This window comes from Corvus kubaryi, unplaced genomic scaffold, assembly GCF_017639235.1.
Source record: "Corvus kubaryi isolate FWS band 111438036 unplaced genomic scaffold, C.kubaryi_AGA036_p1.0 37383, whole genome shotgun sequence".
Classification (NCBI taxonomy): domain Eukaryota; kingdom Metazoa; phylum Chordata; class Aves; order Passeriformes; family Corvidae; genus Corvus; species Corvus kubaryi.
The window spans coordinates 2,213,976-2,353,762 of record NW_024581125.1 but is presented as its reverse complement, the minus strand read 5'-3'; the positions used below and the strand labels follow the sequence as shown (position 1 = coordinate 2,353,762).

The 139,787-nt window shown below is 45.8% G+C and overlaps 3 protein-coding genes across 9 annotated transcripts in view; 1 reads left to right on the top strand and 2 right to left on the bottom strand.

The window, feature by feature from the left end:
- The window catches only part of ABCA12 (ATP binding cassette subfamily A member 12), a 79,413-nt gene extending 51,959 nt beyond the window's left edge, over positions 1–27,454 (bottom strand). The window contains 10 exon segments of the mRNA XM_042035231.1: positions 1–1,392; positions 1,521–1,617; positions 2,705–2,817; positions 5,770–5,948; positions 6,794–6,979; positions 7,712–7,821; positions 8,850–8,938; positions 11,178–11,325; positions 23,151–23,244; positions 27,050–27,454. The exon segment at positions 1–1,392 is cut by the window's left edge and continues 12 nt beyond it. Coding sequence (XP_041891165.1) covers positions 1–1,392; positions 1,521–1,617; positions 2,705–2,817; positions 5,770–5,948; positions 6,794–6,979; positions 7,712–7,821; positions 8,850–8,938; positions 11,178–11,325; positions 23,151–23,244; positions 27,050–27,118 — 2,477 coding nt within the window. The 5' untranslated portion in view covers positions 27,119–27,454.
- Positions 27,455–52,025: 24,571 nt separating this feature from the next.
- ATIC (5-aminoimidazole-4-carboxamide ribonucleotide formyltransferase/IMP cyclohydrolase) lies at positions 52,026–72,065 on the top strand. The gene is made up of 16 exons (XM_042035440.1): positions 52,026–52,139; positions 52,604–52,730; positions 53,911–53,987; positions 55,008–55,074; positions 57,343–57,431; positions 58,745–58,896; positions 59,028–59,184; positions 60,443–60,568; positions 60,661–60,768; positions 62,020–62,105; positions 63,216–63,305; positions 64,253–64,381; positions 65,304–65,396; positions 70,109–70,291; positions 71,145–71,300; positions 71,744–72,065. Exons 1-16 carry the CDS (start codon positions 52,118–52,120, stop codon positions 71,861–71,863), a joined length of 1,782 nt encoding a protein of 593 aa, XP_041891374.1. The 5' UTR covers positions 52,026–52,117; the 3' UTR covers positions 71,864–72,065.
- Positions 72,066–74,824: 2,759 nt separating this feature from the next.
- FN1 (fibronectin 1) lies at positions 74,825–126,820 on the bottom strand. Of its 7 annotated transcripts, XM_042035435.1 has the most exons (47): positions 126,612–126,820; positions 126,247–126,375; positions 124,631–124,768; positions 122,713–122,844; positions 122,448–122,585; positions 119,914–120,072; positions 118,301–118,501; positions 117,659–117,838; positions 115,961–116,137; positions 115,369–115,521; positions 113,427–113,555; positions 111,790–111,933; positions 109,879–110,000; positions 108,483–108,660; positions 108,192–108,368; positions 106,494–106,622; positions 106,287–106,376; positions 105,552–105,746; positions 103,951–104,223; positions 100,711–100,977; positions 99,070–99,164; positions 98,580–98,748; positions 98,215–98,301; positions 97,254–97,445; positions 94,661–94,933; positions 93,437–93,619; positions 92,063–92,152; positions 91,666–91,935; positions 91,200–91,316; positions 90,682–90,846; positions 89,860–90,015; positions 88,999–89,112; positions 87,079–87,348; positions 85,093–85,280; positions 83,972–84,059; positions 83,618–83,794; positions 83,302–83,391; positions 82,918–83,097; positions 82,283–82,372; positions 81,367–81,466; positions 81,000–81,231; positions 80,319–80,457; positions 79,252–79,416; positions 78,070–78,195; positions 77,394–77,500; positions 76,762–76,872; positions 75,567–76,424 (listed from the first exon to the last, which is right to left on the bottom strand). In XM_042035435.1, exons 1-47 carry the CDS (start codon positions 126,766–126,768, stop codon positions 76,350–76,352), a joined length of 7,317 nt encoding a protein of 2,438 aa, XP_041891369.1. In that variant the 5' UTR covers positions 126,769–126,820; the 3' UTR covers positions 75,567–76,349. The 7 variants fall into 7 exon arrangements, with proteins under 7 accessions (XP_041891367.1, XP_041891369.1, XP_041891366.1 ...); XM_042035433.1 differs by lacking the exon at positions 75,567–76,424 and adding an exon at positions 74,825–75,525 and having other exon boundaries at positions 81,000–81,466; XM_042035432.1 differs by having other exon boundaries at positions 81,000–81,466.
- Positions 126,821–139,787: the final 12,967 nt, after the last annotated feature.

Below are 139,787 nucleotides of genomic sequence, written 5' to 3'. Positions count from 1 at the left end.
CCCAAGGAATCCAAGAGGGGCTTGCAGGGGCTCCTGGCTGAGGACTCTCTCAGAGTGGCATTTTCAAACAGCACCTCAAGGGCTACGTGGAGCACACCCTCAAAGGAGCAATTCTGGAGTGTCCTATAGCCATTGCTGCTGTTCTCAAGGAAAGGACCCAAGGCTAAATGCAGGAACTCCCAAATTTTTGCCTGTAGTGAGGTATTGTGCTGTGAGGGAGACTGGCTGAACTCCTGCAGCAGAAGATTAGTTAAATTATAGATAGGGTTAATTATGTCTTCACTGGTACCTTCACTGGCACTTGTAGAATGAAGGATTTTCATTCCTGTTCTCAGAAGTTCAGACAAGCTCTCGAAGGTTTTGTTGTCAAAATTAAAGAAAAGTTCTATAGATTTTAATTTGCTGACATTATAACGCAGCTGTAGGTCTTTTAACACGTCCAACGTCTTTTGGACAGCTTGAGTGACTTGTGAGATATTGGCTACTCCAGAGCTTTCCCCAAACTCTTTAAACACGGCTGTTATAAATTCTGACAGCTGATCCAATTCTTCACTGAGGACAGCACTTGAATTGTTGCTCAGCTTTTGCAAATGGCTGTTTAACACCTCCAAAAACTGCCCATAGGCAATGATGGCTGTGTTATTCCACTTCATGGATCTCAGTTTCTCCCCAATGCGCCAGTAGACGTTCAACTCATCCCACCAGGCCTCACCCATGGACTTCTCTACAGCCCTCATCAGCTCAAACACAGGCAGCAGGAGGTACTGATAACCTACATTTGTGCCTGTCATTCTAAAAAACATCTTCTGGAGAGCTAGGAGCTGCTCTGGGAAGTTTCTGTAGGACTCAGGCTCAAGCAGATCATCAGAAAACACAGATGGGATTTCTCGCATTCCACCCAAACGGTCTCTGAGACCTTCCAGAAGTGATGGCATGCTTGTGGAGAGCAACATTTTGAGAGCATCCTTAGTTTGCAGTGTACTAAAATTAGAATTATTTAGCAGAGCTGGATTCCAAAGCATTGTAGCTAATTTTAAAGCCCTCTGAATTTCTTTCCACTGGGTCATTGTATTGAAAATGGAAGTCCCATTAAAGTCACTCTGTAATTGCAGTGATGTGAAGTTATAGATTTCATCAATTATTTCCTTATTATATGGTTCCTTTAATTTATAATAATGATGTGGATTCATTCCCAGTTCAAGAAATGCATACAATTTCTGTAATGTTTCATTCTTCAAATTTCTGAATAGATTTAAGCTTTTTAATTCACTTCTATTCATTTTTTCCTCAAAGCCTTTTAAACGATGTAGATGCTTTTGTATGGCTTCTAAATCATCTGAATTAATGGACCTCTTGGAGTGCTTTCCACCAATCTCTGGTGACCTTATTTTTCTGGAGGGGAACAAAAAAGTGTTTTAGTGAATATGAAATCAATGTAAGTGGAAATGTAAGGTGATTTAGAGCAAAGATCGTAGATTTGAATTACACTGTTAGTAATATCCCTTTAGCTAATGTCTCACCTTAGAACTTCCTCCAATTCAGATACTAAAGTGTGATTGTCTTTCCAGTGAACAAAGGAATTACAAATAGATCTGGTCAGCCAACTGCTTTCTTTATCTACAACAAAAATGTGAAAAGTGTATTAGTAAAGATCATGTAATTTTGGAACCTGAGGAGTGCTACAATGGCAAATCTATCTGGGATAATGTGCACATACAAAGTTAGGCTCCTACCACAAGCCACAATATGCTGGTTACAAATCTGAGTGTTCTTTTGGGGTGTAACTCTTCCTGGCCTTTCGAGGGAAGTGAGGATGCTGCCTGGCATCCTAGAAATTACTCTGCATGCTGAAATCACTCAGGAACAATTCACTGCTCCTGTGATCTGGACGCTAACAGAGGTCTCCTCCTGCTTTAGGAGCACTTTGCTATCAGTAATGCAGGGTAAGGTGGCCAGATATTTATTATGGTTTCCTTCCCTTCATTTAGGGTTGCTTTTTACTGCTCACACATAAGCTCTGTCTGCAGCATCATTTATGTCTCCCACAGCCATTTACACTCATCTTGAGGTCCCCATGTGTCCAGTCCTCTCACCAGCCACTTCTCCATGTTTTCCCTACTTGCACATCTCATCTTTCTTCTTATCCACCTCAACTTCCACAATCTCCATGAAACAAGTAGAGGACAGACAGCATTACCCATCTGTCCCTTGTAGCATTTAGCTGCTGTTCCTTTCCCCTGCCTGCTCACAGATCCCCAGCTAGAGGGGGATATCCAGCACTGTCTCTGCTGGAAGGGACAGGGATTTAAAGGAAGAGCTAATTTAAGCTTGTTTTGCAGCCCAGCCCCAGCCCCTGCCTTGACACACCAAGCTGAGTTTGACAGAGCCCACAACCAGAGGCAGATTTTGACATCACCCCCCAAAAAAGCGAATCAAGGTAAAACATTACTGCTCCCCATTTCCACTGAGGCTGCAAACTCATGTTAATTCATTGTCTACTGACAAAACCAAGCTTTTTTACTTTTCCGTTTGAAATGAGGCATTTTACTCGCATTTGTAAAAAGCTGAAAGAAGAATCCATTACGCTGAGCCCTGAACTCAGCATAATGTGTGCAATCTGTATGGTTACTTACTAGCCTGCAGTTTGCCTCTCCTCAGCACCACAGGTTTTCAGCAGAGATATGACTCAATGGAGGAGTCTTACCTTGCTCCAAGCAGTTCAGGGTATGTGGAGAATCTGTAGCCCCATTCTGAACAGTTTTGAATCCATCATCACCCACAAGAGATGCAGAGACATTCTGAGCTGCCAGCACAACACTAAAGGCGGGGGGGGGGGGAAAGAAAAATGAATTGTGGTTACAGGTTTATGAGAAGAAATAGAACAAATATTCTAATAGGAAACAGCTGGAGTACAGCCTATCATTCTTAAAATGTCTGACAGACAAGACATAGCCCCTATTTTTAATTATTTGTTTGATCATGCACAGGATACAAACACCAGGGGCTTTGATGGGAAGGCCATGGCATCATATTAGCACAAACACGTGTGGCACTCACTAGGTGCACTTGTTCAGAGAGTTATGTACAATCTGCAGGCCATTTAAATTCTGCCAGCAGGTCTCAGAAAACACCCAGGTGACACACCAGCCATGTCATTCACTGCTGCGGGGGAATTTCCTCCTAAAAAAGCCAAGAACCAAGGAGACAAGGCTCCACAGAGAGCAGGGATCCCGAGGGGAAACACATCTGTGGAAGGAAGAAGCAATTACAAAAAACTGTTGCCGTTTCCAATTCTCCTTCTTTCCTCTTTTATGCTGTAATAGCTGGGCTGACAGGGAAGCAAGGAATGTTTTTCAGTCTTAGGAAGGAATAAGCTGATAATCAGGCATATTGTAGCACAGAGGAACTCATTTACAGGACTGCCTGCTCAGGTGTGCAGGTTACTGAAAACTTCACTGTGATTATTAGTCCCTTTTGCTTCTCCTGTATAAAGAGTAGCTCTTCACTGTAGGCATGGGGTCACTGAAATGCACCATCTCTCTCTCACCTGCCTGAAGTTCTGTACATAATACATAAAGAACCTGGCTGGGCTGATGTCAGTGACATGAATAAATACATACTGATCTGTGGGAACAGGCTGCTACTGAGGACAGAGCACTGGGGATCTCTTCTCTCCTAATTTAACATAACGTCTCCATGCAGGTTTCGTAGGCTTGGTGCTTGGCATTTTCATTCTGCAGATGTGCTTGTAAGAGTCTTAGAGGGGAAGAAACTCAGTTATAAGTGACATATTTAGCTGAGCAATGGCAGAGCCAAGGAGGAGGCAGGCACAGGCTGCCAAAAGAGGATGCATGTCACGCAGATCAGAAGGCAGCAAACATGGAAACAAGTGCTGTTGCTGCCCTTTTATTTCAGTCTTGCAGGACTTCTGCAGACTTTGGCTGTGGAGAAAAAGCTCAGCTATGTGCTGTCTTACAGCAACAAACAGGAACATTCGTGAAATAAGTCTGCAAAACAGGTTTTTGTGAGTAATAAAATCGGCTGCTAAGCTTTCTATAGGATTCACGACTTGGAAGTTACTGTTTCACAGTGGTGGTGTTTATCACTTGGTTAATACAGATGCCACAACGAGCAAAAGTTCTTTCTTCTATACCTTCATATTTCTACCACAAAAAAAAATTTCCATGTGCAGCACTTCTTTAGGAGTTCGGTCCTGCCTGAGTAAGAGACGTGGCCAGGCTCGCTAAGATGTGCTTTTGTAAGCATCATTAAAAGTACTATTTCTGCAATCTCTTTGCAATAACTCTTTACTCATGCATTTACAGTGCCAGATGCCAGGCATAAAAGCACTGCACAGTTCTGGTGATGAAATTCTATGTGCCTCTTTGTCGTGCCTATGACAACTTCGCCCAGTTCTGCAGCTGTAGAGCAAAGCAGAGCAGCACAGTAAATATTAATTCTCCCTGGGCACTCAAACAGGGCTGGTTCTCAGGCTGGGTTCTGGGAGCCAGTAAATGCAAACAAATGCAATAATCCTGTGACTGAAACAGCAGCATGAACAAAACGTTTCTGAATGAAATTACAATTCTTGCCACACTGCTACTGACTCCTTTAAGGATAAGGACATTACAACTTACACATGGGTCTCACAATGCAGCATGGAAAATTACCTTGATATTAAATGTATAGGTTTTTAAGTGCCTTGGCAACACACCAGCGATCAAAAGTGAGTCCCTCTAAGCCTGGGTGCAATCAAAGTGGCAAAGTTTCTACAACTTCTTTTGACATCTTTACCCAACTGCTCATGTATGCAAGATAAAAACAAAAAGCAGTCTGAAAATGCCGTTTCTTGGTGTCCTCCATGTGCTGTAACAACTGGACTATCCAGAATATTTTACAGCAGGGTCAGTCACACATCCAGAAGATGACTTGGAACAGAGTCCCTTAATCTTGAGTAATTCAAGTCTTCTGGAGATCAGGGAGAGTTTAGCCCAAGTACAGACCAGGAAAAGGATTTCAAGCCTAAGCCTGTTTTAGAAATTTCTATTGTCCTAGGTGCAAACTGCATCAAATATTTCAGCACAGTTAAATAATGCAGTTAAGCCAGCTGTGCCTTAAATATAATATATATAATAAATATCATATCATATCATATCATATATAATGGTTAACTATAACCATTGAGCAAGTGCATAACTGGCACTTTATTCTCCAAGTCAGACATGTTAAAGCCCATATGTTAGAAAACTAGGCTCCCTCTCCTTTCTGCCCTCTTGGGACCAGTCCTGAAAGATTAAACCAGCAGCAGATTAGGTAGTCAGTTTTAAAAAACAACATTATGGCTCCTCTACAAGTGCCTGAGGTGTTCCAAAGCAACTTGACCTTGGCTCTGAGCTTTTCTGGAAAGAAGCAGCCGGCTGCTTTCTTCACGAAGCCAGGAGGGCTTTTCTTCCACCAAAGGCAGTGGCTGTGACTCACCAGCTTTTTATCTGCACAAGGGCATGACAGTGCCTCTAAGCAGGCTGGGAGAAAACTCAAGAGTTTATATCAAGTTCCCATTAAAAGAATGACACAAGAGTCACTGAAAAACAACACACTGCTCACAGTCCATGGACACCTTTAGAGATGCATTAGTGTGGAGCTGCATCATTCCCCAAACAAATCACACTTTTAAGGTAACACCTTTCCCTCAAGAGGAGAGGTGATGTCCTTAGAGGCCAATACACAAACCAACTTTCGGTGCTTCTCCTGCCATTTTCTCTATTTTACCTGCTTGGATTCTGAAGGAAATCAATTATGTCTCGCAGTTGCATGTTGTCCTGGAACACATCTGGGGCCAGCAAAAGCAGGTGCCACAGGGAGGTGTCATTCTGCACTTGGGAGACGAGCCTCAGAAATGAGACCATTTCGTTGACAAAGGTCTCCTGGTACTGTGGGTTGTGCTGCACCTTAACAAATAAAAACGTATGAAATTACTTAAGAACCAGAAGAAATTGTTTAATAACCACAAGCCTTGCTGCTGGGGGGTCCTTTTTATGTTTTTCAGCTGGCACTGTACTTGCATGCAAATCTGCAAACAATACATTCAAAGGACAGGCAATAACTGAGAGTGTGACTGTGCTTTACCTTCACACCCCAGGTTGTACAATAAATTCTCTGTTCAGACAAGCCCTACGATTCACAATGTCCTGAAGAATCCAAAGACTAGGAATACAAGAAAATTAATATCAATCCTAACCCTGGCAAAGAAGAAAAAAAAAAAAAGAAGGCTTCACCTTTAAAGGATTAATTTGCTTTAATTATATTGCTTTCCAAAGACAACTACTGCTTCAATCATGAATTGTTGGATCAGATGCAGGAGTCACTGGATGAAGTTATACAGCTGAGGTAATACACAATTAAATTTATTGCCTTCCCAAGGTTTAAACATTCTTATTTACACCACATCCTCACGCTGTTCTATTGACCTGTCACTGCAGCAGGGCAAACAAAGAGGAGAAGCAAGGCCCAGGTGTGTGAGAACCCTCAGTGGCCACGAGCTGACGGCTGGATGATCCTTGGCTTTCAAGCCACGTACTCAGCTTGGAGGTCTTTGGGCTAACTGCATGCACAAGAATTAACTCAGCCTCACTGTGCCCTACTTGCACTTGGGAACAGAGATGAGCAACTCCTGCCCACGAGGGGCCATGTGGTAGCTCCCAAACACTGCCTGATGTGTGTGAACTGCTGCAGCAGTTCCCAGGGAAGGAACAACTCCCAGCTGCAGTCCCCAGGGAAGGTCCCAGGCACCCACCTGGGAGAGCTGGCTCCTGAACTCCTGGGCAAACGACTCCAGAAGTGACGAGTGGGTGAAGCAGAAGGTGTGGTGGATATTGGCTGCCATGCTCCCTCCGGTGGCACCGGGATGTGCCAGGTACCGCGACAAGACCTCACACAGCAGGGCCCTGAGATTCCCTGCAGTGGAGTGTTGGGGCTGGTTCTGAAAGAACAACAAAACATTCAGGGCAGCTGTAAAGCAACAGTGTGCTTGGGATGGTTTTAAAGGCAGTGATGAGGCTTTTTTTAAGGGATAGCAGTGACATGTGAAAAGCATTGTGGTTACAAGCACTTACACATAGGCAGAATTCTAACAGCTGAACAGTGTCACTAAATCCTCTCAAACTCCTCATATATTATACAGAGAAATGTGTGTATAAGTGTTCATAGGCCTTGACACCAAAACACAGAAAGTGTCCATTACATTGTACCAAATTTCTGTCACAAAGGAATTGATCCTGTAAATATTCGATACCTACATAATAAACACAGTGCCTCTGATGCCACTGCATGACTGTCATGGGCAAATAAATACCTGAATGTCAAAGCCTGTGACACCGTATCTTTAATTTCATAAGAAAGAAAATATACTGCAAGCACCTTAACTCACACAAGTTCTGAACAAAGTATCTTAGGGTATTGTGTGTGACTATATTTTATATTTCATAGTATTATGTCCCAAGGTTTGCCTGGTTTCTGCCTAGAGGATAAAAAACTTTCCACAAAGCTTAAAAATCCACCCACAATCACTATGTTTCCAAAATAAAGCTCATTCACATAATAGGAGAGATCCTAAAGCAATAAAAGCTGTGTGTTGGTACTTGGAGCTTCTAATTCTTTAAGTATGAGGATACATAAATGTTCACACTCAGCTACTATGCAAATACAGACTTACCTTCCCAAAACTGAGGATCCTGTTGAACGTGTTGGTGCTGGAAGTCAAGCTGGATGGTGATGAAATGTTCTGAAGGTCTTTCTCTCCATGTGATACCAAATCCCCAAATGCTGCAATAACAGTTTGAAACACTGTATTTTACTTATGTCTTTTAAAACCTCTTTGCTACATAAAACTCTTGCAGAGGACAGCTACACATGGCTTTGGGTGCACCATTGTTATTAATCTGTTTCCAAAGGTACAGCCAGTGGCATCCTGTAAGTACTTCAGGTTTTTTTCTGATACAATTACATTCTGGATGACACTGTAACTTGTTACATGGGGCCACGACCTATCATTTTTAATTTTTTTTTTTTAATAAAACGTAGAACTGAGATCCTTGCTGAGCATCAACATGAGTCAGTAGCTCCCATAACTGTTCATTGATTTACTTTCCCCCCCCCACGCCTCTGCACTTGGTCCCTTTTGCATTCAGCCTTTTTCTGTCTGTGCACCACAGAGGGTGCTGGCAGGAATGCTAATTGGAACAGTGAATGGCTGGAGCAGAACAGGCAAATGCAAATCTGTAATCATTCACTTCATCGTGAGCTCCCTGCAGAAAGGACTATCCATCATGATGGCTTGCAGATTGTATCAGCCATTACCATCAATAAATAATAATTGTAATGATTTCATGGTAACTTTCAGTCTGAAAGTTCCTTCAGGAAAGAGAATCACATCAGAGGAGAACATCACCAACAATAAATATCCACTCTGGCACAGAAGACAACTTATTTGCTGGATAACCGTGGATAAAAACACACTTGAAAAGAAATCATAAGCTGTTTATGGAGAATTTGTGGGCAGTAAAAGGGCAATATTCCACAAATAGCCAGGTCTCTAATTAATGTCCAATCAATCTGTGATCTTGCATTGCTCCTGTGAAGCACAACCTTTTAATCCTGGTTCCTTGGCCAAATTCCAAAGTCTTTTCTACAGACAGTTACTTGTACTTGTTCCCAAGAATTTACACTAATGTCGTGGCCATGGCCACGTGCCTCTATGAAACACATGAATCATTTCAGCAGTGCTCTAAGAATTGCAGCTCTGTCCAGAGAGTTTCAAAAGGTCAGCGTTCCCAGAGCAGCGAGTAACCTACCCAGTGAAGCATTCCTGCTTTCCGGACCCTCCACACTCCATGATGATGGCTGCCTGTCCTTGGCTACACTGGATGAGCTCCTGTGCTTGCTGGGGGAAAGAAGAATGAAAGAGACACCTGTAACAACTCCCAGAATTTCTTATAATTAACTTATGCTTTACTGCCTTAACTCAGAATGTGTCTATGGCCGGATTTCATGGCAGGTGTGTTGAAATCTGGGTTATGCAAAAGCCTGGTTCCTTCTGGAGGCCTGGCACGTATCTTGGGGAAGCAAAAGTACAGAACCATGGCTACAAAGTACATGGCCTTACCAAGAAATCCTTCCAGGCAACAGGACCTGTTCATCCTTCCCAAACATTTCACTACAGGAGAAAAGGGTGGAAGAAGTCGTTGCTGAGCTTGGCTTTTGGACTTCCCTTTTATTAAGGGAAATTTCAAGTAACACCTTGCACACTTTGGTAAATGCCTCTAAGGAAAAGAATCAAAGGTGAGAACCTCACCCATTTTCTCTGCTGACCACTGGTTATACACAGTTTTAGGGAAAGTTATAAAACAGCTTAACAAGAGCTTCAGTAAGTCGCACAATGGGAGAGGAGAAAAACAGCCTCGACTAGCTGAGTATTACAAAATAATCTATCCAGGTAGTGAAGGGCCACAGCTCAAACACTTTGTGACAAACTCACCCATGGGGATCCTGCTCCTATTCATCTGGAGCCTTCCCCTTCCCAAGGAATCTTTTCCTGAGGTTTTAGACTCTGCTCTCTCCTGCTAGTTTTGCTGTGGCTACTTAACAGTAGGTGTTTTCCCTTGTAAGGCTGACACTGACCATACAAGGGTAGGTATGGCCACATATCTATAATGATACTTCACACAGACAACTTTGAGCATCAAGAGTGGTCAAGATGCCTGTTAATGACTCACACTCTTGATCTAAAATTTGGCCAAATTCTTTGATTTTCATTTGGCAGGAAAAACCACTTATTTCCTAAACAGCTTTTCAGAAACAAAAAACAGAAAGCAAGAAGGATGTGTAGCTACTGAAACCCATGGAAGACCTCCAGCTTTGGCACTAGAAGCTCCCATTTCTTCATTTCAATACCCCAAATGAACCATTGTTTAACATGCCCAGGGAAAATCAATGACACTGAGGAAAGGAGCTGTGAATCCAGGCATCCAGTCTCCATGTGGCTTTGCCTTCCCTCCTCTCTTCTGCTGCATGACCTTGAATTTGATTAGGATTCACCTTGTGCAACTTCAGTTGCCCACATCCTCAGTCATCCTTCCCACCCATGGAGAGATTCTGACTTGGCCTAGGAAATTACACTCTCTCTGCACTAAGGAGGATCCTTAAGGAGCCACCAACCCCAGGATGCCCCATCCTGCCTGATGTGCTCTCTGGTGAGGCCCATTTTAGCTCTTCAGACGCTCAAGCTCTGGCCAAGAGGGATTTTCAGGCTCTGACACAACCACTATGGAGCAGCCTCTCACCTGAGAGCAAAGACAAGCAACAAGGGCCATTGTGAGATGCCCAGATTTTCAGCTCTCCATGAACCAGCCAGGCCTCAGCATGGCATGTTCCCTGGGGGTGTGTCAGAACTGGGCAGCTGAGACACAGAAACCACCCTGGCTGGCATGCCTCAAAGCAAATGCTACTTGGCTTCAATTGGAACATCAAGAAATTGAAATGCTCCTGCTGAACATTTCCATTTCAGCAAACTGACATTCCAACAAAACGTGCCCAGCCAGCTCCACACTGCAAATCTCTGTGCTTTTGTGGGAAAAAAATTGTTTCTCCCTTTTCATGTGTTTCCCAACACATCTGACGGCCTCCAGAGAGGACACCTGTTCTGGCTGGCACCTGGAGGGCCTGCTCAAAGAGCAGTTGCTCCAGAACTAACATCCAGACTTCCAGCCAAAGCATCCTGAACTGATCCCTCCCAGTGGCAGATCAGCATTCTGGGCTGCTCTGGGGGCAAGCCTTATCACTGACCTGACCCACAGTCATGCAAAAAAAAAGTTCCTTTGCTTTGATCTGGGTGAGCTGAAGAGCTTTCTCAGGGAGCAAAATTCTCTTCAGCAGAAGATTCAAGCCTGAATCAGTGGACACTTTCCTGAGAGCTTTCCCTAAGGTGATTATTTCTGAAGTGTCCATGTTGCAGCTGATATTCTCTTTTCTAAGTGTCAGATATCTGTTAGAACAGGTAGTTGAGGTGTATCTGTCATGGACAAACTTGTACGTACATGCAGACATGCATGGATGCTCCCTCCCCCTCAAAACAGGCTTTGTTTTACAGTTCCTAACACCTGGAAATATTCAGATTCCCTTACAGTCTGAGGGATGAGATGTCATTGAGTCTTGGCAGCAGATCTTCTGGTGTGTATGGTGTGCCCTTACACCTGGCATCGGAATCACACAGCACTGTTTGCAGGAATGGGAAGAAGCCTGCGCTGGGAAGGTTTCGGGGTGCAAGATAACCTGGAGGAAGAAAGAGAGAGAAAATGCCATTATGATGATGAGGACACGCACTTTTTGGCCATATGTTTCTGTCAGGATGTGCTATTTTCCCTTCCTAAACGACAGGACAGATTCTCAGTTTCACTGAGGCTCCTTTCACTGACTCTACCCAGGCAGTGTCATCTGCCAAATCCCACTATAAGCACCTCCACAACACTGACAAAGCAATCACAGGCTATTTAATCATAGAATGATAGAATGGTTTGGCTTGGAAGAAACCTTGAAGGTTGTCCAGTTCCAACGTGCCTGCCATGGGCAGGGACACCTTCCACTAGACCCAGTTGTTCAGGGTCCCAGTTAATAGGAAGAAGAGCCAAGCTATTTGTTCATAGGATACCTGTCAGTCCTGAAGCAACTGCAGATTTCCCCCCTCCACTCCACGATCCAAGAACAGGCAAGAAATGACAAAAAAAAAAAAACCCTTAGATTAAGATATCCTAATTCTGTCTTTAAAAAGTGAAGTAAAATAAAAGCAGGCACATGGCCAGAGTAACTTGAAGCACCCATGAGAATGTGTTCTCGAACACTTGGACTGGCTTCTATGCAACACCACAATCTCTATTTCCAAGCCAGGCTGTTAAAACAGGGCTTTGTCTCAGCTTTTACCACAGGAAGGGGCAGAGGATCCAGGACCAACAAACATCCTTTGCCTTTTGTGCAGAGCTGCCCTGGGAAGGCAGAGGAGGAATCCATCACCACCGCCCAGCTCAGAGCAGCCCCAGCACCATCTGCCTGGTGACCTGGGATACTGGCAGCCAGTGCTGAGGGATGAGCTCTGTGTCCCTGTCTCCCGTTTCTCCAGACACAGAGTGGACCTGAGCAATGAGACACTCGAGTGTTTTATGTGCCACTTGCCCCGTGCTGCTCGCTGCCAGCCCGCAGAGTTCACGGCTGCTCTTCCTCTTGGAGACAAACGCTCCCATAAATCTTCAAACTCTTTTGCTGGATCACAGCAACATATTATTTAAAATAATCATTTGGAAAATTACCTGGCAAAGGACATTGCTATTATTTCTGCTATGGAAAGGAGCCAGATTTGCTAAAGGCCTGCAGGCAGGCTTGTGGTAATTGATCACCTTGCTCTTTTAGTCTTCAAAGATGCCCTGTGACTCTCACCCAGGCACAGCTTTATCTCTTACCCCTTCACCAAGGACACGGTGCTACATTTGTACAACATTTATTCATTAGAGCAGTGCTCAAACCCCAGATGCTCCCAGAGGCCTTGGCAGGAGTAGATGGAGTCCATGGCTGTTGGTCTCCTGGATGGAGACTGGATTTTCCTGAGCTTTCCTCAGCACATGAACACAAGAGCTCATGGTTTAGCACAGGAGCTCCCACTGAGCAAGACAGCAAGTGGCACAGAGGCCTCTGAGACCTGCAGAGGTACAGGTACCCACTTTGATGGTGGTGTGATTCTCTTCTACACCTCAGTGGAGAGTTAGGTGTACAAGAGAAAATTAGAGGACACGGATGCTGCCAGAGGAGAAGGCTACCTGCCATGGGAAGCTCCCCCAACACTCCCCGCATCCCTCAAGTCACCTCAGGAGTTACACCCTTCCCTCCCTCATTCCCTCAGGAGTTACACAGCTGGCTGAACCAGCTCCTGGTAACCACAGAGCACCAAGGGCAGTAAAAGAGCTCTCTTATCCCTACAGGCAGAACTTCTGGTGTTGGGGCCACAGGACCAAGCATCCACCACTCTAAACGTGTTGCAGGGTAATTTACCTGGTAGCCATGAGGGAAGCTTTAGAGCAGGACACTTTAATCTGGAAGCACCCTTGTGTGAATATCCCTGCCATGTCTGCGGTGTTTGCCCTATGGGATCACCAATTACAACCCTGCACACACGGACATTTTCCTCGCATCTTCCTTCTGATCTCCCACATCCTCATTCCCATGCAGGGCATTGACCTGCACACCAATTCAAAAATGCACACTACAGACCTCACTGGATTGGTGTCCCTACCAGAATGAAGCGTCAAAGACGTGGGAAGCCATGAGACCTGGGAGGGAGGGCATAGCCACAATGATCTGTAGGAGCTGGGAGGGAAACAGCTCCACCCTTCACTGCCCTCCACATCTACCAACGACCACCAGGGCCAGGAGATAAGCTCATGTCTCTTAGTAGACCAGGAGCAGCTAAAGCTGTGTAACTCCTCAGGGAAAGGCTGAACAGGGAACACAAAGATGGGTCTGGGGAGCACTGGTCTTCTCCAGAGACAGTTTACAGAGGTGATTAACCAAAGAGATCCTGATGAATCCAGAGCAGAGGAAGACTCTTCCTTGAGGTACAAACAGCAATAACAAATGTTAGAATTGGACTCAAAGGTGGCACACTTTGAACTAAGTGGGCAATTAAACAATCAGCTGCTCTTCACAAGCAAGGTGTTCAGCGTAAGAGCACAGTGATGGTATCGGCTCTTTCTTTTCTTTTGAAACAGCAGCCTCAAATATAAAGAGCCAGGAACTTGTGACCTGAAGTTTGGAAGTGCTGCCACTTGTGGTGGTGGCACAATGCCTGTGAAGAGCTCGTTGGCCCATGAGGTTGAGGCACTCAGGGAGGCTCTGCCAGCTCGCAGCAGATGCTGAGCAGTTTGCTGGTGGCTGGATGCAGCCATGGGGCCTGATCCATCCCTGAGTTACTGCAGGCATGAGCCAGTGTTACCCCACGATGCTCCTGGCACAGGGGCAGTGGCAGTGCCAGGGAGGACTCTTCTGGAAGAGGCCTGGGCTCAGACAGCAGTTAGAGAATTAAGGAAGCTTTTTGAGAAAGACCATGACACAGAAAATTCCAAAATGTCTGGGCCAGATTTCCACGTGGTGTGAGTTAGACCCATGCTGGTTCTCAGCCCTACATCCTGCAAAGGAAGGAATTTACTGATGCCAAGGCGAGTCGTGAGATCAATGCCCTCCCTGCTCCATCCTCCCTCCCTCCATCCCCTTGCTCGTGGTGAGGAGACGTGACCCCACAGAGCCACACGGGCGGTCCTGCCCACACCAACAAATTCCCTGCTGGCCCTGGAACCACTGCCTGGATGGCCAGGGAGGAAGCAGCTTCAGGAGACCTCCGTAACTACCTGTCCCTGCCCTGGCTGAGGTTTATCCAGCACGCCAGTGACATCAGTACACAGTGTAAGCACCAGCTAGGAAATGTGACAGAAGGAGAGTTGTACCTGCTCTGCAAATTTTAAAGGACAGCCCTCCCATGGCAATAGTTTCCCAATCTGAAGTGTAACACCCCCACTGGAGACTTTTGCAGTATTTCTACTGTTGGGAATCCCTTAGTCTTCCACAGGCAGCTCCTTCTCCCACTCAAATCTATGGCAATGCCATATCCCAGCCCCAAATTTATGATTCCACATCCCACAACAGAACAGATCCACAACACATGACAACTTTTTTTCAATCTCCCCACTGCCTTTAGCTTTAAACCTCTTAACTTGCTAAAACTACAGTTTCCCTTGGGGGATTTTACTGCGGAGCCTGTGAGTCAAGGGGGAGAGATCACTGCACCCACTGCTGCCACATGTCTGAGCTGAGAGGTCACCCTCTCACACTTCTGGTCAAATTGACACCTCTGCAATCAAAATCCAAGCCCAGATCTGTATCCTGTTAGTAAAGACTGACTTTGGGTCTGCCAGCAGCAGAATCTCAAGCCCAGAGGCTTTTACTGTGCCTTCTCACAGAGAGCTTTGATTTCCTATCCCTACTAAAAGCTGGGCTCCAAAACTGAAGGAAAGACAGGCATCCCAAAGGGCAGAGGAGGCCAAAGGCTTGGTGCTGCATGGGCTGGTTCTCCCTGTTCAGTAGCATCTAACCAGGCCAGCCACATCTCCAAGAGCTGGAAAGAAACAAGGCATGCAGAGCAGTAATAATAAACATAAGATACCAATTAATGCTCGCATGCCACTGGAAATTCTGGCATTTCCCCATCTGCTCTCATCCAGAATAAAAACAAAGAAAATTAATTTATCCTATTTTTCTGAATGTTGTAAATTCCAGCACACTTCCCTTCAACATGAGCAAAACCATTTTGTTTTCTTCAGGTAAAGGTGCTTGGTATAATAACAATGAGAAATGTCAGGGTGGTTCTAAATGTCATACAAGAGGGATGAAAATTACTATTTCACTATGGTCTGTAAGATTAATTGAAATTGACCCAAATGTTTAAACCTAAATAGACCATGTTTCATGTTGCCACATTGATTTTGGTGCTTCCATTGCACTGAGGTTTCTGGCATTTGCATTATAGCTGAGCCCAGCCATTTATCTGATCCAGCCAGGAATCCAGCAGATCAGAGGCACAGCACCATGAACACAGCAGCCCCCAGCCGAGTTTTTCTGGTTTCTATCCACCCCTAGCTTAGGGTCATATCACCACCACTCTCCTTGGGCATGAAAAAATTCTCTTGCCTTCAGAATTCACACACTCTGGCATTTCATATGCTCTAAGTCCTTCCAAATTCCTCCCACAGTTCATAAAAAATCCATACAAACCTCAGCTCTCCTACTGGAGAATTAGAGGCATTAATGAGCAAATGGCTTCATCAGGAAGTATTGTGTTTAATTGAAAATGCATTCAATCTTTGCCAAATCATATGAGGGGACATCATAGCTGGGACTTTTCAGCTAGGGAAAAGATGGGTAAAATGTGGTTTGATAAAGAAATAAATAAAGTCAGGAATCAGTGATTAAAAGGGTGAGAAAATGATCCCCCCTCACAACACGGGCACAGCAGAACACAGCGAGATCAGGAGGTAAATGGCAAACAGGACCGAAAATACCTTTTTGCAACAAATATCAAAATGTTGTGAAACTTACTGCCATGGGATAGAGACACTGATTTCAAAAGAATTAGACAAATTCACAAAAACGGATTTGTCAGTGGCTACTAAATATGATTACTTGGATTAAACCCCTTCAGCTTCTGGCTGAAGAAACCTTAAACCTTCCAGGACTTTCGTAGCGGAGGGAACACTCTGTGCTCTGTGTTCCTACACACTCTCTTCAAATCATCCTTGAGCAGTGGGGGTCTAACCCACAGCAGCAAAAGACCCCAAACTGTTTATCAGCTGTGATCCATATTTATCTCAAGAGTCACCAAAACTTCTGGTGAGAATATTTCCTGCTCTGGTGACCTCCTCCCAACTTTCCATGGCAAATGTCTGGCTGTGTTTGTGTACACACAACCTTCTCGCCTCCCTTCTAGTCTTCCTCATTGTCACACAGCACCACTTTAAACTTTATTCCTCTGCTTTTTCAACAGTCAAAAAGACAAAAGTGCCTGTTTCATGACATGACAAAGATCCTGTTTCCCTCCAACCACATGCAACTGCTCGTTTCCAGCTTTGTTCACACCTATTTATCAGCAACAACTTCAGCTGCCTGGGTTTTTTTGTGGAAAGCTTTATGCTAACGCTGGGACTTTGAACCTCTCTCCAAAAATTAAACCAAATCATCAAATCTATGGGATGAGATTCATTTTTAAGCAGGGTACTTTTTACACGTGAATACCCAGCTGGCTTATGCCTTACCTATTAAAAGAGAATATTTAATTGCCATGGCACTTCTATTGCTGTGACATTTCAGTGCAATTTTCTTTTTCTAATATCTAATCTGGCCCCTCCCCTGGCGCAATCTAAGGATGTTTCATCTTTTCACTTGAGACATTGCAGAACAGACTGATCCCCACCTCACTACAGCCTCCTTTTCCATCTCCTGTTTTTTGAAATGAAAGCTCAGCAGGACCCCAGATAACTCCACTCAACCCTCCCCCAGGACACACATGGTGCCTGGGTAAGATTCAAAACCCCGCATTTTTTTATCTTTACAGCAACAGGATCCTTTTTTTCTCATGATGTCCTCAGCTGCCTGCCTACGACAGTGCAATCAAAGCAGCAGACAACTTACAGCCAGGCTCCTCCCTCCCTCGGTGGCCTCCACGGAGGAAATATTTCATTTCATTGCCTAATTCTTCCCCCAAGCACTTCAGGCTCTGCAATAAGACCAGCCCAGAGCAGACAGCATCTACTTCCACGCTTATTAAGACTGGGCAAGCTGGTTTTGCTCGCCCACAGACCTTCCACTTCCACCTCCTTATTTAATAAATTAAAAATCAGCACTTGGATCTGATTGCAACAGGTTCATGGACTGATCAGGGAGAACATAAAGAGCAGAGAGCATAAAAATCACAAAGGAGCCAAAGAGCAGCAGGTGTAAAGGGAGGAGAAAGAATCCCCAAACCAAAGACAAGAACAAAGGAGGGGAGGTGGAACCTGGAACCCTTCAAAGAGGTATTGCAAACTCAGTCAAGGTGGGGAAATGACAGCTGCTGTCTGCACCACGGGGCAGAGCTGAGGAGGTTGGCAGTGCTAGGAAGGGATGCTCCACTGCCTGAAGCACAAACACACCAGGAGAAAGCAGGAACTGCAAACAAGCCCTTTTCCTACAGGGCTTTTTAAAAGCAGTATTTAATGCAGACAAGGCTAACCTGGTCTTGTAACGCAGCCAGCTTGCTCTTGTCTGTATGAGCAGCAGGGGACTACACAAACAGGACCTAAGAAGAGAGTCAGGACACTGCCCAGCAAGAAGCTGGAACCTAAAAGCTTAAATCCATATCTAGACTCTTGAAAAAATACCTGCACAGAAACTGTGTTTACCCAACCACCATCTTTCAATGCTGAGTGCCTCCAGAGCCCAGGTTTAGATTCTTTAAACAAAAGTGACCTCTTTTCCAGAAACACAGGCACCAACAACTAATAATTTCAGTCTAAGCCAAACTGCTCAGCACCTTTGGAAAAATACTTCTGCCCTTTTAGATCCCAGCACCTGGATTGAGATGTTTCAGGAAGTCAATTAGAATTAAGTGACCGCCCCAAGGCCCTGCTTGAATGGGGAAGGAAAAAACACAGCGGTAAGTCAGGAGTTCCCATCTCCAACTCTGAACATCCTTCAGTCACACCCCAGAAGGTGGAAGAGTCTGTGGAAAGAAAAGGAAGTGTGGAGATTTATGACAAGGGAGGCGTTACAAACATCACAGTTCTCTCTTTAGGCAACTGGTCTCCAAGCTAAGGGGAAGACAAGAAACTGTATGGCTGGGCACTGCTTCTACATGCAAGGAGATCAATGCGTATGACTGTTCCAGCAAATGTGGGGTTAATTAATACAATCCATACCCCCTTCAGCTTTATTTTAATGGAACAGAGGGTTATATGGCAGTCTGCTCCCTGGCACAACAGCATGAAACAAAACAAAGGTCATGCCAAAGCCAGAGACCTGATGAGGCATTTTGCTAATCACTGCAGATGAGCACAGACAAAAATCTGATGTGTAGAGAAAGGAGGACAATGAAGCAATGTAAAGGAACACAAGCAGTGGGGCTGCTCCACCACAGGCAAGTGGTGAAGGAGAGCCTGAAGTCTGATGTGTGCTTGTCTGTGTGCAGAATAGGCTGAACCCTGGGGGTGGATTATGACTTGCATAAATACCCATGACATCCAAATGAATGGAGTGGCCTGTGCAGCTGAGCCATCATCCCAACTCCCTGTAATTAGCATGGGAACCTATTAATTTTTCCACATTACTGGGAAAAGAGATGAGTATAGGTCCCTCCAACTATGAGGCAAATTCCTATAAAGTACAGCATATTTTCAGGGTTTTCTCACCTCCAGGTGAGATACCTTCTAAGGCATCAGAGATCTCTGTTCAGGGGCTCATACGGATTTTTCCGGCCAATTGTGGAGCTGTTCAAATCCTAGCTACCCATCACAGTAAGACTGAATGAGATGTAGCTCAGATAGAGCTCCTATCCTGGGCCTTCCTTCTCCCAGGAGCACTGGAGCCAAGAATGAGAGCAGGGTATCTGTTCCTACGTAGTGTTGTGCCACACAGCTCTGGCTCTAAGCTAGACCCAAACAGCTGTGCTGCTACTGGCCAGCAGCCTACTGCCCAATTCTGATGATATTCCCCCAGAATATCGGCTGCAAAGAGCAGCCTCGTGGAGGACTCTGCTGCTGAGTCTCTGACAGACATCTCTGAGTGGATGCAATGCCCCCTTGCAGGCATCTCCACAACGCTGGGGAAATCTGGGTGGAAATTCTGGGCAGAGCTGAAGGGTAGAAAGTGCTCCACTGCGAATCCACCAGATTCCCTGGCAGAATGTGGTGGATTTAAGACCAGACCCGAGAGCACAGCTTCTGTCCATGAAGAAGAACTGTCTGTGAATGAGGCGTGGGTTGCACAGCCCAGCTGTCCCTGGGAGTGCCGCAGGAGTACACCCGGGGTCTAACAGAGTGAGGTTTGTCCCACACCTTCCCCACAGCCCAGCTGAGCAGGGCTTCTGAGCGAGTGGAGGACTGACCACACCCAGCAGAGCTCCGACCGGGAATACTGATGAGGTCGGACTGACAGCAGGGGAGAGGAGGCCAGCAGGAGAGGAAGAAAGCGGGCGGGGAGGGTGTGACAGGGTGTGACAGGGCTCGTTAAAGCAAGGAGCGTAATTGGGCTCCTCTGCAGACTGAGTGGGCTGAGCCCTGAGGGACAGATTGTATCTCGTACACAATTCCCATACCTTGCTAAAACCTGTAGGATAGAAAGGGACTTCTGTCCCTACTGTAGAAAAAGGTGATATAGGCACAAAAGTCTGGATGATACCATCAAACCCAGGGGCTTTCACCTGCAGGCTTCTAGTCCAGAGCTTCCTGTTCCACACATACACATCCCAATGCCTCCTAGTAAAGACCAAGGCTGAAATAAAAAGGTCAGAAGTCACAACTGCAATGTGAATGGTAAATTGTGCGGGGATTTTGTTTGTAAGACTCTGGGATCATCACAGAAACTGGATATGCAGTGAAATCTCTTTTTCATTTCTCCTGACAACAATCTCTGCTGACCTGGAAACGCATCATCAAACAGAATCCCTGAATAAAGAAGAGATACGGGGTTTTTTTACCTCTTAGATACAAGATGCTTTAGTTGTGAAGAAAATTATTTATCAGATTTCAGCTCCCTGTTTTCCTCAGTTCTTGGTTCTCCTGTGAGCATCTCTTGAGTGGTGACATTTATTTGGCATGTCATTTCCCTCTGAAGCTCAGCCTGGCACAAGCTCCCTTTGCATTAAGTGCTACACAATGTAATTCAGCACAAGCAACTTGCTCCTGCAGGAAACCCTTGCCATTTGTTCACTCTTGACTGATATTTGCCAGGTAATTTCTCCACATAATCCTCCATCTACTGAATGTGTATTAGCTGCCCTTCAGAAGAAATTACTGTCTCGAATTGGAGCTGTTTTAATTGGAAAAAAAAAAAAAAGGATTTCATGATATTTCTGTGGCCCTGAATACAAGAGATAAGCTTACGGAGTGGGATTTTCTGTGGGGTTATCTCTAAGGCTCCAAACCTCAGCATCTGCGTAGCTTGTTCCATCTCTGTGCCATTGATTCTGTGCTTCCTGACTTTTGTCTACCTGCAATAATCTCTTGACAGCAGAACTGGAAACAGCTTCTTGTCACTACTTAACGATTCTGTCTTAAGGCAGGCACTGGAACTCAGCATAAGGTGAATTTTATGAATAAAATGAATAAAATTCCCTCCTGTAACAGTCTTCCTAGATGTGTCCACCCCTGCTTGCTTTTCTGTCAAAAAGGAAAGTTCCCAAGTGATTTATCTTTTGCTTGTCAAGCAAAAAGTTTGATACATTTTTTCCAGTTGTCACCAAAAAAAAAAAAAAAGGAAAAAAGTAATTGTCAAGCAACTGTTCTTATTTAACTAGAACAGCAGCAGAGACTGGGTGTAAGATGCTCTGGTTAACAGCCTTCTCTATCCCCTCGGGATTCTTAGATGGTCTCTGAACATCTGTATCACAAGAATACACCAAACCCATTATTTTCCAGCAAAAAAGCCTCTCTTGCAATAGAGAGTTCCTATCATCCACTTCTAAGAGAGACAGATGCCTACTCCCATACTTACTGAGAATTGTACTAAAATAAAATTAATCTGCAGAAGGAAAGGGAACTCATCCAAAGATACTGCCCCATCTTCCCCTTTCCTGCAAAGCACAAGTGATGGAGCTACTTGCAGTTCCTAAGATTATTCCTGTTAATTCATTAAGGCAGAGATGTGATCATCCAGAGGAAAAATGCTCCAAATAAATACAGATTCAAACTACTAACTGTGACAAATAAAAGAATAAATATTTCCCCATCCAGATGGCTCTCCTGACATCCAACTTATGTGATTTATGGGGCACAGGAAGTACAACTGCTGGGGCAACGTGGGAGGTTTGCCATTTCCACACTTGGCAAAATCCAGGGTTTTCACAAAGTACGTGTCCTGTCTTGCCTGCTCCAACTGGTTCAAGGGAATTTGGGAGAACCTGGAATATACAACATGCCTAAAGAGGTCTTTTGCTGATGGCAGATGGGCTTGGGGCTAAAAAATGATCCCAACACATCAAGAATGTCCTTTTCCATTACAGAATTCCTACAATACTTTCAGGAAGTACTTGCTCTGGCTCTCCATCCCTGCCTACAGAAGGAGGCACACAAAGCTTCACTGGGATTAGGCTGTAAACTCTCTGTAACATGGGCTATCCTAACTGCATGTCTGATATTGGCCACTGTGTGCTCCTTTCTCACACCTCACAGAGGATCGAAGAGTTTCTAATCAGAGAATCACACCTGTCACTCACCAGGGTGAACATTCCCGGTGGTCAGATGCAGATCCCTCCCAACCACGTCTGACACATGGGATATAAACACTGGGAGCCAGCTGCTTGTCTCCTCTGCTGCCAGACACTGTCTCCTCTCCTCCTGCCTCAGTCTCCCTGCCCCAAACACAAAACCCCAGCATTGCCCATGCCAGGTCCATGACAGCCTGATGTGGGTCATCCATGGCAGTGCCTCTGCTATCAGCCAGGTGTTGAAAATCTTCAAGGTCCCTTCTAAGCCAAACCATTCTACGGCTCTATGATTTGATTCAACTCAAAACTAACACTGTGAAAGGTAAAAAAGCTCCCACCTGGATAAACGCCTTGCTCTGCTTTTACTCTGTAACTTCATGAACAAAAGTGCCCAGGGCTGGGACATGCTTCTGATGGCAGCAAGGACTCACTAATCAGCAGAAGTGCTGTAGCGCACATCCAAGTGCATCCCTGCTCTGAGATGGGCACTTCCTGACCCAAGGAGCAAGGCCTGCAAGCAAGAACCAGCTTGTGCAAACTCTTCACCCATTTGACCCCCAACAGCTACTGACCAACCCAAAGAGCTGCTACTTTTATTACAAGGGCTCACCTACACCATCAGTAACCAAGCAAGTTACTGCTCTTCAGCTGAGCCTTAGCAGCAAGATCCTTTAATGTGCACATTTTGCCTGTGGCATTCACGTTGACCAGTCTCATGTTTCTACCTCACCTCCATAATCACACTTGCAGCCTCTGCCCTCACTCATTTTACTGAGTAAGATCTCCCCCAGCTACCCTCTTCTCCCTCCATTTATCCTGGAAATTTATATTGCTGTCTACACAGCAGTATCCGAATAAATCTCGATGAGACAGTTCTTTAAAGTTGTTTTCTAATTATAAAGCTAATTTGAAAAAAAAAAAATCACGAGCAAAAACAACCTCAGAGGAACACACACATTTTATTTACAGCATGATGCATCCCAGGAAATCTCCACTGGAAACTACATGGAGCCAAATTTGTAAAAGTAACAAAACACATCAAATGAACACATCAGTCACTGAAATGAGAACTAAACCCCACAGACATAAAACCAAACCAGTTACTTACAGTTTTGCTGTGGTTCTGGAGGGAATTTGAGACGGATAATGGCCAAGATTATGAAAACAACCACAGGCCAGGAAATTAAAACAAACGACCATACCTATAAAACAGCAATGAAAATACATCGGTTACGTTTGTCACACTGATGCGTCCCAGAGCCTGTCTGGAATGTACAAGTGGTGCCCTAAATGAGTTATAAGGTGCATTGTAAATCACACCTGTCTTGGTATGCATACAATTAAAATCCAAGCTTTATCTATTCAGGAAGAAAAACTACCGAAGATTTTAAGAGCAAATAACAAGGCTGGAAACAGCACAAGGTTTCAGTCTGGCTGATAATTATGGGGGACAGTGTTTACCCAGCTTTAAGACACTGCTATGTCACAGTAAAGGCACGCTGAGAAGCACCAACCAAAAGATTGAGCAGCTGCAGTGTGAAAGGTTGGTTTCACTTTCAGTGAGATTATGGGTTAATAGAACTTTGTTTGAATTACACCCCAAAATTAAAGTGTTTGACAAGCCTACAGCATTTTTTCCCCCAAAATTTCACTGTTCTTCACAAACAGTTGGGCCTCATGGTAGAGCTGGAAGGAAGGATTTTCCCAGTAGTCATTTACAAGATGGTAAAGGAAGGGGTTTATGGAGTTGTGCAGCCAGCCTACAGAAGGCACACAGGAACACCCATCATCAAGATAAGATCCCTTATAAGAACTTCTGACCCCAGCAGCCCAAATCCCTGTCACCTTTCCATCTCCAGACTGTAGCAGTCCATACAGGTGAGCTGAGATGAATCCCAGAATGGTTTTGGTTAAAGGGACCTTAAAGCTGATTCAGTTCCACCCCCCTGCCATGGGCAGGGACACCTTCCACTAGCCCAGGCTGCTCCAAGCCCCGTCCAACCTGGCCTTGGACACTTCCAGGGATGGGGCAGCCACAGCTTCTCTGGGCACCCTGTGCCAGGGCCTCCCCACTCTCACAGAGAAAGATTTTTTCCTAATATCTAATCTAAGATGGAAGAGAAATGATGTAGAATTGGTCTAGCATGTTGAAAAACACATGAACATGTAGAGAACTCTTTTCTCTGACACGAGGATTGCCCCTTTCAGTGGACAAGAAATAAAAAAACACAGTCTGCTAATCATCTAGTATGGTAAACCAATCTAGGGAGGAGGCCCAAAATCTTAAAACACAAACCTTGGAGTTTTGTGAGCTAGGAAATCGCAATTATTCAAATAATCCCCTGCTTTTGCATTAGCTGGCTAGCTTGCTCCCATGCCTACTAGATTAAGAGTTTTCCATCCATCAGTAGTTAAGCTCAAACTACTCTGTGCTACAAAATTGTTGTTCTATCTTAGTGCCAATTTTTGTAACTGCAAAGATGTCTTTCTTCAAAATAATCCCATTTTTCATTGTTGTGTTGCTATTTTTTTCAGATCAGCACATATTACCCAAAACTGTTTTTCCAAAGTAATTCCAAGCCCATAACTGTGTTTTCAGTTCCTGTAACACTCACTGGAACATAAAGCCAAACAGACAGACAAACAAATCCTGGAGAGCAATTCAGCTTAAAGACGGTTGTTCTACAGCAGCTCCGTCCCTATCATCCCTGATGAGGTGACACAGGCTTGAAAGTAGGAGCAAATTCATGCCCCAAAATAGGCAAGTGACAGACATCAAACCACGAGGCACCTCCCCACACACCGCTCCACAGGGTGCTCCTATAATTTCAGCATTCAGCAACATTTTAGCTCTGACAGACAGTACCCTTCCTGCTTTTTATGTATACACTGCCAATTTGTAACAAGATCCATCACTGACACTGACATATTTTAGTAATTTTTTATATCAGATGCTTTCCCTATAATCAGTCCCCAAACACGCAGTTTAACTGTGATTAATTCGCATGCAAATGGTATTATTAATGTGTCCTCCTTGTTTAGCACCACACAGGCTAAAGTAAAATTATGGGGTAACAGCACAGAAACTGATATTAGTCAGAAGCTGCCTAAAGGAAGGGCCAGACATCTGTCACATTCCTGGGACAATAAATGAATACTGATTGTTCCTACTCAGGAAAATCGTTGTCCCTCCCCATTTTGAGCTAAAATGGTGCTTATACTCCTCACTTTCCAGACATCTCTTCCCTCGGTATCTCTGTCCTTTGACTTAATTGGGTTTAATAGTAGCTGGGCACATCAGTTGCAACATCACAGTATTCTCACTGTCCCAGGCATTTCCAGTGAACAAAAACAAGACAGCCACCCTGGCCAAACTGCTTGCAGGTGGAACATGTTGACTCGAATGGAACCACAACCAACCTGGCTCTTGGGACATTAAGAACTGTGATGTAGGTTGCATAATCCCTTAGCTGCTGGATTATTTCACTGCTAAAAGTTGATTTAATCTCTCAGAGCTTCCTTAGGATCTCTGGGTGAGTGCACATTTTCTCTCCCTCTCCTGCCTCTGTTTAAATAATGAAGTGCAGCATGCAAGAGGCACCAATATCTCCAGTTCCCTTTGGCACTCAGGCCCAACTTTGCTCCCAAAAAGATCTGAGTTTACCTCCTCACACCCTCTCCAGTCTGAGCAATCTCCCTAATTTGGAGCAAGAGAAGGAAATTAAGGAGGGTTGCAAGGCATGCATGCCATAAAATAGTCAGCAGTGGCCAGATTTTTATTTTAATTGACATTTCAGTTCTACAGAGTTGATATTTCAACTCCACAGGAAGCCAGAATTACAGCAAGTCAGACTGTGGTCAGAAGCACAGGTAGGGCTTAGTTGGCATTTACTCTGGGTACACAAGAGCTAAGAGGGACCCAAGCCTTCTGCTTTTAACAAGGCTGTTACAATTTCTCTTGAGAAATTAGAGGTAATTTATTGGGATTCTTCTGCATCTCAGGAAGAGTGTATTTTGCAGCAGTGAGGAACGCTCTTAAGGTGAACAGCATATCCACAGCTCCAGTGGAGCACCAGGAGGAGTCAGAGGCACTCAGCACCTCTCTGAATCAGGCCCCAAACCAAGAGATAGGGCAGGGTGAGCTGGAACAGACCTTGCAGAAGCACACAGTCATACAAGGCCTTTCACTTCACCCTCACATCATGCCCTCCATGGACATTTCTCTTTGGTCAGCATTTCCTGTGCCTGCCAAGGCATCCATTCCACCAAGGCAAGTTTAAACCCCGCCATGTTTGGGTTACCAGAGCACAGGTTATGGTACAGCTCCCTGAACTGCCCAGGCTTCTGCTGAAAATACCACACGCAGCTGTACCAAAACTGGTCTGGGACAAAACTACTCTGCCTGGCCCTGCAATGCCTCCCAAAGAAACATTTGCCTCCCTGCTGCTGCTGCAGCTCAGATCACTCTCTGGACATTGCTGGCAATGCTTTGTCTTTTGGAAAGAAAGACCATTGGGGTGTTTGATTTGCAGCACACTGGACTGCACTGGAAATCTGTCCTACCTGCATCTCTCAGAGCTACTTTTTTCTTTATCCATCCTTTACAAATGGCTCTGTGTAAGGACAGCCCCCATCACCCCCAAATCCCGGGTGCTCCTCAGAGGCTGTACACCAACCACAGGGTCTGCTCACACAGCAGCAGGTACAGAACTGCAGCCTTAACTCAGGGCTGCCCACGAGTCTGTGCATGGTTTTGTTTGCACAGACATTGTCCCGAGGGAACAAGAGCGGCATCCATGGTACTCCATCTGGACTCCTGAGCCCTCATGCATGAGCTCCAACACAAGATCCACCTTCACTTTCATGCCATTCCCCTCCTTCCTTCTGCCTCTACCACCACCCTCCCATTCTAACAGCACGACCTCCCTCCCTGCAGTGCCCCCCTCACTCCTCAGCTCCCGGTGTTTCCAGGTTCCCCCTCCTGCGCTCCTGTGTTCCCACACTCACCGGCTGCCTCTTGACACTCAGCCAGTTCTTCCAGAGCAGGATCCTGAGGTGCTGAGAGAGCGCAGCCATCCTCGGCTGACGCGACCGAAAGTGAGGGGGCTGCGTGTTCCTCCTCCCCGTGCTTAGGAGGCAAAAGTGGAGGCTCTAACCCAAAAGGGCATACAGTGTCCAATATCCAGGCCTCTGCTTCTTCCCCACAGCATAGCTCTGAAGCAGCTACTCCATCCACTTGTGGCTGCTGTACTCCCAGGAACTGTGGCTCTTGTCCTCACAGCAATAGCTCCTAGCAAATTCAACAGGTTCTTCCTCTCCGGGCGGGCGGGCAGATGCAGCAGCCTGCCTCCACTTGTGTTAATTACAATATCCAGCCTCTCCTGGATGCTCCCTGTCCAAGCCCTAACCGATAAAATGGATAGCATTCCAAAAAGATGCTTCTGCTTAAACAAAAGGTGATGCATGCCTCCTCCTCCTCCCCATGATGAAACTCCCTGTCTGCCCACACACCACTTCTGCTGGAGAGGTGTCAGCAGCAGCAGACTTAGGCCACTTGCCAGGCCAGTCTGACTTCCCTGAGTTCACAGGGAATGGCTGGGAAGAAAGCATTCACAGCCACAGCATGCATCTTCCTGCCATTGCTGATTTGGAATTAGGGGGGTTTTAATACTTATGAATGTCTCAATTAGACCTACCTGTCCAAGTAAATTACATGAAAGAGGTGAAAAATATATATGTAAGTCAAAATCTCAGGGACTGATCTAGCTGCTCAGCTTCTTGCATCTTCCCTTCCCTCCAGGAAATCAGTCCTGGGGTTCTCACTGACTGATTTCCGTGAAACACACCAAATCCACCAAATGATCCACCAAATGAATGGATCAGATTTCACCAGATTTCAGGGCACTAATCTGTCTTGAACACTCATTATTCAACTAATCATTGAATTCCCCAAGTTAGTGATACCTAGAAAGAACAGCCAGAGATGAGAGGAAAGAGAAAAGGCAGGTACAGAGGGAAACAATGACAGCACAGGGAACTGCTCACTGCACAAAAGGACCAGCACAAATCTGAAATATGGACTTGTCTAATGGGCTCTGGTCAGCTGGAAGAGCTCTGGTCCCCCTCAGGTGTCTGGTAACACCAAGATCATCCTCGAAGCACTTGGCAAACAATGGAAGACACGACTGTACTCAACAAATTCCACAAAGGACATCCAAAAATATTCCTGTACATGGCATTTCTTTCGGCCACAAACCAACTTCATACCTCAAAAATGAAAACCATCTTGAAGGAGTCCTTGCCAAACTCCACCCAGGGACAGAAGAGGAGCAGAGGAGTTTTGATCCAAGGGTTGCTGAAAGCACCAAGAGGAAAAGAGGAAGAGAGAGATGTGGTACTTGGTGAAGAGAAACAGCTTCTCTGGATTGGTGAGGAAGCACTGGAAAGGTGGGAATGGCAACAGATCCAGAGCAGTCCTTGCCCCACATACCTTCAATCTAAATAGATTGGACATTCCAATGGTGGGAGTGAAGCTGGAGCTAAAATTAACCTAAAAGGCTTCCCTACTATAGTTTTGATAGCAATGGGAAGAAACCTAAATGTCTAACCTCCCAGCTCTACATTCCCTTATTTTTTTTCTCTACTAAATACCCTTAGGAGGGAGAGGGATTTCATTTGGGTCTGTGAGTTGAGAACAAGCAGTGCTCCTTGGGACACGGTTCTGGTTCAACTCCACATAGGAGGCACAGCCGGATTCACTGCATTTGGTCCAAACACGATTTGCAAACTTCATTCACTTCCTCTCTGGGGCTGAAAAAAGAAATCCAAATATAGATAATTCTGCTCTGAGGGGGTAAGAGAGAAGAAATTTATAATTTCACCATTCACTGCCTTGCCAAGGCCTTCTAAAGCAAGTGTCTGATTGCTTCTTTTTGGTATTCAGTCAAACAACTGTTTCAAAGAGCACTATGATTTGGATAATAATTTTCCCAAGCAAATGCACATCCTTACTTCCTTTGTGAACTGAGTCAACAAACATTCCCCTTGGGAAGTACCCAAAGGATAATTTGTTCGAGATCACCACTGTAAAATCAGAATAACTCAATGTCAGTTGGCTCTCAGAGCACCTGCATTCAACTCCCCAAACACCACAGCATTCCCGTTCCAGAAGACAAGATGAGGACTTTATTAAACCATTATACTCTTCTGCTTTTTAATTCCTTTACTTGGTAATTCCTGCAGATGGCACAGGAGGCTGCGGACAAAGTGACCAGAGCAGGACCATGTCCCAGTGTGCCAATGTGCAAATAGCCCGAGGAGCAAAGGAGGGAAAGGCCAAATTCTTCCCTCTCCTAATACATCCTCAGTCGGTTTATTCCTCTGGTTGAACAGCTAGGGCTCTTCTGGGCTGAAGGGCAAACCCACTGAGGGTGGTTCAGATCACTGAGAAGAAAAGCAGCATCTGTTTCTGTGCCCATGGAGCTGAGGAAACTCTCAGGGGAGCTCTGCTCTGTGATTTTACCCAATGCAAATGATTAGAGCCATGATTCATCCCCTGTACTGCAGCAGTGGCTGCGGCTCACATCACCCTGCAGGGGCTGCAGCTTACAGGGCAGAAAGACTCTCCCCACACAGCCAGAATTCACAAACAGACCTTTCCTTGGGATGCTCTTTCAAGTAGCAGGAGGAGTTTTTATTTCCGTAGCAATGAGTGCACTTGTGCTTCCCAAGCGTGCCCAGTTACCTCTATGAGAAATGAAAACGGAGGCAAGTGATACAAGACAGAAGAAATCCATGAGTGAATGACCTGCAAGAGTACTGGAAACATTCTTGCAGGAGGACATGTCAGGTCCTGACGTGTCAGGGCTGGCAGCTGTGAGTGCCACAGGCACTGTGGGAAACAAGGAACAAGGGAGGGATCCATGAGTGGAGAAGATTGCTGTGGAGGAGCTGCTGCACAGGATCAGTCAGGGAGCTGAGGGCTCTCTCCAGCCCTAACACAGCGGGGGGATGAGAAGAAATGGCCACACTTACCATTCATGTCTCACTGGTTTCTTGGCCAAAGTGGCAGGTCCCCACAGCAGCACCATAAAATGCAGCTGACTGCTCATGAACACTCCTGGCTTGGCTGTGAAATACAAGGGGAGCTGGAGCAAGCCTGACAGGGCAGAGTATTTACCCCCCTGAAGTCAGTGCCAGCCACTGTTCCTGGAAGTGTTCAAGAAACGTGTGGATGTGGCATTTGGGGACGTGTTTTTGTGGTGAACATGGTGGTGCTGCATTGATGGTTGGACTTGATGATCTTTGAGATCTTTTCCAACCTTAACAATTCCATGGTTCTAACATCACATGCCCTTGCAGCACCAAGGAAGGTACAATTTAAAAGTCTGCAGCCAACTTAAAGCCCTGCCTCCCTCAGGTAGAGCAGCAGTTGCCTGAGGACTTGACAGCATTAGGCCTGGATGCACAGCCCTGGAGGATGCTGCAATCGCAGACAAATTCAAACACCACTTGAGTGTTGTAATGGTAGAAATGGAGAAATGGTAAAAAAAGGCTTTTGTTGAGCAGCCCACGGCATTCTCCAGGAGAGGCTGCACATACTCCCTGGGAATTGCTCCTAATTGCTTCCAAGGGCATGACAGGAGCCTGGAAATGCAAATTCCTACACATTTCCGGGGTGCCTAATTTCAGGCACTTGACCAAGACACAAGGTTTTGAGAGAGATGCTCACTCAGCATTTTTTAAAGAATTCAGAGCACTCAGAAGAACTAAAATGGGCAGCACTATTTTTAGTCAGTATGAAACTGCAGGTGATATGGCACCACCACGGTCCCATTCTGCCACCAAATGCATTTCCACTACTCATTGGTGATTTTTTCCCCCATATTAAAATGCATTTGCAAAGCAGCCCCTCCTGGAAGCAGTTTTTCCTCAAGTGGCTTGTCACTGTCATCAGTACAAGGATTACATCACACAGGGCCTGCTCCAAAGAGTTCAAGGCGAACTGTGCAGCTGATTTTTGGCTCAAAGTTCTTGGATATTACCTCCTTATTCCTGCAAAGCAACCTTGTTTCCAGGAACAAGCCCCCAGACCAAGTAGAGTTTTGGGATACTCTAATATCAGAGCAGTTAAGCATGAAAATAAATTTTATTTTAGTTCAAGTCCAAGCATCCTGCAAATGAATTAGAGGCATGACAAGCTGAAACATCTGGGACAGGATTTGCAGAAGAGCTCATCATTGGGGTTTTTCCTCTTACGTCAACAATGCTCTGCTGGAGCAGATTTAGGAAAGGGCAGGGAAATGCAACTTTTGGTTTTAAAGCCATGGTGCCTCTGTTCAGAAGTGCCCTGTTCCCAGCCAGTCTTTCACCCTACTCCTTTGCTCCCAAGGTCACCTTCAGCCACATCTGGTCCTAGCAAACCTACAGGTGCATGAATCACTTCCCACCACGCCCAGCACTGAGGGCTGGATTTGTGAGGCTCCCACACGCACACCTACCTTGCCACAGGGTTGCTTGCAGGCTTCGCACTCCCCCTTTTCCAGTGGTTACAAACCCCTGTGATCCCATCGACACGCAACGCTGGATCAGGATTAAAAGTTAGTCAGAGAAGACTTGTGGCCACAAAACGAGCAGTGAAAGGCAGCTGCTGCTGGTAGATCCTGGCAGGCACCAATAACCCCAGTTTAGTCTCTCCCTGCTACGGCAGAAGGTCACCAGTAGAGCCACCCCCCACTCTATTCCACCTTCCTGCTCGTCAAATAAGCCCAGCAAGGTACAGTTCATCAGAGAATGCACTGAAGCCGCTAACCTGGGGTCTGTTGTGCTCACACAGTTACGGGTGGTGCCTGCTTAACTAAAACCCTTTCTCAAAAGCCTTATTGTTGGGGCCAGGGCCCAACTCCCAATCTACGCAAACCCACTGAATCCCAAGGCTGGAGCAAGTGGGTGATATGGGAGGTTCATTAGGATGTCCTTTAACCCTTCCTTCAGATCATTAGCAGTGTTAAACCCAGATCTGATGCCAACAAGAGATGGCTATTAGCCTCCAAATCCTGACATTTCTCATTTATCATTCTTTGTGCTTTCAGCTGGTTTCCAATCTGCCAGCAACGCTCCTGTCCCATCACGTGAGCCTGGACAGCTGACAGATGGACTAATTAAGGATCACACTACTCATGGCAACACTGATACCAAGGTCAAAACAAGGTCACTGTGAAAAATAGATTTGACTTTGAGAAGAACAATTGGTATTTTTAAGGCTGGGCACAACTTGTGCTTTCCAAACCAAAGTGTCAGCAAAGCTGCCCAAAAAAGCTCCAACAAAACAGCTTCCAAGCTGAGAGGCCTAAGAACAGTCTGTAAGGATAAGGAAACAGCAGAGGCAGGATGTGCTTGGGACAACAGCTGTATCATGGGCGGGCTGTTCTGTAGGCAATGGAAACACATTTCCTGAAAGATTAAAATTGTGTCAAATTAAAAATTAACTGCATTTGCACATCAAACGAAGTTAAATCCTCAGTCTTGGCGATTTAATAAAGGTTTTTTTCTATGTTCCATAATGCAGTGGTTTGACCCAATACACATAATCATGCAAAAACCAGGAAAAAACATATTTTTTTATTATATTATGGGATAATAAAACACCTACTTATAGGTTTGCTCAGATTTAGTAACTGAGTCGTGAGCAATGTTTGTTTCCCCCATAGCTGGGGTGCATTCACATGTTCCTTCCCACATGGACTTTCTACAACAAGCACAAGACTCCCAGTCCAGGCACTTCTCATATTTTTTCTCTTCTACCTGGTTGCACATTTCAATGAAGTATCTACAGGGCCGATCATTTCTGTGGGATTTATCCACCAACAGGCTTGGGAGCTATGGGGAAGGGCAGACAAGCAACCCCACAAGCTCAATTTCTAGAAGCAAACAGCAATCTGAGAGCGCAGTCTAAGGACGCGGAGCCACTACACTCCTGCTGAATAGGTTTCTAGGGTGACTATCCATCACCAAGTCACCTGGGTGTTGTTACAAAATCAGCTAATTAAAACCACACCCTGAGATCTAAACGAGCACAGGAAGTGCTGATGAGTAATGACAAGTTACACAAGGCCTGTCAGCCTCCTGGAGCTGGGAACTTGCTTGCTGTAGAGAAAAATACGTGTTGTAATAATCCCTCAGGAGCACCGCAGTGATGGAGGAGTGCCGACAGGAGCACAGCGGGGCTTGCTTACCTACAGAGTATTTCTGTAGATATTTCTGAGAGCTCCTTCATTCCTACCAAAGGAAAGGTTAAAGATCTCTTTTCCCTCTTCAGGTCATTGATAAAAGGGAGCTGTCCCAAAAGAGGGTTTGATTCTCTGACTGACACGGTGGAGATGGGCAATCTTCACTGAAGGGCAAGGGAGGGTGGCTCTGCAATCAGCCTGGGAGAGAGTGCTCACCCCTCCTTTCCCTAATGACTGCAGCACCAGGCACCCTTCCCGGGAGGAATCAGCCCGGTCCTTCAGGAACTGCAGTGCACAGGAGAAGGGCTCATTATAAGGCATGCCCTGAGTTTATGGCCATTTCAAAACCCGTGTGTGCCTGAGCACAAGGCACACAGGCTGATCCTTGGAGAGCCAGGGAGCAGGCGTGGGACACGTGCTGGGAGAGGCAGCTCCTTGTGAGGTGCTGGAGGATGTGCTGGAAGATGTGCTGCCACCCACCTGGGCCCCACCTGCACACCCCGACTTTGCAGCTCCCCTCTCCCTGCCACCTGCATCCCTCACTGGTGCTTCCAAGATGTGTCCTCACCTCGGGAGGTGCCCTGTGAGATGCACATCCCTGGATGTCCAAGCAGACAGACCCCACTCTAGATTTACACCTCAGAGAGCTGACTTCTGCTGCAGTTTCATTTTTCAAACAGAAATGACAGCAGGATGAAGTCTTGTGTTGATATTGGGACTTTGCCATCACATGGAAGTTATCTTGGGCATGGAACAGAGAAAGAGGAGAAATTGAACTCCAGTACTACTGGATAGATTTGCACACCAAGTCCAGCACCTTCTCGACAGGCACAGATGGTCAATCACACCCAAACCAAGCCATGCTTGGTGGGCATAGAGTGATGCACCATGCAGGACCTCCTCAGCAGGTCAGACAGGTTGTGTTTGTGCCGGTCCCACTACGTGTGTGCTGTAAAGCTGAAAGGCAAGTTGTCTGCAGACACAGCTCCAGGACCTCTGGATGTCTGGCAGGCCTGGCAGACCCCTCTGACTATCAGCAAGGTAGATTGCTCCCTGTATTCTGAACTCCTTGGTCTGAAGTCCAAGACATCCCAAATATCTTGCTGGGTTTTGCAGCTTCTGGCCAGTATTCCCCTCATTGCCAATCTGGATGTCTGAAAATCTCCAAAAAGTGACCTTATTTGTTACCTCTTGGTTTCTTTTCCTTGCCCCCCAAAAATTTCTGTCTGGAAAAACTTTCACATTATAAAAACCCATAATAAAATACCCCCCAAACCCATCCCAAAGGATGAGTGTCCTTTTGGATGCCATTACAACTACCACAATCAGAAATGTAAGCAGCAGGACCAGTGGTAAGAGAGGAGCACAGGACAGACACTGTGCCTGTGTGTGAAGATTAACACCTTTGGGCAGGAAGTTACAGTCTGTCTACAAAGGGCCCTGCAGAGATTTATTATTTATGGGTAGTATCATTATTTAGAGTCCAAAGGTCTGCCCATTTCCTCCAGCTTGTTTCAACAAAGATCAAAGGAAGATTCACCAGTGTCTTCCTCTGCATTGCCAGAAGGTAGTAGTAACAATAGTAATTGGGGCTCTTTACAGTCAAAATGCTTACAAAAAACCTTTTCTAATTATTTAATAATGAGGCACTTGGTGATGCACTGGAAGCAACACTCACTGCCTCCAAGAAAACAGAAGTAGCATCAGATGTCTGCTTGAGGAAAAAATGCCATGGAAGAGGGTGCCCTCTGTAGATATTAATCCATGTGACCCTGGGAAGGAGCTAACTGATGCCTAGCTTTCCAAAACTAATTCCAAGACAGGCTGTGATAGATATATACCTGTATCTCACTAGAAATGGGTGAACAAGGCTTAGTTTGTGCCATCCTGACAACTGAAAGACAACATTAAGACTACTGAGGGCAAATGGGATTGTGTATTTATCTGAGATATAACTTCTTCCTGGAAGTTAAACCAGAGGATAAATGTGGAGGTAATATACAGTGTCAGGCAGAGGGCACAGCAAGGCATGAACCTTCTCACCAGTGCAGGCTGTTTCACTTGTATGAAGGGACCTGAAGTGCACAAATAACCTAACAGGTAATAGCAGAAATCAGCAAACAACAGATAATTGTCTCCCATTGGGAACATTTTTCCTCTCAGCCCAAGAACAGCAAATTGGGGACTCCATGATACCTAGACATGGTCTTCATTTGACTAATCCAGCTATTGTAGAATCAACATTTTATCTCCTGCATTTACATGAAGCAAATTGGGCACAGGTTCATTTGGAAAAAGGGTGGGCTAGCAATGGGACAAAATTCTGCAAGCAATTCTGTGCTGCAGGACTATTTTCAGATTGCTTTGGGCACAAAGGCTGCCCAGGAGCTCATCACTTGGAGGCAGGCAGGAGCCTCAGGGCCCCATTAATGTAAAACACTGCGTTCCTGCGCCACTGGTATTTATGGAATCTCCCCCAGTCCCGTATGTTAATGCCATTTGGGTGCAATTGGATATTTTGTGACAGTGAAGTTATCTTAAATTCCAGGGGAAAGCTGATGAAAACCGTGATTTAAAACATCCTTATCAAGCACTGGTTAAACAGTAGGTTTGGGAAGGGAGAGAGATTCTGGAAGAAAAACTGTCATGCATGGAAGAAGGTGAAATAACTCACATTTACACACACATAGCTACACACTGTGGTGGGAGAGCACAGGGATTTTCAGCATCACCTTGCCCCGAGTCTTGACGAGTGCCTATTTTTGTTTTGATTTTTAAAGGCATACAGAGCTGTGGCTGTGATGCTTGGAGTTCACTGTGAGCTGAGCTGGAACGGTGTGTCAGCTAACTGATGCCTTTTCCTGGTATTAAAATCAAGAGTCAAACACGGTTAGAAGGGAGAAAAGGCTTTTACCTCTGTATTTATTATAAGGATCCTTAGCTGCACCACGCCCAGGTGGAATGGGCTGAAATGCGCCCCGCAATGCACACACACGATAGATTGAGTATAACATTATAGACCTTACTAATTAGCATATCTATCAAAGATTCCCCAATGAGAGGCTCAAGTGAGCCCCCTCCCCAAGGAACCTTCCCCTGGATGGTCCTATCTTAGTTTACAAAATGTGTTCTGGAGAGGACCTTGGTGTCTGGGGTTTCTAAGATGTTTAGTCTCCTAGCTTAACAAAGTAAGTCTAAGAATGTAGGCTAGAAAACACTAAGAATACAAAAAGCTATAAAAAGGTATATAAAAGGGGTATGAAAGAAAAGGCAAAAAATCATCATGGCATCATAACCATGGACAGACTTCCACATTTCCTCAGTTCTCCTTGGAGTACAAGCAGGGCAAACTCAAATCTGCCTGCAAAATCCCTGGAAGAAACCATCTTCAAATTTTTAGCCCTTACATAAGCCAAAGTTTAAATAACCCACTTCTACAATCATTTCTACACGTGTTAAAGTCCACAGACAACTGAAAAGTGGAACAGCTCCCCACAAACGGGAAGTACAGCCTGTGGAAAAAATCCCTGCAGGTTTGGGGCACCAGGCTGTGGGAGCCAGAGGCCTCTCCTGGATGGCAGGAAGGCCCTGGCACACTGCAGGTGCAATGCAAAGCACCACCAAAGTCAAAGCTTAATATAAATATTGGTTAGAACTATTTCACTATTCAGATCTCAGGAAAGCTGGGGAGTCAAACATCTCCTTTTTTACAGGAGAAAATGGGAAAACCCCACACTGCCTTTTTCCTGGACTGGATGCTGGGAACTTCCAGACAAGGGCCTGTATCATGCATTGGCTTTGAGCCTTTTTTTTTTTCTCAATTTCTAGAATCACAGAATCACAAAATGGCCTGGGTTGGAAGGGATCTTACAGTCATATCATTCTAAGCCCCTGCCAAAGGCAGGGACCCCTTCCCCTAGACCAGGCTGCTCAGAGGATGCACAAGCAGCATCTCTTGCAGTAATTTTTTTCCACAGGCAACAATCAACAGCTCTCATCTCAATTGCAAATGCAGCTTGGTTCAAGTTTCAAAAAGCTCTGATGTTCTGTGTGTCTGTGGGTGTGCACAATTTACTGTGGCTGCAGCACTGCATTTGTAGGACTACATGTAGTTTTTTCTTTTTTAATCTCCAAGGCAGTTATCTCTGACAGTGAGTGTGTCACAGGACACTTCTTGCAGGGATTGCACAAATAAGCCTCCAGCCTCTTGCCTTAACAAGCTACGCGACCCAGCGATGTTGAGCATGACACTCCTTGTGTTTTATTGCTGGCTGCAAAGATTTGTTTTGAGCCTCTTTCAGTGCCAAAGGTCTTTATTGCTAAACAGCCCTTGCTGTTGAGAAATACGTGAATTTAATGTACTCATACTGGAATGCCTGCTTGGAAGGTCGTGGAAATGCAACTTAAAACTGCAATCAGCTCTTCCTTCCCCTCTTTTTTCATTCTGTCTCTGAGTTTTCTCTTTGCTGCTTGTAAACCACTTCCTGAGCTGTTTCCCATGCTGTAGCAGCTCTTAATGAAGCAGGCTGTCACCTCAGTGCTGCTCAGGCACATGAAAGGGATGATCTGGAGGAGGAAGATGCAGTGGCAAGTCTCACAAAAGCAGCATCCTGCTTGTGCTGCTTTGACAAGATGTGAAATAGTTCCACTCATCCCAACCATTTTATTAATAATCAAAATCCATCCACAGAAGAAAGCAGTGCTGGTAACACTTTCCTTGGCTGTTTGGCAAGATGCCTGTGGGGAGGACATGGAAGAATCTTATGAAGAAGAGCACCAAAGCCCGTCCTGGACTATTTCATATCTGGAAGAGGTCAAGGAAAGTTTCTGGGGACTAGGCTTTGGAGAGGCAATAGAAATCAGGCTTTTGAACATTCTGCATCAAAGCTCATCTGTTGCCTCTGTACTTTTCGCTAGGAAACAAAAGGCTTCCATGACAGCTACCAGCAGTTACAGGAGTGGAGCTCTCTCACTATACCGGGAGAGAAGTTTTAAGTATGTAAACGTGGCTGTGAATTTTTAAACAAGTCTGGCACCTTTCACGTTGCTTTTCAGCAAGCACTCTCCACTTCCAGCAGGAGCACTGACAGTTTCCTGGGAGCAAATCCTGTGCTGTATTCTGAAAGTACATCTGGAGTTTTATGCTCTCAGGTATTCAATTTTTCTCCCTGATGTGTCTGGTGCTGGGATCTGGGATATAAGTGAGAGCTCTTCTTTACTTGAAGCAAAAGATTCATTTTCAGCTCTCACAACTGAAAAGTAAAGCTGAAAACCATAGACTCTAAAAAAACATGGACATCAGAAAGGCCATCACAATTTTTGAGTGGTTTGGAGTAGTGAAAGTAGTGAAACTTTAATTGTGGTTGTCCCTCTGACTGTTGCACAGGAGAAATCTGAGTCTAAGAGTTATGCTCTCATGGTCAGTGAAGAGAAGCACACGAAGTAGTTAAACTATCCAGTTAATGCTCCAAATTTGATCACCAAATATTGCATAAGCTGCTCCTAAACAAGTTACAGATTCAGTATTATCTGCAGAAATAGTAACAACCAGCATTTGGCAGCCTCTGAGAAACCTACTAGTTTCTAATGGGCTGTTCACAGTGACCCCAAATAGACAAAATTAAGCTAGTAAGGTGTTCATTATGTATCATTTACCAGCTTGTGCAAGTGTCAGCCTAGAACTCAGGACCACACCTGACCTTTTAATAGACACGTTTTTCTAACCACTGATTTCTAGCAGGCTGTGCTGTAAAGCAGCTTAGCTTTTATCCCAGTGCCTGATCGAAATATCCCTCCTCCCCTCCAGCACTGAGCATCCCGCTCCATTAGTGCTCCACAACTCTTATCACACCTGCTCACTCCTGTTCCTGTGATGAGGTGCATTGTGTCTGCTGGGCCCTCTCAGAACACCTCTATTGCAGGTACAGGCCGTTAGAAATGGAACAAAAAAAGGCACCAAGCACAGAAGCAGTGGGGTGATGAGAGGAGGTGGTATCTGGCAAGGCAGGGGTGTTGGGATGGCCCATCCACGTCAAGGCCCAGGGATCAACGTGGAACATCCCCCAGGTCAGGGCCCTGACTCACACGCGCTGACGCAAACAACCGCAGCTGCTAAAGTGTCACTGCCTGTCCTGCCCCTGCAGCCCAGGTGACACCCAGCAGGGAACAGCAGCAGCCTCTGTGCCAGCACTGCAGCACACCCGTGGCACTGCACATGCACAGCAGCCAGCCTGAAATCAGGAGCTGGGAACACCGGGATGAGCTCCCTGCTGTAAGGAGAGCCACCTTTGGTGGGTGCTTTGTCAGCAGCTGGGACTCCTCAGTCCAGTCTGGGGGCTTCCATGGTGCAGTGAGTTCAAGATGCTTCAATACCATTAAAACTAATCTCAACAGCAAAAAGGGTTTGCAAATGGACAAGTGACACACCAGTTTCCTATAAAAGAAATCATCACACTGCCTGGAACACTGACTCCTGAGCCAGGGCAGCAAAGCATGAAGCCATAACCTAGGTTTGCCAATACCCAGCAGCCCTGAAAATCTTGGGGCCTGTTTACAGCTACTGCACGTGGTTTAGGAAGTTCTTCTTTTAAGGCTTTGAGGGGGGCTCAAAGTATCTTCCTCACTGTGCAGGAAGAGAGAACTGTGTGCTCCAATCTGGTGAGACCCTGCCTGCAGAGCTGCCTCCAGCCCTGGCAGCCCCAGCACAGGAAGGACATGGAGCTGCTGGAGCCAGTCCAGAAGAAGCACCAAGATGATCAGGATGGAGCACATCCGTGGGGAAAGGCTGGGAGAACTGGGATTGCTCAGTCTGGAGAAGAGAAGGCTTTGGGGTGACCTAATTGCCGCCTTCCAGTGCCTGAAGGAGCCGACAATGAAAATGCAGAGAAACTGTTTACAAGGGCGTGGAGTGACAGGACAAGGGGGAATGTCTTCAAACTGACACAGAGTAGGTTTAGATCAGATGTTAGCAAGAAATTCTTCCCTGTGAGGGTGGTGAGGCCCTGGCACAGGTTGCCCAGAGAAGCTGTGGCTGCCCCATCCCTGGAAGTGTCCAAGGCCAGGTTGGATGGGGCTTGGAGCAACCCGGAATAGTGGAAGGTGTCCCTGCCCATGGCAGGGGGTGGCACTGGATGAGCCTTAAGGTCCCTCCCAACTCACACCATTCCATGATTCCATCTCAAACCCAGGACAAAACTAGAACCATTCATCTGAAGTGATGCTATGAGGTGTTCCCACTACCTGTTTTGAACTCTGTGGTCTCCTGCATCACCTTTCCAGAGTTCTCCCTGGCCCTGCGTGTCTGCCTTTACCTTGGCTGCTCTGTGAGGTGACAGTCAACTAAGTGTGCTAACCAGCAGAGACACAGAATCATAACCAGCTCGATCTGTGGCACACTAAAGACCAGCCCACATGGGCTGGGGTATTTTTACTACGGAAAGTCCTTTCCTTTGGGGTACAGTTTCCTCTCACTTGAATCAATGATCATTTGTTACATTAATTCAGAGACAGAAATCAGCTACACTGCATTCATGCTCTCTAATTGTCCAGCCGGAAAAATCAATGCTGTTATTGAATTAGCCAGTTGCTACAGCAAGTTTTCTTTGATTTCTATGGTTCCCATGAATCAATAGGAATCTGTCATTGCCTCTAAGTGGAGCAAAGTCAGGCCCCAAGTCACGTGGCTGGATGACAACATAAATCTTCCTGCAGAGTTCTGTGCATTAGGTGGATATGGGACTGCTCGGCAATTTGCCAAAAAAGTACCTCCAATGACTTCCTCCCCTGCCTCACCGACTGTTCCCAGCTCGTAACTCCACCCCTGCTTATCAATTCTCATCTCTCACACTTCATATCTTCTGTTTTCCTGCTTCCTTGTCAGGTTTTTCTGTGCCATAGGCAGGACCTCCTGCTGCTGTCTCTGTATTGTCTTAGTACAGGTGTCTCTGCCAGAAACATCTTTCCCTGCATCTGATAAACCCAAATGCCTCCCCAGGACTCCCTTCCCTGTGCTGTTGGCAGTCAAGTCATCTTTAATCAAACTGCTGGTCCAAATACTTTGGTTTGGGTTGGCTTTTTTTTTCAGAAAGGTAATTTTGTTGTTCTTTTCCAGCCTTCCCATAAAAGTGGCCATTTTTTATCGGCACAGCTGGCTGGGAAGCATGACTCATACATAAATTACCCCTTTTACTGCCTTCCTTCCTTTTGTCAGCCCTTCTGCTGTCAGCTACGTGGGACAGGACCATTATTCTTCAGTGTTTAGCAAACACTCTACACATAATGGGCGATGCTGTAAACAAATGAAAATCAGACCTGAAATCAAAAGCGAGCTGACTGACAGGACTTTTGTGAAGCCCTCTGAGCTTTGCAGGGGTTTAATCAGCTGTGCTGCACTGTTACACGGCGCTCACAATGGCTCTGCCTTACTTCTATGCTTAGACAGGGTCCCGGGGGATGGCCACGGAGATCAGGTCTTTAGCTCTGTTACCCGTAGCACACTCGGGTTGATTAAGAACGATCTGTGCCTTCCAGGCTGAGAAGCACCGTGTGCCTTGTGACTGGCATGAAATGATGGATGGCCCAGCACTTATTGCCTAATCAGAATTTCTTCCAGGGAAATTGGGGGAAGCGATAGAAATTAATGCTAAGGAATGGCAGGCTGCAGGAGATGTCAAAACTGATGGGGGAAACTTCCCAAGACAAGTTGGCCCTTTTTTAATGAGGGCAGAAGCTCATAAAAATCCTGTGCAAACAAATTTTGGTCATGCTGTAGAGAAGAGAACACAGGGAAACGCAAGGATTGTAAAGATGACTAAGTGCTAATCTGAGCATGAGTGAAAATCAGGGGGAAACAGGAAAGCAAGTTCAGAGGGCTGCAGTATTTCAGCTACCAAGTGTGAATACAAGAAATGAGTAGCTGTCCTGGGGTGACTATGTGATACTGTATTCCCTATCATCTGCCCTATGCCAGATATGAATCCTGTGCCTTTCTGTACCTTTAAGAGAGAGGGGGGGAGAGCCAGTGGAATTCTTTCAGCGGCTTGTGTTAAAAACAGAGATAATGCGCTGCTGCTGCAGAGCGGAGGAAAGCACCTTCCTGCTTTTTTTTCCTCAGCTCTCAGCTCTCTGCAGCAGGGAAGAGGGTGGCATTCCTTTTGCTCTTTAGCTAGGTTCTGGTTCGTTAGCTAAAGCAAGGAGTTTCCTGGGACTTTGGCTTCTTCTTCTCTTCTGGGCTGTTCAGCAACACCAGAACATTACTGGGAGGCCCTACACCATGGTCCAGAGAAGAGAGAGTCACACCCAAAAAGGACTTTGAAAATCTTCCCAGGTCTTCTCCACAGCAAGACGTTTCATTATTTAACATTAGTCATTCTTTTTCCCATGCCTGTGTGCACTTTGCTTATTAAATAAATAGTTTTTTTCACTTTCCTCCAAGGAAATTTCTTTCCGAACCTGTGGGGGAGGGGCTGCAAGAAATCTGCCTTCTATTAGAGGATACGTTCATTTGGTATGTTCTTCCAAATTTGTCTCAAACCAAGACAGTAGCAAAACTGGTGCGTGGCATGACACAGCTCAAACTGGGGCATCAAACCAGTATGAATAGTATCACATGGTATTATGTGTAGGAGAAACAGCAATGCTTCCACAGTAGCAACAGTGAGAGGTTTGTGAATATTCGTGTGTTGAAAGTGGATATTGTTTGTGTGGTATTGCCTACCCCAAACACTCATAACTTTCAAGTTAGGCTCAGGAAACTGGGAAAGTGGCTTGAAAATTGATGGGTTTATAAAGCACTCCATACATTCTAAATGTTTCTCTTCTAGTTTTCAACCTTCATGGTTTATTTCTGTTGTGCAAGGGTAGAGTCTGCTCCAAGTGTCACACTGGAGGTCTGTAACAGAGCCAGAGATCAGACTTCAGACGCTGGACTTCCCACAGCCTTGTTGTTTATCCCTTCTTGGGAATACAAGTAACCCCCTAAAATTCAGCATTTAGGGTCTTCCCAAGATGCCGAGAAGAGGATCTCTTTAGCCTAAAATGTCTGTGAAGAAAAGAGCCACCCTCTTTCCAGATGGGATGACACTGATAACCCAGTAAAATTATGAACGGCAGGTCAGCAAAAGGGGCTTTTGGCAGGGAAATGTCAAACCTGACCAAAAATACAGGACGTGAAGAATTTAACCATCCTTTCCCCAAACCATAACATTAGACCCAAGTCTCTAACACTAATTCAGGAGTAAAAATCCTTTCACATGATTCAATCATGTTCTTAATTCCTGCTCTCAGTGTGCTCCTTGCCATGGCTTATGGCATCAGTGGAGTTTGATGCTGCCTAACACTGGGATTTCAGTCCCTTGCCGTGGTTAATCTATAAAAGGAGAAGTTCCCATGTTCTGTTTGAAGGATTTTTATCTGACCCAGTGGATTAAGCTGCCTCTTGCCTGGAGAAATCGTTCTTCTCCCCGTGTGTTTGTTATGATGCCGATGTGTGCTCGTGAGATGAATTAAAAGGAGTCTGTTCCCAGGTCTGACAAGGTGTGTATTTACATGAAAAACAGTGTAACTGAAACCAACCAACAAGTCCTACTTTCCAGCTCTCCAGAAAAAGCTAAATGTTGCCTATTGTCAGCAGAATTTTGTTTTGGAAATTCTGTCCCCAGCATGTTTGCTTCTTTTCATCTAGACAATAAAACACAGCAACACAAACTGAAGTGTGATCCTGTCCTTATTTGTCACCCAAGTCTTAACAGAGAATGAGATGAGGTCATAATTATGTGATTGATTATATTATCATGAATTAAAAAGCAGGGCTGGAGGAGACATTAGTTAGGTAAACTGAAGAAAGTCAATTGAAAGTCTGTAGCTGTGTTTTGCAGGAAGTCCCATTAAATTCCCTCTGGCCCTGCTGCCTTGGCCTGAGTCTCAGGCTCAGTTATTACCACCAAACTCATATGGGGCCAGAATTGTCACCCCATGCGTCTGCTAATTTAGCCCAGGAAAACAGCTCCACACAATTAAAGCTCCAGTGGCTCCAGAGCCACTGAGCACAGATGGGCACAGGGACACAGTTTCCATGCCTGAAATGCATGGAGACAGGTGGAGGAAAAGGTGGGGGAAAGCTGCACCAAGCAGAGAGCCAACACTGATCCTGCCCTCACCACAAAAGGGTCAGGAATCATCACGACATGAGCCACGAGCAGCACCACTGCAGCTCCAGGTTAATTAGTGCCTGCCTCAGCTCTGCCTAATGAGGGGTGGTGTTTGTCATCCCCATCCTGACAGCTCCCTGCCACTTCCAGGTGGATTTGCCACATGAACACAGGAACTCTGTGCCCAGGATCGATGGCACTCAGTCCTGCCCAGGGCTTTTCACCAACCGTGAACAGGCTTTTCCCCCCCGTTACATGCAGGGAAACACCAACGCCCCTCACCAAATTTGCACAAGCTTATCATAACCTTGCATTTCCCAAAATCCAGAACTGTACTAAGCTAGCTCAAAATATTTACCTGGGGGGCCTGGTTAATGGAATAGAAGCTACATGATTAAATCCTACTCTCCTGAAAAGAATCCTACTCTGGAAAATGACAGTGTTTATTCTAGAACCTGGAACTGTTCATTTTAAGACCTCCTGAACAATTTAAAATACTTGGTTTTTAATGAAAAGCTGAAAAACTTGGCTTTGATTGAAGTGAAAAATGAAAAGGCTTGATTTAATAATGTTTTCTGGGGGAAAAAAATCCCTTCTTTTTCTGGCCATAAAGTATCAGGAAGATGATTCTCAAAAGCCAGACTTCGTCCTGTTGTGACTTGAGACTCTGAGCAAGGAAGGTCAGAACAGAAAGAACGAACCACAGCTGATTATGAATGCATGGCATACAAGGTAACAGCATTTCCAGAAAGCACAAGAAGCTCCTGGAGAATCCAAAGCCATTGGGTTTTGAACACAGAGAAGGGATAACATTTATTTTCAATTTTTTGTCTCCACAATTCTTCAATAAAATGTTATCCATGTTTCTAAGGCCAAAATACAGTGACCTAGTGCAGTTACTTGGGAGAAAAAGGAAAGGAATAAGTGATTTATGAAAAAGAAGTCTCACTCTTTTCTTCTGTTATTAAAATTAGACTGTGTAAAATCAGCAAAATCTGAAAATGGATGATTTGCTGCACCTAAACCCATCTGCCAGCTAGAGACTGCTCCAAGCCTCGCCAGCTGTGGCTCTGCCTGCTGTGCGATGCTGGCCATGCCTTTTCACACAACCCTGTCTCTTTTCCCATCCTCCAATTTAGCCATGATTTCTATTCAGCTCACAGGGTCTTGCGGCAAGCCCTGTTTTTATCCTGTATCCCGGCTCTCCGGGGTCTGGATCTCACTTAGCTCTAATGTAACAGATAAATAACCACCTATGGCTGTCTTTCCAGGAGAGCCTCCTTGTGCCACCTTTGGCAAGCCGCTGTTTTCTCAGGCATGCTGGCAAATGGCAGCTCTGCCTGCATTTGCTGACAGTCTCCTGTGAGCCCAACAGTGTTCCCAGGGTCCCCCAGAGCACTGGAACCGAACACAGGCTCCCAGCACTTCCTTCCCTGTAAGCCAGCTCCTGGATGTCAGACAGACAGATGAGTCTCATGGAGTGATGGGGTTTGTGCCTAAACCCTTCACAGCCAACATGGGCTTGTCTTCCACTCAGGGAAATCACTGTTTCCTCCCTGCCTGGAGAGTCTCTCTTCTCTAGATAAGTGTGTCGAGGGCTTTCTGAACCAGAGATGACTGGGGCTGGATTGCTGTGTAAAATCACTGTGCTCCTTCTTAATCTGTTGCAGGCTGTCTCACCAGGCTTCACTGATTTCCAGATGCTTCTCAACTACCAGAGCCATGACTCTTATTTGCATTCTGTACTGAGAAAAACTCCTCATTTAGGATTTTTGCTTTGCTTTTCACCTTTGCTTTGCTTTTTGATGTAGACCTACAGGAGATGATGCCTGGTGGACAGTAAAACTATGTCACCTATCGCTCCAGGCTCTCGCTGGGACACAGGAGAACACCCCGCCCATTTCATCATCTCCCAGATCCTGTTGGAGCAAATTCCAGCTATCAGGGGAACCACAATGAATTAACATGCAAATTGAAACCTAAGCCAAGATTCATGTCACTGTCATCTTTATGTATTAGACTGTAGATCATGAAAGGAATTATGCTCCAGCTGGCTAATTAAGTAAACATGAAGCAAACTAGGGTAGCAGACAGGGGTCTAAGAGCTTGGGCTGAGGCAGGAAATTCTCCTGTGAAGGTGGGCAAGTTCGTTAGGGGTAGTTTCAAAATGCACAAATGACAACAGCAGACCAACAATGGGACTTTGAGGTGGACTGCTGTCCATGTCCAAGTACTGCACAGATTCCCACTTCCTCTGCCTTACAGAGCAGCAAACAAAGGGACTGTGAGATAGGCCAGGGCTTGAGGACAAAGCTCCTCCCTGCCCTCCGTCCAGGCTGGGGCTTCCAACAGGTTTTTGCCAGTACCTGACCCAGCCCAAACCTCAGTGCTCTCAGGCAAGCTACAGCTGGCTTTGCTGCACACTCTTCCAGGGAAAGCGTACCCAAAAGATGGGGAACCCAGCCAGAACCCGTGCTGAGAAACAGAAGTGCCATTCCTTACACAGGCGTCTTTGATGGTTCCACCCTGATGCCAGCAGAAAACCAGCCCCATTTTAACTGTCCTAGCGCGCTCTAGTGGGAGCCGGCTCCCTGCACATCCGGCAGCATCCCGGCAGCATCCCGGCAGGCAGCCCTCTCACCCAGGGACACAAACGCTGGTGTCCAAAGACAAAGGGGCAAAGGAAGACGCTGATAAAAACAGCTCCTCTGGGAAAGAATCAGTGATTTCAATTTCCCAGAGAAGCTGTGGCTGCCCCATCCCTGGAAGTGTCCAAGGCCAGGCTGGATGGGGCTTGGAGCACCCTGGGCTAGTGGAAGGTGTCCCTGCCCATGGCAGGGTGTGGAACGAGATGAGCTTTGAGGGCCCTTCCAAGCCAAGCCATTCTGGGATTCCATGGTGCTATGAAAAGGTAGAGCAGCCTGTTTATTTGTGGATAAAGTAATTTCTTCTCACCTACAGCAAAAACACCTGAACAAAATATTTCCTTTTCTTTTCTCTGGGAATTCTTCCTTTCACACAAATAGCTCCAAGAAGCCAAGGAACCTCAAAGTGGATGAGATTTTTTTTTTTTTTTTACTGCAAAGGCCATATTTGCAATTGCAAACAGACCTGTTCAGCCACAGCCTACATGTGGGTAGGCACTGAGTAGGCCTACATAGAGTAGGCACTGAGTCGCCAACAGGAGAAAATATTTCTTACTTTTTTCATAGTATTTTTCCTTCTATGCTTGGATAGGAACCAGCCTGTGGGAGGAAAGGAATGGGAATGTTTAGAAAATAAATCATTGTTCGGTTTATGCACCTTTGGGCCTCATTCATAACCCAGAGCATTAGGAGAATAACTCAGGCTGAAATCTGCAATATTTATTCCATTAGATGGAAATTGATTCTTTTGCAGGAAAACCATTAGACATTGATATCACAGGTTTGGGAAAACCAACCACTGGTGTTAGTGAGTGAAGAGGGGATGTAACCTTCACACCCCAGGTCAAATTGAACGTGCAGAGCTCTTTGGTGTCTCTGAACTTTAGCTAAAGGCTCACTGTCACCTCAGCAGCTCCGTGGGACCCTGAGCAGGGATTTACAAGGACAGCTGACAGCCGGCACACCACGGATGTGATTTAACTGGGACCTCCAAGGAACACAGTAAAACAAAAGCTGCTCCAAGCTGATAAGGGCTGAAAAAGAAACTCAAAATAGATCAGGGCTCTTGAGCCTCTCTGTTATTGTGGAACACTCCTGGCCAGCCTGTTCATCAGCTCAAGGCTGAAGCTACCCCAGAGTTAACTGGTAGCGAGTGGCACAGGCAGTGTGATGCAGTTCTTGAACAAGGTTCAACAGAGCAATACTTAGCAGCTCTTTTTCTCCTGGAATACACCAAAGAGTTTACCCTGCAGTTCTCATGAACCCTGAGAGCAAAAGGCAGACAAACCAAAAGCCTGGATATAGCAGTAACCCTTGAGAAACAGCCTGGATTCAATTCCACTCCCACCTCTACTGTTGTGCAGCATCTGAGACAGGGCACTTGAAGCCTCCACAAGACCTTTGCAGTAAGCAATCCCATAATACTGAGTGAGGAGCATAGAAAAGTACTTGCAAGACTGTGGTCTCTGGGAGACTGGAGAAACTGAGGCCCAGTGCCTGGCAAACAGCATTCAAGGGAGATACCAGATACCAGAACAATGCAGAGGAAGCAGTGCCCCTTGTGAATGTAACATATTGCTCATCTGCACTTCTTTGCTTCCCATTTAATAACTGACAGGGGAGAAAACAGGAGTTTGAGTAGGACAGATATGTATTTGTCTTACATCATGCTGAATACCACAACCTTTGCTTGAGGGCAACACAGAGCATAGCAGAGGCAAGGGGTTGTTGAGGAAAAGCGTGGGGTGGTATATAAATGAAAGCAGGGCCTGGTTAAAGAAGACAAGCTTGGCATGATGGGGAATTTCAAAGCTGAGGACTGTGTTCATACAGGCAGAGAGGCCCACAATAACATGTTTTTCCAAAGCAGCCTCATGGTGATGAGACACCTTTCCTGAGCTAGGACAGATCTAGATCAGACCACTGGTGTAACACTCACTACTCATGGCACTCCATCTCTGAAGCCCCAAACCAGGCCAGCCACGGACTTACACTTTAGATAGAGTCCTACATTTTGGCTGGGTTTTCCTTGTCCACTGGCAGGCCCAGCCCACCCTCTGCTAGCCCACAGACAGCTGCAGGTAGCTGGAGAATCCTACCTTGTTTGCTTCCTACCCTAACAGATTAACCAACAGCCAAACTGACCTGTTTTTCTACACTCTTCTTCATTTGCTACATGAAAAAAAACCAACAACTGAAAACAGACTCACAACAGAGATTCAGAGCCAAGCTAAAAAGCATTGCTTGCTCCCTACAGTCTCAAGAGAAGGGAATCTAGGGTATTGTCCTAACAACAGCAACACCATCCCTTTTGTATGCCTCTATTCAGCTTCATCCTCTTTTTACTTATTAACACAGCAGAGCACAGTGCATATTAAGCCTGATTTTTCTTTCTTGGATGCACGCCCTAGCATGATTTAGAAATAACCTTAATGTGGTATTTGTAATTCTAGCATTTACCTCTTCCCATTATTTCCAACATGATGTTACTGCGTTCTTGGCTCAGGACGAGCTTCTGTAATGCTTTAAAACACCGGGAAAAAGCTCCAGAGAGACCTCATTCCTATTGAATAAATGATGGGACATGAGCAGAGCACAGGGTATTTGAATATCCTCTAAACATCACCAAAACCAATTAAGCTCTATAAAGCAAAACTAAACCTCTGGGGAGGCAGACTGTGTGATTTCCCCTGCAAAGCCACCCCCAAACCAGGACATATCAATCACATCCAACTCCAGACACCCCTCTAGCACACAGCCAGAACATCCCTTCTCGGATGCAGAATCCCAGAATGGCTTGGGTTGGAAAGAACCTTAAAGATCATCCAGTTCCAACCCCCTGCCATGGGCAGGGACACCTTTCACTATCCCAGCTTGCTCCAAGCTCCATCCAACCCGACCTTGAACACTTCCAGGGATGGGGCAGTACAGCTTCTCTGGGTAACTGGTGCCAGGGTCTCACTGCCCTCACAGGGAAGAATTTTTTTCCCAATATCCAATCTAACCCTGCTCTCTTTCAGTCTGACCCCATCTCCCCTTGTCCTGTCACTCCAGGCCCCTGTAAGTTGTCTCTCTCCATCTTTCTTGTCGGCTCCTTCAGGCACTGGAAGGCCACAATTAGGTCACCCCAAAGCCTTCTCTTCTCCAGGCTGAACAATCCCAATTCTCTCAGCCTTTCCTCACAGCAGAGGTGCTCCATCCCTCTAATCCTGCTGGTCACCTCCTCTGGGCTAGCTCCTCTGTCCTTCCTGTGCGGGGACAGGGGTTAAGCCCAACCACCCCCTGCCACTCTTGCACAAACAGAAACCTCGCTTCAGGCACCAAGGGACAACGAACTGCTGGACAGGCAACAGAGCCAACGCCATTATTGACACTGATAACATCCCTCCCACTGTTTGTCCAAAGGCAGCAGCATCCCTGTCCTTGTGCACAGGCTGACAGGGCCACCAGGCACCCTGCTGGAATACACAGTCGCTCTCTGGAATACAGAGTCGCTCTCCGACGTTGGATAAAAATGCAGCGCTCTGTCAAATTGTTCATTTGCTCATACATTAATCATCACCAAAGCCCACCTCAGCTGTACTCTTTGCACAACTTTTATTCTCTCCATGGTGTGTATTTTCATAATGATAGTGCTCATGTACCACTTAGCAGTATATTTTCATTTGGCCCCAGCCACCCTCCTGAGCAGCAATTTATTACTGCTTGTCACTAGCTGCTACTGAGAGTAATACACACACTGGGTTTACTCAGTCTGTTTGGTATTTCTGGCTTGACTCTTCCTCACACAGACAATACTGCTCAAGCCCAGAGACTCACAAATCAAAACAGCCAGCAGTCTGGGCCTTCCAGCTGCACTTGCACTGTACTTCCCACCTTTTTGCCTGCAAGAGCTAAAAAATTTCATTTATTCCTTCTTTTTTTAATGCAAGTGGAGAGCTTAATGCAGTCTGAGTGCTCTGGGAGCTGCAGGTGTACAGTGAACACCTGTGTGGTCGATGAAAATGTGACACAAATACGCAGGGATGCCTCAGGGGCCTGCCCATGCTGACATTATTGCTGATTCAATATTACCAGGTGGGGCCAGGGCTTGTGCTGCAAATTAATTGCAGAGCTCTCTACTTGCAAAGCACTGCTGTCCCAGTGCTGCAGCTAGACCCTGCTGGGGTGTACAGGGGCACTGCACAGATTTTAACCTGTTAAAGCCAACATGTTCAGTCAGTGTTACCTGTGAACCACAGGCTAGAAGGAAAACAAGCAAAGCTCTTCTGCAAGGATTATCAGGAAATTTGGAGGCCCACAGTGGAAAAAAGCTCCCCGTGATAGCTCTCCTTATGGACAGAAAAATAAATAAAGAAGGAAAAGTGTAATTTTACTATTTGCAAATGATTTTTTACCTCAGACTTGGTAAATGAGTGTTTTGCCTCTGCCCGTGTGGAAGCTCTGCAAGAGGATTTTCCACAGATGAAACTCCTGTCCGTACTCCTGGAAAAAATTAAGGGTCCTTACTGCACCACCTTCCACTACGATGAGGTATTGCCTCACTACACCTCGTTTTTCACCTGCGTACTAAGCTGGGTTTCCCACCGCGGAAAACTCTATATGTGTGCACACGCATGTCTGTGCACATACACGTACCTCTGCGTGTGGGTGGTGCACCCATGTCAGTGCATATATATATATATGTGTGTGTGTGTGTGTGTGTGTGTATGTGTGCGTGTCTGTGCACCCATATCGCGCACACTCACGCACTGAGCACATGTGCAGCAGGAACACCCGCTCGCACACACGTGGCGCACACAACACCACGGGCCATCCTCACCCTCCAGGGCACCGCACCCCGCTATCGCACCCCGCTATCGCACCCCGAGGACACGCGTGTGTCCCAAAATACACGTGCCCACCACCCGAACCGGGCACCGCCGCCCCCCTCCATTCCCCGCCCCGCCCGGGCCGCCCCCTCCGGCTCCCGCCCCCGTGCGCCCAAATCCCGCCGGGCCGCCGCCGATCGTCCCTTCTGTGCCTCCGCGCCCTCCTGCACCCACCGACGGCGCCATGGCCGCGCGGCAGCAGCTCGGTAACGCGGGGCGGGCGCTGGCCGCCGATGGCCGCGCAGAGGGTGTCCGTGAGGGGTGGGAGGCTGCCCCGCCGCCGGCCCCGCAATGGCCGCCGGCTCGCCTCGGCAGGGCGGCCCCGGAAGGCGCCCGAGCGGCGGTTCCCGCGCGGTGTGCCGGCGGCGGGCAGGCGCTGCCCGTGCCCCCCGGGCCGGGTGTCCCCCGGGTGTTCCCGGGGCGGGCCGCTGCGGGCTCGGGGAGCGGGAGCGCGCTGAGGCGATGCGGCCCCGCGCTGGGCGCCCTGAGGCCGCGGCCTCGCCTGAGGAGAAGCGCGAGGCTCTGGTGCTCCCCTTCCCCTCCTCAGGCACCTGGCGCCGCATACACTGCTAAACTACGGAATTTATAAAAGCTTCACTCGCTTAATCCTGTCTCGTTTTCTCTGTTCCACTGTTTAAACCCAAACACTCGTGCTCTTCCCGTGTGCCAGCTTTACTCAGCGTCTCTGACAAGACCAACCTGGTGGAATTTGCGAAGAGCCTGAATGCACTTGGCCTGGGTTTAATTGCCTCCGGAGGAACAGCCAAGTCGCTGAGGGATGCTGGCTTGCCTGTCAGGTACACACACACCCCTGTACATCACCACCAAAAATGCTCGTTTGGGCCCGGAGGTTACTTAAATTGTTTTTTCTGTGAACAAAAGTGGTTGAAAACTGATCTGAAAGTAAGTCTTCCCTTCCAAACAAACAAACAAAACAAAAAAAAAGAAAACCCTGCCCCAAAGCAAACTTCAGAACCTTCTTATTCAGGGGTCTGTTGGCTGAAGCTGAGGGGTGTTACTGTGCAGAGAGGTGTTGGAGCTTTTTGTTGGGACGCCTCGTCTGCCTTGAGCCAGCTTTGTTTCCATGGGGCAATCTGTTACCTTGCTGTTCGTAATCTGCCCTGAGTGCACCTCCTTCACAGCCAGGTGAAATCTGATCTTTGCCTAGTCCTGGGACAGCACTGATGTGTCAGGAACATGTTAAAGCTCACTGGATGTCATTGGTCACAAATAATTTTCCCAGCACAATCACTTAATGCAGATAGAGCCTTTAAGTATTGTGCATCCACTGTTAGAAAAAGGTCAGGTACAGTCACTGGCTGTTTTAGCCCATGGTTCTGGGGAAATTTGTTCTGGTTTCTTCCATGCTGTGATTTAAAAAACAGCTCTGGCTAAATAAAAATGGGTTTCAGTGCAGTGATGAAAAAAATGACAGTTATTTGGCAGGACAGGTGACTGACTCAATTTTTGCTCCCCGTGAACACAGTGGGTGGCTCCTGGGACACACCAGCACAAATCTACATCACCCCCAGAGCTCACTGTTACCCAGCACTTGGTTGTGTCTCTCCAACTTCTTTCCTTGGCTGTGCTGTCAATGAAGCCTGAAGCAAAGGATGCTCACATTTTGCCTTCCCTCATTATTGTTATTTACCACCCTAAACAGTCACAAGGAGTAGTGAAACTAAGCTGGGAGGAAGAGCACCTCCACACGGCCTTCCATTCTCTCTCTCTACAAACCACTCTGACTTGGGGTTTGTTTGTCTTGGTTATTCCAGTGTGTTCAAGAAATAACTGCATTTCTTAGCTGGGTGTGACCCATGAACTCTATTTCCATTCATGGGAAAAGCATGTTGTTGTCCCTTCGGCGTAGGTGGATTTTGTAGTGAAATTTATACACTTTTTTTGGTTTGGGTCATTCAACCTCTAGATAAAGTCAGTGTGGCACATCTGTTACCCTGCTGTTTTCTTCTTGGGCAGAGATGTTTCGGACCTGACAGGCTTCCCTGAGATGCTGGGTGGACGTGTGAAAACCCTTCATCCTGCAGTCCACGCTGGTATGTTTCTACTAATACATTTTTCAGTCTAGAAGAGGGCAGGGAGGGTGGGAAGGAGGAGTTGACACATGTCTTTTTTAAGGGTTGTGTGGAAGAACCGAGTAATGAGAACAGATTTACTCCAGGAACAGAAGGAGAGGTGAAAAGCCAAGGGGTGGAGAAGTGCAGGGTGGCTGAATTACCTCCTTGTTGCTATGCTGGCATCTCTACAGTTAGCAGAGCTCTCTCCCCGGGGCTATGAGTAACAGAGCTTCTCTGTGAATGCCTTTGCAGAGTCAGCTGCAGATGTGCTGGGGCAGGGAGCTCCACGGGGTTTAACCTGTGGGTGGGTCTGGTGGGCAGCATAAGGAACACAACAGCGTAGGCTTTGGGGGTGATTTCTGCATGCTCTGATGTTCTCTGACTCCTCTTCAGCAGGGAGGGTCTCTGATCAGTGGTCTGTCAGCACATTAATCCACCTGCTCTCTCATCTCCTGTTGTTGTGCTTGAGTTACCTCACGTGGAACCTGTTGCCCATCGTATGTGAGGGCTGGAGACAATCTCCCATGACCCTAAACGCAGGACTGTGCTGTTCCTTACACTGTGCCACCCTGTCACCCTCGTGTTTCTCTGAGTTCCCAGACCCCACCAGCCACCTGCACTGCTCATTCTCTCTTGCTTCCCTTGTCTCAAAGGGCAGGTGCCCTTTTTCTCTCCCATGAAGTCCTTAATGATGGTTTCAGTGTTTTAAGGGTAGCAACTGAGTGCTTAGAAAGTACATTGTTGAGGTTGCTGGTCAGTACTTGGAATGCTCTAGGATTTGGCCTTCAGGGAAGAACACCTGTTAGTGTGGAATTTGAACAGCCAAAGACTCCCTAGAGTGGAATAAAGGAGCAGGGGCTGAGGGTGCTGTCTGAACTAGAATGAAAATGTTACTATAGAAAGTCTCTGAGGGAAAAAGCACAGTGTGAAGGGAGATGTTGAATTAAAAACCTGTTGGTTATTTAGTTCTTTTTTAATGAAGATGTTTTTTGTAACTAGGCATCTTGGCTCGCAATATTCCAGAGGATAATGCTGATATGAAGAAACAGGATTTCAGCCTTGTAAGGTAAATGTTGGGGGATGTGATGCAATCCATCAGTGATCAAAAACCAGAATTAGAGCCCAGTCAACACCAAGGAAGGGGAGCAGTAGGGATTGTAACATCTACACACCAGCAGATCTGCAGTCTCCTTTATTTGCCCTGGCAGGACATGCAATGTATTTAAAAGTATAATTTTCTACAGGCGCCTCTTCACCATTTGGAGCAAGAGAAAACTAAACTGGGAGGGTTACGTTGGGGACTCGGAGGTCTGAATTTCTCCTGGTTCCCTGGGAATTCTGACACGTTACACGCAGTCAGTGTAGGGCCACGTTACATGTGTTGCAGAGTTGAGTTCAGTACTTTGGGAGCTGGCTCATCTTCCCTCAGGTTGGTTCCACGTGTCTGATCAGATGGCAATTCCCGATTTTGAAATGCTTGTTTAGTAAATATACCCTTTGATATTTGCATAATGTTTACTGAGTTTCAACACATAAATAAAGAATAGACACGGAAAGTAGGTCAGGAACATGGCGTTTGTTCAGACAGAAAACTTAAAACTTTGCGAGCTGTGTTGGGAGCAAGTGAGCTGCACCCAGAAACTGAAGTAACCCATTTTGTGCACTAATGTACCAAAGATTTATTTCTTTTTTTTCAGTTTTTGTTGGAATGTGTTTACTTGGTGCAGTCACACAGGGTAGTTTGGGGCTGTATGTGACTAACTGGTGTTAACATCCAACTACTGCTTGTGAATAACCAGTTATATGTCAGGGAGCAGCTCCTGGTTCAGAAACAAATGGCTGAGCTGGATGTAGCAAATTGTAGGTGTACCCAGGGTGGGAGGTACAGTATGATTGTGGGCCAGAATGCATCTGGAGTTGTAAAACTACTTTTAAAAACTGATGGATGGATTTCTGGGCTGAATTTGAAAACCTGAAATTTAAAACCACAGGAATCCTCTTAGATGGCTCAGCAGTGGTGGCTCTTCAGAGCATGCTGCATATTAAAGCAGGCTCTGCTGAATTGCAGGGGGAATAACGTGCCCTTACATCAGTGACTTATTGTGCACTTGCATGCAGACTGATAATTTGGATTCAGGTTCTCTTGCAAAAAGCAGAAGTAGTTGATCCTCAGCAGGACTGTCTTTGCATAGTTGCATAAAATTTGCACATCCAAGTCAATGAAGGAAAGCCTGATATTGGTTGTCTTGGTTTGCACAGATAAAAGCATTAGCAGTGTTAAAGTCCACAGATTCCTGATGGTTTGCAACAGGTCAGGAGCATGAATGGATTGGGGGGAAGGGGGCATGAGAAACAGAAAAGAAAATAAGACATTGTAGGAAATTTAGAGACATGAGGGGTTTTGAAAGCCATACTGGAAGCTTATCATCCCTTCTGCTGGAGTTCACATGGAGTGGGAACGAAGAAATGTTATAAGTTTGGACGCAAGGGTACTCATCACAGCAGTTCCGTGCCATACTGAGCACGCCTTGGAGTTTGATACCTTCATGTACTCAGATCAAGAGAGTAAATAAATTCTCTTGGATTAAAAACCCTGTTTGTGAAGGTCAGAACAAATCCTGCCTTTCACTGCAGTTCCTGTGGCTCTGGTAGGATGGGACAGGCAAGTTATTACATCATGCTTGCTGGAATACAGACCTGCTTCTAGATCAGATGGAAAAACTAATTCCAGTAAGGTCCAGTTTTGGCTTGAGAGGGAAAAGTCGATTTTCTCCCCTGCTTTCATGTGCTACAGAAGCTTTATGGCATTTGGGCTGCACACTCAGGTGTCATATGTTGTTGGTATTTTAAAAGTCCAGAAGGTGACATGTAGGTCATTTTCTGCTCTTGGAAAAGTTGTGGAAAATTAGATTGATTGCACTTTGTTTGCTGTGGACCTTCCCGGGGTGCTTACTCTCTTACGAGAATTGGTGGATGCCCATTTGCAGTACTGCTGAGAGCCCACTTTGAAGGCCTTTCAAATGGCTCAAGTGTGGACTAAAATCACTAACCATTTATATTCAGGCACATGTATTTAAAGAAGCTCTTCCTTTAATCTGATTGCTGTAAATTGTGGTACTGACATGGTTTGATACACAGAGTTCAGTTACATGTCCTAATGCACTGTACCATCACTTGCCCTTGGGCTGAGCACCATTCTTGGCCACAGGATTTTATGCTGGTCCCTGATCTGAGAGACGACCATAAAATCACGGGTGATATCTTGGGCTTGCCAAGCCCAGTTTGGCCCTTTTATTTCTTCCTGAATAATCCAGTTTTCCCCTTCAATTCTCAGAGTTGTAGCGTGCAACCTGTACCCCTTTGTGAAGACTGTATCTTCTCCTGGTGTGACTGTACAGGACGCAGTGGAGAAGATTGATATTGGTAAGTTAAAGGGAGAGCAAATCTGCTTTCCAGACAGACTGTATGCTTCTGAACTCTTGAGTGGTCTCAGTTCTTCTCTTTTTGTTTGGTGGCCTTGCACACCTATAAAGGAAGTCTGCTCAAGAGCTCAGGAGCAGCAAGGAGCAGACTGAAGGCATAGTTGGGTAAGCCTTGTTGCTTTTAAGCAATTAAAATGGCAATAACAGGCTGGCAAGGCGTGCTGCATGGGGGGAAGTCATGCACTGCCCAAAAGGAGCCTGAGGGCTGTGCTTGGAAAGGCCTAGTGGACCATGCTTCCTACTGAAACATGGAGAGCAGACTAAACCCCTTTTGCAGCCTGACAGAGTAATAGAAATTTAAAAACCATGAACTTTGCAGAGCAAAGCTGAACCACTGAAAGTGCTCTGAGGATGGCTGAGAGCTTCACTGCAGGAAGCCATTGCAAGGAAAGGGGTTGGTCTGAATATGTGGGAGTGTCCTCAGGACCTGAGTTGGGAAGCATGGACACCTGCATTAGCATGTTTTCTCTTGCTGCTACTTATTAACCCCAAAGGCTTGCTGTTCCTTCACTGCAGCATCTCTGCTTGGCAGCCTGTGAACAGTACAGGTGCAGTTTTGTGCCATGCAGTTGGATTGGGATTGGATTTTCTTGCAGTAGTTTAGTCCAAATGATGCCCAGCAGAGCTCTCTATTAAATGTTTTATGGAGAAATGCTTGCTCTGCATGAAGCAGTGCCAGCCTCTACTTTTCCTTTGCAACAGCCTAGTATCTTGTATGATTTAAGGAGTTGCAATAGCAGTGCAGTCAGACTGAAGGAAGAAGTGTGGCATTTTATCTCACACAGAGGACCTGGGCAAGACTCATTATTATTTGCAGAGACATTTGGGAACCTCTGTTGTTTGGCAGCATGAAAGCAAATCTTTCTGCAGACCCCTGCCTGGCCCGGCGTGCAGAGGATGGTGGTTAAGCCATGTGTGGGGACAGCCATCCTCTTTGGGATGTGGCTGTGCTGTTCGAAGACATTCTTGCCCCCACCTGCTCATCACAACCCACATCCTGTTTCCTCGCCCCTGCAGCTCTGCCTGGCTCTGCCAAGGCCAGTCAGTGTGCACCTTCAGCAGCAGATTGAGTCAAACTCACCAGCCTTGGGCATTTTGAAGAGCATTCTCACTCCTCTCTGTGCTGGAGAGAGGGGACACATTCATCTGGCACAAAGGATTGATGGTGCACGTCTCTTCTTGGCCTCAGCCATGCCTCCTGATTGTGCTGTGTCCAGGAGGGAAGTGCTTCACGCCTGTGCCCCTCTCTTGCAGGGGGAGTGGCCTTGCTGCGGGCAGCTGCCAAGAACCACGCCCGTGTGACAGTCGTGTGTGACCCTGCAGACTACGCTGCCGTAGCTAAAGAGATGGCAGCATCGAGGGACAAAGACACTGCCATGGAAACCCGGCGCCTGCTGGCACTGAAGGTTGGTCACATTTTCCTGCCATGAAGGGCTGGGCCAGGCTCGTGTGCCTTTGGCTCTTTACCTCTTTAAACACCAAATCCTCTGTAAGTTGACGTTTCTAAGTTGACAAGTGTTGCCCATTGTTTCCCCAGGCCTTCACCCACACTGCTCAGTACGATGCAGCCATCTCTGACTATTTCAGGAAGGAGTACAGCAAGGGAGTGTCCCAGCTGCCCCTGAGGTACGGCATGAATCCTCATCAGAGTCCTGCACAGCTCTACACCACGAGACCCAAACTGCCCCTGACAGGTGAGGCCTCAGCTGTGCTGGCCAAGAGGGAGCTCTGGGATAGCTGGGAATGGAGGTGGTTGGACATGTCTTTGAAACTGAAAGACTGTCGTGTACCTTAGTCAAGGAATGGCCAGCAGTGCCTTCACAGCTGCTTTATTACTGAATGGCACTAACTTAGCAATTAAAAAGTTGAGCTGTGTGAGACAGGAAAGCTGCTCTGCTGAGCCCCACAAGACCAATTGCAGCTCTGTGTTCTCTGTCAGTGTAGGATTGTGTGTCCAAGATACTTTGAACAGATTTGTGTAGTGTACTTTCTGCTTGACATTAGATCCAGGTTTTGCAAAGGAAAACCTTGTCATCCTTTTAAGATGTTTTTCTACTTGCCATTTTTCCTTGTTTAGTATCTTCCCCATTTTTTTTGTGTGTCCCTGTTTACTCTGCCTAGAAATCAAGCTGTTTTTCTCTAGGTTTGAATTGGTTTTGTTCTTTTTTTTTGTCTTTCTTTCTTTGATGGTTTTGAGCAGGGGGTTGTTACCTTGGTTTTGTAGAATGCTGCTTCTGCTGATGGTGGCAGCAGGAAAGGATACTAGTCCCACCTGCAAATTTGAGACAGGTCTGGTGTGTCTCTCTGCCATTTTACAGGGTGTGCCACTTGCCACAGTAGTGAGGGAAACCCCTGTTTTGGAGGGAAAGTCTGGCTACTCTTGTTCTCGAGACTGCTTTCAATGTGTGCAGGCATTGTCCTGCTGAATAAGCAGTGTAGCTTTGTGTTGCAGTGTTTTCCCCATTTCAACTCTGGGACCTCTTAGGAAGCTTTTCCATTCCTGCACTGGAGGTTGATTTGCTTGCAGCTCTGCCTCCCAGTATGGCAGCAGAACAATGCTATGTTCACTGCTCCTGGATTATTGTTAAAATGGTCTTTTCTCCTCCAGTCTCCTGAAATGCTCACAGTGCTGCCATGTCAGTGTGAGCAGTTCTTCTTTCAGGGCCAGAGCAAAACGTTTTGAGAGCAGACTTTTAAATGGCCTTTACTCTTGGTGTGCATTTCTGGGCCCTCCACCAGTTGCTGAGGAGCCAGGGTCATTGAACAAGAACAGTTTAAAGTGATTTGAGTGCTTGCTGGGAGAAATCCTTTGCGCTGGCTCTCCAGGTTCTGGGGAGAGGGGTTTGCCTGCTATAACGTGTTCACATGCTGTGTTTGCAGTGGTGAATGGCTCTCCAGGCTCTGGGGAGAAGGGTTTGGCTACTTTAACGTGTCCCTATGCTGTGTTTGCAGTGGTGAATGGCTCTCCCGGGTTCATCAACCTCTGCGATGCCCTCAATGCCTGGCAGCTGGTGAAGGAGCTCAAGCAGGCACTGGGCATTCCAGCCGCAGCCTCCTTCAAGCACGTCAGTCCCGCAGGTAGGGTGGGATGTGCTCGTCCCCCGGCTGTGTGGGCAGGTCCTGGGGCAGGCAGCAGCAGCCTGAGTGCCCTGGCTCGTGTTTCCCACTAGGTGCTGCTGTTGGAGTTCCGCTCAGCGAGGAGGAGGCCCAAGTGTGCATGGTGCACGACTTCCACAAGACCCTGACGCCCTTGGCCTCTGCCTACGCCCGGAGCAGAGGTGAGGGCTCCAAATAACCGCGGCAAACCCGCCTGTCCAAAGAGCTGAGCTCGGGGCTCAGCACCTGAGCAGCATTCTCAGCTCTTCCCTTTGCACCACACTCCTCCTCCAGAGGGCTTTTCTCCATGAGGATCTGCCTGATTGCCTATCAAAAGCTGCTCTCCAAGAGAGCAGCCCTTGTATACTGACTGTTTCAAAGAGCTAAAACCACTTTGGATTCTGTTCCTTGGTGAATATAGAAGACCTGTAAGATGATACATTTGTAAGTTTAAATGTGTGCTTACACACACACACACACACGCACACACATGTGGGGCTTTGACTAAAAAAGGATTTGGGTGAGCAGTGGTGCTGGTAGCACACTCATAATTGGCATGCTCAGGAATATTTAACTGGAGTAGAGATGTTTCTGTCTGGTATTTGATGGGGGTTTTTTTAATGCTTTTGTATGGCAGAGCTCACAAAAGAAGCTAAAAAAAGTAAACAAAACCAGCTTCCTCTGCTTAGCTGAGATACTTTGCTACGTCTCTCATTTTCCATGGCATTCCTAGAAAAGCTGCACAGATTATAGAAAACAAGGCAAACTTGCTAAGGAGCACATTGGCTTGGATTCATTCTTCACAGACCACCTTAGAGTGTTGCTGTCACAAAACAACTGCATGATTGCTAGAAAAATAAACCCTTAGAATGGCAGGGACAGAAGAATTGACCTTGCTGAGTAGTGGAGCATTTGTGATGGGAATTGAGTTCACCTTAGCTATGCCATTAAATACAGAAAATACTTATTTTTAAAAAAAAAAAAAAGAAGAAGAAAAAAGTTGCTACATTTCTGGGTCTGCTTTCTTGCAGGAAAAGCCAGGTGGGAGCATAGCCATCTAAAAGCTTTCCTCTTTTTCCAACTGTCTCCCATCTAAAATCTTTCTGTGTGATCCTTGCTTCTCCTTGTCCTCTTGCCACCAAGGGTACAGCTGAGCTGCTTGCAGTGCTGGAGGTAGTCATTAGAGAGTTAGAGCTTTGACAGAGGCAGTGAAGAAGGAAGAATATCTGAACTATGGGAGTATTTAAAGGTCCATGTGTTTGAGGTAGGATTTTTCATCCTTCTTGCTTTTATGGCCTCTTTTTTTTTTTTTGTTATTTTTGCGGTGGGATTAAATTCTTAGCTCTCATAGCAAATGACTGGACTGTAGGAGTGAAGAGTTTTCTTTGTGTGATGCTGTAGTTTGATAAAGGAGTGAAGTCTGGATTTTTCAGGTGCTGATCGGATGTCGTCTTTCGGTGACTTCATTGCCCTGTCTGATACCTGCGACGTGGCTACTGCCAAGATCATCTCCAGAGAGGTTAGTGACAGCAGAAAATCATTCTAGGGTATCAAGGACAATCACTCTAGATGCAGCCATTGGTTTGTAGCAGCCTTTTCACTGGAAATCAACCTATTTTACCTGGAAGACTTTTACTGGTTTTTGTAATTTGTGTAATCTCTGATCTGGAGTGCAGAATTTACACCAGTCTTTTGATGCATTTGTTTTTCCTACCTATTAACACCTGGCTGTGTGCTAGAGCCTGTGAAATAGCAGAGCTGGCAGTGCTGCTTTCCACGAGATGATTGCAGACCTCTGGAAAGAAACCCTGGTTAGGCTGTCAAAAGTTTCTGGTTGAGCAGATGTCATGGGAGAAGTAAAGGGCTGGAATGTTGATGGGCAGCCCTTTGCCCCAGGCAGAAATTTGGACACAGGTTGCTAACTACCAGCACTTCCCAGGCTGTGCTTTTTACTTAGAATCACAGAACCTTTTGGATTTGGAGCAACCTGGTCTAGTGGGAGATGTCCCTGTCCACAGCAGGATGGAATGAGGTGGTGTTTTCCAAACCAAACCATTCTGTGATTTTATGATGTCAAACAAATGAAAGAGCACATTCAGCTGGTTTGTGAGGGTAACATTTGCTACAGTGCTGCTGAAAACTGAAAAAATCTCACCCACACTGTAAGACACAAATGTGAAAGTTGTGTATCGCTTCATGGCACTGATGAATATAAACTCTCAGTTTCCATGATCTTAACAGCTCTTTTGCCAATGGTTTTACCTCCTCAGGAGTGTCACTGTTGAAATAAGAATTTATTGGTTTTTAAGGCACGTTTACTGTTGAGGCTGAGAAGTGGGGATGTCATGGTCAAGCTGTTTTCCCCCGGAGGAGGATATTAGTTATTAGTTCCGTTCTGCTTGAAGTGATGTGGGGTGCTTTTTACTAACCCCTGCCAGGAGCTCACAGTGCTCTGCTGGTTTTTGTTTCCAGGACTGAAACGCGTAGTGTAACAGTGCTTTTGCTATTGTAGGATGCATACAGACCCCAGGAGAGGTGTGTGTGCCTCTCTGGGAATGGCAAGTGGAGCTTTCAGGCTTAGCCCCCCTTTCATTTTTCTCCTGTGGAAGCTGAAATCTGTGTGTTGCAGGTGTCCGATGGTGTGGTGGCTCCTGGCTATGAGGAAGAAGCTCTCAAAATCCTTTCCAAAAAGAAGAATGGTGCTTACTGTGTCCTCCAGGTTTGTACCCCTGCTCCAGTCAGGGATGAAGCTGGAAGCACAGACACTTTGGACCTGAGATGATGCACCTTTACATGCTGCAGCCAGCATGCTTGTGAAGGAATATTAGTATTATGTGGCCAAGTCAGTGTCAGGTTTCCTTCCTAGTTCCTGCAGTGATTGGGACTTCAAAATCACCCAGTTTTGGTGAACAGGACTAATAGATCACAGATTGCTGTCAGGTCCTATTTCTGCTGCCTCTGAGAGAGAAATGAGCAAAGAACTTCACGGTAGCATCACAGAAAGAAAATGCAAGGCTTAGCTGAAGTTCCAATTGTAGTGTAGCTGCCAGGGGAGCTGGAGAAGATGGCTCAGGAGCTTCAGGCAGGAAGGAATGAAATTGCAGACAGTCTTGGCAGCTGATTACCTCTGGAATTAATTAACTTTGCAAGGATGAGGTCGTAGTGGTGAAGCCTGTCTCTTCAGGACTGAATGCAGAGCAGTGCTAAGGAAAGTTGGCCTAAAACATTTCAGTGGATTAGGAAAACCACATAAAAGCATGTGCATGCTCCTGTTTAGAGCTGGTCACCTCAGTCTGGGTTGTTTCCTGTCTGAAACCTCAGCTGGGGCCACCAAAATTCTGAAAAAGGCCATGCACGGGTGGACCTGAGTGCAGTGTCACAGTTGCAGTTAACCTGATCCCTATGCTGGTGTAAGTTAATTATGCTTCCAGCTTGGATGGAGATGTGCTCCAAGAGTGCAGCTCTGGAAATAATCACATTCGCTGTTCCCTTGAATGCCATAGAGGGGTGGGAGTTGTAGCCTGAGGCATGTAGGAAGCAGCTCCAAATATTTCTGCCTTCCTTTGGAAGGCTGGAAGACTCTTGTGTTTTTCCCCTTTGTGTGAAAACTGGAAGACTGTAGGTTTTGGGCTGAAAGTGCTTTATTGGCCTGTCTTTGGCTTTCAGATGGAGCCCCACTATGAGCCCGATGACCTGGAGGTTCGAACCCTCTATGGGCTGAACCTGATGCAGAAGAGGAACAACGCGGTCATCGACCGGTCGCTGTTCAAGAACATCGTCACCAAGAATAAAAATGTGAGTTTGGGAGATAAATGTGCTTAAACACACGTGGAATGAATGAACTGCTGTGCCTTCATCAAGGAGGTCACCACTGGGCAATTTTAAGAGCTCCTAAAATTTTTTAATGAGATTTAACTGGCTCTTACCAAACAATGCAGCGGACTTTCTGGACCTAATATACTTGGGTAAATCAAGACAGCTTTCCTTGGTTTAGATTCCTTGGAGGAATCAAAGAGGAGCTGGACCTTTCCCATTATTTCAGACTACCACAATATTTGTAAATACTCTCTGTAAACAAGAAGCTACTGTGTGCAATTTTTTATGGTGAGACAGCCATGTGCCAGGGATCCATCACATCTCCTGACTGTTTGTTTACATCACCCTTTTGTGTGCACTGTGTTGTTTAAACTCTGGCCTGGCTGTTATTACTCAGCAATTGGAGCCCACATCACCAGAAAGTTTTCAGTGATTTGTTTGTCTCTGATCTCGTTCTCATTAAAAAAACAGATGTTAATGAGCACATGATTAGTCATGGGCTCAGAAGCAAGTTCAGACATTGAGGTAATAAAAACTGTTTTCATAAATTAGGAATGGAACTTAAAAATAATACAGATTTTGGGAGCTGTTCTAATTGCTGTGGTCCTGGTGTTTGCCTATGAGCACATCTGATGACAGTAAATGCAGAGGAGTTTTCAGGCTTAAGGCCAGTGATAGAACCTGGTGAGATTGAGTCTTACCCCTGAGAGTTGGGAGATCAGCTGCCAAACCAATCATTTATGGGTTTTAATCTAAACAAAATTTGCTGGTAATTGAACAATCCAGGGTATTTTTAGCTACCTTGTTCTGCCTGTGTCTGATTCAGTAACTGTGAGGGCTGGGGTGTAGCATGGCTGCTCCTGGGTGTCAGGGTGGTGTTGACAGTGGTGTTCTGTTCCAGCTGCCCGAGGCTGCTGTCCGAGACCTGATTGTGGCCAGCATCGCTGTCAAATACACCCAGTCCAACTCGGTCTGCTACGCCAAGGACGGGCAGGTAACTGCAGCAGGGCTTTCCCCACCCCACTGCTCACAGGCTGCCCTGGCAGGCCTGCAAAAGCCTCCAGCACACAGGGAGCTGCTGCACAGGGCCGGAGGAGCTGCCCTGGACAGCGCTGTGCAGAACAGTTGTTCCTCAAGAGGCTGCTTCAAAACCTTGCTGTCATTTTTTCATGGTAATGGCAGGGCTGGCTCTTGCATTGGTAGGGATGGAAAGGCTCTTATGTGCTTCTGCACTATGGCCTTCAGTAATTTCTTTCTAACTACTCTGTTCTTTCACATCATTTTTCTCAGGGAGTCTTGTAGTCAGTGTAGAGCCTTAGGAAATTACAGTAGATTTCACAGCTGGATTCTGACTGTCCAAATGCTTCTTTATTTTCACTTTTTACATAGAAAGATGGGATATGCTTTCTTTTTTTCACACCTCCAGGGCAATAAAAATCTTCTGTTCTTCCTGATTATGTTTTTTTAAAAAAACTGATGATGGATGCTGGAATTTATAGGGGTATTACCAAATGTGTAATTGAGATGATGAATCATACGGCCACAGAGTGGTTTGGGTTGGAAAGGACCGTAAAGCCCATCTCATCCCACCCCCTGCCATGGGCAGGGACACCTTCCAGTGGCCCAGGTTGCTCCAACCTGGCCTTGGACACTTCCAGGGATGGGGCAGCCAAAGCTTCTCTGGGCAACCTGTGCCAGGGCCTCACCACCCACACATGGAAGAATTTCTTTCTAGTATCTAACCTAAATTTCCCCTCTTTCAGTTTGATTCTTGAATTTTAAAAAAATCCTCTTTCCAAGTGATTACCAGGCATTTGGCCCAAATCAGCTGTCTAGAAGTTGGTGTAAATGTAATAGAAATTGTATTTTTGCTCAGCGGATCATTCTTGTAATGGTGCTGTTTAGCATGGACGTTTTTTAGTAAACATGGATTATTTAAAAAAAAATACGGAAGAAAAAGACAAAGAGTGTTTTTGAGCTGTAGTAAATCATAAATCAGCAAAATGGAGCAAAGAGTGAACCCTACAGGCGGAGACTGAGATTGAGCTGCAGTGCTCTCCTTGCATTGGCACGGATCTGTTTTTGTCAGGTTGTTGGTACAGCCTGAAAATGCTGCAGGGCTGTCTCACAGGACTTCCTGGGGCTGTGTGGTTCCTCAGAATATGTCTTTGGAGAGCCAGCATTTGTCTTTTATTCTTTTATTTGTCTTTATTATTATTATGTTGGTTTTTTTTTTTTTTCTTTTAAATGATTCTCTGCACTCAGCAGCATTAGATCTCATACCCCCAGAACAAAGGTGTCGCTGTCTTTGCTCCTTTTCCCTCATCACAGCAGCCATCTCCAATTTCCCCCGTGCTTTTGCAAGTCTGGGCTGAGCGTGGTGCTGCAGATGTTTCCAGAGTGTGTGTGGTAATGGATGTACCACATGGAAGGGAGAGGGCAGGAGGGAGCAGGGAGAAGCAGCCTGGGCAGGCAGGGGTTCAGCTGGCAGATTTTAATCAAATACATTATGGAAAGCAGCTTCCACATTGTTACACTTCAAATGCTCTTCCAGGATCTGACCTGGTTTGGGTTACGTGAGCCAAGTCTGGCAAAGTCCACCTTGCTTTCAGTCCCATTGCTTTCGGTTTTCCAGGGCTTATTTCAGCCTCACAGCATCCCTAGGAAATGGGGATGCCTAGGAAAACTCTGGTGTATGAGACCTCCAGAATGTTTAACAGCTTGGCTCCACTGGCTTCAGGAGTGGATCAGCCCCTCCAGTGAGGTAGCTGCGTTACTACATCCTAGGAAAGTGTGGAGTGGGAAGCATTTCTGGACCTGAGTGTCACTTAATTTGCAGGGAGCCAGCTGCCACTAATTGCAATAAACACTTCCACTTGTTCTGGCTGACTTTCAGCTTGTACCACGCTGATTTACACTTGCTTTAATGACACCATCATGTTTTAAATTAGCAATTTAAAATTATTCTTTCTTTATTCTCTGTACGGTAGCATAAAACAAACCTGTTAATTTACCTTATGCTTTCCCAGTGACTTCACTGTTTTGTTTGTCTTCCCAATGGTCAAGTCCTTTATTAGATTTTTATATTTCCAAGTGTCTTTAGGGTTTTTATTTTCATTCATTATCCAGGGTAAATCTGAGTAAACCCAGAGCAGTCTGGATTGTTTTGCAAGAATCCTTTGGGCATTATCCATCTCATCCACTCTGTGCTGTTGCACAGCATTCCAGCTATGGAGTGTGTTTGACTCTCCTATGAAGCAAAGTGTTTTATTCAAGTAGTTCTTAATTTTCACCCAATCTTTTTTCTATTTAGTGATAGATTTTTTTTTTCTACTCACCCTGTGCTGCTGTCTCCTTTCACTGCTCACACTTAATAGGCTCTGCTTAAGCACTTTTGGATTCCCAGGAGATTAAACTCTGAAAGAAACATAATTAATTTTTGCATAGGAAAAGGGGGAATGGCTCCTTTGTGGAGGATTTTGAGGTTTCAGCTGTGTTTTTGTATGGGGGAAGGGCGCCATGTGGGGCAGGGAGAGATGAGGTGTAGGAAGAAGGATTCTATAAAGTGAAAAAGGCAGGGAATAGGTACAGGCCAGTGTGAGGGGAGAGTCAGGTACAGGTCTAGAGGCTGCATTAAGCAGAAGCTCAACCTACTCATTTTTTTATCTCTAGACCAGAAATTCCAGGCTGGACTGAGGAAATCTTCCCCAGCAGCATTCCATCAAAACCTGTGGTTTTAAGAAAGGCAAAACGATGGCTTGAACCTGTGTTGCAGATAAATCTCTGTAGATTTGGGGATGCTTGTGAAGATGGTACAGGCTGCATCACTTTGATCAACTGAAGTACAAAGTCCCTGCCATGTTGGAGTTGTTGAATACAAGCCACAGTTTAGTTATTAATCTCTTGACAAAATGTAGGTCACAAAAAAAAGTGAAATATTTTGAGTGGTTCACAGAGGAAAGGAAAAGGCTCTTTCAGAAAGGTTCTTGGGTGCTGACAGGTAGCAGAACACCCTATTCTATCAAGGAGTGCCAGGCCACAGCTCACAGGGGTGTAATAAAGATGAGGCACTGTTCTGGCTGGGAAAGGGCACAGAACATCCCAAATGTCAGAAACTTGGGAATGTTTTATGGTATTTTGGCCCCTGCTTAGCAGCAGCCAGTCCGGTACTCCACAACATCTGCATCCCCAGCTAAAAATTCCTGCCTTAGCCTGGCTTTGCTAGTCCCACTCTGAAGGGCTGGGTGGCAGTTCCTGGTGTGCTGTGGGACACAGCCAGCCCTCTCCTTTGTGCAGGGAGGGAGGATAAACCCCTGTGGAAGTGATAACACACCAGTGTGCAGCTGAGCTCCTTCAGGGTCCAGGGTCCCCTGCGAGTTCTAAGTGGGTGTGTTGGGAGCAGAGGCTGGACGTCAGCAGTGTTTGTTGGGGGAAGGTGGCACTAAACCATAAGAAACTTTGCATCTGTTCAGTGTTTGTGCTACCACCAATATCCCTGTGGGTTTCTTACGCACTGATGACTTCAGTTATGGCTGAGCAGATCATATCTGATGGCAGCCCAAGCCTTTCATTTGCTCCTTGGGGGAACAGGATCCAGCAGAATGTTTTATGGTTCTGGTAAGAGGTGAAGTCACTGTATCTTGATGAATGGGAAGACAAATGACTCATTCCTTTGAGGGCAGCCTCTGACTTACGGCTTTACCATCTGTCCCAGTCTGCGTTGGGAACTCAGAGGCACTGGCCAGCACCTCGAGCCTCAGCACTGTGTCCCTGGAGAACAGTCTGGGGAACAGCTCAGATGTGGCTGAGCAGGAAATGATGGGAGAGACTTTGTTTCCTGTCAGATCTCCAGATTGAAATGGAAGTGGGACCCACAGGATGGACAAAAGTTACCAGCCCAGGTCTGCCATCCCTGGTGGCTGAGCTGAGCAAGTGCTGTATTTTCCTAGCAGCTTCCTTGAGATAAAACCACTGTGGATTTTGCTTATCTGTTAGAGATCAAGCACAAGTGTTATTAAAGAGGGTTAGCAGCAGCTATCTCAAAAAGCCTGGATTCTGGCAGATGGCAGCACAGGAGATGTGTGGTGGCTCCAGGGCCTTGACAATTCATGGGATGTAATGGTGCCACTGACCAGCGTTCCTGAGCGAGCAGTGGGGTTACTTTCTTATCAGCCTTGCCAGATGAACTGCACCTCTCAGCTGATGTGGTTAAGCTGTGTGTGCCTGACTCAGCAGAGAGATGATGGTGTTTGGGTGATCTGGGCTCAGACATTAATGCTCTGACTGAAGTGCCCTTTTCCAGAAGGGGCAGGAAGCCAGCCAGCTCTTGGCAGTCACATTTGTTTCTGTGACCTGCAGGATTTTGTTTTGCCTTAAAAGCCGTAACTGTATCACTCTCCTGAGGTTAAGGGTTTGACTCTGATGGCTGGGGCTGTGTTATTTAGAAGGGTGAAAGAACATACGTGTTTCGAGTGTGACTGTCAGCTCAGCAGAGCTGTGGAAGTTAGCAGTGCAGACAGCTGGCCCTGTAACCAATTTACAGCATCAGGGATGCAGGCATTTCCCAAGTTTTCCCTGCTCATTACCTACACTCTTTAGCTGCATGGGTGAGGAGCAGCTAAATTGTGGGAGGCCGTTCTTAAGGGCTTGTCTGGAATGCAGCTGTGGTGGTGATCTCAGATTGTGCTTGGTACCCCTGTGCTCCAGGTCATCGGCATCGGCGCGGGGCAGCAGTCCCGGATCCACTGCACGCGCCTGGCTGGGGACAAGGCCAACAACTGGTGGCTGCGGCACCACCCCCACGTGCTGTCCATGAAGTTCAAGGCAGGCGTGAAGCGGGCCGAGATCTCCAACGCCATCGATCAGTACGTCACCGACACCATCGGAGAGGTGAGGGCTGCTCACAGCTCCCCCTGCAGCACAGCTCTGCCAGACGAGGTCTTTGTGCAGGACTTACACCTGGTGTGAGTGTTGTAATGGGTGACCCCAAAGAGCTGGGGGATCCTGGGTCCTGGGTGGTGATCCCCCAGGGTCATTTACTGGCCCTGTGGCAAAGTGTCCTGATTTGCCCCTCCAACACTGCACCCACAGCCCTGGGAGCTGGAACCTGCCCTGTGCCTCAGTGAGCAGCTTGGCTTCAGCTCCTGGTTCTTCCCAGCAGTGAGGATGGGTTAAAGCTCCAGCTGATGTTCCAGTTCTCCCTGTCCTGTCAGTGGCACCTTCTCACACAGAGCTGTTTGTTTGTGTGGCATTTCAGATCCTCAGAATCCTTCTGACCTCCCTGTTACAGGCCACAGTGAGACAACAAAATAGTATATCCTTTTTAAGTATCAAAAGCCAAGAGCTGGATTAGGGACCTTGTGAATCACCTCATGAGCAGTTGCTTGTTTAAGGGGGTAAGAACTGGAGCAGTTGCTGTTTAAGAAGGTGAATCATAAACTGAGCTGCCATTGGTCATGGGTAAAGTCATCTACCAGATGCCTGCTGGCATTTATGGAGTAGCACACTGCAGGCAGAGCATCTTGGAATTGAGGGAGAGAAGGAATCCTTCAAGCCCTGTGGTGAGGAGAAGGAAGGAGTTAAAAGGATGCAGGAAGAGCTGATGGTGGTGGTGTGTTTTAAACGCCCTGGTATGAAGTTCCCAGCAGCAGAAAGCCCAGTGTCAGAGGGATGCCATCACTCATCCCCCTGGCTGGGATGGAGCCGTGTGCTCTGGGGCTGAGCTGCCTTCTTGTGCCTGCAGGATGAGGACCTGGTGAAGTGGCAGGCCCTGTTTGAAGAGGTGCCCAAGCAGCTGACAGAAGCAGAGAAGAAGCAGTGGATTGCCAAGCTGTCTGCTGTGTCCCTCAGCTCTGATGCCTTCTTCCCTTTTAGGGATAACGTTGACAGAGCCAAGCGGGTAAGGTCATGGCAGGGCCAGGAGGTTGGGGTGGCTCCAGGGGAGTGTCTGTGCAGCTTGAGCTTTTCATTTTGTGTGCACTGCTGAGCAAAATCCCTGCACTAGGATAGCAGATCCTGGGAAAGATGTTGCTGATGGTTACTGGTCTCACATGGACAGTAATTATCCAGTCATTGCTCAGTTTGTAGATTTGGGATGAATAGGGGATTAAAGTTTATTAAACAATTTAGGAATATCAAGCCAAGGCCTGTTACTTCCAGAGAAACCATTTTAGGGTTATTTCTGAGCAGCAGGGAGAACTTCCTGCTCCCCTGAGGAGCAGCTTTGGGGATGGAAGCCTTCATCTAGTGGGATGTGGATATAGGACTGGGACTGCCAACTCCTTCCAAGGGGGATTTTGGTTTTCCATCCTCTGATCCTTCCACTCCCCCCTGTGTGTGCAGAGCGGAGTGCAGTTCATCGCTGCCCCTTCGGGCTCGGCTGCCGATGACGTCGTGATTGAGGCCTGCAACGAGCTGGGGATCACCCTCATCCACACCAACCTCCGGCTCTTCCACCACTGAGCCCTCTCTGGGCACAGCCTCACCAGCAGCCAGGACCAGAATGTCACTGGTGGAACTGGGAGGCTCCTGCAGCCTGTGCTTAGCAAGAGCTGGTCACTGTGAAGAGGCCTTCCCCCATGTTAAGGGAGAAGGATGTGGCACAAGTTGGCTGCCAGTGTAGAAAATCAGTGTCTTTTACAAATAAACATACAGTTGTTAGCTATGTGCAGTCTGCGTGGTCCCTGTCACCCAAATTCTGTGTCCTCAGGAAAAAGGTTTCTTCTTGAGGTAGGTTTTATGGTCCAGACTCTACTAATGCATTAGATGGCCTGTGCAATGGTGTGAAAGCTTGGCTTCTGCTCAGCTTCTCATAGAAGATAAAGATCTGAATTGGGGTGGTGGGGTTTTTTCTGAGTCAGCAGGTGCTTCTAATCCATTATCCTCTTCCCTATGGGAGAAGGGGGAGCAGGTGCTTTGCAAGAGGCACTCTGTCCTACAGTCTGTGCTTTGGCAATGCCATGTTGCTTTCTCCAGGGTGAAAGACCCATTGACAGGCCTGTTCCCATACTGGGAGCAGAGCAGAGTCCACACCATGGAATGGGGGAAGTGGACAGAGCCACTTCCCTTCTCTGCTGTCCACAGTTAGCATTAAGCAGATTTGAACTCTTGATTGGGAAAAGCAAAGTGAAATTCTGGAGTGAGAGGAGTGAAGGATGAGCCCAGACACATTTTTGCTGGCAATCACTGTGCCTGTTCCAAAGGGATTTTCTCTTTTTGGTTCCACTTTATAAAATCTGTTCAGTTTTGCCCAGGAGCAGCCCAGAGTTTTTCAGTGAACACGTCTGTGGGCTCAGCTCTCAGCTAGTGCAGAGCAGGGAGTGTCCATGTGTGCCCTTGGCTCAAGCAGGGCTGCCCAGGTGGGAGACAGACCTGGGAGAGGGGAAATTCTGGGTGTGCTCCTGGCTCTGCTGCTGACTTGCTGTGACTGTAGCCATGAATTTTGTTTTACCTGATTGCCTGTTTCATCCAGACTGGTTCAAATGGAGCAAAGCAAAGACACTTCCTAGGACATAGGAAGTATTCAAGACTGGTTTTCCTTTAATGCTGTCATTTCATCTGCCCTTGCTCCAGCCTGAAAGGGAGCAGACTCCTCTTTTCTGATCTCTCCAGTGGATTATTTCCAAGTGACTGGATTACACGGGACAGAGTAGAGAGCATTCTACTGCTTTGGTACGGGTTAAGACAGCAATCCAAAATAAAAAACGGTCCATTTCTTCCTGGCCCCTTTGCTGTGCTAACCCCAACCCTGGCCTCTGACTTTCCTGTGCTGTTGCTTCCCATGAGCTGTAATTGCTTGGCGTTTTCCTTTAAAAGTTGGGGGCTGGGACTCTTCCACAGAGAAGAGTCCACAATGCTCCTTACATGTGTTTTCTGTCCCACTGTTGTGGCTGTAGCTGGCACGGACCCTGCTGTGAGGTTCTCTGGGGAATCTCTCTGTCCATTCTGTACCTGCATCTTCTCTGGCTAAACCAGAGACTGGCAGTAAGGATCTGGCAGCTCCTGTTCTGTGTATTCCCCTGATGCTTTGTTTGCTGTCCTTGGGACACTGTTTATTTACTGAAGGAAGTTAATAGGTACTGACTGATCTTCCAGGTGAGATCTGCATGAGATAGGAAATGTCAGCCTAGGGTGATACCTTTCTAGGGCCTGTCTGCTGTTTTGCTTGTGCTGCATGACTTGTACACAACATCTCAGCACCTGTAGAGGGATGGTTTTGCCTCCTGCTGTGCCTGTGGTAAGGTTAAAGGACAGGCAGGAGTTGTCAGAGGGGGTAACTTGGACTGTTTAATGTCCCAAACAAGAGTTCTTGATGACCCTGCCCCACTTGAGTGGATAAAGGATGATAAAAATCTCTGGTCTGGTTCCAGGTGTGACTTCACAGGAATGTCTCTGGGAATGGCTTGTCCCCTGGGCTGCAGTGACAATTTCAACTAGCCTGCCACCTTCCTCCAGAAGGAAGCTTCTCCTGAAGCTGTGAGAGTGGCTGTAGGAAAGGGCTGGGGTGGTGGGTAAGAGCCCCTCCTGAAGGCTGCTGCTCTGCTGGCTGAAGGAAGGACTTCTCCCTTGGATGTTTGCAGGGATGAAAAGGGGCCTGTGAGCTCTGCTTGGTGTCTGTGTCCCAGAGGAAAGGGAATGTCCCTGCAGCTGATGTGTTCTGAGGAGCAGCTGCTGCCAGGCTGGGATTTGCACCATCACTGGCAGGCCCTGTGCTGGCAGCACAAGAGCTCCCAAAGCGTGGAAGTGAACGGAGAGCAGGGAGGAAGCATTCTGGGCCTTGGCAAGCACTAACAGAGGACTTGTTTGTTTTTCCAAGCCACAGGGGACTTGACCCTGGAGCAGAGAGCCCTGACTGGTTGGTCCTGGGCTCTACCCCAAGCTGAGCAGACAAATCCTGTGGAGATGTGCCTCCTCTTCTGGAGAACTGCTAAGGGCTTACATTCTGCAGGGTTTGGCATTGCTGTGAGCACCTTGTGCTTTAAGGCATGGACAATCCTCTCTACAGGGACCTTGGGAAAATGTGCTGTTGAAGTGATTTTATCTTGGAAATGCTCCCTATGGGGAAGGGAGATGTTTGCTGCTGGTACAAGTGATGTGACAGAGGAGAGGAGGTGGGCTATGACTCCTCTTCAGTGTATCAGCAAAGTGAATTATTTACCATGAAAGGATTGTTGCAGAGTTGTTCTCTGGTCCAAAATATGTAGCCCTCACTTGGGAAAACCAATCTAGTTTAATGGGAAATTACTCAGTGTCTCTGTCTAGGCTAGTTCTAGTTCTCAGGTTTTATAAGGGACTTGTTTGGCTTTTGAACACTGCGGGGGTAGAACTGACTGCTGCTGTAACCACCCCACTCTTTGCAGAGGTTTGGGGTGCTCTGTAGATAGCAATCCCTGACAGCAACTGCCACATGTCAAGAAGCCAAACCATGTTTTCATGTGATGCTTTATTGGATCCAGAGAATCCCAGTGACTGGAGCAGTACAGTGCATGTGTAGCCAGGGGAGGGGGCTGAGCAATCCTGACAGGACCTGTCCTGTTCTGCGTTTGCGAAGGCTGTACAGGTCGTGGCAGCGCAAGCAAAGGGACTCACTGCTGGTTTGGTTCACTCTAATCAACACTGGCTTTGTTTGCAAAAGGGTTGTGAGGTAGAAGCACAGGAGACAAGAAAGGGGCCTGTGCCTGTAACACCCAGGCTTAGACCCAGCTGGTGCCAGCTCCTGCTGGGTTCTGAATCATTCAACTTCACAGGTTTGGATAGTCTCACTAATTCTGGCACCTGTGCCACTGAAAGCTTATTTAACTCGAGGTATGGAACCATCCCTAGCTCAGTTCATCAGCAAAAGCAGGGGCTGTTTGCCTTTCCCTCCCTTCCCTGTTGCCCCAAAGCAAGCCTGTGCCTCCTGTCCGGGCCATACCTACCCACTGTCTGCGCTCTACAGGGCCAGGAGTGCAGCTGAAAGCTTTTAATTAACAAACTGCTCTACCAAGATTCTCTTGAGGTTTACTTCACTCTTCTTGGGCATGTTTGTTCCATCTTGTGTCAAGGCAATGTTACTCCAGCTCTGAATCATCCCGCTCAGAATTATCCAGCTCAGAATAATCCAGCTCAGAATAAGCATCTTCATCCTAAATTCCACAGCAGCAAAGAGAATCACTTAAACTGTATGTCTGGTTTGTAAATCTTTTTATTAAAAGAGTTGGTTTTTTTTCTTTTCCACAGTAGTAAAGCTTTGGCACTTACAGTATAAAAATAATCACTGATCATAATTACACCAAATTCCTCTTTGTCAACTGCATACTAAGTGTCTTCCATACATTTTATTCCCATATAAAAACACTTGAAGGTCAGGGGAACAAAACTGATAAATAACAGTATGAGATATAAAGATACAGCTAGAAAAATACTAGGATCATCAAGAAAGAATTAGGACTGTGCATATTTTAAATATCACAGTGATTGGATTTGCTGTTCCTATCTTATTGCTGGCTGCACGCTTATGTGAAAGCAGAAGTGTTTGGTGGACTTTCCTATCCCTAAACCTCAGTAATGTTGTACTCAAATGTTCTTGCATAGCACAGGAACCTTGAATTTGTACACCCTCCCTCCCCCTCAGTATTTTGATCCCCCACCAAATTTGTGATTTACCATATCTCCCCCTCCTCCCCTTTTTTTTGCCCCCTTTAAATTTGAAAATATTGACTGGAATTCAACACTTTGAGCAAAACCAAGACAATTGCTATCAATCATGAGAAAGTCTGAAACACTCCAAGAGTGGCGCTTGGAGAAGCTGTGAGTTGAGCTTAAGCTGGGAAAATGGCTCCAGAGCAGGGGCCATTCTCACTAGATGCAGTTTTGCTAGCATCACTCCAGTTTGGATGGTAATCGTGGCACATAGGGATTTATACTTTGGTTTGTCTGTTGCCATGGCCGCAAGAAGTCTTGCTTGATGTTACTGTCCCCGTGGATGTTGTGTGTCTGCCTGTACATCTAGGGGCATGAAACACTCAATGGGGCAGTTGACGTTCTGTCAGGAGGGAAGGAAATCCAGTTAGAGCTCTGTCCTGGGTGTGGTTTGTGCTGGGAGCTGTTGGCAGCCCGTGGGGCTGTTTCCCAGCACAAAGCACACAGCTGGCAATCACTCCATGCACTACGGCCTCGGAGCATGCAATGAGGCCCTGCTGGGACTGAGGCACTGTGTGTGTGGGGTGAGCTCAAGCAGTGTGTGTGTGCACTGGGGGCCATCATGCACTGCTGGGGGAGCACGAACCCACATGCTGCTCTCGCCCTCGAGCCCTACAGAGACCCCGCCGCCCGTGCCAGAATCACACCAGGACAGGGAAGACAAGGAAAGTTCTACTCACGGTGTTGGTGGCCTGGTGGTACCTCTGTGTGAACTGTGTGTAGGTGTGGCCAGCAGAGCCTTCGGGGGCCACCTCCACGCTGGGCCTGCGGCAGTTGTCACAGCGCCAGCCCTGTGGGGACAGAACGGGCACGTCGGTGCCACTGCCAAGGAGCTGCCAGGGCTCACGGAATCCCACACTGGTTTGGGTTGGAAGGGATCCTAAAGCCCATCCCATTCCACTCCCCTGCCATGGGCAGGGACACCTTCCACTGTCCCAGGTTGCTCCAAGCCCCATCCAACCTTGCCTTGGACACTTCCAGGGATGGGACAGCCACAGCTTCTCTGGGCAACCTGTGCCAGGGCCTCACCACCCCCACAGGGAATAATTCCTTCCTAATATCCCATGTAAATCTACCCTCCTTCATCTTCAAGCCATTAATTCATGAACATTCATACGTGGGGCTACAGAGCCACCACCACCACTAAGGCTGCTCCTGTGTTACACCACACAGGCACCAATGCAAGTACTTCAGCTCTCGTCTTCTGTGGGCCCTTTCCATGACCTGAAACCCAGCAGTCTTTGAAGTGCAGCCCAGCACAGCCACCCCTGTCCACTCCCTGTGTCCAACGTAACACATCCCTCCTGCTCACCTGCTGTCCTCCGTAACAAGTGCAGGAGCAGATGGCCCCAAAGTACTCCTTCTGCCACTGCTCCCCAACGTGGTACATCTTCCCATCGTCATAGCACGTGGTCTCATCTGTGGAGGAACAGACAGAGCTCAGCTGCAGGGCCTGGGCTTGGCTTTAAATATGCTCAAAGCAGCCTGGTGATCAGAAGGGGAGCCCCTGCGCAGGCATGCTCCCCTTGTCTGACCAGAGGCTCCCTGACTGGCAGGGGAACATCAGACATGTTCACAGCTCAAACCTACAACAGGAGGGTATTTTCCTGACAAGAGCAATGAAGTTTAAGTCACAGAGGGAAGGCCAGAGGAGCTTGAGGTGACAGGCCCTGCAGGAAAGTGCAGCTGGAGTAATCCACCCGTCTGAGTGCAGTGACATGTCCCTGGTGTGCAGCTCCAGGGCCAGAGGAAGACAAGTGCTCAGTGTGCTGTGACCTGAGCTAACAAAAGGTTTTCCTTCTTTTCAAGCTCAGGAATGTGAGATTTATGCCTTCAGCTCTTGTGAGAACAGACTGAAGCTGTCACAGTTCAGCCTGAATCAGATGCACTGATAAACTGGTACTTTGCTTGTCCCCCTGGCAGGACAGAGTTGAGATGCTGAGATTTCCTGAATGGGAGCCCAGACTAACCAGCAGAAAGAGACTTACGAGGTTCACACTTGAATTCTCCTTTTCCATTCCCAAGGCAGGTGCAGCTCATCATCTGGCCATTCTCCCCTTGCCTGTCCCACTTCTCCCCAATCTTGTAGTTAACTCCATTGTCATGGCACCACTCTGGAGAAGGCAGAGGAACAAGAATCAGTAGTTATACCACATGCAGCAGGAGGAAAATAGCTTGGCATTGTCTCAGGAAGGGCAGGAGAAAGAATCTTTTCAGCTCATCTAAGTCCCAAGGAGGAAATGGGTTCAGCTCCTGCAGTTTTTAACTGCTGAAGGCTGTTCCAGCACTGGGAAATGTGTAGAGGCTGTTGGGAAAAAAGTAGGATGTGACAAAGAATGGGGAGAGGAGGTTTGGTTCATAGGAGAAGAAAAGAAATGAAAAGGAATTTAATAGATGTGGGGCAGGAGAGTAGAGAAAAATATTTTAAATGCTCTTTCTTTGGACAAATACCCAGTATAAACTTCACCACAATCTTGCAAGACACAATGGGTAAGCCATGTGTATCAAATAATGAAATATAAATATTAATCCTGTAAAATAAGTGTCTTTTCCTGTAAAATTAAGTGTCTTTGCATAGACTCCTCTGAGTCTATGGAAATTGCAGAAATAATCTCTTTGCTGAGCTTATCCCACAATTTAAAAGCCTAATTTTAATTAGTTGGGTATGTGTTGTGTTAAACTGCTCAATCACAGACTTTTCTTCCATTCCCTTACATCAAGTCGGATATTATTCCATGTAAACCACAGTTCTGCAAAGAATAAAACTTAATGCCCTGGGCAGAAGTGTTAGAAAATTAGAAAACTGGTTTTGCAAGCTGCTTTGCAAAGGCTGCCTGCAATGCAAGCCAGATTTATTGTAATACCAGCACTGGCTCTAATACCCACTGAAATCCACACTTGCCCATATTACCCAGACATGTCTGGCAAGGTAAAAACATCACTTATCAATACAATATTGATTGCTGCTGATGGCAATTCTAGATTAGCTGCACAGCTCAGAGGTAACCAAAGTTTTCCATCCCTTCTCATGATGCAAAACACTGCTTTGGTTTAACGACTTCAGATCCTGCCTTCATTTGCATCATGTTTGGATGAGGCTGGTTCTGTCAAACATGGCACTGGTGCTGGGGGAGAGTGGGGATGGGGATGGTTAACAGCAAGCTACTCACTAGAAGAGTCACATCTGAAATGGCCACTGCCAAAGCCTAAACACTGGCACCAGAGCTTAAAGCCAGTTTCAGATAAGCGCTCCCATTCCTCGCCAATGGAATAGAAGGAGCCAGTGTAAGTATCAAAGCAGGTGTCGTCAGCTGGCTGGTTTAGTCCTTCAGACACTGGAACGAAAAGAGAAGAAACAGGCATCACACACAGCATGGGAACTGCTGAAAGACAGAATGATTTTCAGTGAATACACACTTTCTTCTTCTTGCAATATCCTGGCAGGAATGGAACTACCCCATGGGCATATACTTGATGGTTCTGTCAGCAACCCAGCTCCCTGTGATTTATTTTCCATCTGCATGTGTCCAAGCAGTTGAATGATAAAAAAAACTGACATGAAGGCTATTTTCGTTTTGATTTGCCAAGTTTCAAGCAAGTGTGAGTTTTTGCATTTGCTGCTGGTGAGCAACAATCTGACTCTGCCTGTTTTTAGGAGAAAATTTGCTGTAAGATGCTGAGAGAACAGCAGGGGGTTGGTAGCTTCATGATGTGCCCTTTTTTGGGGTGTTGCAGGTTCTATCTCATGGCAGGGGGCTGGGAGAAGGAGAGCAGACCCTGTTGTTGGGCAGAGTGATTTGACACCTTGGGTGTGTGCCTTGGCTGGCAGGTGGGTGGCTTCACAACCACGAGTTCAGTGTCTGATGATCAGGGTAAGAGCTGATGGTCCCGTCTATGACAGATACGAGGCACCAGTGACTCTGACTCCCTTTAAGCACAGCAAGTACCAGATCTCTCTTGGGGCCTTGGGGTGTGCCTGGAGCCTCAAAGCACATTCTCTGTGCTTACACAGCAGCTCAGGATAGCTCTCATCCCACCATCAGTGTGTGTCAGTTATCCAAAACCAGAGGACCTCACGAATCCCTTGTCCCAGGGTCCTGCTACGAACTGTCCTTGTCAGGAGAAGTTTCCTTTCTGAACCATTGTGAAGCTTGGGTACCAGGTAGGTTACCTTGAGTACAGGGAATGAGGCAGGGGCTGCACAGATTCAGCCAGACTCCCTAAGACTGTTCCTTACCAGTGTTGCCAACTGTGACCACCTCCTCCAGCACCTTCTGCCTCCGGTGATCCTTCAGGGCTTCCACTATGATGTTGTAGGTGGCCCCTCTTGTAAGGCCCTTGAGTGTGGCACTGGAGGAAGTGCCAGGAACCCTGAACTGCAACAAGAGACAATGCCAGGTCACCAGAAAGGGAGGAGGGAATACCCTTTAGATGTTACTGCTCTCATAGGAAAGACAAGGTGTTCAGGATGACACCCATGCTCTGTACCATGATGGAGCCAGACCACTCCCCTTAGATACTCTGAGAACTTCAAACAATACCAAGTTAAACTTGGCCACTCTGCACTATGGATCATGAGGGTTAGTTCTGCCATTTCAGGGAAACCACAGGAAACATAGGAGGAGTATTTTAGCTTGGACAAGCAGCACCTCAATCTTTGAAACTCCCACTCAGCTTACTGTCCCCTGCCCTGGTGAAGTGTCACTGCTAACAGCATTTCAAAGCGTTCTGGTTCTGCAGTTTCATCCAGTAGTCTTTTCCATAAAGGAGAGGAGGGAGGCTGTTATCCATCCTGGTCTCAGCTATGTGTTAAACACACTCTTTAGGCTGATTCCTGCCACTTCCTTAGCACAGCAGAGGGACTGGGGGCTGCCCCAGGTGAGGCTACACTGTCCCTCTGCTGAGACGGCCCCATTACCTGCAGAGTGTCCTCGTCCTGGCTGACGGGCTGGCAGGAGATGATGTACTCAGAGCTCTCCAGCAGCGGCCTCCAGGAGATGGTGGTCTGAGAAAGGGCTTCTTGCCCTGTGGTGTCGTTGCGCCGGGGCCCACGGGAGTGCGGGTACGAGGGCTCCACGACGATGGGCACCTGGTATCCTGGGATCTCGATGGCTTCATCCACGCTGGGCAGCGGCCGCCTGGATCCCGGCCTGAGGGGAGTGGCTGTGGTGGGTCCAGGCCGCCTGTACCCGTGCTCCTCGAAGAAGACTTGCTGCCCCTGGTGTCCTACTGTCTGAGGGTGCCCAGAGGAGCCTGGAAGTTGGATACCGTTGCCATTGTCATACCTATTGTTCGTGAGGTAAGGGGTCCCCTCATCAATGGAAGGCACGTCCAGGATGTCGGGCTGGTTGGGGTGTGGTCTGCTAATCAGCGTGGGAAGCTCATCTGGCCAAAGAAAGGTTAGAGGCCATCAAGCAAAGCATGGCAAAGGAACAATGGCAAATGAAACAGCTGTATTACCCCACTCCAAGCATCAAATATTAGCAATTATCCCAAGACATAACACACTTTTTATGACCTTGTTGTGATTGTAAAGGTAATTTCTATCTCTCTCTTTCACACATAGGCATAAGAAGTGTGTTAGTATAAAATTTTCATACAGCTGAGCAACACTTCCAAACACTGCAACACAAAGATGCCACCACCACTGCTCAAATTGAGAAGAAGTGATTACAAGAGATAGCTGCAGATTATCATTTTAAGAGGAATCACTGGTGAGCAGGAAGAAACTTGCTCCTTGATTGCATTTGCATGCCCAGCTGGTATTTTGCTTGCTATAGGTATCTCAATCTTGTACTGTGAAAGTTGCAAAGTAAGAGAAATGCAACAGGAACAAATTGAATGGATTCTGCATTTGATGCCATCAAGTGTTAGACAGTAATGTTAACCCTGATTTAATTATCAATTAGGTACCCAAGCAAGAATCCAGCACCAAGCACACTGTTCTGTTCCTAGTGTTCAAACACAGGTAAGTGTGATTAATATCAATTTAGAAGTGTACCTCCTGCATCCTTAGAAAGGAAAATCTCCTTACAAAGCCTATTTGACTCAAAGAAAAGGTGTGGCTGAGTGGTGTGAACAGGATATTTTAAAAAACATTATTTCAGTCCTCCACAAGTGTCCTTCAATGTCTCCCCAACTGTATTCCCCAACTGGAAGACATCTCCTGTTGGCACAGAACAATCCAGAGCTTTGTTTTACCTGTCCTTTTTCTGCCAACCAGTGGTTCACTCTTTTGACTGTTCTTCACAGCAATGATGTAGATGATGTATTCAGTGCCAGGTTCCAAACCTAGGCAGGGAGGGAGGACATAAAACAATTTTAGACTTACGAGTTGCTTTTCTTTTGTGATTATGTGTGAGATCTAAGGCAGAGTGAGAGGTGAGTATGGCTACAGTATTGGGTATGTGTATTTCAGATCTGAGGTTTTCAGGAGAGTGCAGAGAGCTCAGCCTCCTGCTCCTCAGAGCAAGTCTGCAATCTGATCACGTCAGCTGGGATCGCAGACTCAGACTTAAGGGATCTTAACCACGTGTGACTGGTGGGGTGCCAGAATCATGGGCTTTTTTCCTTGAAAGGACAACAGCTGTGGTGACAGTGGAAGCAAACACTGAACTGTTCAAATGCGGTGGTTGCTCTGACCAGTGCATTGGAATGTGTTTATAGGACAGGTGTGCTTCTAGGACCACTCTCTAGTACTGGAAACTACAATAAAGGAACACAACTTTCTCTGTCTATTAGCTAATCATCAACACATTTTATAATTAGGCCTTCCCCCTCCCTCTCTCTTTCAATTCAAGAGTTTCAGGTGAAGAGCTCCCAGACAAGACAGTCACCAGTAATGGTAGCCTCGGTGGTGCCAGGCCGGGGGCGAGGCAGGATCTCCTTGACTGGTGAGCCAGGTTTCTCATATCTGATGATGTAGCCAGTGATTTTGGCTCGGGGAGGCTGCCAGGTGGCCAGCAGGGAGTTGCTTGTGGTTGTAAGGAAGCGCAGGTTAGAAGGAGCATCGATAGCTGGGTGGAAACAAAAGAAAACAGGTCAAATGCAGAAAAGACCAGCTTCACCTGAGCTACACATGCTTGACACCTTTCTCAAACTTGGGAGTAAAACCTATTGCTCTAAGTCACAGGAAATATTAAATGTGATCAGATATAGACAACTCCTAACTACCATATGTGATTACTCAGAAGAGCAGAAAGGTCAGACAAGATCATTACCAGTGGAGGCATCCAGTACCACTGGGGAGCTGCGTGCATTCTCATTCAGAGTGTACAGGTAGATCTTGTAGTCAGTGCCAGGCTGCAAGCCTAAAATGAAGTTGAAACACAGATGTTAGCTAAGGAGAGGAAGCCACCTAAGATGGCCATCAGAATGTCTTTCAATAATCTCTTCTTGGAGCCTAGTCTTGATACCTCAGATGTTTTTTCCCACCTTTTGTTCCTACGGTATTTCTCATCAAGGATATTGAGTCCCAAAACAAGAACCCAGTGTACTTTCTGCTATGACCCTGCAGCTGCAGAAGCCCTCACTTACCAGTGATAGTGTAACTCCTGAGTTCAGGGCTGATGGTCCTCTGAATGGGGTTCTGGCCACCCGCAGGAATGGCTTCCACAAGGAAGCCAGTGATGGTCTCAGTCTTGGTTCTCCAGGTAATGGTGATGGTTGTCTCCGTGACATCTGTCACCCGGGGCCTGCGAGGGGGACTCACATCTGCACCACAAGGAAAAGGGGTCCTGTCAGTACAGTGGGGACTGGGAATCATCAGCCAAGTGTTGGTGAAGCCTGGGATGGAGCTTTGGATAGAGCCCCACTTTGGACATGGAGCAGGCTCCCAGCCACTGCACCCACACAGCACTAAGTGGTCATTTGGGGAGGGCCACCACTTACTTTCAAGGGTGGTGACCACCCCCTGGGCGGGTCTGCTGGTCAGGGAGTCCTTCAGGGCATACACACTCACTTCATACTTGGTTGCTACCTAGAATGGACAGAGTTACACCACATTACGAGAAGGCACAGGGGGAAATACTCCTCAGTCAGTGTTTGGTGGAGCCACGTTTCTCAGTCACCACTTACTGAAATAGGAAGCCTTAAAATAAGTCAGGGAAGGACTGATGGGATAATTCTAATTATTTCCAGCTGTAATAAAAGAGCAGACATGGACCCTGACAAGCAGGGCACACTCAGGAGCACAAGAAATCCTGGAAGAAGCTTATTTATCACCCCTCATTTTAGAAACTGTGCTTCAAAGCTGATTCTTCAGAAAAACTCTAATTTCCCTTCTATTTTTCCCAGTTAATGGATGCCATTTGCTATGATAAGGAATAAAATAATATGAATAAAAGAGAATTGTGGAAGTAACAGCATGGGGGTTTTTGTCCTTGGCTGCATCAGACCATGGGTCCACTTAGATTAGAATGTTTTTAAAGGCTCATTTCTGAAAATGATTCATAAAACTCCTTAAAAACAGATCAGTATCTTTTTAAGATTGCAGGAACCATAAAAGCAGTGATTTTCAGCCTTCTCCAGTTCAGGAACTCCTGAAATGTTTCCAGTGGAGAAGATGGCTATATAGCAAATTTAAGCCTACTCACAAAAGACTTGCATTTTTAACTTATATTTTGCAGATGTCTTAAAAATAGGCAATAGACTGCCAGAGCGCCCATATCACAGCTTGAAATCTCCACATTGCATCACTTTATCTGACCTCTTTTGTGAAAGATGAGTAAAAGCATTTTGCTGGGTTACTTTTGATTGTGAACCTGATAATTTGCATTTGATTAGGCATCCACTCTGTACTAGATGAGGAAGGGGGTAGAATGCAGATTCAGCTGGCCAATTACTTGGCTTTTAAAAAAACTACAGTACTGAGTAGCTGCAGTCTGACTTGCCATCAGCTTCAGAGCCAGATCCTCAGGAGCTGTAATGATCTACTCCAACTGAAGTTCCTGACCCAGGAATCTGAAATTGCTTCCAACATCTCCTTCCCACAATACAAAGAAAAAAGTTACCATCAAGCCAGACACGACTGCAGATGTGCTGTCTGGAGAAAGGTTGATTTCTTTCATAGGACCAGTCTTTTCTTTGGGGTTCACTCTGACTCTGTAACCAGTGAGGCGAACATTTGGTGCATTCCAGTTGATGGTGAGACTGGTGGGAGTTACCTGAGTAAACTTCAGGTTTGTTGGAGGTGGAATTGCTGCAAAAATCCAGATTAGCATGTGGTGAGTTTAAGAAAAGACAGTCTTGGATAAGACAATATTCTCTCCTGAACAGGAGACAGGTTTAGGCCAGGAAAGTGGAGTGCCTTGTGCAAACACAGGCATAAAGCACTGTGGGAAGGGACATGGCATTCAGGAGGAGATTCTCAAATCTACAGTAACTCTTTCCAGCAGAAATAAGGAGATATCAATGCTTCAACCCTGAAGTTAAGTGAGTAATGACATTTGCTATAATATAAGGTAAAGGCTTAGGAAGGTGCTTCAATCTCTAGTAGGCCAGTCTATTTTAATTGTTCTACCAGTCTCTGCTTTTCATCACACAGCTCACGGTTTAGTCCTGCTCCACTTGTCCCTGTCTGTTCATTTCTAAAATACAACGGATGATTTACAAAAGTAAGTAGGAAGCAGGCTCAGGAATTGCAGAGAAGATATAAAAATACTGCAAATGGAGAGGGGAAGCATTTTACAGCCACTTACACAGCGAGCAAGGCAATGGAAAAGCAGAGCTGTGGTGGCCATGAGGCTCATCACACCAGAGCCTGTTCACGAGCTAACACATCCAATATCCTTACAAACAAATGTTTGCCTAAAAAAAAGGAGTGTCCATTGAAATATTTTCTTGCCTTACTGTTGCTAAGCCTGGGGCTGTAAACAGAACAAAGATATACCTTACCACAGTGCCCACTATGGCACATTGCTGTCAAAGCCTTCCAGTTTTACAAGGTGGAAATACAGGATAATTCTTCCTTCTGGCTTTGCTCAGAGCTCAATCTAAAGCCCATGAGAGTCAATGGAAAGTCTAGAATTACTTCAAATCCACCTTTGAACAGCCCACAAAAGGTAAATCACAGAGGGTGGGTTTGAAAAAGTACTATATTGGCATTTCTGGCAGGCAGTCAGCCAGATGTTCCATCATTACATCACTTTGCTTCAGTTTAGCACAGTAAATCTGTACACTAGGACCCACTGAATTCATTCCATTTAATTCCCCTGGAATTAAAGTGCCAGCTTTTCAGCCACAAATGAATGGGAGACCTTTATTACACAGGTGCTACCTGTCTTTGTAATAAAGTCACATCTGGTAATGCTGGAAGCTTGCAATGGATTCCATATTGCTGGAAGCAATGTTAAGCTAATTCCTTGCAGTAATTTTCCTTTTTCATCAAGGAATTTTCAATGCATGGAATTATAGCTGGATCAGCCTGGCACAGAAGGGACCCTCCTGTTCTCATGGAGGTGATGAGGGTGCAGGGTACGGGCATGCAGTGGGCTGTGGTCCCTAGAGCAGTGCCAGTGAGGGATCTGCAGGCTGTGTGAGACCTGAGGGTTCAGCAATCTCCCAGCCCTTCCTGCTGACATTTGGCTCCATCCAACAGCAAAGCCCCCAGGGGATGAAATCTGCCCTCATCTCTGTTGTTGGTCACTACCTGTGCTTTCAGCTCTCCCATAACCTAAAGGCAAGACAAGAGCACTGTGAGAGCGCTCACCACGGATCAGGCTCCGTGACCAGGGACAGGACACCCCTCCCTCTTTTCTCTAGGATCTGCTCCTTCAATCCCGCTCTCTTTCCTGCCTTCCCTGATGTGTGTGCAGGCTGACTCTGCTGGCAAGCAGCTCTATGGCCCCAGCTAAGCCACCCCTCAGGAGCAATCCCATCCCCTGGGCTGCCCCTGGGGCTGTCCCGGCACGAAGCACCAGTTGCACATGGAAGCACACTTTACCCCTCGGGGCAGAAGCCGCTGCTGCCATGGCCTGCTGGGGTGGTGGGAGCTGTACCTGTGGACTGGGTCCCAGTGAGGGGCAGGCTCTCCATGTCATCGTATATGGCAACGATACTGATAGTGTACTCAGAACCTGGCCTGAGGCCATGCAGCTCAGCAGTGTCTTCTTCGCCACCTGGGGCCGGCAATAGCTCATGGATTCCATCCTCAGGGCTTGAGTAGGTCACCCTGTACCTGGTGACTTGCCCCTGCGGGCTTTCCCAAGCAATTTTGATGGAATCAACATCCACCTCAGTGAATGTTAGTCCTTTAGGGCGGTCAATGTCTGTTAGGCAAATTAACGGTAAGAGGTTAAGTGATAAAAAGCAGGTTGTGGGTGAGGAAAATAAAAAGCATTTCGATTACATGCAAAGCAGTTTTTGGTTTGGCGTGGCAAGAGGGCACTGGATTCTCCTCTGTGCTGCACCTTGCACACATGCTCACATCCCTAAGGCTGAGTTTGCTGGTGCCAGGCAGCAGGAAGGCAATCTTTGCCTTGTGGAAGCCAAAAAGACCTGCGCTGCCACCTTCAAAGCAGCCAGGACACCAATTCTTACCTATTCTTGAGTCCACTTGGCACCAAAAACCCTTTTCACACAACTCTAGTAGCATGAAGCTACTTTAAAAGTGGACAAGAGAAAAAAAAGCAATGGGAATTTTAAGACCCATTTCTCCCACGTAAATGGTCACTAGTGCTAAAAGCAGCCAGAGAACCCACCTGACTCTGTAAGTTTCGGTTCACAGCACCTGCTGTTCATCACTGTGAGCTGCTGTGCAAAGTGCCAGTCCAAGGAGAATCCATCCCGCTATTTTCTTTCATAAATTAATACCCAATTAACACACTCATCAAGAAAGCAAAATTACTCAGCACATTATATTGTAAAATCAGTTAGAAACACTTCAGCTTTGTATTGAGTGCACAGGGAATGTCCACAGGTGCAGCTGGGTGATACGCACTCCTCCCAATTAAACCAATTCATGGGATTTTCCTGGCAAGGTGGGAGCTCAGTGCAGGACAGCAGGGGAAGCGAGCCTTGCTCCTCAGAAGTCTGAGTGGCTACCACAGAAATACACACATCTGTTACACAAAATGGGAGGATGTAGCATGTCATTTTTATATTGGATCAAAATCCTACTTTTCTGTAAGGTTTCCAATTTTTCATTTGCCATTTTGTATTAGTCCTCAATTTTCTACATTTTCTAGTTGGCAAAGGTGATTTTTTGTCAAGGAATTTGCTGGTTTGAATGTGGACTTCACCCATCTCTGCAAAGGTCTGGAGAAGCTCCTGTTGTCTATAGTGTTTGGGGCTGAGTCGTGGTTTTGAATACAAGCTTGAGCAGAGTAACAATCACACAAATCCCTACCCCAGAGGTGTCCCTCAAAAGGCACTTTACCTCAGAGATATCCCTGAGTTACAAGGTCCCTCCTGTGTCCTGAGCAGACTGCTGCTTTGTACAGGGCACCTCAAACCTGGAATTGTTCTTTCTTTTGCAGTGCTTCATCCCAAATTCTTGGTATAATCCATGTAGTTTCCTTTACTCCCTCACAGAGGGCAAGTGCTCCCAATCCCAGTCCAGTTCCTTAACTGGAATCACCTTTGCCATCTAGCTCCACACAAAGGAGATCTTGGCACATTTTATCCACTGATTGGCTGATGGCAAACAAAACCCCGAAAGACTTTGTGGCTTTAGTGAAAGAAAATGAGAAGCGCAGCATTTTGAGGAGGCAGGAAATTGCATTTTGGCAGTGTTTGAGGAGAGGGACTGCATTTGTGCCAGCATCTGCAGTTTAGGTGCGTGGTACTTCTCACAGGGCAAACCACCTCACTCTCTCCTGGAGACCAGGACCCTGGTTTTTGCTTTCCCTGGGAACGTGATAGTAGGTTCAGACATCAAGAGAAAACACGTGTTTGTTCCCATGAAGTGAAATACGTACTGGTGACAGCTGTATCAACCAAGGGCTGGCTCTCTCCGTTCTGATTCTGAGCAAAGACACTGACCGTGTACTCCACTGTGGGCTGCAGACCTTCAATAGTGACTTGAGTTTGATCTGGCAGGAAAGAACACCATCAGTCAGAAAGAACAGCACAAAGCTGCAGAGAGCTGGCCTCAAAACAGCCTTGATTGAATGGCCTGTCTAAGCCATACCATGAATAAGTGTAATTAAAACAAGGTGGGACTGACAAATTACATTTGCCTTTAAATTGCACCATCGTTCTCTGGCAGTGCACAACTGCAATTTGTACCTGCCCCAAGGCTGCACAGCTGAAAGGGCAGGTTAGCACAGTGGGTAAAACAAAGCACAGGGAGAGCAGCTTTCATCATTTTCCAGGGTAAAGACTGACCATCAACTCAGCTGCATCACAAGCATCCCCAAGTGCTCTGCTGATCCCACAAAATGCAGTGCTCCTGAGAGCTGACACAGCAGGTTCCACAGGTACTACACTACGCACCTGTGGTGTATGTGACTGAGTCCATGCTATGAGCAAGGGTCACATTATGTGACCTCCAGAAGGATTTCAGAGCAAGTTTTGCTGGATGCTAGAAAACCAATGGTATTTCTTTGAAATGCAGGTGCTTTTCAGGCACACTGAGGCTGCCAAGAATAAACCTTTGCAATACAGTGGTGTCAAAGAAATACAAAACTTTTGGGGCAAAAATCTGCCCTAGCTTCTCCTGCATGAGACACAATGGAAAGTCATCAGGATGGCAAGAAAAGGTACAAGCAGCAGCAAGATTTGAGTGGTCACATCCTGCATTCTTTACAGATCCAGTGGAAGGATGACATGACTCTTACCTGCAGGGACATTTTTAATTTTTGTGGGCACGTGTCCCTTCTTGGGGACAGCAGTCACTCGATACCCTGTGACTGGGGATGTTGAAGGGAGCCATCTGATGCTGATACTGTTGTCCTGGACATCGGTGACTTGCAGCTGGGATGGTGTGTCTATTTCTGGGCAATAAAAATAATTTTTCTGAGTATGTTGGTACAGGAAACCCTCCCTCCACTGTTGTGTCCTGGCCGAATTTTATTCTGCACTGCTTGGAAGAGAAAACGCATGTTGCTATTTATCTGTGCCTCATGCTAGCCCAGAGCAAAAAAGCCTTAACCATGATGTGTGGGTGACTGATCTCATAGCAATATTAGCTGAGGATTTTTGTTGTTTAAAGGCTACTAAATGCCTTTATCTGCAGCTACAGCAGTAGGATTAAGCTATATCCAAATCAGGAGGGAGACAACAGTCTTGGAGTTAGAAAGTTAGGTCTCCTCAGGATCACATAATCTGACAGTGATGCACTAGAGTTAAGATAGCAGTGACCCCACAATAGGAGAGCCCAAAAGGATTTCCACTCTGCAATGAGCAGTCAGGCACTGCTTTTATCCCCATCTGGACTGCACAGGGTTTCCCCTCCACCACATCCACAATCCCCTTCTGTGCCCCATCACTTATCATGCTGGGCCACCAAGATACACAGCTCCACTGAAACTCATGGCCCTATGGCCCATGGCTTCTAAAAGAAACCAGGGATCAGTGATACACATTTATGTGGAAAAGCCAACACAAAGCTGTAGGGGGATTTTTTTTTGTTGTTGTTGTTTGATTTAATGAGGTCTCACCTGTTCTGTAGGTGACAGTGACTGGCTTGCTGCTGGCAGGGCTGTCTCCACGGCCAGTTACAGCATACACAGTGATGGTGTATTCAACACCAGGTTTGATGCCAGTAATGGTGGCAGTAGACACAGTGCCAGGCACCGTGAACTCCTGTACGGGGCTGCTTCCACCTAGGAAAAGTAGGTTAAAAAAGAGAAATGTAATGGATCTGTAAAGCATGCATTTAAAATCACTACAAGAACCAGGACAGTCCTGTATCAACACCAAGTGAAGACAGAACCCTGTTGTTGGGTCAAAGTTGTTTTGACCGTTCCAAGAATGAAATATGTACACAGAACCACCTCTAAAATTACTGGAATACTCCAGATGTTCTTTCCCTTTGGGTAGACAAAATAGGATTTGCTCTTCTTTAAAAAAGGTGCCTATATGTCTGCTACAGTCCAAGGTGCCTTTGCTACTTGCTTTCTAATGGTGTCAGAATAGAGTTTCTGGTCTGTGACTGGCTGTCACAGCCTGCCCTCACCTGTTTCACCATAAGTGATCCGGTAGTATCTGACTGTCACTGCAGGAGCATCCCAGGAAATCCTGAGGCTGGTTGGGCTGGTAGGAGTGACTTCCAGGTCCCTTGGAACATCAGACACTAGAAAAACAGAATTGAGAAGACAGTTTCAACACAATTGTACATCAGCTACATACTCCACTTATACCTCCGCTACTCATCTGTCTGTCCTCTGGCTCAGTGCACACTCCTCTCCAAAGAGATGGATCTGGTTAAAAACCATATGGCATTGCACTGGATTTAATGAAAATAGTTCTGCTGGCCCTAGAAACATCTGAAAGTAGCATGGGTCCTACCACCTTTCTCTAAATCAGGCCCTACCTCAGTACACAGGCATTTCCTCACGAGTGAAGCTGGCAGGGGAGATGTGGTTTTACAGCAACTGCCTTGCTAGAGGACACTCCAAATCCCGCATTCCCTCAAGGCTCACCTGTTGTTTGCTGGCCAACCAAGGGCAGGCTCTCCTCCCTGCCATTGATGGCGATGATGCTGACCACGTACTCGGTGCCTGGCAGCAGGTTGGTGAGGGTGATGGAGTTCCTTGAGGGAGGCACACGTTCCTCCTTGGGCCGGGCCCCGCCCTGCTCCGGCTGGTAGCGGATCCTGTAGCCCGTGATGGTGGCACGAGGAGCAATCCAGTGCACGGTGAAGGAGTTTGCGGTTATATCTGAGAAGTCGAGGCCAGTGGGGGAATCGAGACCTGGGTGTTTCAAGAGACACAGGACTGACCTCAACCAAACTGCTTGGTGTCATCACAGGAAAAAAGCAATGAAGTCCCATTAATGAATTCTTAAAGGATGGCATTAACCACATGTGCATCCAAGTACCTGTTTTCTGGATTCCATACAAAGGCGCACTCTCGCGCTGCTCGGAAACACTGTAGACTTTCACCAGATATTCAGTACCAGGGAGCAGGTCTGTGGAGTTGAAGAACAGGAATTTGGATGTACTTCTTTGCTAACAGCAAGAAGTGAATCAACCTACACAATTTTAACTGCATTTCTTAGCAGACAATCAGGTTTTGCTTGATGGAAGATCTGAGCCTCCAGGACAACCAAAAGTTTAAATCAGTTATTTTTGTGGCATAATGGTTCCCTGCAGTGCTTTAGCCTGAAGGAGCATGATATCCTATGTCAGTGCTCCCTTAGTTTGTGGAGATTGACTAGAAGCAATTACCTTTTTTACAGGGTCCCTTCTAGTTATCTACTAGTTTAGTTATGCACTAGGCCACAGCTTTAGCTGATATAAACTGAAATAGGCCCAAGGATTTCCAACACAGCTATTCTAAGTCAGACAAGCTCCAGATTTAGTTTTTTATTCTGAAAGCAGGTATTGTCCCTCCCTTAACCAACCTGATTCTAGGATAGTGAGGAAAAAACCCCAACTATAAATACTACACAGCTTTTGCCCCAAAAATTAATGTCAGCTCTTGGAAAATGCCCACATTTTGTTGCCATGTCCTGTAAGGCTCCAAACAGTATGGGTTTTCTGGTCTGAGCATACAAAGTCAAAGGAGCAATGACCTTTTGCATATTCTGATCCTCTCCCTGAACCTCTGCACTGGAAGTCCTTGACATTACTGGCAAACCAGGTGAATAACACGTATTTACTGTTAATACCTAACCAGGCTGCAAATCAATGCAGTTGCCTCATAGCCTGATTCACCACTGTCCTTGGATTGATAGGAAAAAACTTGCTTGTGGTTTGGCTTTAACTTGGGTAAAGCTAGAGGTCAAACCACACTTAGTGTGAGTTTGTATGAGGCTACTTGCAACATCAGCTTAGATCAGCTGAGATCTTGGCCAGCCACATTTAAACAATTTTTATTTTGCCTCATTTTGTGTCAGGTGGACCTTCTCACCCTCTACAACTACTTGAAAGGAGGCTGTAGGAAGGTTGGGGGTCAGTCTCTTCTCCAGGTAACAAGTGATGGGACAAGAAAAGACCTCAAGTTGCACTAGGGGAGGTCAAGGTTGGATATCAGGAAAATTTCCTTCACTGAAAGGTTGGTCAGGTGTGGAGTCACCATCCCTAGAAATGTTCAGGAGGTGTGTGGATTGGCACTTGGGGACATGGCTTGGTGGTGAGCTGGGTTGATGGTTCAACTCAGTGACCTTGGAATTCTTTTCTCTTAGTAATCAATCCTATGATTTTATGATGAAGGGCCTCTTATGCTTGACTTATGTAGGTAACCCACTCACTTGTTAAGATGACCATGCGGTCTGAGGGTGAGACTGTCACCTCTGCAACATCCTCCTCCTTCTTGGCAGGGGAGTAGCGCACCAGGAAACCGCTCAGCACGATGGAAGTCGGGGCAGTCCAAGTCACCCTCATGGTGTCAGGCCCCACATTGGTGAAGCGCAGATCGGTGGGAGGAGGCACAGCTACACAGCAAAGAACAAATCTACCTCAGTTCTCAGATTCATATCGATCAAGATGTCTGTTCAGGGAACCAATCACCAGAGAAAGTATCTCATGCACAACAGACTACGGCATCAGACTCATGCAAACAGACTTCTAAACTACATTTGGTTCTACTACAGTCAAGAGAAAAATGTGTCTGCACTACTGTCAGGCTGCTTTAACCTCTTGGCAATTCCTGATATGTTAAATGTACCCCACGGGGCTAATTTAAAAACAAGGTAGCAAGTTTCAGTAATGTGCTTCTAGCAGCTGGATTTTGTATTACAGATGTGGTGCCAAGAGAGGTTTAAAGTTGCCATACAGCAGCTTACAGATGGAAAAGTAATCTCATCTAGAATCCATACATGCACACACAGGAGAGGAGAGGGTATATCACTAATTTCCTATGACTCTACTTCTACTCGTGTCGAAGGATTTACAGCCTCAGGACTTTCAAACACAACAAGATTTCATGCAAGAACCAGTTTCCAGCTCGCCTTCAGCTCATGCACTATAGAGACCCTTGACGGTGTGGCATGGCTGTCACTGGCATGTACTCAGGGAGTGGTGTCCATCTGCATCCTTTGGGGCATTGTGGAAAGAGTGGGGCCACCACGGACACGGGCTGCTGGAAGCTCAAACAGCTGTCAAGGCTGGAGGGTGTCTGCTGATCTACTCCGCCTTTTAGCACCCCTAATTTGGGGAATCACAGTTTTAAAGTCTGGCGAACACACAGCTCGTGTTTCAGGCTCTTCATTCCAACTGGATCCTGGAAATCTGACTAGCAGAAGGTGAATGAGCCTGGCAAGTCTGCAGCCATTCATGGCATTAACATGCCTCCAATCCGAAAGCGAGCAGTGCACATCCATCCCCAGCTGCCATCCGGGGAAAGCAGCGAGCTGGGTCTGTCTGGCCTCCCCGCAGCGAGCGGCTCAATTCCTCTTTGACAAAGCCCCGGCACCCCGACAGCCAGTGACAGCCAGTGACACCGCCCACAAAACACAGAAGTTTTCAAAATTCACCCGTTTGCTGTGTCAGAGTGGTAGGGGCGCTCTCTCCGCCATTAATGAGTGTGATTACACTGATGTCGTAATCAATGCCCGGCTCCAAGCCTGTCACTGTGTAGTATCCTACTGAGGAGTCCACAAAATCTTCAAATATAGGGACACTCTCTCCTGCCGCAACTACTGTGATGCGGTACCCAATAATGGTGGAGGCATTTAACGGGGTCCACCTCAGGCCGATGCTCGAGTCAGTTATGTCAACAAAGCTTAGGTCAGTGAGCTGAGGCACCTCTAATGAGTTAAAGAGCAAATGGGAGAGGCAGAGACACACGGAGGCAAAAGAAAGACAAGGGAGAAAAAAGCAGTGTTCATCACTATTAACACCGACAGAACTTTGGAAGCAATTGCGGTGATATGCAGAATTTCTCTTGGGGTTTGGGGGAAAAGGGAGGATTTTGGTGGGGTTTTCTTGTTGTGTTTTTGCCTTTTTCCAGTTTTGTTTTCTTATATTTACCCTTCAGTGCAGTCTCCAGCTGCTCCCCTGGGCAGGCAGAAGCTGAAACCCCGATCCCCTCAGAAGCTGAAACCCCGATCCTCTTTAGACATACAATTTTCAAAGAGCCCTACAAGAGGCACTTAACTTGCAACAAATTTACTTTCAGCAATGATAAGCCACAAAGACCCATCATTTCCTGACAAAAACAGAAGCAGAAGAAACACAGTCCTTTTTTCTTTTTACAGGTAAATTACAAGAGAGCAAAGTTTACTGAAGTGTAAATAAAACAACTCTGAAATAATAGTTGATCAACCCTCTAAAATTCTTGTTTTGTTCAAACGATGAATCTAACTTTTATCACAGGGATCACAAAAATATCAGCTCATTTGAAGGGACTAAATCAGACCCTCAGCTGGTGAGAACCTTCACAAAGCTCCAGGGCAGATCATCCACTGTCTGAACTATTTACACTGCACTTGGAAGAAAGCCTCAAATCCCTGCAATGGCTTGAGGATCTGGCCCAGAATTCCTCAAGTTCTACTTACCAACTAACTGCTGCAATATATGTGCTAAAACCGGACGATACGGAACAGTAAGTAATAAAGCACTTCCTTGGAAACAGGGTAAATGGTTAAAAATGACCTTTAGATGATATTAATTCAATCAGAGTGACAACATCCCCAAATTCAGAGGTTATGCCCAGCACATGATGTGGCCAAGAGCCTGACATATGTGGCTAAAATTGTTCAAAATCTCAAATTTTAGCCACTGAATAAGGATGCTCTTTAATGACCTTTTAGATGCTGCCTAAATTTCTGTAGGGAAAATAAGCACAGCTGTGACTGTTTTCCCAATTGATACTCCATTAGCAAAGGTGCTCATTTCCTGCATGTTATGACCAGCAGAACTGGGCAGGGAGTGGGTAATTTTAGAGGCATCTTTAATTGACAATGGCCAAACCTTCAGTTGCTCAAGTCAATAAACTGGTATTGGTTTAAGCCACAAGATTTGGCTGTGTAACTTCTATCAGGGTGATCCTGAAATCAGTGGGAACTAATGGATGCTCTTCCTCACTCAGGATCAGACATCAGTAAGTGAGAAAGATGCAGGACTCTGTATCCATTCTGTTCATTACAAGTTAGTTTGAAAAGGAATTATGGACAGAAATATTGCTTTAATAATAGTGGTTATATTCTATTTTAATGTCCTTCTAGGAAAACACTTATTTTACAGAATAGGTGCAAAATAAAAGCCAGTTTTCTGTAAAATAACTGTTTATCCACATGGAATGCATGTACCATATCACCTTTAAAGAGTTGTAAAAGCCAGACACATACATTCTTAGCTTTCCCCCACCAGAAGATGGTGAAGGGCTAAAGCTATTACTGCATAACTATGCAGCATCACAGTATTAGTTCACCCCAGGGAGCACACAGCACTTCAGTGAAGCACAGAAATTTTAAAGCAGTGTTACAAGAGCAAGCAAACACAGTAGCTGGCATCATCTCAGAGCAGAAACAAAAACAAACGAAGCCCTCGCAAAGGAAAACTAAATGCAACCATTTAGGGAAATGCACATTAATTTTGCTACTGTGGCTACAAAGGCAGTTTCTGCAGTCCCCACAGACGTCATGTGAGGTGGCACACATCACTCTGTGTCTCTAGTGCTACAGTGATGGACCTTTCCATCTTGGCTTTCCTCTCCACTGTGCTCAAGTGATCTTCTGCCACTACTGCTGCCAGAATTTCTCCTGTGCTCACTTCCCACTCATACGTTTGTTCACCTACTTCCTGTTCCCACCAGCTGTGCTCCAGATGCTGGGGCACTTCAGTGCTAAGTTAAATCCCTGCAGCTGCCCAGCTCAGTGTACTGATGGAGCAGATCCATGTGTTTACCACCACCCTGTGACACACAACATAGGCTGCCCGTGCAGAGAAGTACACAGGTGTTACAAGTTCTCTCCCATGTTGGAACATGGCTATTCTGCTTCTTGAGACTAAATGTGAAGTCTAAGCCCTCCCACCACCAGACTAACAGAAGTTCTGCAATGTAGAGCTCTTGGGCTCAGCCATTTGACCTTGAGCAGCTGAAAGTGCTGCTCATCCTTTCGTTACCTGGGGTGATGGTTTCCGAGATGGGGACACTCTCCTGGTCGTCCTTGACAGAGTAGACACTGACGTTGTACTCCACGCCGGGGTTGAGGTTCTCAAAGGTGCAGGTGGTCTGATCTGCACCCACCACCTCCTCCAGGGTAGAGCCCTGCTGCCCGTCGGTGGGAGCCGTGGTCACGCGGTACCCGCTGATGCCTGAAATACAGGGAGGCCAGTGTCAGGAATCTCCTGCTGTATCCATTCATATCAGAGGCCTCAGTGCAACACCTGAAGCAAACACATGACATTTCACAAGTGATTTTGTCACCCTGAACCCAGCAGGTGAGAGGTTGCTTTGTCAAGCACTCCAAAATGAGCTTCCCAGGAGCTAGCCGTGCCACCCTCACAGCATTTCAGTTCCCTTTGAGACCTCACCAAACTGAAAGTCTCAGGACTTTTGAGAGGAACTTTTCTCAGGACTCTGTCAGGGAAAGATTCAGCTACCAACAGACATGGGTTTTCAAAAACTTTCAATCCACCTCTTAACAAGAGTCAATTGTGCAGCTCCCATCAGCTATTGTGGGAGAGGAGTTCGTCCTGAACACTTTCAGAACTTCCATGCTCACTTTCAATTGCACAAGCTCATTTGTCACTTCCAGAAGTCTTTATGGTGCATTTTGCTTTCCTTGCCTTGGACTATTTTTCAACCACTGGAGATACCTGAAGAAACCCTTCAAATCCTTAAAACAGCTGAAATATTCCAACATTCATGTTCCAAAATAGCATTTACATGGACTGTAAATCATTAAGAGTCCTACGGCAAGTTAACTGTGAATTACATCCTTAAATGTATCTAGAAACATGTACATTTTTCCTTAAATTACACAACAGCAAGTTTCTCACCAAACTGCAAGGCACCACAGAACAAGTGTTAGCATTCTGCTACAAGAGCAGGTTTGAGCACAGTGTGAGTTCACATGGTTACCTGGAGATGTGCTTCTCTCCCACGAGACTATCAGGATGCCAGTGTCAGGATTGGACCTCAGGCGCAGGCCGGTTGGCGGAGCCAGTGCTGCAAGTGTTCAGACAAACAGGTCACTGCTGGCACTGAGAATCATGCTGGCTGCCTCAGCACCCCTCTCCCCACGATATCCTCATCCTCTGGAATTAGCTAAAAACACTCTCCTGAAGCTGTGACTCTGCACTGCACAAGACAGTGCTACTGTCACCTATGTATCAAGAAGAAAAACCAGACCACAACAGGGAGAAAAGACCAGAACTGCGTCCCAGAAGGCAGCCATTGATGTGGGGAGCAGAAGGAGGAATATGGTGGAAAAGCAAGTGTCATACGTGTAGTGACTCTCCTGACGATGGGGCTCTCTCTCTCCTGGCCATCCATCAGCACTGTGAGGCTGTAGGTGTACTCCACGCCAGGGGTCAGCCCAGAGATCACGATGCTGCCGGAGTCCGAGATCACCTCCCGAGGAGCCTCTCCGCCCTGGCTTGGGCGCACTCCCAGCTGCAGGGGAGCGAGGTTTGCTTTTCAGTCACAAGCTGTCAGCATCCTGACTGATCATCCAACAGCAGCACTATGGGCCCTTGTGCTGAACTCCAGCTGTTAATCCTGTAACTTGAGGTTTACATGTCCCGCTTGACCTGAAGCCCCATGACTGCACTGACCTCTGTCATCTAGACCCACTCCCTGTAAGCAGCAGGCCCTTTGCACCTCTCCCCTTTGTGCTGCCATCTTCACTGCAGTCCACAGGAAATGCCTTTAATCTGCCCTCCCCACCACAGTGAAGTAAGAGGAAAAACCAGCATGGGACTTAGTTCCTCCTACCTTGAAACCAATCCTTGGGGCAGGTGTCCAGGTGATGACAATAGAGGTCTCAGTCACTTCTGTGTTAAAAGGAGGAACAGAGCCAGCAGGCTGATCTGTGAAGTGAATTGACAAGAGTTGAAGTCTACCTGCTGTGATGGCTCCAAACAGTTTGAAAACCTGACCTACAGCAGTACAAACAGCCAGAGGTATGAAATGTGTGCTGAACTAGATCATTTTTGAAAATCCAGTGATTTGGGAAGGATCTGACAGATGATTTTTGTCTGCTGCTGGGCTTGACAGACACAGTATGCAAGTGGTCTAATCATAGCCAGAGCTTTTGTTCTTGAGGAAAACAAAAATACTCAACTGGATGCATGATCCTCTATGCATCCAGCCCCAAGAATTTGGGGAATCCTGGTTTTTGGCATGATATCTAAAGTGTTCCTCAAAGCTCAGCTATTTTTTTGATTCGCCCACCATATGCCTTCCAGTCAGCAGAATATTACACCCCTGTCTGTCATCCAGCTGTCCCAGCAAGGACCATGTCATCCCTCACCAACATCTTGAGAAATCAGCAGAAAGGAGCTCAAAGTCAGTCTGAGGCATCTGTGGTTTCACTGGTATCTGTCAGAAGCATCACACAGAAGCCAAAGCCTTTCTGCATGCCAGAATCAGCCTAAATAATGCCACTGAGTTTAATCTGAAATGGCCTTGTTATTAATGAAGAGGCTTGGTTAATCAATTCTATAGTCTTAAACTGGACTGGTTTCTTTCAGACAAGCCAGATATTGAAGGCAATATTAAATCTAAGATACCAGATCATATTCTAACTGAGGAGTATTTATAGATAAGACTGTCAGCAAAAAGCACCTTGCCAATGTCAACAATGTTACTCTGATTAAAAGTTTGAGCCCTTATTTTAGTTTCACATTGTTCTAAAAGAAACCACATTCTCTTTTCAAAAGAGGATGTGGTTCTGGGCTTGGGTGACTTTGAGTTTTGCTAGTGTATATGATGGTTTCATCACTATTTAAACACTGAATCTATTTGTTCTTTCTAGAAGTATGTGTGGGTTCTTACAGAAATCCCTTTCCTTCCAAAATTTGCTTAGTATTTCTTCCAAGCCAGCATCCCAAATACAGATGACTGAAATGCAAAAAAATAAAATAAAAAGATAGAATGAAATGTTTGTGTCAGTTTGGGCAACGCAGTTGAGCTGCCTTAGATGGTATGGCTGGGCTTGAGAAATGACTGCTTTCAGCTTTATATAAATGACAGACTAATTATTCCTTGCCCATTTTAAGAGAGTTGTATGCTTTCCTTGATTCGTCATGCCAAAACCAAACAATTAGGAAGATCAGATAAAATTAAATTTCTCTGACATCCAGTTAAGCAGAAAGTGAAAGTTTTCCCTCTAGTTTTTAATCATCAGGAAAGCTGAAATGTATTTTACGGGAAGATTTTGATGCAAATAACTCTTTTCCCTGCCAACTAGCTCAGAAAGAACAACAAGGAGTATTTCCCAAGCTGTTCTGCTGGAATGCTACTTCAAAAGGTTGCTTCCATAAATCAATTCACAATAGGCACTTTCAGCACAAGCTCTGAAGAAGGGCAAGGTTATAAAGGAAGAGGAGCATGTGGTGTGTGTGTCTCACTCACAAGTGGTGAAGACTCCGGTCTCCCTGTTGCTTTGCAAGTCGCCTTTAACCGCCACGAGGTACACGGTGTACTCGGTGCCAGGCTGCAGGTTCCTCAGGAGGTACTTGGTGGCAGAGGGTCCCACGTTGTAGGTGCGGGGCTGCCCTCCCCTGGTGGGCCCTGCTGTCAGCTTGTACCCTGTGATCACAGCACGGGGCCGTGTCCACAGCACCAGCACCGAGTGCTCCGTGGTGTTGAGGAACCTCAGGTTGGTGGGGGCATCGAGCTCTGGAGGGGAAAAACAGAACGGCCATCAGCTTTCCCAGCTGAATCTCCACCTCACCGCCACTTCCAAACCATGTGTGTACACCTGGCCTGTACTTCTCATGCACTGTGTGAGGGCAGCAGTAGGGAAGAGAGAAGGTGGGACCATGAGAAAGCTGGAAAGTTATTTCATGTCTACATCCACGCCTCAGTGCCATCCATTAACACACTGAGACACGCAGACCAGACCTGAGCATTCTGGGCTGCACTGATTTGGGTTGCAGCCATCTCTGCATCCCATGGGGAAGGCAGCCTAAAGTTTGAGACATGACAGATGAACCCAACACGCTCAGGAATTTCAACAGTTTCTCATGAGCGCTGAGCATTTTTTAAAAACCAGCTCAGTTTAGACTTGTCAGTGTAAGCACGGAAACCTAATTTTAGCCCTCTTCCATGAAAAAGATTAATTCTTTTAAATCCTTGCCCAGTCCTCTCAAAATCCCTTCCCAAAATAAACCACCCCCACTTTGTCATTTGAATGTCAAAATAAGTAACAGTCAGCGACTTTCTGCAGAAAACCAGTTCCTAGATCTACTTAAAAATACTCACACCATGGAACTGACCATACAACAATTCCAAGAATGCTCATCTCTCCCCTGGGACTCAGGGAACAGCTCTTACCAGGCTTCCTCCCCTTTTTATCAGTGCCCCCGGGAAGCTGCTGAAGCTGATAACCCAGATAACCATAGAAACAAGACGCTGAGGCAACACAGCTCCTTCAGCACCACACTGGAGCCCAGTGACTGGAGGAGATGTCACTGCCTTTAGCTGAGGCAAGGTGAGGCTCTGGAGGGGAATTTGCCCCCACAGCAGGCAGGGTAGCACTGCCTGCAGCAAGGAGTTCATAGTGTTCACATGGCAGGCTTCCCCACCTTTTCCACGTTCTAATCACATGTTAAAATTAAGAGCAGTGAGGTTTCATCAATTCTCTTTTTTGCTGGCAAATGCTTTTTTCTCCTTCTGAAGAAGTAATATTCTGGTGAAAAAAATTATGTTTTCATCACTCTCCCACTGATTCAGTGGGAAGATGCTTTTGTCCTTTTTGTTTTCTCCATTTTTGAGGAGGGAGGAAAAAGGAAGTGAGGTCTTCCTTCTTCCACCACTGGAAAAAACAGGGGAGAACTCTAAAAGAAAAAGGATGAGTGTGACCCTGCTTAAGCCCATCTCCAACCCACAGGCTGAAACTCAACTTTATCCCTTGTTGGTACTTACATCTGTGCTAAATCTCATCTGACAAAGATTTTATCTTCCTAAAATGTGTAGCCTAAAGTCAGTTCCTCTCTGCACAATTTAATTTGCCAGCTCTATTAGGCTTTTATCACTTCTCCTCCCCACACTAGAGGAAAAAGCGGAAGATTGAAAAGCCACACGCATACACTCCGAGTTTATTTGTAGATTGCTTTTTAACGGAAGGCCAAAAAGAGAATCACATTTACACCGTGGGAAGAGACTTTTGCTGCAGGGTTTTCCTTGGGAACCCTGAATGATTTCTGTTTCCCAGGACTTTCGATTACAGGATGCAATTTATGTGAATAGTTTCTGCAATGTGGTTTAGGCAAAGCAGTTAAGCGGATGATCACAGCCTATGGAAAATGATTCCAGACATTTGTGACTGACACTGTGCTGTCTGAATTACATGTCTATACTCCAATGTACACCTCTGTGTGTAGTTTCAGAGGAACCCTACACCTAGCCCAGGCTCCTCAAAACAACCACAAAAAATTACAGATCTAGCTGGGAACTGGGCCCTTCTTGTTCTAAATGCTTCCAAGAGAGTTCAGGTTCCTAAGTCACATCCTTGCTTTTGAAAGCCTCACTTGAAAGAGGAGGGAGGGTGCTCACACCATCTGTTCTATGCTCAAATTAGACACCTATGTCAAAGGACAGACATAAGGATCTCATTCTCCCTGCACAGTCAAGGGACAGGCACTGTTCATGGCTCATAATTTAATGGATATAAGTAAGGATACTTCCCAAACAGCATGGCTATATTCACACACTATCCCATTTCCTTTCCTTCCCTTCCCTCTCACGTTACTAAGAGCCGGGTTGGGTTCTCAGAAGTTGCTCTTATTTACTGAAAAGTATCAGAAGAGCAGCAGATGTACATAGCTGCATTTTGTCCCTTTGAATAAAGGGATCCAGTCAAAGAACACCACAAACACCCACTCACCCTTCTACTGCCCAATAAACAGGATCTGATCAAACAAACCATGTCCCATGTTCTGTCTGATCTGCTCCTCTTGGATCAAAAATGGAGATAACCACTCAAACCCAGATTAAACTCCTACTCTTCCACCTGAAAACCTACACCTTGCCCAGCCACTGCTCCTCTCTCTTCTCTGCACTGCTGCAAAGCAAAAAACAATGCCTGACAAAGTGCATTTTTCCTGACACTGGTGAAGTGCTGCACTGCCTCTAGATCATTAGCTGCTGGGTTCTGAGGGATCCTGCACGATCACTGGCAGGCACAACTGCTACTGCTGCCAGTGGAGCCAGATAGGCATGGAGCTGTCAGAAGGGGGATGGGGATTTTCAGAGGAAACTCAGCAAGGCTTCTAAGTCATACTGAAATCTGCCCTAAGGTACCAGCAAAAAAAAAAAAGTTATAAAAATCACAGGCTGTGATCTGTGCTGTAAAAGAACTGCAGGGTCCATCAATTCTCAGTCAGTAATAAAAAGCTGAATTCCAGCCATACGAAATTGTTTTAAAGTGCCATGAGACTTAAACTCCCATTGGAAAGCCCCGGAGGAGGATAAATCTGCTGAAGAGATCATTGTTAGACTGAATGAATTCCCAGCCCCGTCATCCTACTGATGGGATACCTCCTGGGCTAGAACTGTTGCACTTCAAGTGCTCTGTTTATACATTTCTACAAGCGACAGCGAAATACACGCCTCAAAAGGCTGAAAAAAGCACGGAGGAAAGACACTTACTGGTGGTTTGCTCTCCAGTCAAAGGTTTGCTCTCCCTGCCCTGGTTTACAGCAAAGATCTTGAAGAGATAGGTTGTTCCTGGGATCAGGTCAATGACTTCAGCAAAAGAGCTCCTGGTGATGGGCAGTCTCTGGCCGTGCTGGCCAGGGCGGTTGACAGGGATCACCTCCACCCGATAGCCGGACACTTGGCTCTGGGGTGGGGTCCACATGATGGTGATCTTGATGTCAGAAACCTCCACAAACTGCAGATCTCTGGGGGAAGGCACTTCATCTGAAAGCACAGGGGTACAGTAGTTGTCAGAGGGAGTCCTTAGCAGGAAGAGAAGCTATAGGTTTCCATACAAGGGAAAAAAAAGTGAATTTTGCTTGAAGAATGGCTAGCCCAAGAATATTTACCAAATTAAAACGTCAGGGTAACCTTACTGTAAATATGCCTACACATGTCCCCAGACAATATTCAAGCAGACTACAATTTCAAACATCACTATCTACTTTAAAGTCTATTATGTCTTCAGAAGGTATCTTGCTATGACAGAAAGAGAACTGAAAAACCAGATGTAATATGCTACAGAACTTCAAGTATATGCAAAACCAAAGCCTGAGGGGAAAAAAAGTACTCCAGAGATTGGAAACAGTAACCTCCTTCTAAAATTAAAAGAGAGGATTTTTAAAAACCCACAGCATGTTCTGAATGTCTATGATTAACTTGAAATCCACCTTTTATAATTAAACAAGTACAGGGGCTGATCTGGCCTTATTATAGTCAAATGCAAAATGCAGTTCCCTCAGTGCTGGGCCACATTACTGCACCCGTGAATTCCTGTGTCTAAATTAAATTTCTTGAGACTAGGACTGATACTGCCCTAAGGTTAACCAGTGCACATTTTTGGAAGATGCAGAAGCCAAACCATAAAATCATTGAGCTGAGTTCATTCCTGGTGAATTCCCATTTGCAAACACGTGCTTGCAACTTGCAGGACCATCAAATTCCACTGCTTACCACATCAGATCCCAATTCGTTCACTATCCCTTCTTTTGGTTTGGTTATTCAGTCCAACTGGATACTTAAAAGAACCCTGAAACCAGTAGTTTTTTAAATATTGGGTGCCTCAAGTTTAGAGCCTATGGTGGTGTTTTGGCACATCAGTCAATGCTGAGTAATCTCCCATACCCACTGACTGCAAAGGAAAATAATGGGTAGGACTGGAAGGGAGAATGAAAAGTCAGGTGAACATTTGAACATGTGTTATGGTGCCTGAGTACATAACCCTGAACATCTGTGAGCCAAGTACTGGGGCAAAACAATATACCAGGCACTTCAGGAGATTTCTTAGTAGGATTTCCCTAAGATAACCTGAGAAACTGATCTCTCTTCTGCAGATAATTCAAGAACTGCCTGCAGTCCAATCCCTAGGAATTGCAATCCTCTTAATGCAGAGTGGTGTCTTGACTGTGTCAAGAAGTTCGATTTTACTACAGAACTTCAATACTAGTGAAATTTACAATTCAAACCCACAAAACCATAACTGAGTTCATTTAAGCATTCATTCAGCTAGCAACAGAAATCTCAGTGACTGAAATCCAGAACACGAGCATTACCTGTGCGTGGGACCCCAGTGGTTTCCTGCTGGATGAAGACAGGAGTGCTCTCCTGGTTTTCTTCCACTGCATAGATGCTGATGTTGTACTGAACCCCCGGCATCAGGTCACTGAGTGTTACAGAGGTGGCAGTGTCAGGCAGGTTGAGCTCTGTGCTGCTGCCTTCCACAGAGGGTACGTAGACAATCCTGTAGCCTGAAGCAAGAGAAATATGTAATCCTCAGCACAATCAGTAGGCACAAAGAATGCTAGAAATGAGGGCTGAACTGATCTCGCTACTGAGCTTTGATAAAAATAGCCCTGAACTTCAGCAGGACCTGTGGCCTGCCCGTGCTCACGTCCCATCTACAGACCACACACTCACAGCACCTTCCCAAAGCACAGTCTGACCTGGGTTAGCATATTTCTGAGGTCTGACATGTGGATTTAGGCATGTACAGTTCTCATGCTCCCTATGGGATGGTCTGAACGACAGATACAAATATAAGGTCTTGGGGCTTGTTTTTCTTTAACACAAATGCAGAAGGAATTGTTTTGCATCCAGCTTTCTGAATTGCTTGGTTCAGTCACTGAAGCCAAGGAAATGCTAAACTGCCCATGTGCTTTCCAGCTGGTCTCTCAGATCAGACACAATTTTGCACTAAGTTTGTCCCAGAGTTATATCTCATTTTCTTTTTCACCTACACTTCAGATTCTACCAATAAAGGAGAATAGGTGCATTCCAATTGGACAAACCTGTGATTGGAGCCTGTGGTCTGCTCCAGCTGATGACAATGGATGTGTCATCCACACTTTCCACTGTGTGCTCGGGAGGTGCATCAGGAGCTGTTTAAGGGAATAAACAGAGGAGGACAGCAAGTGTGAGGATAAGAGGTAACCAAAAATTCTTGAGCAAACAGTAACAACAGCTTTCAAAGCACAGCAAGAGCCACCCACACGTACCTGTAGTCTGTGAAGTAGACAGGATCAGATTCTGCTCTCCTTCTTCAGAGATCTGATAGACATTAACAATATACTTGCGACCAGGAAGCAAGTCAGGGATGTTGACAGAAGTGGCTGTGCTTGGAAGATCTGAGGAAGGCAGGGGAGAAAAATTTAATTTAGCAGTTCCATCTTCTTGCTTTCTCTGCAAAAAAAGTAATTGAGATGTCTGTTCTAATCTGGGCTGAAGCACAGTCTTCCTGCGACAAAACAACAGTTTTTCTGCACTGTCTTCAGTTCACCTCAGAAGAGTTGTGTGGAGAGTTGGGACCAGCAACCAAAGGCAGGAGGGCTTGATGTGGGATATGGTAGGGCAGCTTGAGCAGCAGCCCCCTGCACACTGCAGCCATCTCAGCTGAACACTCATTTCATATCCTGACTGTTGCATTTTCAGTACAGAAATATATGGAAAAACTTTCACATGAATAGGTTATGTGGAAACACTGACTCATGAGTGAAGAAGAATGACATTATGAGGGCTGGTGAACTTCTCTCCCTGCTCCCAGATGTCCACCTACATGCCAGATGTAGAAAATTCCCCAAGAAGCAGCTCCTTGCTGGCCAGACTGAAGCCAAGCATCTTAAGGGAAACTGGGAATTGCCTTTCAATCTGCCTGTAAATCTCTGTCTGTAGACAGATGAGCTCAGGAGCTGCTTCACAGCACAGCTCAGCTGTCTGGGCAGAAAGAAAGGTGGTGACAGTGCTGGCAGCCCCCATGTGAGCCACTTCTGCTCAGTGTCCAAGCCTGTGAGTTCAGGGGAGCACCAGTCCAGGGAGAGTTATTAGGTCAGGAGATTGCTACTCTTTTTGTCATGTTCTTCTACCACACTCATAGCCCAATAACTAGTATAACATCAAATATCTGAGGTGAGATATTGCTATTACCACTGTCAAGATAGGAAATTAGGAGAAAGAAGTTAAGACGAAATTACATGTGGTACAAGGGGTCTAGAGTAGATGCTGGAAAAGCAGTTTTGACTCCTATGTCTGAGTCCAGTGCCTTTAACCAGCTTCCCAGCTCAGTTAAGCTGTCATGTTATCAAAGATGGAGAAGATTTGATCCAAACAAAACAACTGACAGAGCAGACTGGAACATGAGATATCCATGAGACAACAAGCAGCCAAGAGAGGGCATTTGGGAATGATTTCTCTCTGTCCGTTCTGATGGAAGGACAAAGGTAAGCCAAAGGAAATTAGCCAGGAGGCAGGTTCTAAAAAACAGATTTGGTTCTCTTCTCATTTGCATTGCTGCTCACTTCAGGATGCTGTGGAAGCCAGTAACTTTACATGATTTCAAAAGGAAAAAGAACTGAGCAAATTCATGGAGATGAAAAGAATAATTATTATCTACCCAGAGTTATTACTCATCCACTGCTCCTGGCTCAGGCAGTTTTCCTCTGCAGAATTCTGGGACAGTATTCTGAAGGGATATTGCTATATACTTGCCTTGTTCTCTTACAGCTCTTAATGGAGAAAAGACAATGAACTAAGTGAGTTTTTCATCTGAGCTGGTCCTGCCACTCTCATATCCTAATTGAATCCTACTGAAAGACAGGGAGATGCTCAGATGTTTACACCAGCTCTACTGACTGCCACAAAACAGCAATGCTCTGACTGTGAGCAATGCTTTGGTCTGGCACACTCCAATTTTGTCTCACCAAGGTACTGTGGCTCATCACCCTCCTCGCTCAGCTCATACTCAACACGGAATCCAGAAACAGTGTCAGAAGCAGAAACCCAGGAGACAACAAAGCTGTTGGATGTGATTTCAGTGACAGATTCTGAGGTAGCAACCACGGGAGGAAGAAGAGTTGTCTCTCCTGAAACAGTGTTGCCTGCAAGAGAGAAGAAACAGAGGCTGCATTAAGCATCACTACTTTTGTGTTAACTGGGATGCACGAAGCAAGGACTTGGGTGAAGGAGATTAGGTTTTCCTGGATTCAACTCACTTGTCACTGCTGTGGTGCTGGTTGTGGTAAAATCAAAGCGGGTGACTTCTTTGTGGCCATACTGCTGGACACTGATGAGCTGTCCTTCATATATCACTCCAGGCTTCAGGCCTGAGATGGTGTAGGAGTTCCGGTGGCCAGGGATGGTGGCTTCCTTCCACTGCCTTCCAGAGTTTTTCTGCAAGAAAATGGACACCCAGATAGTGAGAGACTCCCTAGGCTGCAAGCAGGGGGATCTAGTGACCTAACCTGCTGTGTGGTTACTAATCACTGTAGTATTTAAACAAAGGTATGACTTGAATGGCTTTAATGCACAGACAGAATCAAGTCAAAGGAGATGAGAAAAGTATGCCAAGAAGCAGGACTAGTGGCATTGAGTTATTAGGTTTTACAGGAGTAAATTAAAAACAACCTAGCTTTGAACTTTACCCTTTAAAAGGAACATTATTTGTCACAAACTCAACTCTTTCCTTCATCAAAAGCACAGTAAGGCATGAAGTAGTGGCTGGAAAATATATATTTGAAGGCTGTTCATAAAAACACTCTAACCCATCATCTGAAAACAATATACAGAAAAGTTCTTCCCTTTTACCCTGTGTTTGAACTCTATGGGAAGCTTTAAAATAATGCTCCATCCTCTGAGGTTTGTATTCCAGTGCTTTAAAGTCCATTTCATTCAGGCCTTCATCCAAGATACACTGAAGTCAGTAAAAAGACTTGAGTGCCTTGAATGGCTTTGGATCAGGGCCTTTATTGTTCTCTTAATAACAGGCACCATTGAGGTACTAATGCTCTTAATCATTAAGTGGTCTTTTGTGAAGCTGTACTCAGGGGAGCTGGAACACAGCTGATCTGCGTTGGTTAAACCAAATCATTCCTCACAGAGGAATCAGCCAGCAAGCAGTGGTTAACCAGTTTTGGTTTAGACTTTGGAGAAGATCGGAGTGACTGTTTATTTAATCCTACACTGAGCTGTTTATGATTTCACATCCTACTCATTTTTACCTCCTCATTAATAGAATAAAATGTATCCCAGTTGTCTCTGGATATGCATGTTACTAAAACAGCATTTCTTTGGATGAAGAAGCTTCCACAAGGATTTACATTCCTAAGGTAAGGAAGGATATAAACTTGTCTGCTTGCTGTACTTAGTGCTTTGTTTAATAAAATACTTTATGAACACAGCAACCACTGAAGTTCAGGCAGGAAAACATTTAATTGTTAAACAGCACTGGCTCTTTTTGATGCTCAAGAGTAGCTGTTGACCTCAACAGGACAAAGACACTGAACAAGCAACTCAAGTTTGCTGAAAGTGTGTCAACCACTTCTTTCAGACACCAGGAAAAGCCAAATAAAGTACTCTTGATGAACAAATGATGGCAAATGTGGCACTCACCGGTCTCCAGCGCAAGATGTACTGGGTGATGTGAGACCGTTCAGGAGCATTCCACTGGATGGGGTGGGAGTTTGGCTGATTCGTGCTCTCTGTGATGATCACCTGAACAGGCCCAGTTGATCCTGAAAAAAAGAACTGCCAGTTTTAACATACTGGGGATGTTGTGGAGTCACCAAAAAGCAAGAAAGCTGCACGGCTCACATAGTATTTCTATACACGGAAAATCAGTTTTATTGCCTTTCTATCCTTAATGCTTCATTTCTACCTAGAAAACCAGTGAATCACAATATATTCTGTGGGAGAGTTAATCTGCACTGCTTGGGTCCATTTCCTGTGAGCTACCAGTGAAATGGAAAATGGGAGAGGTCTAGTACAGAAAAAGTCTGTAAAGCAAAGTCTTGTTGTTCAAAGAGATGGGGGGAACTTCTCAGCAACCATTTTCATCATTGATATTTTCTGCAATGGCAGCAGGGAAGCTGATAAAAAAACATCTGCCAAATCTGGGTCTAATCATGCAGCATGGTGAGGGAAAATTCCTAATCTGACATTGAGTACACCCTGAAAAAAAACCACTAATCTTCTATGATTTGACTAAATTTCTTCATCAGTTCATTTGAAACATTGAATTTTCATAACTCTGTGGAGGACTCTGCAGATAGTGAGACTTGTCTCCTGCACACAAACCCCACCAGAAGGGCTGGTGGAAGTCCTGACACAAAACAGGCCCATGAACTCAAGAAAATACAAGTTCTGCAGTGCTCTAATGCTTAAGACTACTGATTGCATTCAGCTAGCTCAGGCTCAGGCCTATTTTCTCCATAAAGCTCTCCAATAGAGAAGGACAGATTTTACAATCCCACGGGTCTCCTTTCAGTCCCTCCCAGCCCCACTGGGGAGGTTTCACTGAACACTCAGCAGCACTGTCCTCATGTTAGTTCTCAGAAAATCCCAGCAAAGAGATCCCCAGAATGTACAGGAAAGTGTTTTAGCCATTAAATAGCTGCACACTCACCGCATTTCCAACATTTCTAATAATAATTTACCTGGACAACCATGTAACATATATACCTGTTCCCCATTTAAGAGGATTTCTAGAAAAACAAACTTGTGCCCACAGGCAGAAAATTTCAAAGCTCACCTAACCCCAAACCTACATTCAGAAACATTAGATTTGGTTTATTTACACATTTTCAGTCACTCTTGTGTCTAAAGCAGCCCAAAGCCCTGGTCTCCAGGCTAGAGGCATGCATACTTCACATAGCTCAGGGAGATGTTTGTTTAAGCAGTCTGACAGGACTCAGTGAAGCTCAGCAAGCCCTAATACTTCATCTTATTCAGATTAAGACAGTGGCAGTTGCAACCTCAAACAGGAAAGTAGAGAGGTTCCCCTTATGTTCTGTTCGGGGAACTGAAGCTGAACAACCAACAAACAGGCATTGCCCATCCCTATAAAGAGTTCCTGGAACTGCCTGGACAAACAAGAGTTCAAATATTTAATTTCTTTGGGGCACTGATCAGGAAAAACGTTTCGTTCCATGGTGGATTTTGTTTCTGTAATGAGCAGAAAAGGAAGGGCTACACATATGTGAGTTTCAGGCAATATAAGCTGAAGATTACACAGGTGATATCACTAAATACCAAGAGGCAATGTAAACCCAAGCTGTTGTGTGCACTGAAAGGCACTCTCTGAACTAACCCTGGCCTCAGGAATAGCTGCAAATAGCTTGGGCCCCTCTTTATAACCCCGACACCTGCTTGTGTCTGCCAAGGGACAGGGAAAATCTCTTCAGTTTTAAAAGGAAACCAAAAGGCATTAGGTACAGAAACCTGAAGAGTGATGCGAGGGGTGGAAAGCTAGCTTTCCTCAGGTCTTACTCAGCAGGTGAGTTCATTTTCTGTTGGGTTTCTTACCTGGGTAGGTCTGCAGAGGTTGGCAGTGCCATTCTCCAATCCCACGGCCATAGCAATAGCACTGGTATCTGACCCCATGGACATACTTCTCCCAGGAGTCTCCAATTTGGTAGAAGGTGCGGGTTTCCGAGTCCTGGCACTGGTCTGAAGGCACAAGAGAGACAGTTCACCACTGTGTGTTACTGAAACCACACTGAAATATCTACAGAGGAAAGCTCCAAGAGACTGTGGCACAAAGAAATACAACACCCATGTTCATTTGCAAATATACATAAAATGTATACAAATGTACATTAAGTGGCAACAGAACTTGAATTCCAAATCACTGCATGTATTAAGTTAGATATTAGGGGGCTAATTCAGCTGTGATGCATTTCAGTGGGGTGTTCCTTCTAGAAAGGATTTCATCCACTCTGGAGCCCAGTTCTGCTCTGGCCAACTGAGCTCATCTCATCCAAAGCTAAACCATGCTGCTCTCAAGGAGATCAAAGGCAAAAATTCCTCCTGCCTTCAACAGAATTCATTTGTGATTTAAAAGTCCCACGAATTTTCAGCAGAATCTTTCCCTATTTACCACTGTAGAAACCAAAGGGGGACAGATCAGATCCTGAAATCAGCTTAACTAGTGTAAACACAGCACAGTACAGCACTTCAGTACACCTTCTACTCTGACAACTGCCTGTATGCCTGGCTCAATGGAAATTCTCAGTGAGAACTAGCATTATGTTTGCTTGGATAAATAAGAGCTTTGTTTAGAGAGAGCAAACAAAATTAAAACTTTAATTGTACCTACATAGAAAGCTGAAATCATCCCCCCCACCCCTTCCTTCAAACTAGTAATTTTCAGGAGCTTTACAATCCATGTTCCTTGAGTAAACTCGTACGGGTATTACTGTAAATAAAGTAGAACTTCACAACTAGTAATTTCCAACAGATTTTCTTGGCAATAGTTTGAAGCTCTCTTGGACTTAGTAATTGCAAACCAAACAACCAGGTCTTATCTTCCAATCAAGGTTTGCTAGGGAAGGGGGGGAGGCAGAAGAGATGAAATTTTCTTGTTCCTGAAGACAACCATGATGGTTTTAGCTAACCTCCAGAGCACTATTAACATGTGCTCTCATCCTGAGCTTTCCCTCTTTGCCAGAACAAAGGGCAGCCAAAAAATCAATTCAGTCCAAGGTAAGTTAATATGTGCTGGTCTCCTTCCTCAGCTCAGGGAGAAAACTCCAAAAGATTTTAGGATAGAGAAAGGCAAGAAAACTGATCCCAGCATCAGTGCCCAGCTGCATGTTTTATCAGTGTTCAGGCTGAGAGCCCTGCTCAGCTGACAGCTCAGGTACCAGAATCCAGCCAAATCACCACAGCCTGGGAACCTGCTACACTTTAGAACATAGGCTGGCCACAATCATGATTCCTCTGTGGCAGGTGTGATAACCCAAGCTTATGTTCTTAAATTAACAAATGCCCTTTCACTTACCCTCCAGCAAAAGCAGTGCTGCTTCTATTTTTGCATTTGTACAATTCAGGACAGAAAGTGGACAAAGACTGGGCCCAAACTCACACACCGGTTTCTCCATACCAGTTTACACAGAGAGCCACAACAGGTGTTTGGCAAGTGGGGGCAGCCAGTGACTCACCAACAGGATCACACTTCCATCTCCCCCGGCCCTGGCCAAAGCAGGTGCAGTTCAGCATGTGCCCCTCATCATGACGCTTGTGGAAGGTCTGGTTCACATCATAGGTGATGCCATCCACAATGCACTGGTCTGGGGGAGAGAGTAGAGAGTATCAGCAATCGGTCTAAGTATTAAGCGAGAACCCTTCTGCTTGGGACATCATTTCTTCTGCTTGATCACCACACAGACTGACCATGACAAGCTCCATTCCAGCAGAAAGGAGCCCTCCTGTAATCTGTGACCCTCACAGTGCTGCACACACACCCCTGCTCCCGAGTTCATCTATCAGCAGTAGGCAAATAAGCAACACTTGCAGAAAAGAGGTCAGCAGGACACAATCCAGCTACAGAACTGCCTTGTTGTTCGTTTGGACAGATTCCACATGTGAACGAAAATCTAAATCACCACACTGATTCTCCAATCATCTCCTCTGAGGAACATCTCAACTGAAACTCCTCAGCGAGTACTGCCTCAAATCACTGAAACTACACAAGGAGAAAAGGGCTGCTCCAAATTTATGAAGATATAATGAGGAAGCACCAGCCATTCTCATGATGTTATTCTGTCGGGTATCTCTGCTACCCTTTGTAGTGATCTGAAGGCAGAGGCAGATCTATTACACACACAAGATGCTGCCAGTGCCTACCAGTCTACTCTTCCCTCAAAACCCAGCAACCAGACCCCATGCTTTAGTACAATGGTATCACTCTATTAGGTTCAATGTCCATCTGGAATCTGGCCCAGAATTCCTAAAGCCAGTCTAATCACAGCAAGGAGCAGAAAGACAAAACAAACATGAAAACCACCCCAGAAGCAAGTTGTTTTGTTAAGTGGGACCCAGGAGACCCAAGTTCAGTTCCGGAGTCACCTCTGGATCATCTGTCCTTGGGGAAGTGAGTCCAGGCTTTCATTCCCTATCATATTTTCCCACACCATGGGCACGGCATCAGGATAAACCAAGGAGCGCTCAGACTCTCCTGCAGGCGCCAAGATCTGGCTGCTCTGTTTAAACAGCTCTACTCAGATAACCTTTGCCTTTTGACAAAGCAAAGTATCTCTACCCTCTCCTCATCAAGAAAGACCACTTCCACTCCAGAATGAACTGCAGAGAACTAGCTGTGTAAGTGGAAACAGGAGTTGCACAGACCAGAACTTTGAGCAGTGCCTTTCTCACTGTTCTGAAGGAAACACATTAAAAAAAACCCTTCCAAAGCCCTTGAGTGAGCCTTTCCCTATAAATTATATGCCATTTCAGCAGTGGTGTTAAAGAGTCCTTTCTTGGCCTCTTGACAGCAACCCCCCTCCTTTTCCAGACATGAAGCCAATGCTGTGAGCTAGCTGTAGGATGATCAAATGTCTGTGCTTTTAAGTCTTCTTTTTTTGGTATTGCTTAAGTACTTCTCCACTTGGACCACTCATACAAATGAGTAAATAAATAAGAATAATCTCCATGCTTTCCTGCCAGCTTTTCATATAGATTAGCCAGCAAAAGGCTAGTTCAGCACAGAGGAATTGAAAATTTCACTACAGAACAATAAAACAGAACAGCTCTGCTTTCAAACTTCAGACTAGTCTGGAGTTTTGTCTGTTCTTGAGGCAGGGAGGTGCCTATACTGAGCTCTCTGTAAAACCACAGTGGTGCCAATTCCTAAATGTAGACAAAAGGAAGGAGGGATAGCATGATCAAGATCATCAAGGTTTGCTTCTGCTTGAGCCTGTAAAGGCTGGAATATACTTTTCCAACACATAACAAGCAAAGAACTTCACAGCTCCTCTAATTCCCTTCCTACTCCAAGGAGTAAACTGCGGTTCTTGAGCCTGGGCTCAAGCCTGCAACGACAGAAAAGCATACCAATTTCTCCCACCTGGACTAAAGTGGTGGTATCAACATGGAAATCAGTACCTCTGAGCTGTGAATAGGCAATGCAGGTCCATTCTCCACGGCCATTTCCTACACAAGTACATCTCATCATGTGGCCCATGTCGTGCTGCTTATCCCACTGGTCCCCAACACGGTACATGACACCATCATTGGTTGTGCAGATTTCTTCATGGGCTGGGTAAGAAGAAAGCAGGAGGATATTTATGAGGCCAGAATTTACAACATCTTGAGGACTGAGACCATTTGCAATACCCCTTCATACCACGTAGTGGTTTCTGCATCTTAACAAGGAAGTTTTGGCACCCACTCCGGTTTAGGTTCCCCAGCAGATCTCCACCAGTTTGCACATGCTGAGGAGCATGCCTAGCATGCTTTGTAGCAAAGAAGGAATGAAAATTGCCTTCTCCCAACATTGCCTAAATCTCTGCTAGAGGTGGTCAATGGGGGGAAAAAAAAGGACAAAACAAAGCTTCAGAAATGCCTTAAAGGGCTCTGGGCTGGGACACAGCTCAATGGAAGTCATCAGTAACTGACCAACAGAGAGGTCTTCACTTTCCAGCTCGAAGAACCACATACAAGTGCTCCATAACCCCTTTATGGCTCTCAGCCTTACCAGCCATGGGGCAGAATCCAAACTTCTGGTCAGCATCGTAGTTCTCGGTGGTTCCACACCACTTCATGTTGTCCCTCCGTCCCTCAGAAGTACAGTCGGTGTAGTTGCGGTTGTTGTACAGGAAGGGGAAGTGGCACAGAGCACCATTGGAATTGCCACCACGTGTCTGGACCAAAACTACAAAAATGAAAAGAAAATAGATGCAAATGCAGCCTTTGCACTCTCTCTTAGCATGCATGAAAGAGCTTGGAAAACAAACCACTAGCACTACTTTTTGCCATGTGTGCCCTGTATATAATCCACAGGCTTCTTTTCTTGCCTTTAATTAATTCAGATGTGGAAACATAAGCTTTGCACGAGGTCAGTTCAGTTCAAGCTTTGCTTTGGAAGGAGCTGCAGAGCCAGCCATGAGAACTCCTGGGAAATAGGGAAAACTGAAGCTTACTTTGTGTGTTTGGGAAGTAGCTCTGCACATCCCTTCTCCCAAGGCCTAGGGAATGAAATAAACTCATAGCTCTCAGCATACCAGTATTATCTCACTGGAGCTATTTCCCAGCAGTGCCTTTCAGCTCTAAGGGAAGCCTTCACCCTCAGGAAAGGGTTACAGTTCAGTTATGTACAACAGGGCAAGCCAAAACCTCTCTGCAGGCTGGAAGCTTCATGTTTTGCAAGCAGCAGTGGAAAGAGGGCTGTAATCTACCTGAACTAATCACCTCTTGAGCAACTCTGCTTTACAAATATTGGTGAACAAGAAGACATTTACTGAGATTTTTGTCCATCACATTTCTCTTTTCCACAGTGTATCACAAGAAGCCTCTCTAAAACTTGAATGTGTGCATGGACAGGGACAGTGTTTGGTTTTTCATTGGGGGGCAGGGAGGGAGGGGAGGGGTTTTGTTGTTGTTGTTGCTTTTGGGTGGCTGGTTTGTTTGTTTTTTTTAAAAAGAAAATACTATATGCCCATCAGAGAAAGGCTTGACTTTTATCAGGAAAAAAAACAACCAAAGTAGAACAGAATTTTTTTAGAAGTGTCTATGCAGTGTAAAAAGCAGCATTTTCATGGCGGAACATGAAATACTCTTTCCAAGGTCAGATCCCAAAGAAGCTGCCTGGACACTGCTCCATGGATGTCTGACAGGCACTCCAGAAAGTGCAACCACACAGGTAGATGTGTGCTGCAAAGGGAACACTGACCATCCACAGACAAGAGGGAATGCTGCTGCATTAGTCATGCCCCAGCTCTTGACTGGTGACCACAAATCACATGAAGATCACTGCTATATATGGCAGCCTGGCTAGATAGCCAGGATGGAGGGAGTGACAAACTGTACTCCATGGATATCCTCCTCTTTGCAGCCTAATATGGGCATTACTTGAAGCAATTCACCCAAGCAAAGCCAAAGATAAGCATCCTTTGGGCCAAAGCGCCACCCTGACCAGGTACTCCCATTCTAAGGTCAGCTCAGAGGAGAGAGAACAGGACTCAAAGGGTACATCTGTAACACCCTCCAAAGATGCCAAGAGTACACAAGTGCTCTGTCATCAGGCAGCCCTCCTTTCACAGCACTGCCTTACTACCTTAAGTCCCTCCAGACTGCTGGAATTGGTCAGGCAGCCTGTTACTGTGTCCTCTGCTCATTCCTCCATCCCTACACCAGGGTCACATGCATGTGAAGACCCTCTAAAAGAAGAGCTCACCATTCTGCTCGGTACAGAAGGAGTATCTCCTGTCCTGCTCGAAGTTGGAAGTGGTGCTGCACCAGAAGTGCCCATCTGTGCGGCCTTCGGTGGTGCAGGAATAGAAAGTCCTTCCATCGTAGGTGAAGGGCAGGACACAGGGTTCTCCATCAGAATTGCCACCATACGTTTGGGTCACAGCTTCAAAAAGAAAAATCACAGCATTAGACTGCAATCCCCAAATGTCAGGGCTCTAAAACAGCCCTTCCAGGCCAAGTTGCTGGCTGCTGGGAACCCACACTGACTGCCATGGACCCAGGCCAATACACACCAACAGGCAGCTCCACAGCTGTGGCATTTTTTTACATTCTTTTCCAAACATATATTATCGCAGCTCCATTTGAATGAAGTTATTAATGCTGCTCCCCAAGGGCTCTGTTTCCCCTCAGCAGGTTATATATAGCTCACTGGGAAACATTTCTGCCCTACAGAACCAGGCTTTGAATAACCAAACCATTTCTTCCCCCCTTGCACCTTTCTCCAGTATGCCTTCTTCAGAGTACATTTCTGATATGCACACAGAGGGTTCTACTTGGAAATTACGCCACAGGACAGCCCTAGAGACCTCACAGGCGTGAACAGGCACTACACACCAACTCATACCTATCTCCTGGCAGCTGACTCCGTTGCCCAGGCAGGTGCACAGCATTTGCTGGCTGCCCTGTGTCTTGAGCCACTGCATGCCCACGGAGTACACGACGCCGTTGTCCGTGATGCACTGGCCGTAGGGCTGGGGCTGGGGCTGCTGCGGCTGGGGCTGGTACAGCGCCGTCTGCACGTTGGTGATGCTGGGAGAGCCAGAGCCTGTGGCACAACACGAGACACAAGGGACACGTGGCGTGAAAAGTTCAGCAACAGAATGCTGCCGTAAAATGCTGAGATAATAAAACCTGAGGCACTCCATCAGATGGAAGGCACAACACTCTTAAGCTTCCGGAGATGCAGCTTAATTATTCCACTTAGCAATTTTCAAAATTAGAAGAGCAACTCCCCCTTCTGCTAATGACAGCCTCTGGTTTCCAGCCCTGTAGAATGGCTTTAGAAGGGATTTAGAAACTGCTTTTCAAAGGAATTGTGAAGAAAACCTTTTTTTTTTTTTCAGAAAAAAAAAGGTTAGTTGAAGGAACTGCAGAACAGAAAAATCAAGATCAGTGACAAGACAATAAAAAACTACCAAGGAAGTAGCGAGATAAGGCAAAAAGGATCAGTTTTGAATTTTTCATTAAAAACAAGAAGAATAAACTGAAAATGTATTCTTTTACTGGGCAATTTTAAAATTTTGAATCAAAGTTTTTGGCACATTATCATTTGGAATAATACTGAGAGGCAAACAGGCTTTTTGTTGTCTACATCATATCAATTTCTTGCTAGTGATTCCCACAGGAACCTCCACAAATTCAGCTCTGCTGAAATAGGGGAAATAATAATGGAAACAAAATACTGGCACCCTTGAAGTGTTCTGCATTTTGAAGTTTAGACCTTCTGAGAATTTGAAGTTAACCCAATGGAGTTAAAGGTCATTTACCAAGAAAACTTCAGTGCAGGCACTGCAGGAAAACAGAAGTTCTACATTGCATTCACTGATAAGAAACCCAGATCCTTAAAATGACAAAAAGAAAGAATTTAGGAGCTGAAGATTTAAACCTTGGGCACAAAAGATATGCTCTCTGTAAACTAGGCAATATTTCATACCGAAATTACAAGCTCTCTCACGTACATGTATTAGACAGCGTTGTATACATTCCTTGACATTTTTGGGTTTTTAAAGCTCACCCATTAGTAGGTGTATTTATCATGTCAAAGAAACCAGATGGTCTCAGTGGGGTTTAAATTAAGGAGATTTCAAGAAAGTTACCCTGAGGCAAATACATAAAGTTCAAACATTAACTTGGAGTGCCATGCTCCCAAGACAAAGATAGCTCTTGTGGATGCAGGGCCCTAGATGTGATTTACGGCCCTGTGATTGTGCAGGCAATCCCATGTGTGTGTGCCAGCCCCATTTGTGCATGGAAACAAGGTATCAATTGATCTTCTCTCCACACGCACAAACAAGGAGCATCTCCTGAACTCTGACCCTCTCTGCTGCTGATCGTTCCCAGACAAGACTCTGAAATACCTGAATTAGGATGGAACAATTCAACTCCAAGTCCTAACCTGTCAAAACGTGCCATTCATGTTCCCTTTCCCTACGTTCCATGCCACGATGCCCCACTTACCAGTGCTGGTGGTGTGCAGGGCCGTGTGTCTCTCGCATTTCCACTCGCCTCTGCCGTTCCCGGTGCAGACGCACTGGAGCAAGTTCCCACGGTTATCCTTCTTGCTCCAGTTGTCCCCGATTCTGTAGGAAGTCTTGGTGTCGTGGTCATTGCAGCGATCTGTGTGAGGAACACGACTCTCAGCTGTGCCTGCTCTGGGTGGCTTCACTGGGCAGTTTCCAGCACTCAACCACCAACTCTGTCAAACAAGCTCATACTTTAAAGACTGAATTAAAGGCCCACCTCATTCTCTGGAGCCCACCATTGCAATTCCTACATGCACTAAAGCCTGCACTAAACTGCACAGGCTGAGAGCATCCCAAATTTCCATTCATTTCCAGAATTGCTCTTTCACTTTGCAGCCGTTGTCAAAAAGCTACTTTTTAAAGTCATTCTAAACCCATTCTGTCCAGCACCTTCAAAGCTTGTTTTAATGCCCCTTTTTTTTCTTTTAAGAAAAAAATCAGGAGTCTTTGTAGCTGGGTCATTTCATACTACACAAAGGGTACAGTTCAATTTCAGGGCTCTCTTTCATCTGGAAGGGACTTAAACCTGTTTGAGGACAACATGTAAAATCCCACTTTTCTTCCAAAACAAGCCTGCATGAAGCTGCAGTGAAGTTAACACAAGCTGCTCAAGTCATACCAGGAGTACCAGACTTTCTAAATCTCTTCAGTAACCCACAGCCCGCGATGAATTGAGTAAAAGGGTTCAAAGGACAGCACAACAAACTACTTTTGTCTGGATGCCAGATCCACATGGATTAACTAGTTCTTCTTCCATTACAACATTTTACCTTCTTATTCAAGGGAAACTTGATACAGTGGCTCAAATATAATCATGGATCAATGAACACGGATTTATGAAGAACTGTGGAAGGACATATGCATTAAGCCAGATTGCCACTGAGAGAGCACAGGGGATAGAATGTGAATGCAGAAAACATGTTACTGATTCACAGTGCTAAAATGACCAGAAATTGAGCATTTGCCAGAAGAATGGTAAATTGGTGAGGTATTCATCATCCAATTTTGCAAATGTGAAAAAAACGTGTCTCATGGACACTCTTCTCAATGAAAAGCTGAAATGCCACTGAAGCAAACAGCTGTGATTCTGGAAAATGCTGGCCATAAAAGATATATAACAGCAGCACCCACTTGAAGTGTTAGGCCACTTTGTGGGCTAGAAGTATCATTTTATATACATAAATTTGAATTTCTCTATTCAAATGTAATTGGAAAACAAAATGAAAAATGAACAGGTCATTATATTGCAATTTCCCCCATGATACAACAGGGCAGACCTCAGTTATGGAAAGAAAGCTACTGCCAAATACATTTTATTAGTAATAATAAGTCCTCCAAAATTCACAAACAACACATTCTGTTTTATTCATTCCTATTTGACAGCTAATGATTTTTCCTCGTATGTCTTTAACAGACTTAATATTGTCAAGGCTGGGTTGATTTTTACAGCTTATTTCTTGAACAAGTCTCTCCAGATCTTCCATTTTAATCTCAACTCTCCTTAGTGTCTTATTCTTACATGTCTGCTGTTTGTATCAGCAAAAATCCATTACTTGTGTGCCCCGAGGCAACTGAAAGGCTACAGAAGAGTTTCTCAAACCTTGCATAACCAAGGTGTAAGGTACAAAGTTAAATTTTCTTGAGGCAACTCGTGTAAGCCCAAGATAGGAGCAAGCTCTGTGGTGGAGCTAACAGGACTGGAACAGGAGGTCAATAAACAAGCAAGATTTTGGATTTTAAGGGCCCTGTTTGCTTTGCAAATACAAATAAAATGGGAGTATTTACGGTAATGTCCCTCAATGATGCAAAAACTTTAAAAAACCAAAACCACCTGTGCTGCTGGAGCAGGAAATGGGGTGGGAAAAGTGATAGGAGATGGTAGAGCAGGCAAAACAAACCCTGGTTTAGCTGACACATAAATTAAAACAGTAATAGAGAGAAAGAAACAAGAAAACATTTTAATCTTGCAGATCCTGCTGTTGGAAAGGGTATTTAACTTTAAAAACTCCAGATTGTACCTCAGAAGGCTACCTGAAAGCACAGAAATAGGCATCCTGGGCTAAACTCTCTGCCATTTTGTGGGCCAAGCGATTTCCCTGACTTCCTGGGAGATGCCTGGCTATGGCTCAGCTGACATGCAGGTTCCTTAAACCCTTCTCTCTCCATGAGATTAAATCCCCAAATAATCCAGGCACCTCTGTCGCCAGCACTGATCACCAGCTCTGGGGGATGTTCCCAGACTGCAAATGGTGACTGGGGCACCACACAGGCCTCTCTTCCCTCAGAAGGGTCTGCTTCCCACCACCTCCCAGGGCATGGCCATCCCTCTCCAACTACTGTTACTTGCACAGGGCAGATGAAGGAATAACTTACTTTCATCCTGCATGGGAAAGGAAAGTAAGAAAACAAATGAAAAATTAAGTAAGATAATAAAACAGAGCAGCCAGCAGTTGCCAGGCTGGCACTTACTTCTGGAGGTGCAGGTGATGCGGCCGCTGCCCTCACCGAGGCAGGTGCAGTCCACCATCATCCAGCCCTGGTAGGGCTTCTCCCAGGTCTCTCCCACCACGTAGGATGTCCCAGCTGTGTTGTCGTAGCATCGCTCGGCTGTGAGGGGAGAGTGGATCAGAGCCCACCCAGGGCATTCCCACATGGGGACACCACAGGGAAGACAAGGAAAAAGGGCCCACACACCCTGACTGTGCTGAGGGAGGAGCAAGGAGCAGCCACTTACCCACAGGTTTGCAGGTCCACTCGCCCTTTCCATTGCCCAGGCACACACACTCCAGCATGTACCCGCCTGTTTCGTGGGGCCGGCGCCATGTATCGCCGATCTTGTAGGACTGGCCACCCTCATGGCAGCGATCTGTGGTGGGAGAGAGGGGAGCCGAGGTGAGGGACGTATCAGGAATAGCATGGTGGTCACAAGGGCCACCTGGCCAGGGGCAAAGGGGGTCAGCTGGGGTGGGGCAGCAAGGAGGGGGAACAGTGAGGAGGATGAGGGGGGACATAAGCCTGTAAAATGGTGCTCCATCTTTCCCACTGGCACCCACCACTTTCTGTATTTCCCAGGCCCTGTCCTCCTCCCTCAGCTAACTTCTCCATGTTCCAAACCACAGCCAAAGCCTGGCTAGTGAAAAGGGAATGCCAAGAAGTGATGAGGTGCTGTTTCTCCCTCACACCCTGTTCTCAGGCTGAGGGCTGGTGCGGGAGGTTTTGCCTCCATCTTGTTGGAAGTGATGCCCCTTGGGCTTCTCTGTGGCCATTCATGAGGGACACGGTGGCCAGGACAGCACGTGGAGGATAAGGAGGTGCTTGGTGTGACAGGCCAGTGGGAAATCAGATCTCTTGGGTTTGGAAAACCTGCCCTGGAAAGGCAGATTCAAGCCCAGCAGTGCCCCACAGCTCTGAGGCAGCCCAGGCTGAGGGAGGGAAGCACTGTACACTGCAGTTTGCAAACACAGGGCTCGTTTCTTTGGAAGAATACAAGGAAAAAAAAGAATAGCAAGAAAGAAAAAACACCCACATCCCATCATTTATTAAGAGCCAGTAAAATGTTCTGTGGGCTCATTTGTGAAAGCAGGGAATGTAGGAGTTCTGAAGATTGATTCAAAGCCAGTTGCAGTCAGTGAGACTCTCCAGTGAGCTCTAAACCAGGCTGATGATGAGGAAACAAGGCTGCTCTTACACTTGCAATTTCCTTACTGACTCTTTCTTACAACATTTATCATCCCTGCCCAATAAAATGCCATTAAATTCAGAAGGGCTCCAGCTCTATTTTAATGCTTTATTTTTTTCCCACGTTACAATGATGGCTGGTTTCCGAGTCCTCTGTGGCAACACTACTAGGATCTGCCTATGTGTCTTAAACAAGAAACTGGATACTTTTAAGAGCAAGACTTTTCTCAAAAGATACCTCAGAGACTTTGAAATCTCAGCCTAAAAATCCTTACACACAGCAATCTTCCTCTGTGCTCCCAGAAAGTTTAATTATGAACTAAAGGGAAATTGTGAACAATTCAGTGACTCAATAAGGAAAGGATTTCCAGACAGAGACGTGAAAGGGGAGCTGGGAAGAAAGGACCAAGGGAAGAGAGAGAAGAGCAAGAGGAAAGTATGGGTCAGGCTAGTGAAAAAGGAGTTGCAGAAACACATTAAGCTGCTGTCTGGATATCAAATCTCAGCTCCCTTAGAGACAGGTGTTCAATGATATTTTTGGAGGATGGAGGACTGGCTCTCAGTTGGCATTTATTTATTATCATTTATTCTAAGTAGTCCCATTAATGCTGATGGTGTTATTTTGACTCACCAGCTGCAGAGCAGACTTTTTCCCAGTCAAAAATCTACTTTCATAATTGCACCTGTGTATTATATACACTCTTGTATATAATAAATTACTAACCTGTATGGCTGGACACTAGCAGTATTTTTTGGCCTATGTTTTCTCACATAGCACTTGACCCCTTGAATAAAAGGGGAGTTTGGTTGTGTATGTACATGGGGCAAGGACTTTCAGTTTCAAAGCTTTAGTGGGCTTTGGATTAAACCCCATTCAACTTTAGCTAATAGGCACTGGGAATATTGTGTAAATTGCTCTGGAAAATATGACACGAAGGAACAATAGCTCTAGGAACAGGCTCTTAGTTACATACTGGCAATGGTGCAGCTGATTCTCCCACGTCCAGCTCCAATGCAAGTACAGTCCCAGATCATGGAGTCCTTGGGGCGCTCGTAAGTCTCCCCTACCCTGTAAGTGGATCCAGTGTATTTGTCAAAGCAGGTCTCTTCAGCTATGAGGGAGGGAAAAAAAAATTAAAAGAAAATCAACTTCATGTAACCACACCAGTAACACATACAGTCAACAGAAACACATTCCTTGCCTCCTCACACAGATACTCCTTTTTTTCTGGAGAAAAATGTCTATGAGTCCCCTCTTTCTTCATAGGATGAAACAGCAGAGAAAAAGTTGGGTAAAGTTTGCCCCCTCTCAAGGTGCCCATGATGCTGAATAACCTCAGATACCTCTTCTTCCCTCCCTCAGGGAACCAAAAGTTGCACATGGCAGGCACGCCTGAAAGCATCAATCCCAGCTGTTTGAAGCCAACAGTAGAGAAGACATGAGGGAGCAAACAACCCCTGGAAACTGTGTCCTTTGTCATGCTAATCCTCCTCACTCTGACTTAGCAAAAATTAAGTAGATTAATCCCAAATTCTGCAGCACTCCCACCAAAGTCAACAGCAAAGTTCACTACTTGTGTATTGCCCACACTCATGCCTGAGTAAGTGATTACAGAACATTGGTGCTGCCACCAGACTCAAGATGTGAAGCAGAACAACTTTCTTCACTACTGGGCAGATAAAGTTCACTGTGTCATAAGGAAAACTTGCTATTGAACTTCAAAACTGTAAAACTTGGGAATTTCTGCAGAGGAAGGAAAAGTAAATTGAACCCTCTTTTATGAAGTAAGGGGACTGAGCACTCCTTAAAATACTCCAGCCGTGAGGCAGACAGCACACGAGCCTTCCAAACAGATGGCTGAGATGCTCACATCTGTCTTACATGAACACTGTCAGCCAGGAACCAGTTTTTCGTCTCTTCTATCTCCAAAGCAACATAAAGGAACTACGGCAAACCAGTGGCTTCAGACCAATAAATACAGATCAATTGCATCTGATAATCTGAACTACGCCTAATCCTGGAGAGATGCAGCCTCCAGCAGACCTTGCATTTAAACTTCTTTCTGTTCCCTAAACTTCTTCTGCACAGACTAAACAATCTCATTTTACACTCAATTATAGAAAGCTCACAGCACGGCAAGGGGGCTGCAGAAAGTTGTAAGTTGAAATATTTTTAAACAAGCTGACGACACTGCACAGCTATGAAAAGTTGGGGTGAAGCAATCAGAGCAGAGCCAGAGCTGCAAAGTGACTCCAGATTTGAACTTCCCCGTGAGAGTCCAGGAGTCAGTTCAGTTCATTATAAAGAAGAGGCTGGCTCCAAAATTAATGTTTAGATCCAATCCTCCAGAGAGATGAGTGATGTTTGGCTCAGGATTCTGGTGGCAGGCCCATCGCTAATGAAAAGCATTTCTTAAAATCCCAAGCCAGATCTTCAGTGTAATTGAGTGTAGATCCCATTACTGACCCTAAGTACCAAACTTCAGCGGAAAACCTGGGCTGCCACCCCTAACTCGTACAAGGCTTGGCTTACTCGGCACCAAAAGCCGTGCTGGGGTCTCGATGCAGACAAAAGGGGCCACCAACTTACGTTCGGGCTTGCTCTCGCAGTTGAACCCTCGGCTCCCACCGTAGCAGGTACAGACTAGAGTGTTTCCCAGGTAAGTACGCTCCCACTGCTGGTTTATCTGATAGTACCGTCCATTGTCATAGCAGGTCTCTGGGGGGAGAACAGGCGAGGGAGGAATGGGGATGCAGAGGGGGAACAGAAAGCAAAGTTCGGCGTTACCGAGGGCAGCAGCCGGGAGGGAAGGGGCGCGGGGCGCACACGTGTGCGGGTCCCGCCGAGCCGAGGGGCGGCTAAGGGCGAGCGCGGGGCACAGACAAAGCCCCCCGGGGCCACCGGCGCTGCCGTGCCAAGCCCCGCGCCCTGCCCTGCCCGGGGGCGGTACTCACGCTTTCCCTGCGCGGCGGTGCCCTGCGGGAGCGAGGTGGTTTGGGTCTGCGCTTGCCGCCGGCTCTTGCCGCCGGCTCCGCGGCGATGTCCCCCCACCGCCGCGGCCCCCAGGCAGAGGGCGAGCAGCGCCAGCCGCCACACGGTGCGGCCCGGCATCCTGGCACGGCTGGGCTCGACACGGCTCGGCACAGACAGCCCGACGGACGGGACGGCGCCGCTGCCCGGGCTCTATATAGGGCGGGCTGGGCAGGAGGAGGCGGCCGCCGCCGCCCCAGCGCCCATTGGCCTCGGCGCCGCCGGGGGCCGGGCGGGGGCCGCCACCGCCCCGCCGAGCCCCGCCGGGTGGGAGGCCCGGCCCCCCTCAAGCACAGCGGCCGTGCCATTTTGTAGAACATCTGGCTGAACAAAATGGCTATTTTTGAGGGTAGAGGCAAACTTTTCTATTTTTCCTTGGAGCAGCGCTGCCTGTAAGCGGATACTTCTCCGTTCAGGAGGAGTAATGTTCTGCACGGGGAGAAGGTGAGGTGTAACGTAGGGGTTGGAAATAGAAACCCTGAGTGATGTTTTATCTGCTGCTGGGAACTCAAGGTTAAAAGCTTTCACACCTCACTTGGAAAAATCGGTGTCATTGTATTCCATTCAAAATAAATTTAACACCCTCTTTCTCTGATTTTATTTCTTGCTGTCCAAAATAAACCCTGAGAACAAAAGGAAAGTGAAAACCAGAAATTTTAGGTGTTGAACCTTTATTAAGTAGAAGGGTTCTTCAGTGTGCCGCCCTAATGTAACCCTGCTGTATACAAATTTTGTCAAACTCTTTCTTGTGTCTTCTTCCCGTGGGCATCTCTGCTGCTCTGGGGGGGTTTCTTTTCCCTAATTTGAAGGAATACTGCAAAACAGAGCATGTGCACAGTAAGTGTGGCTCTCAGGCTGCCAGTGAACAAAGCGTGGTGCATGCCTCATTCTGCTGCAGCGCCTGGACCAGCACCCAAATTCAGATCATACAGGAAGGTTGTGTTGCTAACCACTTTCGTGCTTCTCACACACACTCTGTCTTGGCGAAGGGATTATTAATCTAAAAAGTCTGCTGTGGCTCTTAATGTATAAAAGCAACTCTTCAGGCAAACCTGAGTGTGAAGTAGTCTACGGTGTTTCCAGACATCTTTAAGGTGAACATCCACAGTTTTCCATGAGTTCTTTAGCATGTTGAGCACCACGCTCTGGTTCCACTTCCTGCAAACCCACCGTGTTCTCTTTACTGACGTGCAAGCAGTAATATCACTCTTGGGATGAAGACTATGTCAGTAGGCAGAGTACGGATCCAGCGCGTGCTCTGTTCCAGGAAAACACATAGTTGTGATGTCAGGTATCTGTTTTCAAGGAAATTTCTTTTCCCCTGTATGAGGAGTGCCCACAGATACATTTACACAAGCTACTCTGCTGAAAACTTACTGGAAGTTGAAACCTGACCTGGCAATTGAGGCGAGCTGTGGTGAGCTAATTCCCACCTTTCCTAATTTTTATTTTTAGATCTATCGCACTGCCTTTTTTTTTTTATTTATCTATTTCTTTGAGTCATCAGATACACATTATCCCTCAGAATATTCACAGAACTAAGGTGGCCACAGCAAGGGAGAGTGTTAGCTTTTGAAGTAGGACTCAGCATCATAAACCAGCAAATACCCATTTTCTTGAAATGAGAACCTGCTTTCAGAAACTGTTCCTGCTTTTCTGAGACCTAAGATATGATGTGTCATCCTCAAATTCCATCCCACATCCCAGCTTATGTCTGGAATTCTCTGATAAAAGCCAGGTGAAAAGCACATTGTCAGAAAACGTTGCTGTATGAGCGTTGGATGTACTTTACCTAGCCTGCTCCAAAGGAAGAATTACTGAGTGGAAGTCAGTGGAAAAGAGGAGTTTCCATCCTAGGAAGCACATACATACATGCAATGAGGAGGCAATTTGAGGTCATTTTTCCAGTTACTGAGTATAGAGCCAATGAATGTGTGAACAGATCCTGCTGCTGATACAAGCTGCTAATTAAGCTCAATTGACATGGAAAAGGAAAGGGTGATGAGAAGTCTTCCAGGACAGGAGGGTTATGATATATAACAGTTATGATATATAACTGCTTAAGTGTAAGAGCTAACTACCTAAGGAACAGGATGTGGTGGAAACACGAGGAAGAAATATCTGCTTTTAGCCATTACTTGCAAGTGGCATACAAAAGGTTCCTATATCAGGTATAGTTCCTGTAAAGGTTAAATTATTGACATTGACCTAATTTCTGTCTGTTTTAAGTCCAGTTCACATCATTTTGCACTGCTCTTAGGTCTTAGAGCAGTATAAGTATTTACACAAACTGAAAATTGTATTGTCTGAAACTTGAATGAGAAAAGACAGTGTCAGCAAGCGTGTGACTGTGTCTAATGCTTTCCACATAATTACACAAATACAGGGACAAATGCAAGATCCCTGTTTGAGAAAACATTACTGGAAGCATACAAAACAAAATTATAATTTCCAGTGATGCTCAAATTAGTTTCTTGCATAGCCATCATTTACAAGCAGGCAGAAATAGTCTTATGAATAGTATTTCAAGATGATTTGGAACAGCCTGGTTTCTTTTTTAAAGGAATCTCTGACAGTAATTACAACACAAGCATGTAGTAATTATTATATTGCATGCTGTTAAACTTTGTGAGAAGTCTCTTATTTATTTCAGGAAATGGATGTAGCTCATTTGTCTGTCCTGCTGTCAGCTTGTCCCTCAAGCTAAGAGGAAATGAAAGGAAGATTCACCTGAAGTCTTCCTTCAGATGACATCAGTTTGAATTTATAAACCACCCGTTCATGGTTTCTGCATCCAAATAAGGATTAGGAATGTCCCAAACCTCTGCTTTAGCCATTGGTATTCTGATTCATGTTCTTGGTCTATTCAAATTTTTTTTCCTCCTGAAATCCTACCTTTTTGACTCTTGGCTAGGAAAGGCAGATGCCCTTATAAGGTTCTCCTGACTTTTGTTTCTCCGTTGTATTGCTCTGCAGATAAACCTCTCTACTTGGTTTCCTTTGCTGCACAGCCTTGTGGGGATCCACATGTGACTGGGAGCACGATCTGTCCCTGTAGTCATTCTTCTGCAAATTCCTATAGCAAAGAGAAGGTGAATCAGTACAGAAAGGACCAACCCAAGTCACTTGTTATTCTATAAGCAACCTTAGAAAAAAAGGCCACCCAGGCTTAATCATCTCCTAAAATTATTGCTTATAAGGAACAAGAATCATGAAGAGAAAAGGTCAGGATTCCTCTCCTTGACATAGGGAGACCATTAAATGCTTCCTGCAGTTCCCAAATATTTTGCAAGAACCCCTGTTGCGAGCTGAAAATTTCTGAATCATCACAATTTCAAGTCTGTGGTTTTTGTTAGGTCACAGCAAAATTCACTTCAAGGCTGCCGAGGCTCTACTGCACAGTGCTTTGTTCACTGCTGAGTGTCTCGTCCAGGAATCCGGAACATCGCTCTTGAAATGAAATCCATTCCTTCTGCCTGTTAACTGCAACTTCAGGGAGACGTAACTTTATGCCGGCTCTCAGCACAGGAATGAATTTCATCGCATATAAATGCTCCGTGACAGGACATTAATTGCATCTTTGGCACTCTCAGTGGAAATTCCTTCTCTTCTCCCTCCTCCCTAGTCCTTCCCAACGAATTGTTCAGTGTCATCAACACAGAAAAACGCATTTCCTTTCTCTAGCTGTCCATGGATTAGGGTATTTAGTTTGGTTTACCCAAACTGTTGTAGTTTGCCAGTGATGAGAAGTTTGCAGCCACAGCTCTTGTTTTGCATTAGAGTCTGCAGTACTGTCAGCCCCAAGCATTTAACCCTCATGAGCTACTCCCTGCAAAATCAGGGGAGTGGCTTTGGAGGGCAAGGGGGAAGAGATTTTCATTCTTTCCCAGGTAAAGGAGTCCTCCTGGGGCTTTCAGGCTGTTTGTTTGTTTTCCTGACTTTTAAGGAGGTGTTTGCATCACATACAAGTTACTTAAGAACAGAAACAGAGATCCTGACATGCTTCCTGCTGCCAAAACATCAGCAAAAATGAGAACTCTCAGTAGACCCATGACAATGGGAATTGGCAGACAAGTGGCATGGCACAGTCCCTCATTCCCAGGTGAAGCTTCTGAATGGGCAGCACCAGCTTCAAAGAGCTGAAAACCTGTTCTTCATCACATTTTGAGGTATTTGGCAGAGACTTTCACAGATGCCTGAATCCTGCTCACGTTGCCCTAAATCCTTTGGAAACCGCATCCTGATGCCCCGACAGAGGAGTTCTGCAGCACTTCCGGGAACTCTCAGGACAGCTCTGGAGGTCTGAGTCGGTGTTTCAAGATGTGTCATGAGCATCACTGACTGGGACTGTGGGACCTGGCTTGGTGTCTGACACCAAGCATGATGGGGCCAGCTCTTGAAAGATGTTATTTTAGGCAGAGCTGGAACTATTTTGTCTCAAGGGCTGTTCCATCTCCCAAGTTGATGTCTGCCCTGCTCACATTCTGGTGGCTGTTTTTACTTAGTCATTACGGGTTTCTAACAATAATTAGACTTTTGAGTAATAAAGGTTTATTCTTTTAATGAAACGACAACTGTTAGTTATGTCTATGTTGTTAGGATCACTTGCATCTCTCTCAAAGATCAGAAATGGAGCTGGAACCCTCCCTTTTTCCAGAGCAATTTTAAAAGTACTAAAGTGAAGTGAAATAACAGTGATATCACCACCAGCAGCATGAGGTGAACTTGGCCACAAACCCTGGTGTTTGAGTGCAATTCCTTTTATTCTCTCCCAGTGAATATGGCAAACCACACTGAGTCTTGTTTGGTTTTAGGCAGGCCTGGTTAAAATCCAGAAATAAATGCTAGTGCTGGGTTGAGCTTGGCTTGCTGTGAGGAAGTTGAATACACTGAGCAAGCAAACAGCCACATATTATGATGATTATAGGGGAGTGCATAAGGGGTTGAGATTGAGAGTCACAAAGGGCTGAACTGAGCCAGGAGCATCCCAAAGGAAATGTTTTGGCTCCAAGCTGCAGTTTGTCCCCTGTTTCCTTCTTACCCCTTCCACCCAGCATTACATGGAGCCAAGGAGTGTGGATAGTTGTTTGCTGCCAGTTTTGAGGGGGTTTTCTTTTTTCTTGTTTCCTTCTTCTTCTTTTACTGTAAGTAATCTGATTTTTTGGCTGCATTCTCAGAGATGAGAGAAGCTCTCACTTTCACTTGTTTTTCAGCCCTGCCCAGAAGTTCTCATTGGCCTCCTGCTCTATACTTTCCAGCTTCTGGGGTAGAACTTGAGTCTTCTCCCTGTCTTCATTCTCACTTTCTTCTTCTTGCTTTTCTACCCTCTGCCTCCTGATAGTCCAGGCCAGCAAGATGTTCCTTGGTTTCTGATGTATTTATTTTAGCTTGGCAGTTTCTATGGCCCAGCAGTAGTGTCACTTCTCCTGTGGGACTTTCACAACTCTTTCTCTTCTGTGGATGGGAATCCAGCCCAGAGAGAGGCCCAGAATAAGGCAGAAGGGCTATTTCTGACTTATTCAAACCCTGTGTGGAGGCTGAGCTTCTAGCAAGAAATTGTAATAAAGCAGGCCGGACTTTCATTTTGTGTCAATCTGTCAACTCGTAATTAGTCTGAAGTCAGGGCTTCTTACAGGTATGATTCTTCCCTGGGGAGCTTTGCCAAGGGACAGTTTTGGTTCTTTATAGGCATCAGTATTGAAATTATTTTTTCCTCCCATCACTTCCATTGGGAACCTGTAATGACAGTCAAGCTGGCAAATGGAGCTACCTTAGACCTACGTCTCATTGTTTAACTGTTTCTGGGGTGGCTTCATGTTACCTTCTAGTTGTGCTTGGATCCATTTTGGTTGAAAGCTGGCCTCATGGCAAAGGACTTTCAAGACTGACTCAGAAAATTTCTGCTCTGTCATTAATCCTTTGAATTCTTTCTTTACTTTCAACTGGTGATTATCGTGGGTTAGACTTTTTTTTCTGGCACTCGAAACTGATAATAGTCTGCATATGTTTTTTGATTCTAGTCCTTGTTATGCTTTGGGGGTTTCTTTGCATCTTGGACTGGCTTGGAGCTCGTATTTTCAGTCTGTAGTGAGCTACCTGTCCATGAAATCTTTCAGATTTGGAGCATTCCAACAGCCATCACTCACTTCATTTACCTTTCTGACAGTATTTCTAGAGTTTCATCAGCACTCTTGAGACGATGAATTACTGTAGTAACAAAAATATACATGGTTTTCATGGGCCATTTTACATTATTCTTTTTGCCATCTACCCTGATACAGCCACACCAAAGGAGTTCATGTGGAAATTGAAGTTTTGTCACTGATAGGATTCAGCCATGACATGTGTGGGATTGGCTTAGCTAGAGATGCTGCAAGAGGTTTTCCACTGGGACATCACAAGAGAAAACAAGTCAGTTTGCCCAGAACAAGGAGCCATGCCCATATTCCAGGAATCTGTTTCACTGCTTCCAAACACTTACACACTGATTTAAAGCTTCAAAGTGTTTTGCAGGAAAGCTGGTGATTCAAACACATCTCTTCTCTTGCAGAATTCTCCTCTCAAGACCAGCCAGCACCTTTGACTGCTGGGCGGAGGGATGGCTTTGTAGTTTGGCCTATACTTTCTGGGTTACACTTTCCCTGTAATGGCATGGGAGCAGTGGTCAGGCAGGCACTTAGGCATGTAATGGGTGGAAAACTAAACCTCTTACCTTACAATAAGATGGTTGTAGTCCAGCCCCTTGAACTGAGCAAGAAAATTCACACTTTTCTTAAAAAGAGCAGAATTTCAGCCTGTTAGCTGGATAATTTAGGGTAATGATTAGCAATTCTACAGACATGGAAACAGAGAAAAAAAAAAAAGCTGTTTCAAAGGGGGGAAAAAAGCCTGAATAGTTTGACACAGTCTGAAGAGGAAAGTTTCTCATTATGTTTTCCAGGATAGCTTCTGGCAACACCAAAAAAGCTGAACATCATTATTAAGTGAAGTAGGAACTTTTTCAAAGCTGCATCATATCTTGTGGTCATATGCTAAAAACAAATATCCCAAAGCTCTTGATGATGCATCTGGTGTTTGTACTGATTGAATATGTCCCAAGCCAGCTATACTTATTGGAGGCACATTTTTGCTTAGCCAGGTCATGCCGAAATTGAAGTAAACATTACCTAAATACCTATCATCAGATTGGGGTATTAATCTGGCAGGATTAGTATAAACCCACTTGCTGTCCATTCCACATCTGAAAGATTTATAGGGGAAGGTAGAGCTGCAGAGTGTGGAGATATACATTGCTTCTGCATCTGATTATACTCTCCAGATTTATGTACAATGTGGAAAGAGGTCGTAGATCACTTTCCAGGAACAACATTCACATTTTCCATGGAGTGCATTAGTATAAAATGAAGATTACATGCCCATAAAATGAAGGGAAAGTTTTTGACAGAAGGTCTCTTCAATGAATTTACAGTCAAAAATGTCATGTGTAGTATTGAAAATTAGTGCTACACAAAGAATTTATCTCCTGATGGACTTTTCCTTCTCCCTTTTTTCGAATTTTGTTTCAGTGGTGCACAGGGACATAGAAATGGAAGGCTGCAAAGGGCCTGTGTAAGTCTCATTTCTTTAGAAAAAAATTTCCTTAAATATAAATTTAAAAAATTACTCTTTTTCCTCTATCAAATAAAATAGCCTGAGACATTTCTTATAGGGAAAAAAAAGTGGGGAAGAGAGAGACATACCTTTGATCGGAATTTTTTATAGAAGACTGAGCATCTGTGCATGGGAAAGAAATCTTTAAGACCAGAGAATCCTAAGGATCACAGAAAAATCACCAGTGTTTTGCCAGTGTTGTTGTAAGATGACTCTGTGGTAAAGCTTTGGGCTCTGGAGTACTGGTGTTTAAGCCCCTCTGAGATGCCTGGGGCTCACGTCGGCCAAAGGACATCTACCTCCCATGTGTTTATGACCTAAGATTGTTTGACAGGCCAGGTCCCAGAGACTTGTGAGCCTGAATCTCATTGAAAGACAGTAAATTTTGGTGTCCTAGTGCCTGAGTGCATACAGCCATGTCATTTATGCCCCTGGCTGCTGTAGAAACAGTGTCTGGTAGAAACCTTGCCAAGAGAAAGCAGATCAGCTGGGGGAAGCACTGTTAGGCCAGAGGCAACCCAAGGCACTGAATTCCTTGCTGATGTTGGCTCTCAGCTTGGAGATCTGCGAGGGTTTGCAGCTCAAAGGCTCCCATTCTGACCCTGCAAAGACTAATTAAAGTGTGTAGCTTTACCTGTTGCAGTTATTCCACTATTTGATTTACCTCAGCTGTCACCTGAATAAAGGCAGGCATGTGCTTTGTCTCTCCAGAGCTCGCTCCACGCACCTCTGTGAGCAGCGTTTAGATACCTTGGTATCCTCAGCCTTGCCACTGGGAAAGTGTGTATGAATAAACTTCATGACAGGGTCATAAATTACAGGGAGAGTAGAGCAAATCTTGGCAGCAGATCACAGCTGCTGGAGAGATGAGAGCTGTGGCAGACACATGAGAAGAGAAGCAAAGGAAGACTAATATTTAAGAGGAAGGCAGAAATTTTACTACTAGACTTGGTTCCATTAAAATGAGACTGTTTCTGACCTTCATTTCTTTGGGAGCAGGCTCAGTCTCCTAATTTCTGTTTAATGTTTTTCTTTTTGTCTCATCTCTCAGGGAAGGATTGATGCTTTCAGACCATTAGAAATTCTTCCTTCTTTACAGAAAAGCCAAAATCAAAACCATAAAGTGCCACTGATTTTGAAGCAGACCAGAGGAATCTCACAAAAGCATACATACTGTCCATGCCCATCTCCAAATCCATGGACTGCAGCTATATCCCTAAATTTGTGTGCCAGCCTTCACAGGATGTGGGCCTAAATATTCTTTCCACGTCCAGTGTCTGTCACAAACTCTATGCACTGTTACTGTGTAAAATTAATTTTTTTTCTTTGATGTTTCATACCCTTATAACATTCTTATAAGTGTGTTTGAAAACTGTGGTATGACTTTAAGATATGCTTGGAAAACCTTCAAACAATTACAAATATGCACACCAAAAAATCTGTGCTTGGATGAGGTAATCCACAAGAGGGTCTCCAGTTGGCCTTTTGAAAACCAAGTATTTTATATATAAATGTCAGTGTTAATTAAAAATCAACACAGAACAGGAAATAAAAACCTGTAATGCTGTATTGGTTATGATCTGAATACACTAATTAGGTATTTCTAAGAGTTTATTCCTGCTCTTGGAAGCAGTCAAGCTTTTTAAAAGAAACAAACAGATATGCACCCACTGGAGGATGCAGCCCACCAGATGATTTCATACTGAAACGAACACGTGGAGAAGAATTTTCAAAGACATGGTGGGCCCTTGCACAGTGCCTGATTATTAATGAAAACGGAGCGTCCTAATCCTTTTGGCATCTAGAAAAATCCCTCCCAGGATTTAAGCATATTGGCCAAAGCCCCCTCCCTGGAGAGCTGTGTAGGTTCATACCATGAATCAGTGAGACCTCATGAGTTACTATTTGCGTGCTTATGCTCTTAGCTGGCTTTAATAAGTGGTGCTAAATGGCTTTTCAGATCTGGTTCTCAGATACACAAAATGTGCCTTCCAACACTGCTGGATACAGCCAAGCTGCAGGAGGGAAGAGGAAATGGCCTGAGCTTAATCCATCCTCAGGACAATCTTAAAATGATTAATTTGTGCTTGTCCTCGAGTGCCACACAGCAGGTTTCAGGGCTACCGAGTTGTTCCAGAAATCTGTTTATTTATAGGTGGTACATACAATTATTGCCTTTTTTTAAGGATGGAAGAATATGCCAGAGCATCCCAGGCATACTTACACCTTGCTGGTGGGACACACACCTCGAAAAATTTGCAAATCACAGCACTTTAAATCAGGGGTCATACAGAGATAAAATTAATTCTAAAAACTATGCACCATAGTGTGTTTGGTGCTATGCACACCATTTATTTTTATGAGTGCACAGGGGCACTGCAGACATGCCTCAGCTACGGGTGACTGCTTACATCTTTAAGTCCTTTTAGGTAAAATTCTCTCCTAAATGGTAGAATATAAATAAACTGAACTACATTCACCTCCATGGAAGGTAGCACTTTCTGGTGTTCAAATGCCACACTGGATATCAATCACTGGTTTGTTTTGTCTTGTTGAAAGAAGAAACTTCCTTTACAAAAGTGATTTTTGATATTGATTTTAAGTCCAAGCATAACTTCTGGGTGTTGTGACCTGGGAGTTTTAAATTTAGATTCATACTCCAATTTGTATTCATGTGTCTACTAAATATTAATTCAGTCGAAATGAACAAATTACATAATGTTTATTGAGTGGGAACTGGAAGACATGACCTTGTTAAACTGGTGCCAGAAGAGCCAAGACCAGGGAGAGCATCACAAACATCATCTGTAAGTGATGAGTTCCCAAAAATAAAGGGTTTTTTTTGTCAGGAAGAGGCTCAGCAAGTGTCCATAACTGTCTGGAAATGACCAGAAATCAGTCTTCAGTCGTTTCTGCTGCAAAAGAACTTGAATGAGGCTGCAAGCAACTGCTGAATCCTGCAAAGAAGAAAGGAAACTTTTCACCTGTCACCATTTGCAAGTTGCCAGAGGCAATGAAAGTATAAACACAATAACTCACTGCAGTAGCAATAGCTTTGCAGTGAACTGCACTGTCACCCTAAACCCCTGTGTTAGATTATAAGGGTATGCTGTGCATGATGAATGCTTCTGGTTTAAAATATTCCAGGGAGAACATTTTTTACCTCTCCCCCCTCCTCAACTTCTACCAACTCTGTTTGCATCTAATAAAATCCAGATGCTTCTTGAAATAAAATTATTGCTACACTGGACCACAAAACTTCTTTTAAAATCAAGGCTGTGACATTTTTAGCCAATGTTCCCTTTTGCTGCAGTGTGCTCAGAGCAGGAGGCAGTAGAAACACAGGCAGAAGGTGTTAATTTTATCTGCTAACACTGGTGTTGTTGCTCTGTGAACTGGTTCTAATATGGCTCAGATCTAATATCCAAGATCTTGGAAGATCTTTCCTGAGAACAAGTCAGATTTCTCTTAATCTAGTGTATACTTACCTTCTGCACCTACATGACATCTGAAAAATACTATTTTCTGTCTCGATGACCAAAGGCGTTAAACCAACAGTATGCACATGGAAATTTGGAGGCACACTTTCTAAGGAAGAAATTTAGGATGCTGTGTCAAGGAAGGTCATGAGGCATCATTGTGATGGTTTGCAACACATTTATGGCAGAGGGCCAAGTCAGACAAAAAGTGAATTTATAGTGGGTCTATTATGTCTACAGTAATAACCATCCTTTATGATGCTGTGACAGCCTGTTTTCGTTTTATTTAAAAGACCAAAGGCTTTTATGGTCAAACCTTGGCTTGCACATCTCTGTCTTAATCATCTCTCCTACCACTACAGTGAAATACCTTGACTCCTTGTGTATTTTGTACTTTTAGCCCTGTCCCGTTCTTCCAGGAATCCTCCCTTGACCACACCTCCATTATTGTGCAGATTTTCCCTTTTCCAACTTGCAAGATAAGAATATAAGAAACATAAGAAATATGTTTCCTTTTTTAAAGAACTGAAATACTTGGATTTCAGCAAGCACTGTTCCCCCTGTGTTGCACAGGAATTCACTTGTGGCCAGATGCTCCTGAAAGCCTGCTGCTCTTTCTGAAGCAAATACATCTCAGAGAATCACAGCTCACTTTCCTCTAGGGTCAGGTGCTACATGGAATAACATGATGCTAATTAAAGTTCTGAAACTCTTTTCAAATTCAAATTTAAAGCCTTTTCAAGGCAGCAAAATTTGGCAGCTCTCCACTTTGAAAAACTGAAAGTTAACAGGGAAAAAATCAGTTTTCAGGTTCATCTTTGTAGGGAAAAAAGTCTTAATGCTGAACAAACTACATGGATCTTTTATGTAAAGAAAAAAGTTAGAGAAATGTTTCAACTTCATTGTCCTGGCAAATTTTAACAATAAATGAAAAAACAAACAAGTTTGATATCCATGAAAATTTCTAGGTATCCTGATACTCACTTGGAAAACAATACTGAGGGAACTTGGGGAGGAAAGATGTCAATGCAAGGATTGTTTCCTGCAAAGGGCTATAAACTCAGCTATTTTGAATGTTGTAAGTGGAAATGACATAATGTACATCAAATGAAAGAAAAGATGGAGATCTCTGCTCTGCAGATCCTGATGTCAACCACTTAGTCTGCATGGGTCTGTGTGTATGCAAATACACACTGGTTTGTTTTGAAGGTAGAAAGAACCTTCATTGACTCAAGTGTATTTAGATTTATAAAAATCTCGCCCTTGAGAACAAATACAGAAGACAAATTGAGTCTTCAAAATAACCCCTCTGCATTTGAAAAAACCAACATGCTATTTTTCAAGAACTGTCATTTCTGTCTCCAGTTTTACATATGTTCAGCCTTACTGGTGAAAGGATGGACGTGAGTCCTTTTTCAACAGAGAAAACTTGAACCTTGAATTTTTGACCTTCACTTTCACAGTGAACATGTTGGGATTCAAAGTTTGAGATCTGGTCTACTTCCAAGTCTAGTGCAGAACTCCATCAGTTCTTAGAAGTTCAAGACTTCAGCTATCAATCTTGACTGCAGAGAGGAGTTGCATGTAGACCTGGTTACTGCGGGTGCTTGTACTCGTTGGAAAGTAAGGTTACAGCATCCACAAAGTCACATGCTCCAGTCCACGGTTTGAACACACAAAGGTGTAAAGTAGTCCAGAAGATGTTGGCTTGACCTTGACTTGAGCACCTCCTGTGGAGGAGATTGCTTCTGTAATCAGGGCTGCACTTCAGTACTGCAGAAAGTTTTTCCTAAACTACTAAAGAGAAAAACTGTGCTGAATTATTCTCCTTGTGGATGTCCCCCAGCAGCCTCAGAGAGTGACAGATCTTGATTTTCTTGATTTTCTCTTTTCCTTCCTTCCTTCCTTCCTTCCTTCCTTCCTTCCTTCCTTCCTTCCTTCCTTCCTTCCTTCCTTCCTTCCTTCCTTCCT

Coding starts and splice junctions, on each gene's coding strand:
- FN1 (XM_042035433.1), bottom strand. CDS start 126,768: ATGCCGGGCCGCACCGTGTGGCGGCTGGCGCTGCTCGCCCTCTGCCTG. Junction 113,556..115,368: donor TGCCTATTCACAGCTCAGAG/GTACTGATTTCC, acceptor TCTCTCCCCCAG/ACCAGTGCATTGTGGATGGC. Junction 106,623..108,191: donor TGATGAGCCACAGTACCTTG/GTGAGACAAAAT, acceptor TGCCTTCCTCAG/ATCTTCCAAGCACAGCCACT.
- ATIC (XM_042035440.1), top strand. CDS start 52,118: ATGGCCGCGCGGCAGCAGCTCG. Junction 52,140..52,603: donor GGCCGCGCGGCAGCAGCTCG/GTAACGCGGGGC, acceptor CCCGTGTGCCAG/CTTTACTCAGCGTCTCTGAC. Junction 52,731..53,910: donor GATGCTGGCTTGCCTGTCAG/GTACACACACAC, acceptor CTTCTTGGGCAG/AGATGTTTCGGACCTGACAG.